General features: G+C 37.8%; 1 protein-coding gene across 12 annotated transcripts; it reads left to right on the plus strand.

Annotated features, from left to right (window-relative positions):
• Nucleotides 1-44,216: 44,216 nt before the first annotated feature.
• CD55 (CD55 molecule (Cromer blood group)) lies at nt 44,217-108,502 on the plus strand. 12 transcript variants are annotated; one of them, XM_033197997.1, is made up of 12 exons: nt 44,217-44,706; nt 45,225-45,410; nt 47,181-47,372; nt 48,246-48,345; nt 49,698-49,783; nt 54,061-54,249; nt 59,353-59,481; nt 60,145-60,225; nt 62,233-62,250; nt 63,210-63,327; nt 63,678-63,809; nt 81,350-82,292. In XM_033197997.1, exons 1-11 carry the CDS (start codon nt 44,607-44,609, stop codon nt 63,805-63,807), a joined length of 1,329 nt encoding a protein of 442 aa, XP_033053888.1. In that variant the 5' UTR covers nt 44,217-44,606; the 3' UTR covers nt 63,808-63,809; nt 81,350-82,292. The 12 variants fall into 12 exon arrangements, with proteins under 12 accessions (XP_033053888.1, XP_033053890.1, XP_033053893.1 ...); XM_033197999.1 differs by lacking the exons at nt 63,210-63,327; nt 63,678-63,809; nt 81,350-82,292 and adding exons at nt 107,112-107,191; nt 108,449-108,502; XM_033198002.1 differs by lacking the exons at nt 63,210-63,327; nt 63,678-63,809 and adding an exon at nt 73,904-73,994.
• Nucleotides 108,503-144,179: the final 35,677 nt, after the last annotated feature.

The following is a 144,179-nucleotide window of genomic DNA, read 5'->3' on the forward strand; positions in this document are numbered from 1 at the left end:
CTCACACAAATCAGAATGGCTATCATTAAAAAGTCAAAAAATAACAGATGCTGGTGAGATTGTGGAGAAAATGGAATACTTATACACTGATAGTGGGAATGTAAATTAGTTCAGCCACTGTGGAAAGCAGCTTGGCAATTTCTCAAAGAACTTAAACCATTCAAATCCAGGAATCCCATTATTGGGTATATATACAAAGGAATATAAATCATTCTACCATAAAGACATATGCACACATATGTTCATTGCAGCACTATTCACAATAGCAAAGACATGGAATCAATCTCAATGTCCATCAGTGGTAGACTGGATAAAGAAAATGTTATATACCATTGAATACTATGTAGCCGCAAAGAAGAACAAGATCATGTCCTTTGCAGCAACGTGGATGGCACTGGAGGGCATTGTCTTAAACAAACTAATACAGGAACAGAAAGCCAAATACCACATGTTGGTCATTTTCTGTGAGCTAAACACTGACTACACATAGACACAAAGAAGGGAACAATAAATCCTGGGGCCTACTTGAGGGTGGAGGGTGGGAAGAGAGCAAGGATTGACAAACTGTCTATTGGATACTATTCTTATTACCTGGATAGTGAAATAATCTGTACACTAAACCCCTGTGACATGCAATTTACTGATATAACAACCTGTACATGTACTCCTGAAACTAAAAGTTAAAAAAAAAAAAAAAAAACTGCCTTTCTTCCTCTTCAATGCCCTTTCCTTGATAGAATGTTAAAATTTGTTGCTGAGATTACTCATCTGATTTTTGGTTTTCATGAAGGTGCTTTCTTGTGTGGATAGTTGTTCATTTTGGTGTTCCTGTGGAGGGGGAAGATCATTGGAGGGTCCTATTCAGCTATCTCCTTGTGAGTGAGAACCACTTTCTTGCTTGCTCCTGCCACACTGTCCTTTCCTTTTCTCAAAATTGCCCAGCACCTTCCTGTCTCAGGCACTGTGGACATGCGATTGCTCCTGTTTTGTACTCACTTTCTTCTCTCACCTGGTTAATTCCTACTCATCCCTCACACCTTAGCTTCAATGCCACTTCCTCAGAGGGCACTTCCGTGATGCCCCTAATCAAAAGTTGGTTTGTCATTATTCTCTCTCAGTATTCTTCAGAGAGCTTCATTTGTAATTTATTTTATAATTACATATTTATTTGTACATTTGCTTGTTTATGTGGCTCTTCTGTTAGATTGTGAATTTCATGAAGGCAGACATCCTGTCTGGTTTCTTTCTGAGCCATATCCCAGCACTTAGCACAATGCATGGTACTTGAAATGAGTGCCTGAGACATATTTGTTCAAAGAATAAATGTATGTATGGATTATAGGAAACGATTGAAAAAAAAACCTGAACTCTGTTACATTGTGAATTGTGTAACTATAATGGATTGAGTGAAAAAATATTGACTGAGACATCAGAGATCCTGTTGACAGTCAAAAGTTGGTTCAGTGGTTATGGCAAAATTGTACCAGGTCAGTAAAGAAAGAAACAAGCGAGGGGATGGTTCAATAGGGAGATGTGGGGACAGAGTGTTGGGGCTCTGAGATGAGCAGGGTGAGGTGGACATGCTGGTGGGAAGTGCAGAGCAAATGAAGATTGGTGAGCTGAGAAACGGGAATTGGGACAAAAGCTGTCAAAGAGGTCAACACAGTGGATACAAATAGTCTTGGCATTTTGAATGCTCTCCCATTCCATCCCGTGGATTCTACTTTGAATCCATGTTTATGAAGTCTGTGGAGTCAGTAAGTCATAAGACCATATCCTGCTTTTCTCAGGCTTCAGAGACCAAACATGAAAATAACACCTTTCTTTTCAGCCCAGTTGTCACTATTTTTAAAAGAGGAGGAAGTTCTTACCATAATTCAACAGTTTCTTTTTCCTACTCATTAGTTTTCTAATATTCGTCATGCAGTTAGAATGACTGAATTTATAATGACAAATATGCCTGCCCTCAATAAAAGTCATGAGGATCACGAATTTACATTCTGGAAATAAGTAAATGTAGGGATCAAGGGTTAGAAATATTTTGAATAAAAATAGATGGACGGGTGGAAAGGTACAGCAATATAAATTTCTCTTCCACCGTAAAACATGTGGGTGTGGAAGGTGGAGATTTCGCAGGAAAGACAGTGATGCAAGAAGCATCAAGATAGCTGGGTTTCTGTTTTGTCTGTAAAATAAGAGCAAAGGCAAACCTGTCCAACGAGGCCAGGTGTAGGCATGGACAGGGTAGGGTTAGAGTCACTCAGATTATTTTGAAGAGAGAAAACAAGCGTGATGGTTTTGATTGGTCTGTTTCCAGTTTTGGTTTTTCAGGTAGTAGGAGTAGATAGCAGACATGAAGGAAACTGAAGGCTTAAGGAGCAGGCTGGGAACAAAATTCAGCAGGAAGGCAGGGAAGAAGCAGCTAGGGGAATTCCTGTAACTTAAGGGAGTTTGCCCTGAGCAGCATGGAAATGAAGAGTTGATTCATGTAGCCTTGGTTTATTGCAATTAGACACTCCCAAGTTTTATAGATATTCAACAGCTAGTCAATAAATGCATTCTAGAACTGTTTCCTTTTCCAATGAAGAGAAATACTTTGAATCCACGTTTATGAAGTCTGTGGAGTCCATAGGTCATAAGACCACATCCTGCTTTTCTCAGGCTTTAGAGACCAAACATGAGAAATAATACCTTTCTTTTCAGCCACTTATTACAATTTTTAAAAGAAGGGAAATTCTTACCACAATTCAACAGGTTCTTTTCCTTCTCATTAGCTTTCCAATATTCATCATGCAGTTAGAATGAATGAAGTTAGAATGACAAATATGCGTGCTCTCAATCATGACCAAAATATCAAATGCTCTATTTTGGTAATTTGAGCTTGTGCATTGCAAGCCCAGTTTCTCCTGACTCCACAGGTCTTCTCCTTGCGAAGACTCATCCAACCTTAACAGATAAACCCAGGGTTCTGTGTAGCCTTGGGCAAGTTGATCTTATAAGAATAGTGACTTTAGTGGCTGAAATCTTATACAAATAAGTCAGTAATAGTCATTTTATATAAAAATTATAGTGATAAAAATGGTCATCAAGCTCTCTTGCTTCAATAACACTCCAATGACGTAAACCCACTGATGAGCTCCTGGGAAAGGAAAAACATGTAGTTCTCAGTGTTAATTGGGGAGAGGATGGCTCATCCTGATTTTTGCAGGGCAAGTACAAGTCTTGAACAGCCCCCATCTCCTCACTCACTCTCACTACACGGACACAGGAATGTTATGTTTATTAATCATTTATGGTATTTTATATTATTGAACCTCTACAGGATGAAGGCATCTTCTGGTGTGTGGGATTGAGGAAATTTCACCTAAAGATTGGGGCCATTTATGGCATCAATCATTTGGCTAAAATATGTATTTATATACCAGAACACTGAAGGAAGCCCTGCTCGTGCTGATTGGGGAGAAGAAGAGGAAGGCCCTGATGGTTGTGGAAACCAGTCTCTCTTGATCTTCACCACAATTTGCTAAGATGTCTAGAAGGAGGTTTTTTATTTATTTTTTTATTACTTTAAGTTCTATGGTACATGTGCATACGTGCAGGTTTGTTACAATGTATACTTGTGCCATGTTGGTGGCTGCACCCATCAACTCGTCAGCACCCATCAATTCATCATTTATATCATGTATAACTCCCATGCAATCCCTCCCCCCTCCCCCTCCCCATGATAGGCTCCAGTGGTGATGTTCCCCTTCCGAGTCCAAGTGATCTCATTGTTCAGTTCCCACCGTGAGTGAGACATGCGGTGTTTGGTTTTCTGGTCTTGTGGTAGTTTGCTAAGAATGGTTTTTCCAGCTGCATCCATGTCCCTACAAAGGACGCAAACTCATCCTTTTTCATGGCTGCATAGTATTCCATGGTGTATATGTGCCACATTTTCTAATCCAGTCTGTCACAGATGGACATTTGGGTTGATTCCAAGTCTTTGCTATTGTGAATAGTGCCGCAATAACATACGTGTGCAGTGTCTTGTAGTAAAATAATTTTATATCCTTTGGGTATATACCCAGTAGTGGGATGGCTGGTCATATGGTACATCTAGTTCTAGATCCTTGAGGAATTGCCATACTGTTTTCCATAATGGTTGAACTAGTTTACAATCCCACCAACAGTGTAAAAGTGTTCCTATTTCTCCACATCCTCTCCAACACCTGTTTTTTCCTGACTTTTTAATGATTGCCATTCTAACTGGTGTGAGATGGTATCTCATTGTGGTTTTGATTTGCATTTCTCTGATGGCCAGTGATGATGAGCATTTTTTCATGTGTCTGTTGGCTGTATGAATGTCTTCTCTTTGAGAAATGTCTGTTCATATCCTTTGCCCACTTTTTGATGGGTTGTTTTTTTTTTCTTGTATATTTGTTTTGAGTTCTTTGTAGATTCTGGATATTAGCCCTTTGTCAGATGAGTATGCAAAAATTTTCTCCCATTCTGTAGGTTGCCTGTTCACTCTGATGGTAGTTTCTTTTGCTGTGCAGAAGCTCTTAGTTTAATTAGATCCCATTTGTCAATTTTGGCTTTTGCTGCCGTTGCTTTTGGTGTTTTAGACATGAAGTCCTTGCCCATGCCTATCCTGATGGTACTACCTAGATTTTCTTCTAGGGTTTTTATGGTATAGGTCTAACATTTAAGTCTCTAATCCATCTTGAATTAATCTTCGTATAAGGAGTAAGGAAAGGATCCAGTTTCAGCTTTCTACTTATGGCTAGCCAATTTTCCCAGCACCATTTATTAAATAGGGAATCCTTTCCCCATTCTTTGTTCTCTCAGGTTTGTCAAAGATCAGATGGCTGTAGATGTGTGGTATTATTTCTGAGGACTCTGTTCTGTTCCATGGTCTATATCTGTTTTGGTACCATACCATGCTGTTTTGGTTACTGTAGCCTTGTAGTATAGTTTGAAGTCAGGTAGCGTGACGCCTCCAGCTTGGTTTTTTTGACTTAGGATTGTCTTGGCAATGCGGGCTCTTTTTGGTTCCATATGAACTTTAAAGCCGTTTTTTCCAATTCTGTGAAGAAACTCATTGGTAGCTGATGGGGATGGCATTGAATCTATAAATAACCTTGGGCAGTATGGCCATTTTCACGATATTGATTCTTCCTATCCATGAGCATGGTATGTTCTTCCATTGTTTGTGTCCTCTTTTATTTCACTGAGCAGTGGTTTGTAGTTCTCCTTGAAGAGGTCCTTTACATCCCTTGTAAGTTGGATTCCTAGGTATTTTATTCTCTTTGAAGCAATTGTGAATGGAAGTTCATTCCTGATTTGGCTCTCTGTTGTCTGTTACTGGTGTATAAGAATGCTTGTGATTTTTGCACATTAATTTTGTATCCTGAGACTTTGCTGAAGTTGCTATCAGCTTAAGGAGATTTTGGGCTGAGACAATGGGGTTTTCTAAATATACAATCATGTCATCTGCAAACAGGGACAATTTGACTTCTTCTTTTCCTAACTGGATACCCTTGATTTCTTTCTCTTGCCTGATTGCCCTAGCCAGAACTTCCAACACTATGTTGAATAGGAGTGGTGAGAGAGGGCATCCCTGTCTTGTGCCAGTTTTCAAAGGGAATTTTTCCAGTTTTTGCCCATTCAGTATGATATTAGTGTGGGTTTGTCATAAATAGCTCTTATTATTTGAGGTACGTTCCATCAATACCGATTTATTGAGCGTTTTTAGCATGAAGGGCTGTTGAATTTTGTCAAAAGCCTTTTCTGCATCTATTGAGATAATCATGTGGTTCTTGTCTTTGGTTCTGTTTATATGCTGGATTACGTTTATTGATTTGCGAATGTTGAACCAGCCTTGCATCCCAGGGATGAAGCCCACTTGATCATGGTGGATAAGCTTTTTGATGTGCTGCTGAATCCGGTTTGCCAGTATTTTATTGAGGATTTTTGCACGATGTTCATCAGGGATATTGGTCTAAAATTCTCTTTTTTTGTTGTGTCTCTGCCAGGCTTTGGTATCAGGATGATGTTGGCCTCATAAAATGAGTTAGGGAGGATTCCCTCTTTTTCTATTGATTGGAATAGTTTCAGAAGGAATGGTACCAGCTCCTCCTTATACTTCTGGTAGAATTCAGCTGTGAATCCATCTGGTCCTGGACTTTTTTTGGTGGGTAGGCTATTAATTATTGCCTCAATTTCAGAGCCTGCTATTGGTCTATTTAGGGATTCAACTTCTTCCTGGTTAGTCTTGGAGAGTGTAAGTGTCCAGGAAATTATCCATTTTTCTCGATTTTCTAGTTGATTTGCGTAGAGGTGTTTATAGTATTCTCTGATGGTATTTTATTTTCGGTGGGGTCGGTGGTGATATCCCCTTTATCATTTTTTATTGCGTCTATTTGATTCTCTCTCTTTTCTTCTTTATTAGTCTTGCTAGCAGTCTGTCAATTTTGTTGATCTTTTCAAAAAAACCTCCTGGATTCATTGATTTTTGGAGGTTTTTTGTGACTCTATCTCCTTCAGTTCTGCTCTGATCTTAGTTATTTCTTGCCTTCTGCTAGCTTTTGAATGTGTTTGCTCTTGCCTCTCTAGTTCTTTTAATTGTGATGTTAGAGTGTCAATTTTAGATCTTTCCTGCTTTCTCTTGTGGGCATTTAGTGCTATAAATTTCCCTCTACACACTGCTTTAAATGTGTCCCAGAGATTCTGGTATGTTGTATCTTTGTTCTCATTGGTTTCAAAGAACATCTTTATTTCTGCTTTCATTTCATTATGTACCCAGTAGTCATTCAGGAGCAGTTGTTCAGTTTCCACGTAGTTGAGCGTTTTGATTGAGTTTCTTAGTCCTGAGTTCTAGTTTGATTGCACTGTGGTCTGAGAGACAGTTTGTTATAATTTCTGCTTTTACATTTGCTGAGGAGTGCTTTACTTCCAATTATGTGGTCAATTTTGGAATAAGTGCGATGTGGTGCTGAGAAGAATGTATATTCTGTTGATTTGGGTGGAGAGTTCTATAGATGTCTATTAGGTCTGCTTGGTGCAGAGATGAGTTCAATTCCTGATATCCTTGTTAACTTTCTGTCTCGTTGATCTGTCTAATGTTGACAGTGGAGTGTTGAAGTCTCCCATTATTATTGTATGGGAGTCTAAGTCTCTTTGTAGTCTCTAAGGACTTGCTTTATGAATCTGGGTGCTCCTGTATTGGTGCATATCTATTTAGGAGAGTTAGCTCTTCTGTTGAATTGATCCCTTTACCATTATGTAATGGCCTTCTTTGTCTCTTTTGATCTTTGATGGTTTAAAGTCTGTTTTATCAGAGACTAGGATTGCAACCCTGCTTTTTTTTTCTCCATTTGCTTGGTAGATCTTCCTCCATCCCTTATTTTGAGCCTATGTATGTCTCTGCATGTGAGATGGGTCTCCTGAATACAGCAGACTGATGGGTCTTGACTCTTTATCCAGTTTGCCAGTCTGTGTCTTTTAATTGGAGCATTTAGTCCATTTACATTTAAGGTTAATATTGTTGTGTGAACTTGATCCTGCATTGTGATATTAACTGGTTATTTTGCTCGTTAGTTGATGCAGTTTCTTCCTAGCCTCGATGGTCTTTACATTTGGCATGTTTTTGCAATGGCTGGTACCGGTTGTTCCTTTCCATGTTTAGGGCTTCCTTCAGGGTCTCTTGTAAGGCAGGCCTGGTGGTGACAAAATCTCTAAGCATTTGCTTATCTGTAAAGGATTTTATTTCTCCTTCACTTATGAAACTTAGTTTGGCTGGATATGAAATTCTGGGTTTAAAATTCTTTTCTTTATGAACGTTGAATATTGGCCCCCACTCTCTTCTGGCTTGTAGAGTTTCTGCCGAGAGATCTGCTGTTAGTCTGATGGGCTTCCCTTTGTGGGTAACCCGACCTTTCTCTCTGGCTGCCCTTAGGATTTTTTCCTTCATTTCAGTGTCGGTGAATCTGGCAATTATGTGTCTTGGAGTTGCTCTTCTCGAAGAGTATCTTTGTGGTGTTCTCTGTATTTCCTGAATTTGAATGTTGGCCTGTCCTACTACGTTGGGGAAGTTCTCCTGGATGATATCCTGAAGAGTGTTTTCCAACTTGGTTCCATTTTCCCCCTCACTTTCAGGCACCCCAATCAGACGTAGATTTGGTCTTTTTACGTAATCCCATAGTTCTTGCAGGCTTTGTTCATTTCTTTTTCTTCTTTTTTCTTTTGGTTTCTCTTCTTGCTTCATTTCATTCATTTGATCCTCAATCGCTGATACTCTTTCTTCCAGTTGATCGAGTCGGTTACTGAAGCTTGTGCATTTGTCACGTATTTCTCGTGTCATGGTTTTTTCTCTGTCATTTCGTTGTGACCTTCTCTGCATTAATTAGTCTAGCTGTCAATTCTTCCACTCTTTTTTCAAGATTTTTAGTTTCTTTGCGCTGGGTACGTAATTCCTCCTTTAGCTCTGAGAATTTGATGGACTGAAGCCTTCTTCTCTCATCTCGTCAAAGTCATTTCTGACCAGCTTTCATCCGTTGCTGGCGATGGCTGCACTCCTTTGCAGGGGGAGATGCGCTCTTATTTTTTGAATTTCCAGCTTTTCTGCCCTGCTTTTTCCCCATCTTTGGGTTTTATCTGCCTCTGGTCTTTGATGATGGTGACGTACTGATGGGGTTTTGGTATAGGTGTCCTTCCTGTTTGATAGTTTTCCTTCTGACAGTCAGGACCCTCAGCTGTAGGTCTGTTGGAGATTGCTTGAGGTCCACTCCAGACCCTGTTTGCCTGGGTATCAGCAGCAGAGGTTGCAGAAGACAGAATATTGCTGAACAGCGAGTGTACCTGTCTGATTCTTACTTTGGAAGCTTCCTCTCAGGGGCGTACTCCACCCTGTGAGGTGTGGGGTGTCAGACTGCCCCTAGTGGGGGATGTCTCCCAGTTAGGCTACTCAGGGGTCAGGGACCCACTTGAGGAGGCAGTCTGTCCCTTCTCAGATCTCAACCTTCGTGTTGGGAGATCCACTGCTCTCTTCAAAGCTGTCAGACAGAGTCATTTGCATCTGCAGAGGTTCTGCTGCTTTTTTGTTGTTGTTTTTTAGCTGTGCCCTGTCCCCAGAGGTGGAGTCTACAGAGACAGGCAGGTTTCCTTCAGCTGCTGTGAGCTCCACCCAGTTCGAGCTTCCCAGGGGCTTTGTTTACCTACTTAAGTCTCAGCAATGGCGGGCGCCCCTCCCCCAGCCTCGCTGCTGCCTTTCGGTTAGATCGCAGACTGCTGTGCTAGCAATGAGGAGGCTCCGTGGGCATGGGACCCTCCCGGCCAGGTGTGGGATATATTCTCCTGGTGTGCCCGTTTGCCCAAAGCGCAGTATTGGGGTGGGAGTTACCCGATTTTCCAGGTGTTGTGTGTCTCAGTTCCCCTGGCTAGGAAAAGGGATTCCCTTCCCCTTTGCGCTTCCCAGGTGAGGCGATGCCTCGCCCTGCTTCAGCTCTCGCTGGTCGGGCTGCAGCAGCTGACCAGCACTGATTATCCGGCACTCCCTAGTGAGATTACCCCAGTACCTCAGTTGAAAATGCATAAATCACCGGTCTTCTGTGTCGCTCGCGCTGGGAGTTGGAGACTGGAGCTGTTCCTATTCAGCCATCTTGCTCCGCCCTCTAGAAGGAGTTTTAGGATGTTCCAATAGTCCCCTCTGTAGGAAGCTGAGCCAGAACTTCGGAAGTAAGAACATAGGTACAAGGCTGTAAATTTGTCCCATCCATTTAGGGTTAAGTAAAACCACTCAGAGCATAAAATAGGACAAGGTCTATAAGCCCTGGGTGCACACCACCATATACAAAATCAGAAAATGAGAGTTTATATGCCAGAGAATTTTCATAAATTTATATATTTTGTGTTCCTTTTTTTTATTTGTTGGTTTGTTTTACTTGGTATAAAAAAAGAAAGAAAACCTTTGTGAAAGTTCTTAATTGTGCTAAGGGGGAAACAAAGAAATGACTTTGTGCTCACACTTTGGCCAAAATTGAAGGGAACAGTGTTCAACTAGGGGTAAATGAGTGACAGAAACAATTGAAATGTGAGAGCCTTAAGCAGAATGTGGATCTGGGAGGCTAGCTGTTGGGTTCCATTTGAAGATTCTCTTACAAAATAGAAGCACAGTCGTGCCGTGTTTCCTTTTACTGACGAATTTGGTTTTCACTTTCCAGGTAAACCTAGACCTTTAAAGTGAAAGCATCATCACAGTCTCAGGACTAAGATTCAATGCTGACCTTTAGCTGTTTTCGTTGCAGGATATTAGCTCACCAGACAGCTGGGTGAGATGACCTCTCTTTTTAAAATAAAGCAACCCTAAGGGATTGGAGCAGCAATAATTACCCTCTTATTTCTGCAAGAAACATTTATTACATTTGGAGCTGGCCTCATGATAGTCAGTATTTGTGTGTAAAACAGATGTGTTAGTTCCATCTGGACTGGGCTAATGTTTGAATCTTGTCATTAACAATGTATTTGTGTTCATCATTCCTCATTTTCTGTGTATTTTTAAAGACTTTTTCCTAATAAAGAAAAAGTTATCAAGCTGTATTTGCTTGTAGCAGATTTTTTTAAAGAGTCAAGAATAATAAAAAAGAACGGAACAATTTATGTTGGAGAAAGCAATGGAATTGTTAGTGGGAATAGAAGAGTGACTATGTGAGTACATTTAGGACAAACACTGGCTATATCCAATATGTCTAGAATTGGCCATAATTGGTTTTTGTGACCAAATTTCTTTTCATTTTGCAAATGGGAATGGCCTTTAAGGTTGAAATCAGAATGACACAGGAATATTATTTAACAAGCTTTTAACCCCAACTTTTAGCAAAATTTACATAACTAGCACATTATGTGTTTTACCTAGCTTTCAATGTCACTGCAGTTGGAAAATAAGTTTCACCGTCTTTCTTCCATGGCCTGCTTTTCCCCAAACAATGCCTGTTTGATTTTTACTGAAGTCAGTCTTGTGAAGATTAATAGCCAGAATCCCAAAAACAGTTTGCTAGTTGGGCTGTAGAGTCTACAATGTTGAGGGAATCAATTTCGTCTGATGGGACTACCAGAAGAGAAGTGAGGAAGAATTTTTCATTAATTAAGCAAGTATTTAATGAGAGTGTAATATGGGCTTATTGAAGCAGATTTCACTAGAACATAAAGGGAAGGCTAAAACAAGGCCTCCACCCTCTCACAATTCATATCCACTTGAGGAGATGAGATATCAATATCAGAATAACTAAGTGGAAGCAGAGAGTATTTTGTTTGAATGTCAGTGCAATGTATAGGAATTTGGGGTCAAGAAAGACCATGAATTTCCTTCCATGGCTAGAAGGATTTGTAGAGGAGGTAAGACTTTACCCTTAAACTTTACACTTAATAATTTCTTCTTTCCCTTGAGTTTGCCTAAGAATTTTGAATAATTTTTCAAGACCCCTATTAGTCCAGCTAAGGATAGAAAAAAATCAACATGGCAGGCCTGTGGGTCAATGAGATTACTGAAAAAAGGTTAGCTGTCACTGACATGATTATTTTACATTTGCTGAGCCCTGTTGATACTCAGACCTCAGGTGAAAAGATTGTTGTCTTCTGTAGGGGATCCAGAACAAAGCAAAAGTCTGCCTTTGTGACTCTGGGAGTATCATTATATACAGCTGAAGCTTTTCCATTTCAGTTTCATCCAGTTATGCTAAGAGCCCAGCCAAAGGCATTTTAGGATACCCAGCAGTCTCTTTCCATAGTAGGGAATTAAGATCAGGTACTTCTTTTCATTCTTCACAGGAGCCTGTTTCCATGTGAAACTGGGCAGAGTTGAGCCTGCCAAAAGGCATGCTCTCTGGATGTTGAAGAGAAATTTGCAGAAAAAGGAACGCATCGACTCCAAGAGATTTCAAAATATGGTGGGCGCAGGGAATGGAAATTCTAAGGATGTAGAGAATGAAATAAAAATGAAAAAAGCAAAACAAGGACTTGTCCTGCAGAGGGAATGCCCATGAATTATCTCGTACTCATAGAACAATGAGTGCTATGGGGAAGGTAACGGTCTCAGTGGTATCTTAGTTCTTAGCTGCGCACCTGCCTTTCATCTTCCTGTGTGGCTTTCTCTCTAGTTCCAGTATGGAAGCTTTCTAGAGGTTTGAGTTGTTCAGATGTGTGTAATACACATCCTGCATGGTACACTTTATAAGCACTTTTCCTGAAGCAGCAGGTAGCTCTTGTGTCCCTCCTTCCCCCTTCACTAGCAAATCCTATTTGTTTCCTGCAACATTGTTGGCAAGCCCCAGAGAGAGGAGTTTGTCAGGAACTCATCAGGTTTAGCATTGATGAAGCCACCATGAGATCCCTATGACCAGAATATGCCCTCTCCAGAGCTTCCCACTTTAAGTATTTGCAGTAAGGGATTTCTCAGGCAGTCAGTAAGTTGTTTCCTGTTATGAGAAAATATTAACTGCATCAGTGAAATGAAAAGATGTGGCATTTGGTCAGCAATTTCTTTGTGGCTTAGAATCAATAGTCATCACATTCTCAGCTTTCCATTTCTGGCAGTAAGAATGCAAAGTCTAAAACATAGCTCTGTAAAGTATTTGCATAGACATAACATTGGCGTGTGTCTCTCTTCAGATTCCCTCCTACAGAGTGCTCATTTCTCCTTACTTATCCTCTTTTGGATTTTAGTGTATCTGTTTTAAAGGATTGCAAATGAAAACCAACCCCTCCCCATGAAGTCACCATAAAAGTCACAGACTTTTGTTTAATGGAAAAGATGTTTTTCCTGCAGATTTTCATCTGGTTCACACATTTAAAAAGACTTGCTCAGCATAATTGTCTTTGGGTGGGCTGGTTACATTCAGGGATTCTACAAATGAAAGGAGGATGCTATTTCTGTTCTGAAATAATTTATATTTCAATGTTGCATCAGCTATGCTTAAATTAATGAGAAAATGAACGTTTTAGTGCCATTGGTGTGTATAGCTTCCTTCCTGCTCTAAACTAATAATGCTTCTAGACTTTGTAACAAAATTTATCTGCAAAGCAGATGCTTTGTTGTAGAATGGGGAGAGATTCCAAAGTCATTTAGTGCTGATAGCAAAGAAAAATGGCGGCTGCCTGGCATTTGCAAATTGCATTAATCCCCTTGATGTGGACTAGATGGATTTGGGCATTTAGAGATGATACCATCATATTATGCCATTCTGTATTTCTAGATCAACAGATAATTTAACAATGTTCTTTCTCCTTAAAGCCCTCTTCTCTCAAGAAAAAATAAGTTCACTAATGAATTTCCCATTTTTTCCAGGAATATTTTGGGGAAATATTCTATAAAAAACCAAACAGTTTGTGGGCCTTGAAGTATCCTGAAGGTTTTTAGAAGCTGCTAGTTAACACCAGCATGATACCTTTCAGTGATCTGTATCAGAGATTATTAATGAAATGTGATCATGCTAATGAGTCAAAGAAAGCTCAACGTTGTGATGTGGGCAGTTGCATTTGAAATCGATACACCAATCTTCCCTGGACACTCACACACACATATGGTGCATCTGAGCCAGTAGTAAGAGTTTGAATCCATGCATTAGCCTCAGGTTAATCAAAGACAAAAACTGTTCCTCTTGCCCTTAAATCTTCCCCTCAGGCTGCTGCTGAGCAAAGTCTGAGGATCCCAAGGGCTGAGGCAGCCAGCTGGAGTAGGGAATCCATTTAGCATATGTACCACGGGGACTCTGCAAAGAAGTGCAGCTTGTAATTCCCAAAGTGAGGGTCCAAGAGAGAAAAGGGAAATAAATAGGTCTCACTCGAAGCACAGTCTAACCGGTCATAGCTCCCTTTGGAAGAAGCCAGCTCAAAATGTCCCTGGGAGTTACTGGAGTTAAGAGTCCAGTGATTACCCCCATGAGAGTACAGCAAACATAAAGGTAAGGTAAAATTTGGGTGACATGCTCTTCCCATGGCCAAGGTCATTGCCCAAATAGGCAATTGAATGGAGACAATTTTTACACGTGTTGTCTATGTGTAAATGGGAGATTTAAAGTTTAACCTTTAAAAAAATTGTTCCCAGTGGTGACCATCTCAGGAGCCAGACTGAGAGTTGCCAAGCAACAAGAGAAACAAAGGCAAGTTCCAAGAGGTTCATTAAAATCCGCAACTGCAGAGCTTTACTCTAATGTTCTCCACCCTAGTGGAAAAGACAACCCAGTCAAAATTGATACCTCCTGTCTGTTTCCACCCTCCACCCTTCCTCCTTTGAGCTCCAAAAGCACACTGGTTACACTGTCAACTTTAGCAGAAAATATATTTTGTCTTATACCATAGATTTTTGTACATCTATATATTTCCCAGTTAGATCACTGACTGTTCTAAGGCAGGAACCATGTCTTATCTTCTTACTACTAACTTAGTGCCTAAAACAATTCCTATACATAGTAGGTTGACAATAAATTGAATGTTAACTGCATAGTAGCAATCTCTGCCTATTGAAGTTCTAGCTTTTCTTTAAGGCTGATTTCAAATGCTCCATCTCTTCAGAAGCCTTTTCTTATCTCTGATGTGCTGTCATTTATCCTTAAATTCCTACAGCATCTTTTGTACCTCTTCAGTGAAACTTACTTCGTCTTGTGTTACAGACATTCTAGTTCGGCCTTACTTTGTGTGCTCTGTCAGGATAAGAATCAGGCTTTACTTGGCTCCATATTCTAGGATACAAAGGCTTGCACGCAGGCTTGCTTATTCATTTATTAATAAAACTGAGCATCAACTATGTGGATTCTGTAGGACTGGGCATATAAAGCGAATTAAGTAGACATGGCTTTTATTCTCACCGAACTTAAACTCTTGTGGAGAATTTGGACAAGTAAATAGGAAACCAAAGCTCAGTGCTTTGATGAGAAGGTATAAACATCATGGGGTCACTTGACCTAATTCAGGGGATCAGAGAAGACACCCATGAAGAACTGATGATACTCATACTAAGTCCTGAAGAATGAAAAACACTGCATATGCAAAGGCCAGGAACTGGTACATTTAAGGAGCTGAAAATTCAGAAGTTCTAATGAGCTCAAGTGAAGAATGCTTTAAATGTATATCACACCTTTCCCTCTAGAAAACTGAAGTGTAGGCCGGGCGCGGTGGCTCAAGCCTGTAATCCCAGCACTTTGGGAGGCCGAGACGGGCGGATCACGAGGTCAGGAGATCGAGACCATCCTGGCTAATAAATACGGTGAAACCCCGTCTCTACTAAAAAATACAAAAAACTAGCCGGGCGACGAGGCGGGCGCCTGTAGTCCCAGCTACTCGGGAGGCTGAGACAGGAGAATGGCGTGAACCCGGGAGGCGGAGCTTGCAGTGAGCTGAGAGCCGGCCACTGCACTCCAGCCTGGGCGGCAGAGCAAGACTCCGTCTCAAAAAAAAAAAAAAAAAAAAAAAAAAGAAAACTGAAGTGTAGAAGGACAAGATATAAAAAGGGGAAATTCAAGTTCACATGATGGCTAAACTAGCAAGAAGCTCACATATTTTGTCTTCCAGATCGGTTCTTTTTCCACTAAATATTTGTTTCTGTGTTTCTTTCAAGGTCAACACCCTCTTTCCTCATTAAGTCATGAAAACCTGTTAATGCAGGAAATACATACATGCAAGCATTTAATGTAGTTTATTTCTCCCTAAGTCATTCATATATTTCTATGCTGTAGTAAAACAGTGTTGCCTCTGATAGTTCATCCTTAGGAAAGAGAAAAACAGAAGTCCAAGTATGTTGGCTGGAACTCTGCTACAGTAAGTTGGCTTGCTACATGTGGGGAACAATTTCACAGTCTGTGAGCACACACCCCTGAATGTGACTTAGGCAAAGCTGGTTATTAGATGGAAATCATCATTTAGAAGGCTTTTGTTTTGCTTATCTACATAGCTTCAACGAGGAAGGAGGAAATTAGACCATAAGTACTGTGACCATATAATTTATTATCCATCTAGAACACTTTGAGAATGAAAAAGAGGACTCTTAATAATTATGCAAAGAAAACTGGTGCAAACTGGGACCACCCAGGCAAATTGGGACATATGATTATGCTGTCTATAACTAAAACACCTTCACAGATTTACACATTGATGTTCAAGATTTCCCTTTTCTTTGCCTTTATTCTAGATCATTTTTTATAGAAGATGTTCTGTAAATAGTTGATGTTCAAAGAGTATACCCTAGAAAGCAGGAGAGCCACTTCACTTCTCTCATCCCTAGAAAATTGGGTCTTAACATATAATTACAACATTCCTAAATCCTGGTCAACTGCACAATCAATTTTCTTGAGCCTATGTAACTATCTCACAATTTTCTTGAGCTTACGTAATCCCTGACACTGGATCAGCACTGTCCGGTAGAACTCTGCAATGATGGAATGTCATATATGTGCTCTGTCCTACATAGTAGTCACTAACCACATGAGTCATTGAGAAACTGAAACATGGCCAGAGCAACTGAGAAACTATATTTTAAATTTTGTTTAATTTTTCTTAATTTTAAAATAAGTTTAAATAGCTACATGTGGTTAGCAACTAACATAGTTAACATCTCTAGATCACTGGAAGTAAAAAGAGGCACTAGTTGATATGGCTTGGCTGTGTCCTCACCCAAATCTCATCTTGAATTCCCATGTTTTGTGGGAGGGACCCAGTAGGAGGTAATTGAATTATGGGGCAGGTCTTTACCATGCTGTTCTCAGGATAGTGAATAAGTCTCATGAGATCTCATGGTTTTAAAAAGGTGAGTTTCCTTGCACAGGCTTTCTTCTCTTGTCTGCTGCTATGTGAGATGTCCCTTTCACCTTCTGCCATGATTGTGAGGCCTCCCCAGCCACAAGGAACTGTAAGTCCATTAAACCTCTTTCTCTTGTAAATTGCCCAGTCTTGGATATGTCTTTATCAGCAGTGTGAAAACAGACTAATACAGTAAATTGGTACTGGTAGAGTGGGGTGCTGCTGTAGATACTCAAAAATGTGGAAGCAACTTTGGAACTGGGTAATAGACAGAGGTTGGAATAGTTTGGAGGGCTTAGAAGAAGACAGAAAAATGTGGGAAAGTTTGGAACTTCCTAGAGACTTGTTGAATGATTTTGCCTGCTTCAAATGCTGATAGTGATACGGACAATAAAGTCCAGGCTAAGGTGGTCTCAGACAGAAATAAGGAACTTGTTGGGAACTGGAGCAAAGGTGACTCTTGTTATGTTTTAGCAAAGAGACTGGTGGCATTTTGCCTCAGCACTAGAGATTTGTGGAATTTTGAACTTGAGAGAGATGATTTAGGTGTATCTAAGCACACCTACATTAAAACATGTTTTGTTTTTCTTTTCTTTTTTTTTTTTTTTGAGACAGAGTCTCACTCTGTCGCCCAGGCTGGAGTGCAGTGGCGCAATCTCGGCTCACTGCAAGCTCCGCCTCCCGGGTTCACGCCATTCTCCTGCCTCAACCTACCGAGTAGCTGGTACTACAGGCGTTCGCCACCACGCCCGGCTAATTTTTTGTATTTTTAGTAGAGACGGGGTTTCACCGTGTTAGCCAGAATGGGGTCTCGATCTGCTGACCTCATGATCCGGCTGCCTCGGTCTCCCAAAGTGCTGGGATGGCAGGCGTGAGCCACCGCACCCGACTGTTTTTCTTTTTGGTAGGGGGCATGGGAGGTAGCTGGCTTGCCACATGCCGATCCAACATCCTGATTTTCATCAAAGGCTGAATAGTCAAGATTTTTGTGGCTGGATAAATGAGAATTGGTCAGGGATGAGTTCCAAACAAAATTATTAAAAATATTCACACAAAAATGTATCTTAATGTTTATACGATTAATTTTTAAATTGATTTTGTAAAAGCATAAATATTAGCTCTCTTAGGAAAACTATAGTCAATGCAATAGGATTTACTTATAGCCTATAAATATGGCTATATTTATATCATTATGTGAAAAATACTCCAGCATAAGTCATATATCTTCAGACCTCTCTATGACAAAACTTTGATTGCTTTTCTGTCCAACAGATTTAAAAAGTGGTCAGTATTTGTGTAGGACATAGGTGAAAAGAAAAAGAAAGTAGCGAGTGGAGAAAGGGAAGTTTAGGAAAGTCCAGATATAGGTGATGTTGTAGTTCTCTGACAGTCTATTTGGGAATCAGAATTGGTGTGAGTGCCAAGTTCACTACGCATAGCTTTGCACATAGTAGACAACTGATAAGTATTAAATGAATCAAAAGCATAGGGGGTTCATAGTTCACCTATTCAGAATATATTCTGTAGAGTTTTTGTTCAGATGGATTCTACCTTTTCTAAAAAGGGGCAATTGAAAGAGTAACCACTATAAAGGAGCTAAATATTGTAGAAAAAGCTGAGAAAGGTATAAACACAGTCTTTTCCTGGAGGATTTGCCATTTAAAACCACAACTGTTTTTAATGCCAAGTATCCTGGGTGGCCAGTACCTAGTGAAAGTGTAGAAACTACAGAGAGCAGGATTCGAGTGCTCCCTGAGGGCACGGCTTGTAGCTTTCCACTCATGGAATCAAGCCTGGAGAGCCAGTCTCCTGTTGGAGCTCGTTGGTACTGCTCGCCAGAGAGGGACAGAAGAGGTAAGAGGATTTGAAGAACATAAAATGGAAGATACATGAATGGTGATAAAATTTAAGGGATTTAGTAATTTACAAATCCATGCCTTATTTGGATATGAAGAAAAAAGCTAGAGAACATAATTTAGGCCAGTAACAAGGCTAAAGAAAGAAGTAGAAGATAAGGTTGAATGAAATTTCCTGTGCAGTACCCTGGGACTATGAGATATAGGGTAGTTTTCCAGTTCTCTCACAGTTGGTTTTAATAATATCAAAAGGCTCTCTCTTTCTTTGCTTTCTCCTGATTTTTCCTGCACTCATCTCCTAGGTCCCTCGGGGAAATGCAATAGTTGTAATAGTTATGTCTAACATTTCAAAATCATTTTAACTTAAACAAGCATGTTTGCACGGAAAAGTAAAGGCTTTGGTGCCAGAGAAATATGAGTCTGGTCCCTACTCCACTGCTTCCCAATTGTGTGTTCTTGGGCAGCTCCTCAACCTCTCTGGCCCTCAGCTTCCTTAGGTGGATCAATGCTATCAACTTCTAAGGATTGTTATACACAGTAGCCTAGTACTTGGTGTGTAGTAACCATATAGTCAAGTTCAGTTGTTACCAAATGCTCTACAGATGTATGTTTTGTGCTCTTTATTTTCAACTTAGGTTGAAACTTAGGTTGAAACTTATTTCAACTTAGGTCCTTGCCTTCAAAATCAAGGTGAGACCAAAAGGTATGCAAATGCAGTGTAACAAACAAGCCTAGACAATTAAAAAACAAAACAAAAAACCTGAAACAATAGGACTAACATTGAATAGCAAAGCAATTTAGTGAAGAAAGAGGTTATGAGAGTGAGACACTCTCAAACTTCCTCTTTCTTTTTATGTTAAGTTCTGGGATACATGTGCAGGATATGCAGGTTTGTTACATAGGTAAACGTGTGCCATGGTGGTTTGTTGCACCTATCAACCCATCCCCTAGGTATTATGCCCAGCATGCATTAGCTCTTTTTCCTGATGCTCTCTCCCCATTGCCGCTCCTGCCCCCAAGCACCAGTGTGTGTTATTCCCCTCCCTGTGTCCATGTATTCTCATTGTTCAGCTCCCACTTATAAGTGAGAACATGCGGTCAAACTTCCTGTTTCATTTGGACCTCACTACAATTCTGTAATAGAGGCAGGGGAAGTAATCAAGGCATTCAACAAACTGGAAAAAGCAAAGCACAGATGGGTTTCAGCTCCATTACAGCTGCTATAAAATGAAATGATAGGATTAAGAAAATGTTAAAGTTTCTTTTAAGGCTGCAATTCTATTATTCTTTGGCTTTCCTAAAGTAAGCCTACTAGTTAATGTGAGATCTGAGATTCTCAGCTCAGGACTTTGTGCTAGACTGGGAAGTGTTGGGACATAAGAGAACCTCAAAATGAAAATCCCAGCTGGACAGAAATGCCCTCCTTCCTTTTCTACTGGCAGCGTTTTAATACAAGCTTCAAATGTTAATAGAACAGCTTTGGCAATGTTTGCTCAGACATGCTCAGGCCTTAATAATGATTTCCATCTTCACAAGTAAGTACTTTCATTGTTGAAACTGCACCCAGTTCCTGCATAATTACTGCTGCTTGATCAGTTGAAACTCTTCCATACTTAAGCCTTTCCTTGTGCCAGAAAAACCACAGCTTTCCACCTCTTAGACTTACTTCATTTCTTTTGAGTTGTTTCCTCCATTATTACAAAAAGCCAAACATGCTTTCCAAGATAAATATTTACTCTCAGAGTTCCACTCTTCTTTCAAAAGACAAAATAGACACCTTAGCAGAAGAGCAAATGACACATGTAGAATACTAACCATGGAAGCCACATATTTCTATTTGTGGGCACATAAGTGCATATATGCCTCTGGTGTGCTTTATGGTTGACTTCTTTAGACTCCAATTTGATCTGAAGTCCAAAGTGGCCTCTGCTCCCTGAAGACACTGGGGCCTTATTTTGTTCCAAGAGACAATGCCATGGCAATGTGGTGTTTACCTGGTTACAAGGACTTCCACAGAGGCCACATATTCCTGGCAAAATGTTAGCAGGTGCTGAATTTGAAATAACTATAGCATCTCTACAATTTGATTCTGCATGCTTTTATTCTATGAATCTGGTTATATATAGTAAATCCCTATTATGTGAATAAAAGAGAACTATACTTGACTGTTTAGAATGTTAGATAAATTACATTTGCAATAACAGGTTGCTTTTGTATGTGCCCAGTCATCTTTTTAACTCATTTCCTGTTTAGAAAAAAAACACTGCATCTTGCTGCTGTGCTCATTTAATTTCACATAAACATGCTCTTTGAGGCTGAAGCAAATCTGACTGATTTTCAATATGAAAATAAAATATAAAAACTGTTCTTGAAGTTATTTCTAAATAGAACTTGTCTCTAATCCTAACGCAACAGAAATGTATATGACATAAGGATTAGAGACGAGTACTCTCAGGGCAAATGGGAAATGGGTTAAAAATCTACAACTTCATCATATTTATTAGATTATAAGAACCTTGAGTGTGGAACTTGATCTTATTGCTCTCATCTGGCACCTAGACTAGAAATTGGCACAGAAGAGCTACTACATTGATATGTGATTCACATAGGTGTTGAGAGTACTATGACATACAATAGCAGATTCTGTGCCATAGAAATACTAGAGGCCTCCAAGGTAGTGTTCGGGATTCAGGTTCCTTTACTTACAAACTTTGCAATCTGACCAAGTCATTAATTTCCTCCTCTCTAAAGTTGTGATATAATAACATCCTCAAAGTGTTACTGTGAAGAATTATTGTGAGGTTAAATGAAATTATGCATAGATGTGTCTAGCATAGTACTTGACGCATAATAGGGGCTCAATTTGTTAAATCTGAACTTGTTGAATTATAAAGAACATACTGAAGAATGGGCATGGGAAGTTTCATGAGGATGAAAGTGCAATTGAAAGAAGTAAAGGAGAATGTGATTTTGTAGTCTGCATGAAGGTGACTGGCAATATCTTGGCGGTAAATGAAGACTGAAAGAAAAAGAAAAGAAGAGGGCAACCTTGAGTCCCAGTGAGGGGTTGCAGGAATTTTAAGAAGTCTAGGAATTTTCATGCTCGGTTAAACCAATTTCTGTAGGACAAATTAATAGACTAATACTTATGAAAGTATATGAATGCTATTTTGATTAATAAGCAGAATACATTTAGAAGTACTGTATTTCTGAATCTGTGTTAGCTTTTTGTCATTGTATATTTTTTAATCAAAGGGCGCTAAAAAGCAAAACTACTATTTTACAAGGATCCAGGTTTTGATGTTCAAAATGAGTTGTAATACTGGGTTGGAAACCACTAGTTTAGACTGATAACAATTGAGGGACTGACTATAAAACCCAGTATAAGACCTGTCATGCTGGCCCAGGAAAATCCTTGGATCAAGTTATGAGAGTCAGTGTGCTTCCCAATAAATCCAATAATAATTTTATAATAGCACGCACAAATTCTATGTTAAACTTTACATATTTATATAGGAAATTAAAAAATTCTCCCATACCAACAATGTGAAAATGGTGTCATATCAATTATTATAACACATAGCAAACACACACAGAGCCACATGTGGAACTGAGACCAAAAATAGTTTTTAAGACAGAGAAAAAATGGAAACTTCAGGCAAACTGTGGTCTAAGAGCCAAATAATTAGAAAATGGAGATATTGAAAATAATTAGAAAATGGAGGATTCTGAGCTAAAACGTTGTTTGTTTATTTTGCACAGGTTCTAGTAGGTCACAGTGGGAGTTTCTGGTCTTATAGTTAGAGCAGACATTTGGGAGTCAAAAGCTATGGGCTCTATTATCATGTATAATGCTGTTACTGACACCCTTTTCTCCATTCCCTTAGTTTATCCATTAGTTAGATATGGAAAAGAATTGCTGCCTCTCAAAATGTTAAGCTTCTTTAATGATGTATTTGTATGCTACCAGGGAGGGAGTAGTACTCATAAATTATAGGGGAATGTTAACATTAATTTGTTTCCTGTTGTTCAGCTATATATTAATTTACTATTAAGTGTAGGGTTGGGAGTAAATGTCAGGAATATAGCGCTCTGCAAGGATGATTGATAGATAGCAGAGTCCACAATTATTCTGCTAGTCATAGGTGGTCCAAGAACTTCAGGGCCAAGAATAAATGGACATTTGTAGGAGGGTCACTTGAACTCCAAAGGAACTAGATGGGAGGCTAAGGAAAAGGAGATGAAGTCAAGGAGATGAAGTCAAGGACTGGCTGCATTTGCCATAAGAAAATACAAAACATACCCAATACATAACTTAGGCAAAGTCAGCATTGAGACTGTCTTCATTATGTCTTCTTCCTTCGTTGCCTCAAATGCTTATTGAAATCTTACTATCTCTCAAGCTTTGTGCTGGGTTTTAGATTATGAGACTGAATAAGACATGACCTCCTTCCTCCGGGACCTGACAGTTGTTCCTTCAAATCACTCCCACACATTCATTGCCTGGGGACTGGAGACTGGATCCCATGGCCAGACCAAACCCCAAAGGTGGGTACTGGAGCGTCCTTAACTTGGGACAGATATTCACACTGCAAAGGTTTGAAGAAGCAGGAGCTCTCCAAAGGTAGGACTGATCTGTAGCTCTGTAAGACAAGGGACCAATGCTTTTAAATGGGATTTGCTCATGAGGGTACCTCTTGAGAATAAGTTGACTTTTTTCTTATTTTCTCTTGGACTATGGTTATCAGTATATTTAACCAAGTGTTTTTGTTATTGTTTTTATTTTATTTTCATTTTTAATTTCCCTCATACAATAGAGTATCTACCACCAACTCTTCAGAAAAATCTAATGCATCAGGATAGCTTTACCTGTTACCATTGCAAGGAATAAATGTATGAAATTTTTTTAAAAAAGTGTATGGCCTGCCTCACATTCACTCCTCTGCTGAAAACCATGTAGGACTTTGAGGAGGCGGTACCCAGGTATTCTAGGAGGCAGCCAGCAGTAAGGGAGGCTTTTCCTTGATGGAGTTTGGAAAGAAGAGGAGACACAGGCAGTGCATGAAAAACAACTTCCAGAAGCCTGAGAGGCAAAACTTTCCTTCTCCTAAAAGTCTAGGGAAATTAGCCTTTAAGAGCATGTTTGTAGGAAGGCAGATGCTCGCCTTATATCTGCTAATTAGAAGGGGAAATCTATGGAGGCTCAGTGAAAGGTGTATTGAGAGGAAGGGTGGAAACTTGAGAAAAGCAAAAAAAAAGTGTGAAATAGATGAGGGGGAGGATGGGACAGAGGGTTGATGAAGAAACATATACTGTGTTCCAAGTTCAGTTAAGATGGTTTAGTGTCCATTTGGTTGTCTTATTTTCTCCAGCAGATTATCTGAAGATTTAGAAATGGGCAACAGTAAGGTTCATCTAGCTCTGGTATTTTGCCAGGCAGGTACAACAGAAAAACAAGATAGGAAAGATAAGGGCATTGGAAAGAAGGAGGAAGGGATGGGCCATAGAATGTCAATCAGGAGAGGAAGAAATGAAGACAGTCAGGAACTGAGAGGAAGATACAAAGTAAAGAATCTTTGAATTGGAAGATCTCAATGAGGAAAAAGAGTGATAGGTTGAAAGTTATTTGATTAAAAGTTATGCTGAGAGAGTCTGACGTTTGAAAAAATGTTTTTGGAGCTGGAGCATTTCCAGACAATGACATGTTCCAGGGTGTGTCTATGGGAATGACTGGCTGACGTGGAGGAGGTCCATGGAAGTTAGTAAGTCAAGGCAGTAAGTGACGAGAGTATCAAATAAGGATATGATGTCATCCTGAAAATGGGTGGATGTTGGACAGACAGGAAGACTCTGAGGGTGTCAAAAGCAGGGTTGAAGAGAGGTCAGTACCCAACAGCAAGCAGAAGGTGTTGAACGGCAGTATTGCTTAGTGGAACGATTTCCACAGAAGCTGGGAGACTTTATACGAGAGGGAAGATGAGAAATAATCTGAAACTGACAGAGTGGAAAAAGCATAGAGTTTTCATTTACTAATAGAAACCACAGAACTGGTAAGGCTGGATTGGTATTTTTTAACCATTTCTTTTATTTTAAATGGAATTTAAATTTTAAATGGAAAATCAACTGTAATCTGGTAAATGGCATGCAGTTTGTTACCTTGCTTGCATATTTTGTCTTATTTTCTGTCCCTTGAGTTTGTGTTAGTCTTAGGCTCTACGTCATTCTTCTCTGTGCCTGGTAGAATGGTTTGTTTGTACCGCCCTGCAATATATTTCATATTATGATGGCACATAGTACGTACCATGCCCAGATCCTATGACTCACAATAGGAAAGATTAAGAGACATGAATCATTCATTTATAGCTAAGTGACATGTTATTTTATTGTTTTATTTATTTTATTATAAGCCCATAAGATGATAGCTGTTATGTACATAATCCCTAGGCCAAGACTGCTAATCAAAGGAAAGGGAACTAAACTAAATCTCTGTTCCTGGCAGCGTCACTCATTGTCCATTCATTCATAAGTGTATTGACTCTATCTTATATGTCATGCACTGTATTAGTTGGTAGAGAGCTAATATGACCGTTCCTAATCTTTGTCCTTGAGAAGCCATGGTCTAGTGGCAAAAACAAATAATTATAGATCTTTGTTAAATGTTATAATAGAATATTGTTCAAGGTGTGTGGGAAGGTTATGGAAGACTTGCTGAAGCTGGTAACAGTTAATGTGCATCCTGAAGTAAAATGAGTTAGGTGGGTATGTAAAGAAATCGCATCTTAGGTAAAGGGCAAAGCAGCTGAGGTGGAAGGGCTGGAGCCTAGACAATCAACGCACGTCACGTTCTGGAAGCAGCATGCAGACTGCCAGTTTGCACCCTCCACACACCATATCTGCTTATCCTGAAATTACACTGGACTTTGTGGATCCTTAGCATCAGAAAAGCCTTCACTAAGAAATACTGAAACATATTCGGATTTCAGCTGCTAAATTAAAACTACTGACATTTCTCAAAGAATCTGATTTGTCCATTAAGTACAAGCTGATATCATCACAGAAATTTTTTATCTTGGGAGCACCTTTTGGAAACTGAGATTCCAGTTACATATTTGAAATGGTGAAAACCTTCTCTGTCAAACAGCACTTCAATTAGAAGCAAAACCATTAGTGCTTTGTGCGCACATTGGGCACCTGTGATGCTTCAGGATTGGCTGCTCTTGAGAAAGAAAACTCCCTACGGGCTACCACACCCTACTACTTTATCCATGGGGAAGCAGCAGTATCAAACAGCCAATGGTCCTAGTTCCTGGCACAAAGTAGAAGCATGATAAACATTAGTGATTAAACATATTAAACATAGAAAACATATAAAATTAGTGATTAAAAATTAGTCTAAATCTATGTCCTACCAGGTGAATTGTTATCTCCAGAAAACACTGGGCCTTGAATTCACTTTTTGTCAAGGAATTTAGTTAAGAAACATGAGTCAAATCTGAATATTTTTCAAAATATAAATTACAAGTTAATTGGCTTTGCAAAACACAAATGTTGATGTACTTTGTTGCATTTTAGGTAGCATTTTGGTTAAGAAGAGCCCCCTCTTTAAGCCATTTAAGAGGAAAAAGAAGGTTCACAGTTTGCCTTATTTGCTAGGTATTTCTATCCCAGGCGCAAAGAAGATTTTTCAACATATACCTCTGTTCTCTGTTTTGACATATCCAGTTTTTTCAAAGTTCCTAGCCAGATGCTAAATTCATCCTGGCTGATAAAGGAGTCTCTGTTCTTAAGATGATAATAGAGAGCATTTCATGAAATGGTTAAGCAGTAACACATATACATAGTATGTGTGTATATATGTATATATATATAGTGACTTCTATTGAAAAAATGATGTGACTATTCATATTTATTTCCACTCTTTCTCAAAATGCCACTAAAATGACAGTGTCATTTTAACTAAAATTAAAAATACTTTTTTAAAGGCATAAACACACAAAAAAACAAATGGCAGAGGAGATGCAGAAAGGTGTTTGAATTATTACTGATTTAGTAGAACATAGAAAGCTAAAACCTTCCTGCCTGTATCCAGTCTGTTTATGCTGCAGAACCCCAGAAAGGCTCAGAAATTGGAGGCACAAAGAACCTCTGGAGATGAGGAATTAAACTGAAAATAGGAGGATCAGTTGAAAGTCTATATGAAGTCGACAGACCTGAAGGACCCTTCTCATATGCAGAGCATTTAGGAGACTATTATCATGCTTTTACTTTGTTCCAGGAACTAGGACCATTGGCCATTTGATACCACTGCTTCCCTTATGGATAAAGTAGTGGCGTGGGGTGTGGTGACCCATAGGGAGTTTTCTTTCTCGAGAGCAGCCAATCCTGAAGGATCACAGCTGCTCAATGTGTGTGCACAAAGCACTAATGGTTTTGCTTCTAATTAAAGTGCCGTCTGACAAAGAAGGTTTTTGCCGCCATTTCTCCTACCCAGAGAGGAGGCAGGGGGCATTAAATGGAAAAATCAAAACCAGAGTAGTTCTCAACTCTAGGAAAACTGACAGTGAAAGAAGAAGGGTAGGAAAGGCAAACATTGAATGGTGAGACCTGTAACTCCCTGGTGAGATTGAGATCCCAAAATGTTGGTAGCCAGGCTTAGACCTCTCTGTTCCACTCCAGGTGAGACTTCAGAGGATTTCTTTTTAGGGAAATGAATGAGTCTAAGAGAAAATACTTTCAGATGCTAACATATGGGGTTGTTTCCCACACTGTCAAGTTCCCAACCCAATAACCTTACACTGAACCCAACCAGGAAACACACAGTTTACAAGTAGCTTTTTAGAGCCTCATTGGTAAATATTGAAGGAAACGTCATTGGTCGTAAGATGCTTGAGAGGCCTCCAACGTCAGATAAAGAGAACAAAACTAACGAACACGGACAAGAAGAAACTCGGAAGACAGACAATGCAAACAGAAGAAGAAAACAAACCACCATTAAAACAAAGTAAATCCTGTATATTTAATATCATCACATATAAAAGAAGATACTATATATGTTAAATGAGTAAATAATTCTGGTTAAATACTCAGAGAATAAGTAAGAACTCATGGAAATTACAAATATTATAGGTGGCTCAAGCCTGTAATCCCAGCACTTTGGGAGGCCAAGACGGGTGGATCACGAGGTCAGGAGATCGAGACCATCCTGGCTAACACGGTGAAACCCCATCTCTACTAAAAAAATACAAAAAACTAGCCGGGCGAGGTGGCGGCGCCTGTGGTCCCAGCTACTCGGGAGGCTGAGGCAGGAGAATGGCGGGAACCCGGGAGGCGGAGCTTGCAGTGAGCTGAGATCCGGCCACCGCACTCCAGCCTGGGCGGCAGAGCGAGACTCCGTCTCAAAAAAAAAAAAAAAAAAAAAAAGTTCAACAGAAGCACTGGATAAAAGTTGAGAAATTTTAAGAAAATATAACAAGATGAGAAACAAAAATAGAAAAGATACAAGGTTTAGATAACTAATAGGAGCTCTGGGATTAACAGTCTGACTAATAAGAGTTCTAAAAAGAGAATACTGAAAAAAAATTATCAAAAGAATAATATAAGAATAGTTTCCAAAATTGGAAGACACAAATTTCTAGACTGAATGGTCCAGCACAGTGAATGGAAACAGACTAACGCAAGGCACATTGTGATTAAAATTTCAGAGTTCAAAGTTTACAGAGACAAAACCATAACTTTCAATAGAATAAAAGTGGATCAATCATAAAGAATTAAGAATCAGAATGACATTAATATTCTGAAAGTAATTCTGAAATTAGATGTCAATGGAGAAATGCCTTCAAAATCCTAAGGAAAATTGTTTCAACTTAGATTTTAAGACCTAGACAAACTATCAATCAAGTTTATGGGCAGAATAAAGCCTTTTCAACATTTAAAAAATCTAAAAAAGAAAATTACCTCCCATGCCCCCCCTCCTTTTTTTTTTTTTCAGGAAGCTATTGGAGAATACACACCTTCAAAATGAGGAGAAATACAAGAAAAGGAAGACAAGAATTCAAGAAGCCGGGCATCCAACAATAATAACTAAAGAGGCAGGGTAGTTCTCAGGATGATGTAACAGAAAGTCCAGATTGGTGAAAGACAATGAAGAACTACAAGAGGTTTGTACTCCGAAAAGAAGAAGGAAAAAAGTGGGATTCACAGTTTGTCTAAAGTTCTTGATCATGTTTCAAGGAAGTGTATGGTTCTGTGCAAAGTTAGCAAAAGGTACATTAAAAAAATGAGACAAAAACAAAATCAGGCAATTACCAACTAAAAGAAGTATAAGGAATTTGGTACAAAAAAGGAAATTAATAATGCACTACATGCTAACTTGTTAACAATTTTTACATAGTACCAATACGATAAATACAATGTTAATTTCAAACCGCAATTAATTATGCTGGAAGGATGTGGGAAGTGGGAGTGTTAAGAGAGTTAAATTATAATCTTCATAACAGGAAGTCAACAGATAATACTTACTGAATATTTCTACTTTCTGGAGGGATGTTGGGTTGGGGAGCTACTGTTTCATTTCCTTAAAATACTATTTGGCTTTTTAAATTGCCTGTGCACATGCATATACATACATAATCTAAAGTTAAATTTCTAAAACCACACATAAAAAGCCATGTGGGAAAAGAATTATTGTGAATGCTTAGTAAAAGAATGAATGCACACTTTAAAGCAGTGTGTAGAGGGAAATTTATAGCACTAAATGCCCACAAGAGAAAGCAGGAAAGATCTAAAATTGACACTCTAACATCACAATTAAAAGAACTAGAGAGGCAAGAGCAAACACATTCAAAAGCTAGCAGAAGGTAAGAAATAACTAAGATCAGAGCAGAACTGAAGGAGATAGAGACACAAAAAACCCTCCAAAAAATCAATGAATCCAGGAGTTGGTTTTTTGAAAAGATCAACAAAATTGACAGACCGCTAGCAAGACTAATAAAGAAGAAAAGAGAGAAGAATCAAATAGATGCAATAAAAAATGATAAAGGGGATATCACCACGGACCCCACAGAAATACAGACTACCATCAGAGAATACTATAAACACCTCTACATAAATAAACTAGAAAATCTAGAAGAAATGGATAATTTCCTGGACACTTACACTCTTCCAAGACTAAACCAGGAAGAAGTTGAATCCCTGAATAGACCAATAGCAGGCTCTGAAATTGAGGCAATAATTAATAGCCTACCCACCAAAAAAAGTCCAGGACCAGATGGATTCACAGCTGAATTCTACCAGAGGTACAAGGAGGAGCTGGTACCATTCCTTCTGAAACTATTCCAATCAATAGAAAAAGAGGGAATCCTCCCTAACTCATTTTATGAGGCCAACATCATCCTGATACCAAAGCCTGGCAGAGACACAACAAAAAAGAGAATTTTAGACCAATATCCCTGATGAACATCGATGCAAAAATCCTCAATAAAATACTGGCAAACCGGATTCAGCAGCACATCAAAAAGCTTATCCATCATGATCAAGTGGGCTTCATCCCTGGGATGCAAGGCTGGTTCAACATTCGCAAATCAATAAATGTAATCCAGCATATAAACAGAACCAAAGACAAGAACCACATGATTATCTCAACAGATGCAGAAAAGGCTTTTGACAAAATTCAACAGCCCTTCATGCTAAAAACGCTCAATAAATTCGATATTGATGGAACGTACCTCAAAATAATAAGAGCTATTTATGACAAACCCACAGCCAATATCATACTGAATGGGCAAAAACTGGAAAAATTCCCTTTGAAAACTGGCACAAGACAGGGATGCCCTCTCTCACCACTCCTATTCAACATAGTGTTGGAAGTTCTGGCTAGGGCAATCAGGCAAGAGAAAGAAATCAAGGGTATTCAGTTAGGAAAAGAAGTCAAATTGTCCCTGTTTGCAGATGACATGATTGTATATTTAGAAAACCCCATCGTCTCAGCCCAAAATCTCCTTAAGCTGATAAGCAACTTCAGCAAAGTCTCAGGATACAAAATTAATGTGCAAATATCACAAACATTCTTATACACCAGTAACAGACAAACAGAGAGCCAAATCAGGAATGAACTTCCATTCACAATTGCTTCAAAGAGAATAAAATACCTAGGAATCCAACTTACAAGGGATGTAAAGGACCTCTTCAAGGAGAACTACAAACCACTGCTCAGTGAAATCAAAGAGGACACAAACAAATGGAAGAACATACCATGCTCATGGATAGGAAGAATCAACATCATGAAAATGGCCATACTGCCCAAGGTTATTTATAGATTCAATGCCATCCCCATCAAGCTACCAATGAGTTTCTTCACAGAATTGGAAAAAACGGCTTTAAAGTTCATATGGAACCAAAAAAGAGCCCGCATTGCCAAGACAATCCTAAGTCAAAAGAACAAAGCTGGAGGCATCACGCTACCTGACTTCAAACTATACTACAAGGCTACAGTAACCAAAACAGCATGGTACTGGTATCAAAACAGAGATATAGACCAATGGAACAGAACAGAATCCTCAGAAATAATACCACACAACTACAGCCATCTGATCTTTGACAAACCTGAGAGAAACAAGAAATGGGGAAATGATTCCCTATTTAATAAATGGTGCTGGGAAAATTGGCTAGCCATAAGTAGAAAGCTGAAACTGGATCCTTTCCTTACTCCTTATACGAAAATTAATTCAAGATGGATTAGAGACTTAAATGTTAGACCTAATACCATAAAAACCCTAGAAGAAAACCTAGGTAGTACCATTCAGGACATAGGCATGGGCAAGGACTTCATGTCTAAAACACCAAAAGCAATGGCAACAAAAGCCAAAATTGACAAATGGGATCTAATTAAACTAAAGAGCTTCTGCACAGCAAAAGAAACTACCATCAGAGTGAACAGGCAACCTACAGAATGGGAGAAAATTTTTGCAATCTACTCATCTGACAAAGGGCTGATATCCAGAACCTACAAAGAACTCAAACAAATTTAGAAGAAAAAAACAAACAACCCCATCAAAAAGTGGGCAAAGGATATGAACAGACATTTCTCAAAAGAAGACATTCATACAGCCAACAGATACATGAAAAAATGCTCATCATCACTGGCCATCAGAGAAATGCAAATCAAAACCACAATGAGATACCATCTCACACCAATTACAATGGCAATCATTAAAAAGTCAGGAAACAACAGCTGCTGGAGAGGATGTGGAGAAATAGGAACACTTTTACACTGTTGGTGGGATTGTAAACTAGTTCAACCATTATAGAAAAGAGTATGGCAATTCCTCAAGGATCTAGAACTAGATGTACCATATGACCCAGCCATCCCACTATTGGGTATATACCCAAAGGATTATAAATCATGCTGCTCTAAAGACACATGCACACGTATGTTTATTGCAGCACTATTCACAATAGCAAAGACTTGGAATCAACCCAAATGTCCATCTGTGACAGACTGGATTAAGAAAATGGGGCACATATACACCATGGAATACTATGCAGCCATAAAAAAGGATGAGTTTGCATCCTTTGTAGGGACATGGATGCAGCTGGAAACCATCATTCTTAGCAAACTATCACAAGAACAGAAAACCAAACACCGCATGTTCTCACTCATAGGTGGGAACTGAACAATGAGATCACTTGGACTCGGGAAGGGGAATATCACACACCGGGGCCTATCGTGGGGAGTGGGGAGGGGGGAGGGATAGCATTGGGAGTTATACCTGATATAAATGACGAATTGATGGGTGCTGACGAGTTGATGGGTGCAGCACACCAACATGGCACAAGTATACATATGTAACAAACCTGCATGTTATGCACATGTACCCTAGAACTGAAAGTATAATAAAAATAAAAAAAAATTAAAAAAAGAATGAATGCATAGCACATAATACAATGTTGATACACCATAGAGTATTAATAAAGTCCCCAAGATTTGCCCGCTTGGGATAGTCTTAGTAACAAATGTGAATCTTGTTAATAAAACAGTCAACAAATATATAAATCCTTACTCATCAGTCCCTAGTAAAATTTTCCAAGTGTTGTGGAAGATATAAAGAAATATGAAACATAATTCTTACATTAAAATACTGTTAACAACAGTTATGGCAGTTCATATTTAATTGGTGTTAAATGTACAGGAGGTACTGTCCCAAGTTCTTTACATATTATCTCTTTTAATTCTATGAGATAGACACTATTATCTCCATTTTATCATATAAATGAGGAAACTGAGGCACACTAAAATGAAGTAACTTGTCCAGGTCATAGAGCTCATATAGAGAGGGAGGTAGGATTCCAATCCAAGCAGAAGGCTTGGGAGTCTCAAATTGCTTTATAATCTAATTGAGGGGGAGAAGAAACAGAGCTAAACAACCTTATATGATTTAAGGAGCAGTTCAACATAATCCTGGAAGAGATATCACAAACAAACACAAGCATACTTTAGGGGAAATCGCTGTATTACACTAGGAGCTCAGAAGAGAGTGCAAACCCTTCAGACTGATAGCCAAGGAAACATTTAATTGGACCAGCTGGGTGGGGAGGGCATTCCTTGTAAGTGAATCAACATGCAGAGGTGGTAACCATAGCATGTCAGGGATCGGCGAGGATAGCACATTTTGTTCATCCAGAAATAAAACCTGTGAGAGCAAAGCAGGAAAGGCCTAATATCAAATTATACATAGCCTTGAGAGTAGACTAAGAAGCTTGGACTTTATTTTGTGAAAACGGGAAGTGATTGCTGAGCATATGAAGTTAATCTGGACATTGAACATATAATCAACTGACAGGAAGAGAACAAGTAATGGCTTATTGTGGCAGTCTGGATAAGATTTATCAAAATATCAAACTAGCCTGGGGTGAGAGTGGAATTGGCTGGATCCTGGATGAGAAGTCCCACAAGGACTTACAGAAACAATTTGCATTTTATCTTTCTACCAAGGAGAAAAGTTTTTCAAACTACAAAGGCTAGATATAATTAAAAGGAAATCAAATTTCAAAAAGTTCAAGTAAGAGTATCTGCTTTGAAAAAATGAGTTTCCAAGTTTCAACAAGTTACAAAACAGCATAATCAAATACTTAACTATTATGATTATGAATCGGCTGGCAGGATTTCTTTTAAAATGAAAGTAAAGCTTTCTAGATATAACAATAAAGCATGATCAATGTGGAGAAAATATATAAAGAAAAAAATCAGTAAACTTATTCCGATACTCTTAGTTTTGTTATTTTTTTCAATCTTTTCTATGAATAACTTTGTTTCCATGTTAATACAGTTACAATTGATCATCATAATATATATAGAAGATATAATTTTCTTCTCAAACATTTTTTAAAAACCTTTTTTCAGTCTTTTCTTTGAATAACTTTATTTCCATGTTAATACAAAGTTACAATTGAATTTTCTTCTGGCTTAAACTTTTTTTTTTTTTTCTTTTTGAGACGGGGTCTCACTCTATCACCCAGGCTGGACTGCAGTGGTGTGATTGTGGCTCACTGCAAACTCCGCCTCCCAGGTTCACGCCATTCTCCTGCCTCAGCCTCCCCAGTAGCTGGGACTACAGGCACCCACCACAACGCCCGGCTAATTTTTCTGTATTTTTAGCACAGACAGGGTTTCACCGTATTAGCCAGGATGGTCTCTATCTCCTGACCTCGTGATCCGCCCACCTCAGCCTCCCAAAGTGCTGGGATTACAGGCGTGAGCCACCGCATCCGGCCTTGCTTAAACAGTTTAATAAAGCATTTCATATTCCATTACAAATTTATATTTATACATAACTAATAATTGCATAATATTTAATAATGTGTGTATATGTACTAAAAGGTTTTTAATCATTCCTGTATAGTTGGATATTTAAGCACATTCTAAATTCTCTGTTTACATAAGCCTAGTATCTCTTTGCTCAAAATCAATTTTCTGTATTGTGGATTACCTCCTCAGGCCAGTTTTCTAGCTAGAAATCCTACGAAAAACAATGGAGAATGAAAGAAGTAAACAGTTTAAACATAACTTCTATTTAAGAGGGCATAAAATGGTTAAATCGCGAAACCTTAGTGAGTCACCAGAGTGATTATTTTTAACCACACTGTCCCTGAAGGACAGCTGATAACGATATATGGGAAGTAACTATAGTGTAGAAAATATCTAAGCAGGCATAACTAGTGTTTAGTAATTAACATCAGAATGACATTATAGTTTTTATTATTTTTTTTATTTTTTGAGACAGAGTCTCACTCTGTCACCCAGACTGGAGCGCACTGGTGCAATCTTGACTCACTGAAGCCTCTGCCTCCCAGGTTAAAGTAATTCTCCTGCCTCAGCCACCTGAGTAGTTGGGACTACAGGCGCCCACTACCATGCCCAGCTAATTTTTGTCTTTTTAGTAGAGATGGGGTTTCACCATACTGGCCAGGCTGGTCTCAAACTTCTGACCTTGTAATCTGCCCACCTTGGCCTCCCAAAGTGCTGGGATTACAGGCATGAGCCACTGTGCCCAGCCATAGAATGACATTATAGTTACATCTACACTTGAATGTATTTTATGTTGCATTTAAATTTATTTACATGTATTTTAACTAGTAAAATAGACTTAACTGGTAAAATTCTGAAGCATGGGTATAATTATTCTCTTAATGTACCTTATTCTTTTAAATTTCTGAATTAACGGAATCTGTAGATTATTACAAAGATATATCTGAGCCAGTTATATTACTGAAATCACCTTTGCAAAAATTGTAACAGTGAGAAAAATGTGACATAGGAAAATTATGACAGTGAAGGAAATCTGACCTAACCAACTCCATCTTGGTTCTAACCTCCAAGCTGTCCTTGTTCATTGCTGGGTACCGGCTGAACTAACTTGGAGAGGAATTTAGCTTACGGTTTAACTTTGAAACAAAGATGATAACAGCCTTCCCCAAAACAAACCCCCTTGTTTGGGGGCCAGATTGCCTTTGTAAAACTAACAAAATTAGCCACAAGATTAGGAATTATGGAGTCATGTAACCAGAGATCACAAGATTCCTAACCTCCTCAATTGCTCTAATGGATAACATTACTATTGTAAAACCTAAGATTGGTGTTCGAAGCATTTTTCAGACCCTGTATTCTGATAGAACAGCTGGTGCCACCCAGACTGGTAAATTGGCTCATCTGGTTTTGTGGCCCCCACCCAGGAACTGACTTAATGCAAGAGGACAGCTTGGACTCCCTGTGATTCCATCCCTGACCCAACTTATCACCATTCCCCATTCCCTAGCCCCCTGCCCGCCAAACTGTCTTTTAAAAACCCTAGCCTCTGAACTTTTGGGGAGGCTGATTTGACTAACAATAAAACTCCAATCTCCCATTTAGCCAACTCTGCATGTTTTAAACTTTGTCTACTGTAATTCCCATCTGGATAAATCAGCTCCATCTGGACAGTGGGCGAGAAGAATCTGTTGGGCAGTTACATTACCCACTGACAAAGTAAAAATCTGGTGCTTGGAGTGAGCAGATCAAATATACAACACCCTTAAAAATATGGTGCTTGCAGGGATCTGCTTTTTAGAGTGGATCTGAGGATTAAGTGAGATATTAGTGAAAAACACCCCAGAGATGATAAGTCCTACATACATCTAAATTGTTGCTGTCATTATTTCTGTCTGCCATATTATCCTGGCACAAGATTTAGTGAGGACTCATTGAGCAGGTGAGAGGTGATGTGGAAAAGATCCATAAAATTACCTCATTAGCTCTGAGAACCTACACTAGCTCTTCAGATGGAGCAGTGAGAACAGGCTGGGATCAAATAGTATGGAGAACAGAATCTCCTTGATTCTCCTTTCATGGGAAATTCTATCAGAAGTTCCTGTGGATGGCTTGGTAATTGGCGAGCATTCTGATTCAACACTGTGCCTCTCAGAATATAGTAAACAACCAGTTATACTATCCACAAAAAATGGTTAATGCAATATGCTTATAATTGTTCTGTGATTTTGCCAATTTTCTCATATATATAACAACTCAGTGTTTTGCAAGTCAGCAAAGCCCATCAATGTTGTTCTTTATGGGCTCAAATTATTTCACATCCATAGTTAACACTATTTCAAACTGACTGACAAAATTAGGGGGCAAAACGAGAAAAGGTGTATTTGGTTGTGCTATTCTTGACACATAACCCAGTTGATTCACTGTTGCCAAAGCCCACCAACTCCACATCTGAAACCTTTGATTCTACTTTATGATTTTTAATCAACTTCATTGAGGTTTAATTTACATAAAACAAATGGAAACATTCAAATTATCCAGTTTCATGAGTCTTCACAAATGTATACACCACGTAACCACTACACCAATACATATATAGAACATTTTCCCCCAAATGTTTCCTTTTGCCATTTTGCAGTAAATTCTCCTACCCTCTTGCACTCCCCACTCCAGACAGTCATTACTTTGATTTCTATCATCATAAGTTGATTTTGCTTGTTCTGGAACTTCATATAAATGATATCATATAATATCCACTCTATGTGCCTAGTTTCCTCTGCTCAGCAAGTTTTTGAAATTCATCCCTGTTGTGTGTATCATTAATTTGTTCCTTTCTAATGTGAAGTAGTTTTCATTGTATGGAAGTGCCACAATTTATTTAACCATTCAGCTATTTATGAATTGTTTCCAGCTTGTAGCTGTTGAAATAAAGCTGCTATAAACATTTATGTACAAATCTTTGTAGACATTTTTATTTTCCCTGGGTCCATATTTGGAAATATAAGGTCATACGGTAAGTGTCTGTTATGTAAGAAGTTACTGAAGTATTTTCCAAATTGGTTCTTTTCCATGCAAACCCTGACACACACAAACAAACCCTGACATAATTATTATAGACCTTTGGGCTGAATGGACTAAGTGACATCAAAATGAGGCCACGTGCTTTGGAAACATAAGGGGGCAAGTATGTCACAGAAGTAGTAGAGGAGGTGGTATCAGATGGGGGCATTGAGAAAACAGAAGTGTTTTCAATAAAACCTGCAATTATTGTTTTTCTGAAGTAAATTACCTTCTTCATAGCAGAACATTTGGCTATATGAAAAAGTAAAATTTATCCAAGAGAAATGATTGTCATTTAGGTAAATGGATTTTTGACATCTGAAAGACATCTGAAAGAACAGTACTAGGAAAATACTCACCAATGAACACTTTAAGATTGACGAACCCTTTAGTCTTCATTATGCACCAACAAATAAAAGGTAACATGTAGAGTGGATGGAACATAATTTTAAATCTCCCCAGACCTGGTTCAAATTTTGCTTGGCTTTGCCATCTGTATTGTTTTATCCAATCATTTTCCCCTCTGAACCTGTCCCAACGTGTGCGACTGGAAGTAATAATAGTTTACTCATGGCATTGCTGGATGGTTAACCAAGGTTAAGTCTCAACGTGAGAGTATCAGTGGAAGGTGGTCCCTTCAGTGTGAATTTCTTCTTTCTTCCCTCCTTACCCTTGTGCAATTCTAATACGCTTAAATTGTAAATCTGCTTCTTAACTTGCAAGCTGATAAATCAAGGGAAACAAATTGCAGATGGGACTACAGTGGAGGTAAAGAATCCAATGTTTAAACAATTCTGAATCTTGGTAAATGACCTAATCTTTGCTACAGGAAAAATACTACTGGGTGGGGAAAGAATAAGGAAAACAACTCAATGATCTCCACATTGCTAATATATGAGAATTTTCTATTGCTTTTACAGAATTTTAAAACTGTATGTCATGACATGACTATTTTTATGGATTTCATGAAAAGTGGCCAGGTCTTATTATAGGAAACATTCATTCATGTCACCCATGATCATTCATTATTGCTAATATTTATTGAGTACTGTGTGCCAAGCAATGGACCAAATGCTTTACATACACTATTTCCTTTATTCCTCACAAAACCCCTATGAGGTAATATCATTACACCTGTTTTATAAGTGAGAAATTTGTGTTTCAGAGCAGTTGGGTGCTGGACCACACTCTCACATGTACACACACTCTCACATGCTCACACACATTCATACATGCACACACACATTCATACATGCACACACATGCTTACACACTCATATATGTACACTCACATGCAAATACACTCTCACATTCTTGAACACACACACTAAAATGAACAAACTAGCCACAAGATTAAAAATTGTGGCTCAGGAGTCATGCAGCTAAAGGCCACAAGATTCCTAACCTTCCCAATTGCTCCTATAAATAATGTTACTATTGCAAAACCTAAGATTTGTGTTTGAAGTTCACACACCAAAACATAGTCTCACATGTGTGTGCACACACACATTTCCTTGTTCCTGCCACTACCTCCAAAGTGGAGGTAGCAAAAATTCACTGTTGTCTCAGAAAGTTAGGTCTTGGCAAATAAATATTTGCTCACATAAGTCAAGCATTGCATTTCCCCCTGGCTGCTGAGCCTGTTCTCACACACACAGGGAAGTCAGCTGTAGGGCAGGATGCCATTACATAGGTGAACATGTCACATGGAATTAGACCACGTTTTCCAAGGTCCTGCTGAACCTGCACCTAGTGAAAAGGAAAACTACTATGTCTGCTGCAATACACTGATACCTTGATTAGTGAATTCCTGGAGAAAAGAACTCATGTATAAGAAACAGGAGAGTCTACTCATTTGTTTTCATTTATTTAAAAAATACCCTTATTCTGTGAAGCAGAATTACCTGTATTTGCAGCTGCATGACAAAAATGCCTCAATATAAAGTTCTCTCCAACCCCACCCTGCCCCGGCCCATTGGCTATTTTAAGTTAAGTTGGGAATATATTTAGGCTGAGTTAGAATGTAAATATGAAATAGACTGGTTCCTCAGATGTGAGGCACAGATAGGCACATTACATACTTTGGTAGCATAGAGGAAGGTACCAGGCATGATGTCATGGCAAGGGAGATTTCCTGGAAGAATGATGCCTGGCCAGTCTAACAGAGGCGTGAAGATCCTAAGCACTAGTTCTACCGCCAACAAGCCATGTGGTTTGGGGCTAGTTTCTTAACTTCCCTAAACATCAGCTGGTTCACTTGCAATGAGGGTGATAATATTAGCTCACAGTTTTGTATCCCTTGGCTTTCAGGAAATCGCACGATTCTCTTTCCTTTCTACTACCTTCTCCTTTCCCTTTCTCTGTCATTTGTACCTTCTAACGTGGGGCTCCTCAAGTCTCACACCTTGGGCTTCTCTGTTTATATTTCCATATCCTCCCTTGCCTGCAGTCACGTCTCCACCCACTCCACCTCCATCTTGCCTCCATTTCAATAGCATGCTGGACGTTTCCATGTAGACACTCTGCCAAGGCATTTAAAATTCAACAAGTGTAAAGCTGAATTTGTTGTTCTTTCCCTAAATTACCTCCTGGCTCTGGAATGGATAGTTCTTTTAAATAGGGCTGCTAATCTCACAAACTCCAAACTTCCGAGTCATCTGTAACATCTTTTTCCCCACTGCTCCTTATTGAGTCAGTTGCCAAATTCTGTGGGTTATTACTTTGAAACTTGTTTGGTCAGCGCAGGAATGGAAATTCAAAAGTCTATAATTGTGTCAGGAGTTTTATAGAGCAACAGGACTGGGACTCCTTAATATAGATGTATTATTTTAAAACTAAAAGACATTTTTGTTCTCTAATCCTAAACACCTGAACTGTTGTAGTTAGCTAAACTGGATCTTAGCTTACACAGTCATTCTCATTCCAGCATCTTAGATGCAAATTCCAAATTACCCAGGTGCTTCCTCCTTACAGCTGTCAACAGTTCTTTAATGCTTCTGAATGGTGTAAAAGGCACAGGCCTTGCCTTTAAGGCTCCCTCAAATCTCTTTCCAGCCTCTCTCACCCTCTTCTTCCATTGCCTCAATTAAGTTCTCCATACTCTCCGTAAACTAAACTCCTTACTACTCTTGGAATCAACAGGCCTTTTCCTGACCCCAAACATTTGTTCATATCTCTTTTCCTATTTTTGCCCTATTGCATTGACACTTGTCATATTTAGTTAAATCACTGGGCCTTTAACCTCCCCACCCCAATCGCCACACTCCCTTCTCTCCTTTCTGAAGCCCCATACCACTTTGGTTGTGATATTTGTAAAGCATTTATCATGGAAAACCTCCCTACTAGATTATAGATTCTCAAACACAAGTATTGACACTTAGTGGGCTTCTGTGTGCTAGGGAAGTTTATTAAACAGTCTTTGATTTAGTCATTGTATGGTTCCTGGAACAAGAGTAAGAGCCATGGTCCCTTGCTCTGTCAAAATCATAAACCTATTTTCTTTGTATTTTGGCCTAATTACATAAGCTTGTTTTGGATTGGAAGCTCTATAGAGACTATTTTAGTGCCAAACGCTTTTTAATCCATGCGGAAATAAGCCCTTGAGACGTGCAGTGACTCAGCCGAGGACACATAGCTAGTTTCTGGTAGATAAGTATGAAGCCTCGGAACTACTGCTCCTATCATGAGCCCCTGGGTTCCCAAATCACCTTCCCAAGAACCTAATTCATTGTCCTCTGTACACAAGAAACTTTTGCTGATTCCAGTAAAAAGAATGCAGTATGATAGGACAGATGTATAGGTTTTGAAATCAAACTAGGTTTAGATTCGACCTAGTCGCTAGTTAGTGCATGGACTTTGGTAAACAGCCTCTCAGCCTGTTTCCTTGTCTGCAAAATATGGATAGTTATCTTCACTTCATTAAGTTGTGCTGATGAAATGGTATAATGTGTATAAAGCAACTGGAACACAACAAATGAAGCCATTTATTTAAAATAATCTTTAGTAAGTTATAAATTCACATATTTGCTTTTTCTGAGGAATGCTTAGATTTTATCATAGATCTCTTTTCTAAGTTGAGTAAATACATAATGGATTTCTTTGTTTCCTTCCCCTCAGAATGTTGACATTTGGGTGGTTGTAACTTTTACTTAAGACTCCATCCAGTAATTGTTCATAAAATTTCTTTTTTTTTTTTTTTTTGAGACGGAGTTTTGCTCTCGTTCCCCAGGCTGGAGTGCAATGGCGCAATCTTGACTCATTGCTACCTCCGCCCCCCAGGTTCAAGTAATTCTCCCGCCTCAGCCTCCTGAGCAGCTGGGATTACAGGCGCATGCCACCATGCCCAGCCAATTTTTGTATTTTTAGTAGAGACGGGGTTTCACCATGTTGGCCAGGCTAGTCTCGAACTCCTGACTTCAGGTGATTCTCCGCCTTGGCCTTCCAAAGTGCTGAGATTACAGGCGTGAGCTACCACCCCCGGCCAAAATTTCCTTTTAAAAATAGTTATTGCCAATAACTAAGTATTCTGGAAGGTGAATGCTTAGGACATTTAGTGTCACTAAGTTGTGTGATAGATAATATTTTTGACACTTTGCAGAGCTCATTGTTTTCTCTGCATATAAAGCTATGACATTCACATAATAAACACGTAGTGAGCTTTAATAGACTTCAATGTTAAGTCTTCTGGCAGCTGCATAACTGGTCTTGCTTGCACCTGTCTTTTTCACAATGCTACCTTGCCTTTCACACCAATTCTGTGAGCCCAAGCAGGAATGAAGATTACCTATGTATAATGGCACGACAGAAGGGAGTGGTGGTTAAGGTTATTGGAGGTTATTAGGGGGAATAAATGAAGACCTGGTGCCACTTCTAAACACTGCCAGGCCCTGACATACCTTGTGTTTTTATATCCAATATGGGAGTAAAAGTAAGGTATTTTAACATCAAATATGAGGATAACACTAGATGGTTTTAAAAGCCCCCCACCCTAACTTCTAAATTCCACAATGTTTGAGTATTGTTAGGTTTCAATGAAATCCAACAGTAGTCCCTTGCTTGGAATCACTGTAGAATTGGTTCCAGCAATGGGCAACAAAGGGTTTGGTTCTATACAGTAAGTATGGGTCAAAGAAAATGCTATGATTGAAAATTGTTTTCCTCCTTATAAAGCTCATACCAACCAGTAAAGAGCTATCAGAAAACCTTCAGGAAAGAATATCAAGATAGGATATAACAAATACCCCCACAGCTGGTCCATGGACCAAGGTATAATTCCAAGTAGGGAATTTCACTTAACCAGGCAAGGCGTTTAAGGGAAAAGGAATCTAGGCTAGGACTCTGCTAGCCAGACCCAGACAAATTATTAAAGGGAAGCATGTTCTTGAGGCTATTCTCTATGAAGAAGGGCAATCCACCTTGCCATCTATATCCTTTCTGTTTTTGACAGGGGTGGTCCTAGGCTGGATAGATCTTTACTCTGACCAGTACCATATAGGTCTGTGGTTCTCAAACCTGGCTGCACAGTGTGGCACTTTTAAGTAATCCTGATACCCAGCGCCATCCCCAAAGATGCTGATTTAATTTGTCTAAGCTGTAGTTTGGGCCTCTGGATTGGAACCAACCCATATGCCCATCAGTGATAAACTGGATAAAGAAAATGTGGCACATATACACCGTAGAATACTATGCAGCCATAAAAAAGGATGAGTTCATGTCCTATGTAGGGACATGGATGAAGTTGGAAACCATCAATCTCAGCAAACTAACACAGGAACAGAAAACCAAACACTGCATGTTCTCACTCATAAGTGGGAGTTGAACAATGAGAATACACGGACACAGGGAGGGGAACATCACATACAGGGGCCTGTTGGGGGGTGGGGATTAGGGGAGGCATTAGGAGAAATACCTAATGTAGATGACGGGTTAATGGGTGCAGCAAACCACCATGGCACGTGTATACCTGTGTAACAAACCCGCATGTTCTGCACATGTATCCCAGAACTTAAAGCACATATATTATATATGTATAAATATATATGAATATATATAAATATATGAATATATATATGTGTGTGTGTGTGTGTGTGTGTGTGTGTAAGCTCCCCACATGATTCTAATGTGTGGCCAGTCTTGCAAACCTCAGGCTATTTATTCTTAAAGGTTTGTAACAAGCCTTCCTCTTAAAATCCACCCCACCACCATTCGGTTTTTTGGGCTTTGTTTGTTTTTGTTGTTATCCCACCCCCCCCACCCCCCCCCCCCCCCCCCCCCGAGGCAGACACACACACACACACTGATGAATTTCTCTCTACAGTCAGGCTGGAGTAATCCCAAAGTGGTGTCTTTGGTAAACAAGGAGAACCCGGGTGAAGCAAGCGACTCCCACCAGAACAAGGCATGAACAATGTTCACTCCCTACTGTGTTACTCAACCTGTTTCCCTAGATCTCTGTTGTCACATTAGAGAGTGTTCTAGGAGATAACGGCCTCGCTCCCTAGTTACTTCCCCACCCTCGTGCTGGCCTTTGACAGACCTCGCAGTAGAGGCCCACAACACGGGGAGGGCACCGCGTCTCAATCCCCGAGTCTCAGCCCCCGAACTCCACCGCACGTGCAGCTCGGCTTGGCAGCACTCAAGCGCGGGGATGCTCGGCTTAGACGAACTTACGTTCCGGCAGCAAGGTCTGCGATACTTGAGCACCCCTCCCCCTCTCCCGTTTCCACCCCGTTTGTGTTTACGTAGCGAGGAGACATTCAGGTTTCCAGAAGTCAGGTCATCGCAGGCCCCACCCAGCAGTGGAGAGAGTGAGTCCCAGAGGGGGTTGCCAGCGAGTTCCTCCTCCTTCCCCTTCCCACTGTCCCCGAGCCTTGGGATCCCAGAGGCGTATGACGCCAGCGCCCTCTGACCCCACCTCTGACCACAACAAATCCCTGCTCCACCCGTCTTTTTTGTCCCACCCTTGGTGACACAGAGCCCCAGCCCAGGCCCCGCCCAAAGCACTCATTTAACTGTTACTGCGGAGTCGCGAGGCGCTGCTTCTGCTCGCTGCACTCGCTCAGGCAGCTGGGCGTAGCTGCGACCCGGCGGAGTCCCGGCGGCGCGTACTTACTCTGACCTCGCGCGCCATGACTGTTGCGCGGCCGAGCGTGCCCGCGGCGCTGCCCCTCGCCGGGGAGCTGCCCCGGCTGCTGCTGCTGCTGCTGCTGTGCCTGCCGGCCGTGTGGGGTGAGTGGGGGTCCAGGGGCCCGGCAGCCAGGGAAGCCCCTGGGCTGGGTGGGAGGTCCAAGTCGGTTTCCGAGACACGCACAGGGACCGGGGACTTGGCAGGTGGGGAGCGTGGCCCGCGGTCTTGGTTCCCGCCGTCCTGTACCTTTAAGGCTGTCGCCGCTCACCAGCATTTGGGGCTCCTGCTGTGTCGGCCCCCAGCTGACTTGGCTTTAGGGGTTGTCGTGGAGGGTTAAAGAGGCCCCGGCTGGGTTTGCGAGCGGCCAAGCCTGGGAAAATCGAAAGGGAGGGCTCGAAGAGAGCCTTAACCCCCAAAAAGCTGGTCTAAAAGGATGGGAGGCCAGACCGCTGACCGCTGCCCACTGTCGACAGAGTCCAGCCGTGTAGAGCACACCATGCTGCAAACTTGCATGTCATCTCTTTAAGGTGTGGCATTTCAAGGGGGCGTGTGTCTTAAAAACAGCAACTGTGAGGACCCTTGATAGTCATTTCCTTCAGTTCTGCTTTTGTCTCCCTAGCTGACTGTGGCCCTCCCCCAGCTGTACCTAATGCCCAGCCATCTTTGGAAGGCCGTACAAGTTTTCCCGAGGACACCATAGTAACGTACAAATGTGATGAAAGCTTTATGAAAATTCCTGGCAAGCAGGACTCAGTGATCTGCCTTCAGAACAGTCAGTGGTCAGATATTGAAGAGTTCTGCAATCGTAAGTTCCTCATTTTTTTCGAAAAGTTATGGGAATGGAATGTATCTAAAATTTATTTTTATATATCTTTGAAGTGACTAGTAATTGGTAGTTTTCTAGTGTTACTAAACCCCAGGGTATACCTTGTTGGCACTTCACACTCCAGCTAATTGAAGACATTTACCTCCCTGAGTAGGTCCTGCTGCTTCATTAAGAGTTTTTCTTCCTAACACTGTACCCCTTGAACGAACTAGTAGAGAAATTAAACAATATGTATTGTTTAGGGAGTAAATATATAAAATATATTTGGCAATTGCCTTGAGAGACATAGCGTAAGTGATCTGTTTTCTTAAATATTTTGTAAAGTAGGGCTTATCAAATACAACTCTGTGGTGGCATTTTTAAAAGCTCTCAATATTTACTTCAAAATCTGTTGTACGTATCTATAGGTATTTATAGATCATACAGTGTGTCATGATCAATCAGTGTAATTGGGATAGCCAGTACCTCAAACACTTGGCGTTTGTGTGGAGAATATTCCAAATCTTCTCTTCTTGCTACTTTGAAAAAATATATGTATATATATAAATTGGGATATATATAGGGACATATATGTATGTATATATGAAGATATATATAGAGAGAGATATGTAAATTGGGATATAGATAGACAGGTAGATAGATTGATTGTTAAAAATGAATAAGGCCCAGTGAAGAGTTGTTTTGGGGCTAACACAGTAACCGTGTTTGATATTGATATCTAGTAGAATTAAAAGAAATGAAGATTTCTTGTTTTAGGTGAATATACATACAGTCATCCACACCTCATGTGCCCTTTGGTTTCATAAAATATATATCGGCATTATCTTGGAGGAAAAAAATCTGTTATTTACATAGTCCTATATTAGCTTTGAGATATATGAGTAAAGATAAAAGAGATCCCATAACCTGACTTTGAACAACTTAAATCAATAGAAGCTACAGTAACTACAGAAATTGGCACAAATACTTTTAGAAGCCATGCGTGAAATAGGCTTTAACTTTTTATTTTTATCCACGATAGAGGCAGTAGGATGAAGTACATAGTCTTTGCACACATATTATGTTTTAACTCTTCCCCATGTTGTTACTTTATCCAATTGTGGAGGAGACAGGCCCCAGTAGTTAAATAACTTCCTCAAGAGCAGCAGCTTTTATGCCAAAACCAAGGTGTAAACTTGGGTCTTCTGACTACAAATCCAGTGACCCTTCCACTTGACCATGCCTCTCTAGATTCACATTTGCCCAGCTGTTTACAGATAGAAATACTTTATGTATACAATTGACTCATCCTTGCCCCCAGGGCTTGTGGGAATTAAATGAGTTTATATGTAAATAAATGTTGGCTGCTATTATTGTTGTGCAGGACATTAGTCCAGGGGTCTGGAAATACCCTATTCCTGTACTGTGTGGTGCTGTGTAGTTCTTTAGGGTAGGGTAAGGAAACCAACATTTACTGAATGCCAGAACCGTGCCAGGCAACTTAAAATTTTTTTTTTTTTTTTTTAAGTGGGGATAGTGATATCTGTGTACCAACTCTACTTCCTAAGCCTCTAGTAACTGGAAAATAAAGTATACATGTGAATACATTTGCTACATTGCAAATGCCATGATGATATTAATATAGTTAAGTACCAAATGTGTGCAAAGCAGTAAAGAAAGGGGGTTATTAGGGTCCAGATAATTAAATATAGATTATAAAACAAACATTGATACTACTTTTTTTGTTGCTGCTTTTGTTAATACATTTAGGTAGCTGTGATGCGCCAACCAGGCTAAATTTTGCATCCCTCAAACAGCTTTATATCACTCAGAATTATTTTCCAGTCGGTACTGTTGTGGAATATGAGTGTCGTCCAGGTTACAGAAGAGACCCTTCTCTATTAGCAAAACTAACTTGCCTTCAGAATTTAAAATGGTCCACAGCAGCTGAATTTTGTAAAAGTGAGTAAAATTTTTTAAAGTATTTTCAACTGTCTGGTGTTTGGGGGAAATAGTATCCCTTCCTTCATTCATGCTAGAATTCTATGTGTATATATTATTATTTAGGATGTTTCTTGATAGGACCATGAGTGTCAATTTATTTTGAATTAGACAAACTAAATATGTGGTAGGAATACTTATTCACTCAAAAATTTCACATTTAATTAGTTTGAGGTTACCTAAAATGAAACAAGTATATATTCTAAATACGTTGCTTTTTCAAAACTTATTATAAAGAGAAATTAGAATTAAAGAAGTCTAAGGGTCAGGCATGGTGGATCATGCCTATAATCCCAGCACTTTGGGAGACAGAGGCAGGTGGACCACTTGAGGTAAGGAGATTGAGACTATCCTGGCCAACATGATGAAACCCCGACTCTACTAAAAATACAAAAACTAGCTGGGCGTGGTGGTGCATGCCTGTAATCTCAGCTTCTTGGAAGGCTGAGGCAGGAGAATCCCTTTAACCTGGGAGGCAGAGGTTGCAGTGAGCTGAGATTACATCACCACACTCCAGCCTGGGTAACAGAGCGAAACTCCATCTCAAAAAAAAAAAAAAAAAAAAATCTAAGGATAAGAACTATCAATGGTTCAGATGATGAATGTACATATATGTGCTTGATAATTTTTTCAAAATTTTTTCCCATGCTTCATTGAGGTATAATCAACAAATATTATTTAAGGTGTACAACATGATGTTTTAATGTATGTGCACATTGTGAAATGATAAACACAGTCAAGCTAATTAACATATCCACCACCTCACATAGTTACCTTCTTTGCATGTATGCCTGATAATTTAATTTAAAAAAATCGATTTGTATTCTATTCTAGAGAAATCATGCCCTAATCCTGGAGAAATACCAAATGGTCAGATCAGTGCACCAGATGGCATATTATTTGGTGCAACCATCTCCTTCTCATGTAACACAGGGTAAGTTTGGGCATACTAAAACCCTGTATTTAGGAAATGAGAAAACAAATTAGGACTTAAGATGAGATTGTTAGTTTCATGACTGGTATTCACAGCTACTAGCAACTAAAACAATCCTCCTCAAAGACCCTTCATCATGAGCTCATCACAGTTAAATTTACTAAAATGGGGCAAGAAAGGAAGATTTCTTATACCACCAAAATTCTCTAAATTCTGATTTCAGTAAATATGTGATTCAATATAAAATTTTAAATGTGATTAATAAAAAAATTTGAGATGATATTTGCAGAAATAATTCTTCAAATGTTAAATACTAAACCAATCTTTAGTTGACCTAAATAATGAATTTGCATGAGTTTTTCTCTATGCAAACAAGCTGTTACAAAACAGCATAAGTTAAAGACATTCCTAGTATGAAAATATTCTAACCTAAGTTCTTTGATAAGTTCTCTATATAGGAAAAAGGAACGCATTCATTGAGTACCATCAATGTCTCAGACACTGTTGAAAACTTTACATTTATTTTCTCATTTCATATCTGTAAATTAAATAATTCTATTTTACTGTGTGTGTGTCCCTATTCTTTATAAAGTAAAAATATCAGTATCACTTGTCTCCTTTACGAAATAGATGTTGGTTAGGTCACAAACACAAAATCTGGGAAGTACATTGAACCCTTTAAATACAAGTACATTCTATTATTCTATGAAGCCTGTATTTAGAACTCAGAAATATAAAATGTTCAATCATCTATGTCATTTAAAAATGTGTAAAACACTTTTATGCAGGCCGGGCGCGGTGGCTCAAGCCTGTAATCCCAGCACTTTGGGAGGCCGAGACGGGCGGATCACGAGGTCAGGAGATCGAGACCATCCTGGCTAACATAGTGAAACCCCGTCTCTACTAAAAAATACAAAAAAAAAAGACTAGCCGGGCGAAGTGGCGGGCGCCTGTAGTCCCAGCTACTCGGGAGGCTGAGGCAGGAGAATGGCATAAACCCAGGAGGCAGAGCTTGCAGTGAGCTGAGATCCGGCCACTGCACTCCAGCCTGGGCGACAGAGCAAGACTCTGTCTCAAAAAAAAAAAAAAAAAAAAAAAACTTTTATGCTTTCTAACATATTCCCCATGCAAATAAAAAATGTACATGTCTTACCCGTTTTTACTCTTTGGATGTCACCTTTTTAAACTTAATTTTTCTTTTCCTTTAAACTACTGTGTGGACTTTTGTCAACTACTGTTTTATTTTCACCTGCTGCTGTAGTAAATATTTCAAGATAGTAACCTGGAGAATTTGAGGAAAGTCAAATACGTGTGAATGTAACAAACTCTTTTTTCTTCCCCTATTGCTTTAGGTACAAATTATTTGGCCCGACTACTAGTTTATGTCTTACTTCAGACAGTGGAATCCAGTGGAGTGACCCGTTGCCAGAGTGCAGAGGTAAGAGTTAAAAATCTAAGCACTCAGGTTGTGAGGCTGAGTACTCAATGATAAATTAATTTCTGCCCCTTAAGAATTAGCACAGTGTGTATTTGTAGCAAACCCAGCTTTCAATATATGAGTGCTTTGCTAATTTTAATACCTTTTCTAGTGATGCTTCTTAATTTATTAGGTGTGGAGATAAACCGTCAAGTTTTCTGAGTCTTAATTCCTAAACAATAGAATGAGGATTAAAAACAAACTTAGATTTGTGTTGCACTTGGTCATTTATTGTCTAACTATTACTTCTAAAGTCAAGTATGATAGGTAAAAGATTTCCACCCCACAATTTTAATGTAAGAAAATACTGTCTATCAGAGGGTCTATAAGACTTGACCCCATATCCTAAAACAAGTGGCAATGGAAGGCCCTTAACCCAGGTCTCTTATTTCAGACCCAGCATTTTTCTAAAACCCAGTGTTGCCTACATGCTGCTTCTTAGGATTAAAATAATTAAGAGATAATGATCTAGAAGGGTTCTAAGGTGTGATATATTCTTATCATTAGAGAGATAAGCTTATACCATAAAGGAGAAATACTGTTTCTGTATTTGAGAATCTTCTCAAAGAAAGATATGGTACAGCAATAATATTATAAATGGATATATATCCTGTCAAATTTATGTCAGTTAGAGAAATGTGTCTCTTGGAAATTGAGAGGAATAAAATACAGCAATATTTTAAAATGTAGGCTTGCTTACTTTCCATCCTTCTCTTTCTTTACACACAATGTGCCCTCCTGCAAATGACTTCTGAAGGCCCTACTGTCAAAATTATTGATAAGTTAAAGTGTTTGTGTGTTACTAGGGGAAGAAAACTAGAGTAGATTTAGTGTAATTTATCAAACATTTATCGATTGACACTCTGGTAGGCAACGTGTAGGGTCAACTGGTATGAAGACAAATAAAACGAAGCCATGCCATCAAGGAGCCTGCCCCTGCCACACCCACCATGTGCCCTTCTTTTTGAGATGTCATACTACTACCACCAGTTTTTTCTCATTGTAGTTGTTTTTAAATTTTTCATCATTGCTACCCAGTAGCACCTTTCCCACTTTCCTTGTCCAGTAAGAGACATTGTAAATGATAGTAAATTAAAGATAGAAAACAAGGAAAAACTGGGCCGTATCTTTTGTTTGACCCAGGCAGCATGTCACAAAGTTCAGACAAACAGTCTCCCATCTGAAGCCAGTATTTGCACAAGCACCTGCTGTGTCATGAATTTGACAGCAATGCAAACCCACTTTATCTTCCTGCTTGCGCCATCTAGGTCTCAGCCTTGCTTCCCTATTTGGTGTCTTGAACTCCATGCTGAATATTCTGATGTTCATGTTTTCCTCCTTGACTCTTCTATCCTCTCTGACTCAGCAACCACTGACATCTGCATCCTGTAGGAAAGAGCCCCTGTTCTTAAGCAATCCCAGTGCCTTCAAATATCCCCATAAGGCCTTACTTCTTTTAGGATCATTTTGATTTTCCACATAACTTGTTTTGACCATACCAAAAAGATTGAATGGAAAGTAAATTCTTAAACAATGTAATGCTTCACCTCGAGTATGTAGCCCTAGCCTATAAACACATGAGGTTGCTTCAATGTCCATGTGTGAATATGGATATGAAGAAGGAAAGAACAATGGATACATCCACTAATTGTCTGTAGTTATACAGAAAACAGAGGTGATGCTAGTTTACCTGTGAATGGAGCCTCACTGTCAGAGGACCTGTTTGCTTATCTCTCTGCCAATGTTTTCTTTTTCAAAATTTTAGTTGACTGATGGTATCTGCTAACCTAGAATCAATCCCTGCTATATAATGACTATCATCCCAGACCCTTCTGTTTATCTTAACTCCTCACATCTCATCCCTAAATCATTGTGCTTTACTTCCTCAATCTGTTTTTCAAACTTGTGTTTTGCCTTCCATCGGTATACTTGTGGCATAGTTTATTATTCCTTCTGTGGACTATTGCAATCAGGGCCACCTCTAACATTTTCAGGGCCCAGGCAAGAATATAAATGGAGGTCACTGGCCTAAGACCCACTTTCTTTCAAATAGGCCTTCCTCTTCCCACACTGTATGGGTTTTCTGGTGCAAATAAGTGGGCAACTCAGCCTAAATACCCAAGTCACATGCACCACGTCCACCATAACTTGTATCCACCCTCCATTGTCTATTGGGTTAGAGGTGAAGTATATCAGTGGGATAGACCACCCCCAAGAACGTGGACCAGTGGGAGGGACCCTCTCAGGCCCTGGAAAGGGTGTTGGCACAGGGAATTCTGCGTGCTAGTTCCTGGAGCATGTTCTGGAATAGAGGAGAAGTCGTAGGACAGGTTGTCATTGAGTGTATGCTCTCAGCCTACAGATATCCTACCAACAGGGGAGAGACGCATCCAGAGGAGGGCCAGAGCACAGCCTTTTAAAATATGGGGTCTGAGGCAGCAGTCTTAGTTGCCTGAGTTCAAGAGTGACACTGATAGCAATGGCCTCCTGCCTCCATTCTTTCACTCTATTAATGTTTCATCCATATTTTACCCAGAGCGATCTGAAACACAGATGTGACTTAGATGTCTGTTTCCTCCTTAGAGCTTATTCATATCTCCTATTACTTACAAAGCCCAAATTCCTTAGTATAGTGTACAAGACAGTCATGGTCTACCTACTGCTTGACACTCAGGTCTTGCCCTCATGTTTTATATGCCTTATATATGCAAATTGCTCTGGTTTCCATGTACCTCTTTTTTTTCTTTTCTTTTTTTTTTTTAAATTGGGACGGTCTCCTTCTGTTACCCAGGCTGAAGTGCAGTGGTGTGATCACAGCTTACTGCAGCCTCAATCTCCTTGGGCCAAGTGATCCTCCCACTTCAGCCTCCCTTGTATCTGGGACTATAGGTGCACACCACCATGCCCAGCTAATTTGTGTATTTGTTGCATAGACAGGGCTTCCTCGTATTGCCCAGGCTGGTCTCGAACTCCTGGGCTCAAGCAGTCTGCCCACCTCAGCCTCCCAAAGTGCTGGGATTACAGGCGTGAACCACCATGCCCCGCTGCCCCTTCTTTACTTAGCTATATTTTCCTAAGAGTTAGTTCTCTAGCCCATCAGGAAGATTCCCAGGCTGGCTACTTCTGTGATGACCCTTGCAATTTTTATTGAAATCATTTCTGAATCTTTTTTCCCCACTAGCTTTTAAGACATACGAACTATATCTTGTTCAGCTTTGCACTTCCAGTTATAGAAAAATGCCTGGCATGTGTTAGGCACTTAGAAAATGTTTGAACTGAAACAATGGTATGTGTGTCTCTGCATACTCCAAGTTAGTGTAAATCAGAACAGCTTGTTCTTGCTGCTTGTTTTGATCCAAGACTGAAGAGTGATTGATAAATGTGCTAAGTATTTTCTGTGTTCTTAAGTATGCTTGGTGTAACATAATTTGACATACACACATATTAAATTGCCTTCCATTCTTAGAAAAAAAAAAGGACAACAACATCATGCCTTTGGAGTATGTGGAACCATTGAATTTTTTCTCAGGGCAATTGCCAGAGAGTGGTCCCTTTTTACATTATAACTAAAAAAACCTCTGCTTGTATTTATTTTATAAGTTCAACTGCTCAGTAAGATTGTTTTGAATGAAGTCTCTGTGAGTCAATACGTACTAAAATGTTTACTCTAGAAGTCAAAATGTAATCCTGACATTTGAGCTCTCTGCTCTATCTAAAATGATCTGTACTTAGTTCTTAAACATGCTGCTTGAATTTTCAACTCCTTGCATTTGCCATCATTTCCTTCTTAGAGTGAAGAGTAATGCTCTCTCCTCTGTTCTCTCTCGAAAGCATGGTACATATTACGTTTAAACTGAAGTTCTATTTCCCTGCCCAAGTCTTCTCTGACTATACTGCTTTCATCCCTAAACTCCTGCAGCATTCACTTTTCCTAGCACCATTTTGATGTGCATAAATCTTATTATAATTTTTCCTTTACATACATGTTCTGAATCTTATAATTTTTATGAATTAGTTTCAAGGTTAGCATTTGTTTTCTATACCATTTGCATTCAAAGCTCTAGTATACTACCAATTACTTAATAGGCATTTATAAGCATCTCTTGTTGATAATGCTGAATTTAGAAAAATGATATTTTGATTTCTTTAAAATATAATCTTTAACATGTTTTGGTCTTATTTGTAAAAATGTTTTACTAGTTTTATTTATTTAAAAGATGTTGGAATTGTTTTTTAAGAAATTTATTGTCCAGCACCACCACAAATTGACAATGGAATAATTCAAGGGGAACGTGAACATTATGGATATAGACAGTCTATAACGTATTTATGTAATAGAGGATTCACCATGATTGGAGAGCACTCTATTTATTGTACTGTGAATGACGATGAAGGAGAGTGGAGTGGCCCACCACCTGAATGTAGAGGTAATCACTTTGGATAGTTATATTTTTGCTTTATTCTTACCCTTAGGTCTACATGTGAGTTGCAGACATTCTATGAACCCCCTAAGAAAAAAATGTAAAATGTTTACATAAACATATTTGTATTTTTCTGTGGGACACAATTTTTCTAAAGCTTCTCAGAAAGGTCTATGGCTTGTATACACACACACACACACACACACACACATTAGGATGTGTATATATAAAATAGGCCTCATATTTTTGGTGAATTTGCTTAAATTTGCTGTTTTATACCATGTTGCTTTCAGTAAGTTAATACAGGTACTTTGTTTATACAAAGAGGATATAAAGTGGTGTATTGGAGGGAGAATCTTAGATTGAAGTCTCTAGATAGTGACCATACATGTTGCAACAACTGAGAAACTCTTGCCATCTGTTGACTTCCCTGAATTAACATTCAATTCTTTTCTGCCTCCAGAATTTCTGTTATTGTCCATTCTCCTTCATCCTTCTAGACTTTTTCTTTCAATGTCTTTTTATACCCAGAAGGTACTCTCAGAATCCTTAAAACTGCTCTTTAAATATATTTTAAAAGAAATATTTAGAAGATCAGTGAAGCTGGACTAAACATTGCCTAGTATCAATAGATGGCATTTAAGTAGTGGTGAATACCAACATGACTCAAGCATTTGAGTATTTACTTTTATAATTAAAATTGAAATTTTATTAGTATGAATTTTAAAAATTCCTTGTTAAAAATATTTTTATTATAAGTATTATACATAGACGTAATGACATAATATTAAAGCCATGGAGATGAGTACAAAATGGGAAGTGAAAGCCTCTTCTCTATCACTAGTCCTACTCTGAGAGGTAACCATTTTTACAAATTCTTTTGTTTTATTCTAGAATATAAATAAACATACAAACATTTTTTATTTATTATACCAATGGTGTGGGTATTCATTTATCTAAGCAGTCCTTTATTGATGGCAATTTAGGTTTCTTGTTCTAGTTTGTTTTTTTAATGAACTATTATTACAAATGATGCTATAATAAATATTCTTGTACATCTGTCACTGCACATGTATGCAAGTACATTTGTACAATAAATTCCTTGCAGTATAATTATTTGTAACAAAGGTATGTGAATTACATTTTTCATACCCATTAGTAACGTTGCTTTTTAAAAGACTGTACCAATTTAATCTCCCACTAATATTACATCATTGTGGTGTTTGCACCTTTAATGATAATGATTGTTAGGGAGATTTGACAATGTAAATGGTAAAAATTTTTATTATTTGAATTCATTTAGTTATGAAGTAAATTTAGTGTGTGTGCTTTTTTAATTTGGCCATTTGATCCAGTTCATATTAATTTTTCCAATTTTATTAAATGATCAGTTATTTAGCTTAAAAACCATATGGAAGTACTCAAGTAGGTCATGGCAGGCTAATACTTCCATTAAAACAACTATAAAATCTGAATAGATTACCAAAAATTTATATTTTTTTAAGGCATAAGATATAGCTGTGGAAGTAACAAGGTCTGAATGAACTAAAATTCCTGGGGGTGGGTGGTGAAGGCAACCCATTCTGACGTAAGCTAGTTTTCCCTAGGGACATTTGCTGATTCTGAACCTGGACTAAGGATTCACCTTGACCCAGACAAAAGACCACTTCCAGGAAAGAGAAATCAGCAAAGCTTTAATGGTTATGGAGGGATAGGGTAATACACTGGAAATTGAGGCCCTCAAATGCAGAACCAGTTTTTCCTAAAGGCCATTTGCTAATTTTGGGGCTGCATGTGAGAGGCTGGGAAGCTTGACCCAGAGCTTCTAAAGTACAAAATGAAATCTTTCAGAACCTGATAGTATTTGGATGGCATATACCCACCAGAGGAACAGGCTTTTATCTAGCATACCATAGGTCTCCCCCTTAGCATGTCTGTGCTCATTTTGAAACTGTGTAGGGAAGGACATTAGATGGCTGGGAGAACTCTGAAAGATAGACCTGGATCTCCTGCCATCTTCCAAAGGTGAAACAACAAAAATCTGCCAGGCTTTCAGTCAGAAGCCCAAAAGGGCCCCTCCCAAGGAACAGAGGCAAGAGCAGAAATAGATGGAGTCTTACCGAAACTGAAACCCAGCTCAATTCCTAATAGGTTGAAGATATGATTACCTCAATGCAGTCTGCTTATCAGAAAAGCATATCGTATCATCCAGATGTTTTATATACAATGTTTGGCATACAACAAAAGACTGTTAGATATGGAAGGAAGCAAGAAAATATGACCAAATCAAGAGAAAACAAAACCAAATAAAGAATATCCAGATAATGGAGTTAGCAAATGAAGAACTTAAAATAACTGATGAACAAGTTTAAGATGATAAAAGAGAACTTCAACTGGAATCTGTAAAAATGGAGTAAAATGAATATTCTACAACTGGAAAATATCTGAAATTAAGAACACAATAGATAGGTTTAGCTATTCAGACAGAGCAGGAAACAGTATTAGGAACTGAAAGATCAGTTAAAAATACCCAAACTGATGCACAAAGAGAAAAAGCAAAAACAAACAAAAAATTCAAAGAACCAGCAGTAAAACTGATTACCGCTCAGCAAAACAATGATGCAGGCCAAAGGACAATAAAAAGAAATCTTTAAAATACTGTAAGAAAATTACTGTTCACCTAGAATTCTATACCCAACTAATACAACATTCAAAACCGAATGCAAAATAGAGATGTATTCAGACAAAAACCAAGAAAACTTTGCAGTAGCAGACCAAACATGCACAGAATGAGAAACTAAAGGAAATTCTTCAAGTAGAATGAAAATAATCCCAGGTAAAACATGAAAATACAAGAGGAAATGAACACTGACAAGGATAAATGAATACTGAGTTTATAAACAGTGAATGTAATGTCCTGTGGGGTCTGAATTATACATAGAATACAAATGCACAATAACAGTGCAAAAGGCAGAAAGAGGTAAATTCACGTGAATGTTACACAGTTCTAGCAGTACTGAAAGGTGGTAAAAGTGATAGTTCGCATAACTGACTTATAGTCTAATAAATATTGTGATCTCTAGGGTTGCTACAAATGAATGACAGAAGAATACATAAATCACAAGCTAATAAAAGAATAATAATGGATATTTAATCCAAAAGAGAACGAGAGAGAGAAGCAGAAAGGAACACAGAATAGATGGGAGAAATAGAAAACTAATAAGGTCGTTGATACAGACCCAAGTATGTCAGTAATTACATTAAGTGCAATTTGACCAAGATTGTCAGACTTAAAAAAGATTTTTAAAAAACCTAGTTCTTTACTATTTACAAGAGACACAGTTTAATCAAAAGAACACAGAATAGTTGGAAGGATGGAAAAATATACCATGCAAACATTAACCCTTCAAAATAAGCTGACACAGTTATATTAATATCAATGTCTATTTTAAGATGAAACAGTTCATAATGATAAGGAGGCCAACTCAACAGTAATATATCACAATCTGGAATCTATATGTGCTTGATAAAATAGCTTCAATATATATGTAGCAAAAATGGACAGAAAAAATAGACAAATACACACTCATAGTTGGAAAATTCCACACCTATCTTAATAGCTAATAGGACAAGCAACCAAAAATCAGTGAGACTAAAGAGCTGAGCAACAATTAAACATATATACATATGAGATATTAAACATATACATATGAGATACATAGGACCGATGACAAGTATTTTTTTTCAAGTGCACATGGGATATTTACCAAAATTGACCCTATGCTAGGCTCTAAACTACAATACGTTGCAAAAGATTGAAGTTATTCAGGGCATACCTTCTCGCCACAGTGGAATTAAACTAGATGTCAGTAACAAAAAGACAATAACTAAAAAATTAACTTCTAGGAAATTTAAACTCTAAGGTAGTGTATACATTCTCTGGATCAAAACTGAGAACTAACTTGATAGAACAAAGAATAATTTAGAATAATTTTTATATAGGAGGGTCTTAGAAGAAAAGTTCATTAAAAAAACTTTACTTATCTTAATAATGATTATCATTGAGTGCCTGCTAAATGCTGTGTTACTTGCTAGGCGTTTTACTCAATTTATCCCTTATAGCAGCCTGTGAGATAGGTTAGGAGGCAGAAAAAAAGACCGATACCATCTGAGTTCCTAGGGCATCCCATGTGTGATGGGGCTGGCAGCAGTCATCCTGGATGATGTAATCTCTTGCTTCAGGGACAGACACTGTGAAATAACTTACTCAATTATTTCCCTTAATCCTTATTCAATAATAATTACTCAATCTGTTCTGCTTTTATCCTCATTTTACAGATGAGGAAACTATAGCTTAGAAGGGTTAGGGACTTGCTAGAGGTCACTAGTACGTGGTAAAATCAGGCTTCGGCACTACCCAATGCTGCCTCAACAGGAACTTTGTGTAAGTGACCCAATGGCAGATGGGCTCTGAAGACCCAAAAAGTTGCTCTGTTGTTAGATTTATGCCTCTCAGAATATGTTCTTACAAAAGTTTCACGTGACTTGTTACCTAGTCTGAAATCTAAAGAGGAACTAGTGTATGGAAAGTTGGTAACCAGCACAAGATAATTAAAAGGAGTTATTTTTACTCAGACTCAAGTACCACTTTAATTAAGAAGTGAAACAAAACAAGTTCTCAAGCTCGTTAAGATTAAGTGATAGAAAAGACTGTGATTGTCTCTGTTGGCTTAGTTGTTCTAGAACAACATCGTGTTGTTCTTTAGTATTAGCACAGAAGATAATTTGGGAGAGAAAATAGAGATGTGCCACAGAATAAGATCACTAGTGACTCTAACTTTGATTTATTTCACAAAAAGCAGCTTAAGCACCTCAGTATACTTTGGTATATGTCTTCTTTAGTCACCCGTAGGTATGATTTATATCAAAGCAGGAGCGACTTAGAACTTCAGCTCCTTGAGAAATACACAATAAGACTTGGTTTCCTGAAAGTCATACCTAGGTGTTTGTGGGAGAGAGAGAGGATAGCCACAGAGCAAGCAATGACTAAGAATCTTAACATGGCCAGCAATATTCAGCTAACTTGTTTCTTAACCTTTTCTTTCATAGCAAACTCTCTAGCTTCCAAGGCCCCACCAACAGTTCAGAAACCTACCACAGTAAATGTTCGAACTACAGAAGTCTCACCAACTTCTCAGAAAACCACCACAACACAAACCACCACCCCAAATGCTCCAGGTACAGAAACTCCATCAGTTCTTCAAAAACACACCACAGAAAATGTTTCAGCTACAAGAACCCCACCAACTCCTCAGAAACCCACCACAGTAAATGTCCCAGCTACAATAGTCACACCAACACCTCAGAAACCCACCACAATAAATGTTCCAGTTACAGGAGTTTCATCAATACTTCAAAAATACACCTCAGTAAATGTTGCAGCTGCAGGAGTCTCATCAACACCTCAAAGACATACCACAGTAAATGTTTCAGCTACAGGAGTCCCATCAACACCTCAAAAAAACACCACTGTAAATGTTTCACGTATAGAAGTTTCACCAACTCCTCAGAAACCTACCACAGTAAATGTTTCAGCTACATTAACCCCACCAACTCTTCAGAAACCCACCAGAGCAAATGATTCAGCCACCAAAGCCCCAGCAGCAGCTCAGACATCTTTCATATCAAAAACCCTATCTACAAAGACCCCTCCTGCAGCTCAGAATCCCACAATGACAAATTCTTCTGCTACACAGGCCACACTAACAGCCCAAAGATTCACCACAGTAAAAGTTGCATTTACGCAGAGTCTTCTAGCAACACGAAAGTCCACCAATGTACATTCCCCAATGACTAATGGTCTCAAGAGTACACAAAGATTCCCTTCTGCTCATATTACAGCAACACGGAGTACACCTGCTTCCAGGACAACCAAGCATTTTCATGAAACAACCCCAGATAAAGGAAGTGGAACCAGTTCAGGTCAGTTGACACTGTTCAGGTTTACTGAGTGTGGATCTAATGTGCTATGGTGGAAATAGGAACTTGACCAAGATTGCAGGATTAAATGGTCTCTAATTTATTGTAGCCAGGGTTTTTTCATACTAATACTTTTTGCTTTATTTGGAAGCAGACTTGGATTATACTAGGGCAAATCTTTAAAAAAAGAAACATTTACAATAATAGAGAAAAAGACTGTGGCCCCATAAAAATAAAATGCTAAATTAAAATTGGTAAAAAAAGAAATTCTGTTTTCTGTAGTAGTTTTAGGGAGTCAACGAATTCGTCAAGACCCCTTCAAAGAACCAAATAAATACTGTCTTTAAGGTTGAGTCCTGGGTCTGGTTCATTGATAGAGACCCATCCCTCAAAGCTTGCTAAGGAATCTTTCCGGATTCCCTAGAGTTGGAGATGTGGTAAAGCATCTCAATAGTGTCGTCTAAGTAATTGAAAATACAGAGATCCTTTCAAATAATTCGTATTACTACAAGCTCTATAAATGATAGGTTCTCAGTGACACCAAGTAATTGTGTTTTATCTGTATAGTTTTACCCATTATGACCATATTTTCAGAATGATTTTATGTATTTCATAATTGCTACCTTGAAGCCTATTTTGCCAGCACCTGGATATTTTTAAGAATTTAAATGTTACGGATGTTATTGTTAAAGTTCCCTTAATACATTTCACCAGCCCATTTTTCTCCCTCTAAGGCAATTACTGCCCTGAAACTGCTGTGCTTACTTCCTGTCTGTTTTCATGCTTATACTCTATGTATCTTTCCATAAGTAGTACATAATAATGTTTCATATTTTAAAAATAATTTACAGAAACTGTGTATGTTTCATTGCCTTTTAGCACGCAGCATTGGTTTTGTGGCTTACATTGATTAATTTAGATTTACTTCACTAATTTTAATTCTTTATGAGGTTTTTTACTTCTTTACAATTTTATGACATCTCTTGGTCTAAAATTTCTAGGTTGAGTATGTCCAGTTTTTAATAGGGCAAGGCAAAGAGAAATAAGCGTCACTTATAGATTTGTTATACAACTTTATTGACATATTTTTTTCTGTAAAAAGTATAAGATAATTTAACAAATTTAAACTGAACCTAATGAGTCAATAATAATATCAATATTTGGGATCAAATTTTACTCTTAGGTACAATTAATTTACTCTTTCAGGACCCAATATAAAATGCCATATTTAACTCTTTTTAATTGAAAAAAAATTGTAGCCACCACTTTACTGAGTATATACTGTAGGGGTATGTTCCATTCACCTTCTATTTGATGCCACTTGTCGGTACTACAACCTTGCAAAGTATCTTTAGATTGATTTTATCGATGAGGAATTAGAGGCTTAGAGATTAATTCATACAGTTCATATACAGTACACAGTTTAATCCTGCACTTTTTCTGCTGAGTAATGTTGCTTGTTCTAAATGGCACTCTGAGTCAATGTGTTCACCTCACTTAGGAGAGCAGCTTATTTATTGTTATAATTTTGCTTATCTGAAAGTAAATTTATTTTTGCAATGTCTCATCCATAATCATTGAAAAATATAAACAATAAGGTGATATGGTAGTTTTGAGTTTTGATATAGTCTGTTGAAAGAGACTTAGTCTTCTTATAGTTTCTTGATAGTAGGATTGGGTCAGCAATTATTTGCTGTTTACGTTTTCAAACATGTTTCTTGCCCTCAAGTCTTATAACCAAATTTAAATGGCGTTTGTTTTGGTGGTCAGTAATTCTTTATCATAATTTGTATTTATAGTGTTGATTCTGTTGAACAGATATAAACAGTAATGTTTATATTCTGCTTGATTAAGTTAATGTGTAATTGTTTTTATAAATTTTTAATTATGGAAATTTGAATTGCTTTTGAGTTTTGTAGTGTAGTTTATTGATAGTATATGAAATTGCTAGCAAATCAATGACTTTAACAAATTTTTGTTTTTAATCCTTTTTTTTCCCTTCATCTATAGGTACTACCCATCTATCTGGTAAGTTTGGCTCTCAGGCAGTTAAAAGAAATTGTTTTCACTGTGGCATATACAATCCATATTCCTGGGAGATAATATTGTCTTCTTGTTTTTTAAAAAAATTATCCTACAGTTTATTTTAAAACTTTTTAGTATGGAAAACTTTAAACATCACTCAAATAGGGAAAATAGTACAGTGAATCCTCATGTACTCTCTTGGATTCAGCAATTTTCGACTCATGGATACCCACGTTCCCCACATCCCCTAGATTATTTGGAAAATAATATCAGACATCGTATCATTTCCTTCATAAACATTTCACTAAGTAACCTTCATAAAAACATAACCACATAGCATACCTAAAAAATCCGGTAATTCCTTAATATCAGCAAATATTTAGTCAGTATCCAAACTTCCCTGATTATGTTACAATTTTTTAATTGAAACATAATGTTTTATATATTTATGAGGTAAATGTGATATTTTGTTACATGCATGGACTGTGTGATTCTCAATTTGGTATTTGGGGTATTCATCACCTTGAGTATTATTTTTGTGTGTTGGAAACATTTTAGGTCCTTTCTTCTAGTGACTATTAAAAATATATTACACATTATTGCTAACTATGCTTACCCTACTCTGCTATTGAATATTAGAACGTAAACTTTCTATCTAATTGTATGCTTATAGCCATCGGCCAAAGTCTCTTCATCCTCCCTCTTACTCACACACTTTTCCCAGCCTCTGGTATCTAACATTCTATTCTTTGCCTTCATGAGAACTTTTTTAGGTCTCACATGTGAGTAAGAGCATGTGATATTTGTCTTTTTTGCTTGGCTCATTTCATTTAATATATGGCCTCTAGTTCCATTCATGTTGCTGCAAATGACATGATTTTATTCTTTTTATGGCTGAATGTATTTCATTCTATATATACTAGATTTGTATTTATTTATTTATTTTATTTATTTTGAGACAGGGTCTCATCCTGTCACCCAGGCTGGTAAGCGGTGGTGTGATCATAGCTCACTGCAGTCTCGAACTCCTGGGCTCAAGCGATCCTTCCACTTCAGCCACCCAAGTAGCTGGTACTACAGGTGTGTGCCACGACACCTGGCTAAGTTTTTGAAATTTGTTTTTTGTAGAGACAGGATTTCCCTATGTTGCCCAGGCTGGTTTCGAACTCCTGGCCGTAAGCGATTCTTCCGGCCTCCCAAAACATTGCGATTATAAGTGTGAGCCACTGCACCTGGCCCCACATTTTCTTTATCCATTTGTACATTGATGGACACTTAAGATGATTCCATATCTTTGCTATTGTGAATAGTGCTTCAATAAATATGTGAATGCACTTATCTTTTTGATACGTTGGTTTATTTTTCTTTGGATAAATACTCAGTGGTATAATTGCTAGATCATAAGATAGTTCTATTTTTTATGTTTTCAGGAACCTCTATATTGTATTCCACAGTGGCTGTACAAATTTACATTCTCACCAACAGTATATAAGATTTCCTTTTCTTCACATCCTCACCAGCATCTGTTATTTTTTGTCTAAAAATGGTCATTCTAACTGAGGGTAAGAACTGATATCTCATTATGGTCTTGATTTGCATTTCCATGATGATTAGTGATGAGCAGTTTTTCATATACCTGCTGGCCATTTGTATGTTGTCTTTTGAGAAATGTCTGTTCATGTCTTTTGCCTACTTTTTAGTGTGATTATTTGTTTTTTGCTAGTAAGTTGAGTTCCTTGTATATTCTGGATATAGTACCTTTACAGATGAATAGTTTATAGATATTTTCTTCCATTCAACAGGTTGTCTCTTCACTCTGTTGATTGTTTCCTTTGCTGTACACAAGCTTTTTAGTTTAATATAGTCCTATTTATCTGTTTTTGTTTTTATTGTCTATGCTTTTGAGGTCTTAGCCATTAAACCTTCACCTAATGTCCTTTAGAGTCTTCCTGATGTTTTCTAGTAATTTTATAGTTGTGGATCTTATGTTTAAGTTTTTAATACATTTTGATTTGATTTTTGAACATGGTAAAGAGCAGAGGTCCAGTTTCATTCTTCTGCATGTGGATATCCAATTTTCCCAGCACTATTTATTGAAGAAGGTATCCTTTTCCCAATATATGTTCTTGGCACCTTTGTAAAAAATCAGTTAGCTATAAATATGTGGATTTATTTCTGGGTTCTCTGTTCTGTTCCATTATTCTGTGTGCCTGTTTTTATACCAATACCATGCTGTTTTTGGTTACTATAACCTTATATTTTGAAGTCAGGTAGTGTGATGCTGCCAGCTTTGTTTTTGCTCGGGTTTTGTTAGCTCTTTGGACTCTTTTTTGGTTCCACAATCATTTTAGGACTTTTTTTTTTTTTTTCTATTTCTGTGAAAAATGGCATTGGTATCTTGATAGGGTTGTATTAAATCTTTAGATTGCTTTGGGTGGTATAGTCATTTTAACATTTCCTCTAGGTTTTCCAGTTTGTCAGTGTATACTTGTTTATAATATTTCTGTGGTATCAGTTGTAATGTCTCTTTTTCATTTCTGATTTTATTTGGGGCTTCTCTCTTTTTTTTCTTGGTTAGTCCAGCAAGTAGTTTATCAGTGTTGTTTATCTTCTCAAAAAAACAAGTTTTCACTGTATTGTTTTTTAGTCTCTATTTTGTTTAGCTCTGCTCTGATTTTTCTTATTTCTTTCCTTCTGCTAATTTTGAGGTTGGTTTGTTCTTCCTTCTTTAGTTCCTTAAGATGCATTGTTAGATTGTTTATTTGAAATCTTTCTACTTTTTTGATGTAATCATTTGTTGCTGTAAACGTCCCTGTTAGCACTCCTTTTGCTGTGTCTGATAGGTTTTGCTACACTGTTTGCATTACTATTTTTTCAAGAAATTTTTTTTATTTCATCCTTACTTTTTTCTCCCTTGACCTAATGGTCATTCAGAAGCCTGTTTAATTTCCATTTATTTGTATGGTTTTCAAAGTTCCTGTTGTTATTTTCTAGTTTAATTCCATTATGGTTTGAGAAGATGCTTGATACGATTTTGACTTTTTCAAATTTATTGAGACTTGTTTGGTATCCTAACATATGTTCTATTCTGGAGATTGTTTCATGTACCATTGAAAAAGTTCTGTGGCTATTGGGTGAACTCTTCTGTTAGTGTCTGTTAGGTCCATTTGGTCTAATGTGCAATTTAAATTCAATGTTTCTTTGTTAATTATTTGTCCAGATGAGCTAATGCTGATGGTGGGATGTTGAAGTTCTTCACAATTATTTTATTGGAGTCTATCCCTTTAGATTGGACGATATTTGCTTTATATGCTTGGGTGCTCCAGGATTGGGTGCATACATGTTTAGAACTGTTATATCCTCTTGTTGAATTGATCTCTTTGTCAATTATGTAATGACCTTCTTTGTCTGTTTTTACTGTTTTTTTTTCCTAAAGTCTGTTTTATCTGATATAAGTACAGCTACTCCTGTTTGTTTTTGGTTTGTGTTAGCATGGAGTATCTTTTTCCATCTCTTTACTTTCAGTCACAATGTGTTTTCACAGATGAGATGAATTTCTTGAAAGAAACGTAGTTGGGTTGTGTTTTGCATCCATTCAACCAGTATACATTTTTTTTTTTTTTTTTTTTTTTGAGGCGGAGTCTCGCTCTTTCGACCGGACTGGAGTGCAGTGGCCGGATCTCAGCTCACTGCAAGCTCCGCCTCCCGGGTTTACGCCATTCTCCTGCCTCAGCCTCCCGAGTAGCTGGGACTACAGGCGCCCGCCACCTTGCCCGGCTAGTTTTTGTATTTTTAGTAGAGACGGGGTTTCACCGTGTTAGCCAGGATGGTCTCGATCTCCTGACCTCGTGATCCGCCCGTCTCGGCCTCCCAAAGTGCTGGGATTACAGGCTTGAGCCACCGCGCCCGGCCCAGTATACATTTTTTAAGATGAAAGTTTAATCTGTTTACATTCAGGGTTATTGATATGTGAGGGATTATTCCCATCATCTTATGAATTGATTTGTGGTTGTTTTGTTCTTTTTGTTCTCTCTTATTATTGTAATATAGAGTTTTTCTTTTGTAACATTTTAGTCTTTTCTTTGTGTTTTTGTTCTACAAGGGTTTTTTCAATTTCTGTGTGTTTTCATGATTGTAGATATCATTCTTTCTCTTCTGGTTATAGCACTCCCTTAAGCATTTCTTGTAAGCCATCTCATGGTGATGGATTCCATCAGCTTTCTTTTGTCTGGGAAAGACATTGTTGCTCCTTTATTTATGAAGGATAACTTTCCTAATCCTTGGCTGGTAGTCTTTTTCTTTCAGCTCTTTGAGTATATCATCCCATTCTCTCCTGGCCTGTAAGGTTTCTGCTGAGAAATCCATGGTTAGTCTGATGGGGTTCCTTTATAGGTGACTAGATGCTTTTCCCTTGCTGTTTTTAGAACTCTTTGTCTTTGACTTTTGACAGTTTGACTACAATTTGCCATGGAGAAAACCTTTTTCTTTCTTTCTTTCTTTTTTTTTCTTTTGAGACAGAGTCTCATTCTGTCACTCAGCCTGGAGTACAGTGGCGCAATCTCAGCTCACTGCAACCTCTGCCTCCCAAGTTCAAGCGATTCTCCCACCTCAGCCTCCCGAGTAGTAGCTGGGATTAGAGGTGTGTGTTACCATGCCTGGCTAATTTTTTTATTTTTAGTAGAGACAGGGTTTCACCATGTTAGCCAGTCTGGTCTCGAACACCTGACCTCAGGTGATCCGCCTGCCTCAGCCTCCAAAATGCTGGGATTACAGGCATGAGCCACCGTGCTGGGCCAGAGAAGACCTTTTTAAATTGTATCTACTTGTTGATCTCTGAGCCTCCTGTGTCAGGATGTCTAAATTTCTTGTTAGACTTGAGAAATTTTCCTCTGTCGTTTTAGTAATAGATTTTCTAATCCTTTTATTTTCTCTTCACCTTCTGAGACTCCTAAAATTTGAATAGTTGGGCACTTTAGGGTGTCCCATATGTCATGTAAACTTTGCACATTTTTAAATTATTTTTTCCTTATTCTTATCTGACTGTGTTATTTCAAAAGACCTGTCTTCAAGTTCTGAGATTCTTTCTTCTGCTTGATCTAGCCTATTATTCATGCTTTCAAGTATATTATGTATTTAATATTTCATGAAGTTTTATTATGTATTTCATCAGTCAATTCTTTATTTCCGCAAGTTGTTTGGTTCTTTTATATGTATATTTTTTGGTAAACATCTCATTAATATCCTGAATTGTTTTTCTGGTTTCTTTGTATTTTTTTAAAACAAATTTTAAAATTTGTATCTCACCTCCCTGAGCTTTTTTAATATCACAACTTTGAATTCTTTTCCCAGAATTTTGTAAATTTACTTTTGATTGGGATCTGTTGCTGGAGAATTATTGTGCTCCTTTGGTGGTATCATATTTTCTTGGTTTTTCACGTTTCCTGCCTCCTGAAGTTGATATATGTGCATCTGATGTGATACTTGTGGTTTCTAATTTTTTGAATTTGCTTTTGTAGGGGAGGACTTTTCCTGAAGATGTATTTATGGTGTCTGTTAGGTGGGGCACTTTGGCTTTGATTCTGGGTGCATGCAGTAGTGTAGTTTCTGTATGACCTTCAGCTGTAAATAGTATCAGTGGTATCTGTCATTTCCTCAGTGCCTTAGGATGCAGTTACTAGTGGAGATTTGCTAGGGAATAGGATGCCATGTGGGCCAGTCTTCAGACCCAAGTGTTGGCAGTGGTGGGCTGAGTTTGCCTGTCCTTGGGCCCAGGATGATATTGCTGGCACCAGTGTTAGCAAGCCCAATCAGGCCAGGTATTGGTGGGTCTCTAGGTGGGTTTCCAGGTGGCTCACTTGGGTGCCAGAAATGATAGGTGACCTGGTTCTCAGGCTACTTGGCAGCAAGTGGGGGCATGGGTGATGGCAGTAGTAGTCGTGGGACAACCCTGTGGGACACAAGCAGTCTGTGCCGGTGTTGGCTGTGGCTGCGGTGATTGGGCGGGTCAGTTTCCAGGTCTGCAGGTGGCTTGCCAGCTGTGATGTTAGTGGCAGGTTGAGTGGGCCTGACTTCAGACCCCAGGATGAGTGCTCAGCTGCCAATGGTGGTATACTGGCTGAGCATCTAGGCACCTAGATGGCAGGCTTGGGTACTGAGAGAGTGAGGCTGGGCCAGGGGGACTTGTCCTCAGGCCTCCCTGTGGTGCATGTGAGTGCTGGCTGTGGTAGGACGGGGTAGAGTATTCCTCGGCCACTGGTGGAATGCTTAGGTGAGGACAGTGTGGCTGTGCTGTGGACCAGCTACTTGGGAGAGCAGAATTGTTTTCATTTGGGAGCAGCCACAGAGAGGTGGCTGGGGCACATGCAGTTTGCTCATGCCTCAGCCCAAAGCAGCCAGCAGCAGCCACAGCTTCATGCATTGGAATTTGTCCTCAAGGAACCAAAAAATGCCTAGCTGCTCCTCTATTGGGGGTCCCAGGTTGCTGCCAGTGGCTCCTACTTTGGCTCAGGCAACAGTGGCCCCAAAGCAAGATGCAGTCTGGGAGGGACTGGGCTCTCAAAATAGTGTTGTGCTGTGGCTGCTTAGGACTCAGGGGTTTGTAGTACTCAGTGTGAACTTACTCTCTGGAGTAATGCCATCACACTGTCTCCAGGCAGCTTCCTATATTATATCTAGGGCCTATGAGAATCAAGGGACTCCTGTAGGGAGTCCCATTTTACCCATTTTACCCATTGTGGGAGTCTTCAGAGGGAATGTGGACTGGTGGGGTTCTCTCATGTACTCTTTTCCTGCATTAGGGAGTCTCTCCAGGCTCCCAGGCAATCTCAGCCAAACAGGCTGCCTTGCTTCTGTCTCCTTCCTTGCTTTGGTGCATCCTGTCACTTGTTTGTTAAATTCTAGTGTTCTGTCTTTGATGATCTCTTCAAAATGTGATTATGTAATCACTACTTAGGTTTCTCTCCATGGAAGAGGAGAGGACCAGAGGCATCTAGTCAGACATCTTGAAGCCACTCCCCCGATATTGTCTTAGGAAAACAATCAACATGTAGTGTTCGTGGATACCAAAGGGAAAATGGGTAAACACATTTTTTTCTTCCACCTTTTATTTTAGGTTTGGGAGGTACAGGTGAAGGTTTGTTACATGGGTAAATTGCGTGTCATTGGGGTTGAGTGTACACATAATTTCATCACCCAGGTAGTGAGCTTAGTGCCCAACAGGTAGTTTGGTGATTCTCACCCTCCTCCCACCTTCCATTCTCAAATAAGCCCCGGTGGCCGTTGTTCCCTTCTTTGCATCCATGTGTACTCAGTGTTTAGTTCCCACTTATAGGTGAGAAGATGTAGTATTTGGTTTTCTGTTCCTGCATTAATTCACTTAGGATAATGGTTTCCAGCTGCATCCACATTACTGCAAAGGACATGATTTCATTCCTTTCTATGGTTGTGTAATATTCCATGGTGTATATATACCACATTTTCTTTATCCAGTCCATCACTGATTTGCATCTAGGTTGATTCTATGTTATTGTGAAAAGTGCTGATGAACATACGCATGAATGTGTCTTTATGGTAGAATGATTTATGTTGATTTAGGTATATACCCAATAATGAGATTGCTAGGTCACATGGTAGTTCTGAGTTCTTTGAGAAATCTCCAAGCTGCTTTCCACAGAGGCTGAAACTAATTTACATTCCCACCAGCAATGTGTACGTGTTCTCTTTTTTCCACAACCTTACCAACATTTGTTATTTTTTCACTTTTTAATAATAGGCATTCTGTCTGCTATGAGATGGTATCTCATTGTAGTTTTGATTGCATTTCTCTAATGATTAGTGATGTTGAGCATTTTTTTCATATGCTTGTTGGCCTTACATATGTCTTCTTTTGAGAAGTGTCTGTTTATGTCCTTTGCCCATTTTTTAATGGGTTGGTTTGATTTTTGTTTATTTGTTTAAGTTCCTTAGAGATTTTGAATATTAGAACTTTGTTAGATGCATAGTTTGCAAATGTTTTCTCCTTTTCTGTAGGTTTTCTGTTTTCTCTGTTGATGTATTTTTTTTTTTGCCATGCAGAAGCACTTTAGTTTAATTATGTCCCACTTGTCAATTTTTGTTTTTGTTGCAATTACTTTTGGAGACCTCATCATGAAATATTTACTAACACCTATATCAGAATGGTATTTCCTAGGTTTTCTCCTAGAGTTTTTATACTTTTACATTTTAGGTTTAAGTCTTTAATCCATATTGAGTTGATTTTTGTATATGGTGAAAGGTAGGGGTCCATTTTCAATCTTCTGCACGTGGCCAGCCAGTTATAGCATTTATTGAATAGGGAATCCATTCCCCATTGCTCGTTATTGTCAACTTTGTCAAAGATCAGATGGTTGTAGGGGTATGGCTTTCTATCTGTGTTTTCTAACCTCTTCCTTTGGTCTATGTGTCTATTTTTGTACCAGTACCATGCTCTTTTGGTTACTGGAGCCTTATAATATAGTTTGAAATCAGGTAGTGTGATGCTTCCAGCTTTGTTCTGTTTACTTAGGATTGCTTTGGCTATTTGGGTTCTTTTTTAATTCCATATGAATTTTAAAATATATATTTTTTAGTTCTCTGAAAGATATCATTGGTAGTTTGACAGGAATAGCATTGGATCTATAAATTGCTTTGGGCAGTGTGGCCCCTTTTAAAACTTTTTTATTATTATTATAATTTTTTTGAGACAGAGTCTCACTCTGTCACTCAGGCTGGAGTGCAGTGGCATGATCTCGGCTCACTGCAACCTCCATCTCCTGGGTTCAAGCGATTCTCTTGCGTCAGCCTCCCAAGTAGCTACGATTACAGGTGCACACCACCACACCCAGCTAATTTTCGTATTTTTAGTAGAAATGAGGTTTCACTATGTTGACCAAGCTGGTCTCAAACTCCTGACCTCAAGTAATCCACTTGCCTCAACCTTGCAAAGTGCTGGGATTACAGGCATGAACCTCCATGCCCAGCAGTATGGCCCTTTTAAAAATATTGTTTCTTCCTATGCATGAGCATGGAATATTTTTCCATTTGTTTATGTTGTCTCTGTCTTCTTTGTTTTCTATTTCTTATACAGATCGTTCACCTCCCTGGTTAGCTGTATTCATAGGTATTTTATCATTTTGTAGTTATTGTGAATAGGTTTGCATTCTTGATTTGGCTGTCAGCTTGACATTGTTGGTGTATAGAAATGCTTCTGATTTTTGTACCCCGAAGCTTTACTGATGTTGTTTAACAGTTCTAAAAGCTTTTAGGTAGAGACTCTGGGGTATTCTAGGTTTAGAATCATATCATCTGTGAAGAGAGATAGTTTACTTCCTATCTTCCTATATGGATGCCTTTTCTTTCCCTTGCCTGATTGCTATGGCTAGGATTTCCAGTACCATGTTGAATAGGAATGATAATAATGGACATCCTTGTCTTGTTCTGGTTTTCAAGGTGAGTGCTTCCAGCTTTTGCTCGTTCAGTATGACATTGACTGTGGGTTTTTCATAGATGGCTCTTATTATTTTGTGGTATGTTCCTTTGATGCCTAGTTTGTTGATGACTTTTAACATGAAGGGATGTTGAATTTTGTCAAAAGCGTTTTTCGCAACAATTGAGATGATCACGTGGTTTTTTGTTTGTAGTTCTGTTTATGTGATGAATCACATATATTGATTTGCATGTGTTGAGCCAACCTTGCATCCCAGGAATAAAGCCTACTTGATTGTGGTACGTTAGGTATTTGATGTGCTGCTGGATTTTTTTTGCTAGTATTTTGTTGAGAATTTTTGCATTTACTTTTATCAGGGATGTTGGCCTGAAGTTTTCTTTTTTGTTATGTCTCTTTGCCAGATTTTGGTATCAGAGTGATGCTGGCCTTATAAAATGAGGAATCCCTCTTCCTTGATTTTTGGCATAGTTTCAGTATGATTGGTACTGGCTCTTGTTTGTATGTCTGGTGGAATTTGGCTGTGAATCCATCTGGTACAGGGCTCTTTCTGGTTGGTAGGTTTTTAAAATTACTGATTCAATTTAAGAACTTGTTATTGGTCTGTTCAGGTATTTAATTTCTTCCTGGTTCAATCTTAAGAGGTTGTATTTTTCCAAGAATTTACGATTTCTTTTACATTTTCTAGTTTGTGTACATAGAGGTGTTCAAAATAGTCTCTGAGGGTGTTTTGTATTTCTGTAAGATTGGCAGTAATATCCCCTTTGTCATTTGAGATTGTGTTTATTTGGATTTTCTCTCTCTTTATTAGTCTAGCTAGCTATCAATCTTATTTATTCTTTCAGAAAACCAGCTTTTGGTTTTGTTGATCTTTTGTATTCATTTTTGCATCTCAGTTTTATTCAGTTCAGCTCTGATTTTGGTTATTTTTTTTTCTTCTGCTAGCTTTTGGGTTGGTTTCCTCTTGTTATTTCTAGATCCTCTAGAGGTGCTGTTACTTTGTTAATTTGAGATTTTTCTAACATTTTGATGTAGGTGTTTAACGCTACAAACTTTCCTCTTAACATTGTTCTGGCTGTGTCCCAGAGACTCTGGCATGTTGTGTCTTTGTTTTCAGTAGTTTCAAAGAATTTCTTGATTTCTGCCTTAATTTTCAGAATACCAAAAGTCATTCAGGAGTAGGTTGTTTAATTTCCATGTAATTGTATAGTTTTAAGAGATCTTCTTGGTATTGATTTATATTTTTATCATGCTGTGGCCTAAGAGTATGGTTAGTATGATTTGGGTTTTTTTAATTTGTTTAAAATTGCTTTATGGCTGAGCATGTGGTCAATCTTAGAGTATGTGCTATATGCAGATGAGAAGAATGTATATCCTGTTGTTGTTGAGTGTAATGTTTTGTAGATGTCTGTTAAGTCCATTTGGTCAAGTGTCAAGTTTAGGTCATGAATATCTTTGTTAGTTTTTTGCCTTGATTATGTGTCTAACATTGTCAGTGGGGTGTTGAAGTCTCCCACTATATTGTGTGGTTATTTCCATCTCTTTATCAGTCTTTAAGAACTTATTTATGAATCTGGATGATCCAGTGTTGGATCTGAAAAGAGTAATAAAAACATTATCATTACTACCATTATTATTTATTGTGGTTATTTTATATTTTGAATGAACTTCTAAGCTAAAAGATTTATCTTGAAAGATTCCAACTGTTGGAATTCACTTTGTTTTAAATAGAAATAAAAGTGTTTCAAATGAAAGTCTGATGATTTAATGATCCCAAAAGTGATGAGTTTAACACATGAGTTTTTTCTCACCTGCTCAATGGCACTCAATGAAGGTTTGAAATGCCTTTTTTTTCCTGAAATTCTTTAAGTATTATACCCTTTGATTTTCTAGAAAACTTTCCTTAGTGTTAGTTGGAATTCCAGCTTCTGTTAAAAAATAAAGAGGATGTCCTTCCTTCTTAAATTGGACATATGGCAACATTTTTGTGTGTGTGATTTCATATTTGTAGGACATAAACCTGAAAATTATATTCATTAAATTTATTCCATGAATGAGGTTACTCTTCTTTAAAGATAAATTAACTCTACTGCAAGAAAATTGTTTCATCGATTACACTGTAATATAAGTAAAATGATACAGATGATCTTTGAATTTTGAAGTATTTGATTTTTTTTCCCTGTTCTGCTAAGGAAGAAAGACCGACTGATGTTACAGAACTTTCCAATTTGCCTTGTAAATGAAGCGTGTGTTGTGAATTTTAAATCTGTTCTTCCATTGGCTCTGTATAAGTGTTTCCCAATTTTTTTGTGTGTCGGAGGGGCGTTAATTCTTGCTCTCTTCTCACCAAAGACCTTTTTAGACATTTTTTTCTTGATCATCGTCCACACACATATACTGTAAATCAGTTTATGTATCACATATATATCTGCACTCTATACTTAAAAAAGGAATTTTTTTTTTTACTTTCATCAGGTATCACCCCCATTGAGAATGCTTGCTTTCTGTTGGTTTTGTTTTTATTGTTTTAAAAGACAAAATCATATAGAAGAAATAACTTAACCTCTGGAGTCAAACCAGTCGGACGTCGGTTTGAATCCTGTTTTTTTCACTTAGTAATTATTCAACCCAAGTGATTAACTTAATCTCTCTGAGGCTGAATTTCCTCATTTAAGAGATAGAGATTGTGTTTCCTATGTGAAGTATTTGAAGCTTAATGTGATTAGTGGATATGAAAACTCCAAGCACAATCCTAAAAGTTGAATAAATACTAGCTTAAGGAAGTCACTGCGTGCAATCACTATTATTTTCCTAAGCTGGATTTCTGATAATTTTATCACTCCCTCTGGCCACACCGAAGAGTAAAACAGTCTTTTATTCAGGTAATATTTACATGTTTTCTCTGTGGCAAGTACTGTACTGATATTTTTTTAATGTATTATTTCATATTATTCTCACAACAATCTTATAGTGTAGCATTTATATCCCATTTTCAGCTAAGAGAACTGTGGTTTTGCAAGATTTGTAACTTGCCCTTCACGGAGCTAGTAGACAGTAAATAGAGGCAGATGACTAGTTTCTCTATTACCAGGTTTGTTTGTTTGTTTGTTTGTTTATTTATTTTGAGGGGGGACAGGGTCTCACTCTGTCACCCAGGCTGGCGTGCAGTGGTGCAATCTCAGCTCACTGCAACCTCTGTTTCTCAGATTCAGATGATCTTCCCAGGTACTTTAAAAGATAGAAATGTGCTCATCCAAGTGACAGACCAAGAGACTATACAACGCAAATTGGACAGTTAAGGTGCCCTGATTCCCTACAGTATTGCTTTATTCCCCTCTGTTGCCAAAGTCCTATACTGAGACATTCATAAGTCCTTCATGGGGACTAACAGATCAATTTAAAGAATAATAAATAAGAAGTCAGGAAATACTCAATGAAATATAGAAAATATTTTTTCTGTATCCCCTAACAATTGTGTACTTATTTATCCTTTAAACTTGAATATGGCTTATATTATAGACTAGCCCAAATCTAAATGTACTTTCAAGAGTCTTGACGCTTAAGTAGGTATTTGAAATTAATAAGATGTGGTTACAGCGTCTTTATGTCTTATTACATGCCCCTATACATGACAAACTTAAGTCCCATTATAAAGTAACATCAGTTATCTGTCTGTTATGCAGGTTTAAGTCAGATAATATAATCATACAATCTTTCTGTGATATGTTTAGCCTGGAAAAGGAAGTGTGTTAATTTCCCTTATTAAAAAAATTGAAGAAATACAGAGGTACAGAAAATCCAGCGATGATGGCAAAACATTTAAAGGGTCCTGTGGATGTCTCTCTGAGGAAGCAGAATTGAAACTGCGTTTACAAAATGGAAAATTTAAGATTACTCAAGCATACTGTTTTTCAAATCATGTACGAAAATCTCTTCCCAGGGTGACTTCACTTGTCGATAGACCCTGTATTCTGTTACGTTAAGTATGATATAAGCAAGAACAAAATCTTTCCACAACTTTGTTTTTTCATAGCACATGGATTGCATTTCCACTTTGTTAGCTCTGCAAGTTAGACCTTTTGAAGTGTCTAGGTCATCCCACATTTCTTCAAAAAAGATGATGTGCATCCTCTAGGTAACTGCAGTTCTTGTAGGTAGGTAGGTGGAATTCTAACTTGAGTTTTTTGGCAGTGAAGATGATACCCTATATATTAATGTAGTATCTGTCTAATGTAAATTTTGTTTGATGAATGTCAGGTATTTTATGGAAAATATTTCAAACAGTTAAAATTAGGGCCTGAATCTGGGGCTAGAAGTAAGTTTTTCTCCGGCAGTACACTGATTTATTCTTTCTTGGTCTGTTTTCTTATCTGGAAACAAGATATTCAGTGCAATTTAATACATATTTGTTAAACACTTTCTACTGTTCTACTGTTTGCCATGCACTGTGTTAATAAGGAGAGGTGATCAAATGAGATAATAGGTGGCAAACTGCTTTGCAATGTTTTCAGCACTACAGAGATACAGTTCTACATGATGGAGAACCTTACTAAAATACTCCTTTTGTAGGGGAGAAAACCTTTTTCTAACATCATGTTATTTTCCTACCTAAGAGCTCTTCAGTTTAATCTTAGGAACATTGGAATCATAATTATTATTTCATTCATTATTTCATACTTTCATTTATCCCAAGTTGCATAAATCTTAATGTTGATTCACCTTTGGTTTTCTGTAGATACCAAGTGAATTTTGAGATCATAAACAGTTGCCTTTGAGCCTGAAAATTTTGTTTCTAATTTGGGAGATCATATGCTCTTATTAATTTACTAAGAAGATACGTAGAATTTTGTTTTTCATACTTCTGTGTTTTGCCCTGGTTTTCTGTTAAAGTATCAGCTTCTACACTTTCTTCTAGAACTATGTATATGTGTTGATCATTGTTCTGGGAATAGCCTTTTCCTTCTGTCATCTGGATGTTCTAGATCACTCTGAATCTTCTATCTTGATTTAGCATTCAAATAAAAAATGAGATATTGAAAATGATGGAATTAGTGGGAACTGGTGACAGGAAGGGGGAAACCCAAAATTTTTTAGAAGCTGTGATTTATTTCATGGATAGTCTTTCTAAGTTAATGATACAATCCTAGGGGATCAGTTAAATAAACTGATAAAGTGAAATACTGTAAAAACCTACCTGTGGTAGAAATAGGTGTTTTTTAAATCACAATTTCCATATGGCAGTGCAATTGTACAGTGTCTCTATTTTGCTGATTTGGAGCCAAACACACTCATTAGCCACGTTAGATTCAGTTACTGTTCTAGTGTCATCTGTCATTTCCTTTGTAGTACAGACCAACAGAGTTGAGTCCAAGGACACTGGACAGGGTTGATGGTGGTGGGGGTAGGGGGGTGTTGGTGAGAAAAGGGAGAACAAGGATGGTGAGAGAAAAGGGCAAATGGGTACATTTGAGAAGACAGATTGTGTAAGCTATGGAAGTGATTTGATATTGACCAACTTATTTGACCAATTATTTGCTGCTGTTCAGCTCAAAATAGTGCTTTGGATCTTAAAAGTGAATATAAATATTTGAAATGAAATTTAATCTACAATAGGCTGAACACTAAAAAGCATATTCTGTAGGCAAAGTAAATATAGTTTGCCCTCTAATCTCAGATGATAATAGTACAGGCATATTTCCTGTGATGGAGAAATGTCTACATATCTGTTATATCTACTATAAACTAGGTAAATGTCCTTCCCGTTAACCACTTATGTTAATGTTCCTTCTTTCTGAGACTCAGTTTACTCGTCTAAAAAATGAAAGTGAGCTCTAAGATACTTTCTAGCTCTAAAATAACATAATTCTGTCACCATATTTGAATGCTCAACAATCAAAACATTTAAAATCGAGCATGATTGGGTTGAAACACTTTAGAAGCCTCTCAAACCTGTCAAAAAATTTTATTTGAGCATTGTGATACTCTAAATACATTTCTTCCTTTTTCTTTCAAAGAAAACAGGACAAATAAAACATGCATTTGTCAAAAACGTGTGACATAAGGAAGTCATATACAAAATGCAATTAATATCTCCTATTTTTTAACTCACTTCATAACCAGTATGTTTGTCATTGTAAAACTATGATGTAATTTTACTTGCTCATGTTTCTGTTAACTGTGTTACCATATCTTTTCCCCTTCAAGGATATCTTGCTGGTACTATATTAACTGGTACCCTAATTCTAGTCATTGGAATATGGAAAATCAGGGTGAGCAGAAATTCTGATGATTTTTTAAAATTTATTCTTAGTTTATTTCCAGTAAAATTTGGTACTGTATCAGTAGATGACTCTCTTAGCTTTATTTAAATTTTGGCATGTCTCCGTATTCATTTTTGTCTGTAATTACTATCCTGGATTAACAGACTTCATGTCTGTTTTTCCTCAATATATTCAAAGGCACATTTCAAAGCAAAGTGACTTGAAGTCTCATTTTGTGATCTATCGATCCACTGATTTTTTTTTCCACTCAGTATAATTTATGGTAGTATCTAAGAAGCAAAGAAGTCTAGGAAAAATCAAACTCTAACATACTGTGAAATTGCCCGTGATTCGGGCTTTTTCTCAGTTATATTAATAGATGCCAGTCCAGCTCAAAACAGCGCAGTGGTTAAGAGAGCAGACTCCGGAGCCTGACGGCTCAGTTTGAATCCTGGATCTGCCATCTGGGAGTTATTTGACTGTGAACAATTTAACCTCTCTATGCCTCAGTTTACTTATTTGTAAAATGGTGGAAATATAGTACCTACCTCATGTGATTATAGTAAGGATCAAATGAGTTGCCACCTGTCAAGTGCTTAGAACGTTGCTTGGCACATAGTAAGCACTCAGATATTAAAACAACAACAACACACACACACATCAGTATTATTTAAAATATCTAATCTGCATTGAATATACATAATGTTAAGTATAAATGTCACCATTGGCTCTGATGTGTCCTGTAGCAAAGAATGATTTAAATTGACCCTCTTCTGTTTTGTAGTTTTAACTGTTCAGAAAACTACTTGTGGAATTTATACAAACTTGAGTTATTTCTAAGCTGCCCTAATGCCTGTCCATTTTTCCCATTAATAAGAGAACTATAATTTAATGCTGTTATTGAATTGTCTGTTTTAATTCTTTGAATGATGTGACCTATCTCCTTTTTACCCTCTACAATTTTTCTACTTAAATTAACAATATTACTTAAGCCTGTTATAAGTTAAAGTATGTAAATATTCTTTGACTCACTAAATGAGTCAGTCTTTTGGAAAAATATTTGACCATTAGGTCCAGGGGAGTGATTAATAATTTTTACAGGCATTTGTTTAATATCAACAAAATATTCTAGCTGTCATGATAGCAGATATAGTAAGACATAACTTTTTCTCCAGATATATCAGAAATGTTTTAGGAATGTGATTTAGAACCTAACAAAAACTCAGTTAGTTCTAAGTCATCTAAAGTGAGTTGGTATGGAAGCATCAGCAAAGCTACTCTGAAAAAAAATTAAACCACTCATCTTATGTACTTTCTTGTATTTGTTCCAACTCTCCTTTTGAAATACTGTTATCAATTTATCAAGTTATAAAGTATCAATGTATAGAGTATTATCAATTTACCAAAGCTACTGCTTTGAGGCTCTCTGGATCAGTGGGAGTGGAGACTGGGTGGGGCAGGACAGCAGAATGTGGTAAGTTTACCAGGTGCTTTCTCTTGGCTTTCATCAGTTTCTTTACATACTTTGGTAAGGTGATTGGCTGTGATACTTGTATGTCCTATTAAGGAACATAGAAGGAAGGAATACAGTAACTTCTGCTTATCCTTGGTTGGGGGCAGGGTGTTTCAAGACCCCCCAGTGAATGCCTGAAACCACAGATAGTGCCTAACTCTATATGTGCTGTGTTTTTTTCTCGTATGTACATACCTATGAGATAAAGTTTAATTTATAAATGAGGCACAGTAAGAGATTAACACTAACTAATAATCAATTAGAACAATTTATTGTAGCAAAAATTATGTGAATGGGGTCTCTCTCTCAGAATATCTTATTGTATTGTACTCACCTATTTTCAGATTGCAGTTGACTGTGGGTAACTGAAACCACAGATAAGGAGACTAGTGTATTTGTTTTGAATTGTATTTTGGGGTTTTGCAGTGAACTTAGTTGCTTATTTTCTGAATTAGAGGGAAACTCTTGCAAACTCCTAAGAAAAATTTGTCTTTTTTATGTGCACATAAAAAGTATTCCATTTGCCTTATTTTGGAAGCATAAGCTGTTGAGGGTAAGAGCTAGCTTTACATATGTTTGGCTAGCCTCCTGATTTCATACTGATTTAATTAAATATTTGATCTTAATCAAGACAGGATATGGTTAATGTACAAGTGATAATGTGGTTTCATTTAATGATTCTTCATGTTTGCCTGTCAGAGGATTGATTTATTTCTTTTAGAAGAGTTAGGTCTATATGATAAATTTTAGTTTAGGGATGGAAGTGTAAGCAGATGCCTGACTTTGTTTTTTGTTGGAAATGACAGTTATATAATTCAATTCAATAGTTTTTTTCTTCTCTACTATTCAGCTCTTACAATGCACATGAGAGCAACAAAGTACTCAATGTTGTGTTTGACCATTTAAGTGTGACTGATGGTCCCTCAGAAATAAGACTTTCTGGTAAATTATAAAAGGTATATATGATTTAATAACATCACATTTCTGTATCTTGTAAAATATCCATTAATACCCTTGGCTAGGGGGTTCTTCATGACTTTTAAAGGATAATAGAGGCTTGAGTCAATACTGGTGTTAGAGTTGTTTTTTTCTTTGTTGAATGAATGACTAGCGCATCGAATCATTACTGTGACACGTTGTCAGTTCTGGACTTGGTAGCACTGTGCTTATTATCTCATCCTATGTTTTGAAGTCAGTTTATTGTAATGATTAGATGTATAATGCCACAAATATTTGGGGTGAAAGGGATGATATATTAGGACTTAAAGAGAATGCCTTCATTATGATAATTTGCATCATGAGATGGTTGACCTACCTTGTATTTCTCCTTTTGCTTGGTGGCTTTTAGAGTTTTCATTATTTAAGAAAAAATATAATATGTGCTAAGATATCCTTTTATAGGTCATGTTTATAGATCTTAAAAGACATCTCATATCTTTATACAAAATTGTCACACAAAAATAACTTTGTGTAAATGTATCTGTAAAACTGAGTGTCTTCATCTTTCAATCTTCTCTTCCACAGGTAGTAGTATTCAGGGGGTTTTATTTATTTTTATTTTTTTAACATCTCCCACACTTAGGAATTCATTGACTTTTAATCTGAGGGTACCCTAATTCATTCTAGCTTAGCCACTCTTCATCTCGAGAAACTAAAAACTCCATGTCATATTTTAGTTGTTGCTGTAGCTGATAAACCCCACCTGTAAAATCTTGTCCATATTCTATTACCATTATTTTTTTTTGTTTTGCACCCCAAATTAACTGATTGTTTTTGGTGATTTATCACATAGTAACTAAAAATTAATGTTTATCACTAAAATCATTTTGATTTTAACTTTTTTTTTTTTTTTTTTTTTTAAATTTTCAGGGTACACGTGTTTCACGTTGACAGGTTTGCTTGGGACGCTAGTAACCATGGGCTGGCTGACTTAGCCAAAGAAGAGTTAAGAAGAAAATACACACAAGTATACAGACTGTTTCTAGTTTCTTAGACTTATCTGCATATTGGATACAATAAATGCAATTGTGCTTTTCATTTAGGATGCTTTGTCTTTAAGGTGTGTTAGGAATGTCAACAAAGGAGAAAAAAGGCAGTCCCAGAATCACATTCTCAGTACACCTCTACCTCTTGAAAATAGAACAACTTGCAGAATTGAGAGTGATTCCTTTCCTAAAAGTGTAAGAAAGCATAGAGATTTGTTCATATTTAGAATGGGAACACGAGGAAAAGAGAAGTGATTTTTTTTCCCACAAGATCTGTAATGTTATTTCTACTTATAAAGGAAATAAAAAATGAAAAACATTTGGATATCAAAAGCAAATGAAAACCCAATTCAGTCTCTTTTAAGCAAAATTGCTAAAGAGAGATGAAACACATTATAAAGTAATGTTTGACTGTAAGGCATTTTCATTTTTCCTTCAGGTTGGCAAAATATTTTAAAGGTAAAACATGCTAGTGAGCCAGGGGTGTTGATGGTGACAAGGGGGGAATATAGAATGAAAGACTGAGTCTTCCTTTGTTGCACAAATACAGTTTGGAAAAAGCCTGTTAAAGATGTCTTCTTTGACTTAATGTCTTTAAAAGTATCCAGAGATACTACAGTATTCACATAAGAAAAGATTATATGTTATTTCTGAAGTGAGATGTCCATAGTCAAATTTGTAAATCTTATTCTTTTGTAATATTTATTTATATTTATTTATGACAGTGAACATACTGATTTTACATGTAAAACAAGAAAAGCTGAAGATATGTGAAGAAAAATTTATTTTCCCTAAATAGAAATAAATGAGTGATCCCATTTTTTGGTCTCATGTAGTATTTGAAATTTATTCTTAAACATGACTACTTTATTTCTGAATAAGAAATTCCCTACCTGCCTCCTACAAGCAGTTCAGAATGCTGTCTCTTGGTTGTCCTAGTGTGAATAATTTTCAGTTACTTTAAAATTATATTGTACTTTCTCAAGCATGTCATATCCTTTCCTGTTAGAGTACCTATATTACTTGTTCCTGATTTACCTGAAGACAATCTGATTAATTTCTAGGTTTTTACCATATTCTTGTCATCTTGCCAATTACATTATAGGTATTAGACTAGACTAAGATGTACTAGTTATATAGAATATAACTAGATTTATTATGGCAATGTTTATTTTGTCATTTTGCTTCATCTGTTGTGTTGTTGAAGTACTTTAAATTTCCTATGTTCATGGAATTTCACTGTAAAGACTTTAATGTGTATTTCTCAAAATAAAACTTTTTTTTCCTCCTTAACCACAGTTATCACAACTAGCAGCACTATCAATAATTTCCTAATAGTTTCTAATATTAGGAAATTCTTTGAACTTTCCTAGAAGTTCTAAGAGTAGGCACATATCCACCTATCCATTCATTCATTTGTTAAATGTGAGGGCCTGCTCTGCCTATTCTGTAATAACCCAGTGCTTCCAGGGATAGCAGTAACACTGGCTCAGCTATTCAGAAAAAAAGCTGAGTGCCTACTATGTGCAAGTTGCCGTATGCTAAATGTGAGCTTACCAAGATAAATACAAATGTCTGCCCTCAAGTTGCTTATAGTTTGCCACAGGAAGACCAAAAGATATACTTATTGAGAGAAAGAAGATAAAGTTATAAGGGTTACAGCCCCAAATATGATGGGTGCTTAAGCTGTTTGTTAAGTAACTGAGTGGCAGGGAGGGGGAGACATTCAAGGCAGGAAGCTGATTGAGAAAGCAATAATAGATGAGATTATAATGGCAGGATGGTTGAAGTAGGAAAGGCTTAGAGCAAGGGCTAGACTATGTCATGTGTTCTGTGTAGATGTGAAAATTATAAGCTCTAGACTTTTTATTCTGCTCAATCAAATTAGAATCAATGAGCATAAAATAGGTTTATAATAGCAAGAACTTGCTATCTTTGGATAAGGGTAAAAGCGGAAATGCTATTTAACAGTCATTTACCTGGAAGAAAATATAAACAATAGGCTTGCTAAGGGTAAAGCTATTTTCTTGTAGGATTTCTGTTTACTGTGTATCCTGTAGTTATGAGGTTGAGCGGTTTTATTTTTGCTCAGGATAACGTCTCCTATGAGATTTTACTTTGCAAAGGTTGTATTGCTTTTCCTCTTGAGACTGATGTATTTGTTACAGCAAGTTATACCTGCTCACCGTAGAAATTTGAGTTTTATAATATTTAGCCCAATATCACTGTCACTTTTCTGGGAACACTTGAAAACATGAATAGTTTTTGTCTTGTCACACCCTAACCCTGTTTGCTTTGGTTAATGTCCAATGCGCAAATGCCTCATTTTCCTCCCACCCGTCCTGAGTGTTTTCTTCCTCCTTCCTGAAACTAAAAACAGCCCATTCCCTGAAGGTACTGCTTCCTTTGCAGCCTATCCCAGTGGTGGCTGGTTTATTTTCATGCATATGACTCATTGTTAAGAGGTGGTGGAGGTGTTTTCCTTGTTCCTCACTGTCATGTCTTCCATCTCAACCCCCACACACAACTCTTTAAAAAGAGTAGCTGTCCATTCACTCTGTAGGGTAATTTACTAAAATGTCAAATGTTTTCCTTATAATTCTCCTTGGTGAAAAGCATGGATTCTGGAGACAAATCGGAGCACTGGCATTTATCAGCTGCAGGACTCAAGGGATATTCCTTGTCAGTGTACCTTAGTTATCTATGTGTAAAGTGGGCCTACAATCAGTACCAGCCTCATAGGATTTGCAATGAGAATTAAGTTAATACACATAGAGCTTAAAATGGTGCCAGTTATGTAGGAAGTGCTCAATAAGTTTTAGCTCTTTTTGGTGCACAGGTGGAGAGATTGCCTTAGGTGGAAGCATGCAGGGCTTCTGTAGATACCAGGAAGGAACTGTTTGCAGGTGGATTGGAGATGCCCATGGTGGCAGCTTTTGGAAATTGATTTCACATTTCTTCTGTTTTCTCGGGGACATATACATCAAGGTCATCATGAAAATGATGACACGTGAGGAGGTGTTATGTTTGAAGACAGGCAGAGAAGGAAAGGACTAGAGACATTTAGTCAATTAACAGGCCATGCTAAAGACCCAGTTGAGGTGAGTGCTCATGAATTTAGAGAGCAATCATCAAGCTTGGTTCTGAGTTTTTCTGCAGTCATATTTAGCTTTCTAGAGATGGTCTCAGAAAAAACCAGTTGCTTGGATTTAATCATGATTGGGTGTTCCCAGGTGAATTTGATGACGTGAGTTGAGCATGTGCACAAGGGAGTGATTAAAATGATGGACCATAGAATTTAAGCTATGTGAGAAGGGAAGTGAAGACATGTGAGTGGTAAGAAACAAAGAGTAACAGGATCGATATTTTGTAGGCCTTAATGGGGTCATGTCATTGTTAGACTTGGGGTACTATTTAGGGTGAACTAGAATGGTAATATGTAGTAGTGAGAAATAAGAATGCCTCAATTGAAGGTAAAACAGAATTGGCAACCAGAGGACAAAGCTGTCTACAAATGTACTTCCCCTTCATTTTGGGCACAAAGTTAGACACATTTCCTGGCACCCTTGCAGTTAAGTGTAGAAGGACTGAGTTCTGGCCAAAGCAACATGATCACAGATGTGTAGCATTTCTAGGTCTGGCCCTAAAACATTGCATATGCGATCCTCCTTGCCTCTTTCCCTACACTGAGTTGATGAAAGTGACTCTAGTAACCTAGTAAGTCACATGCTAAAGATGACAGAACCACAGAAAGGAAGGAGCTTGAGTCATTGCCATGAGTAGAGCTGTCTGCTGATCGGCAACACCCACTTTAGATTTCACGTGAAGAAGAAATAAACTTCTGTCATGTTTTGAGTTCCAACATTTTGGGGATTGGTGTGTTACATTATTGTGGTCGACATTATCTAAGCTAACACTGAAGCCTTCTAGATTTTGGTGATGCAAGAGTTTAGACAGAACTGTGGTTGTGAGAAGTTGAAATAAAATGGTGGACAAAAGTATTGGTGCAGAGGAGGCCATGGAACATCTTAATTGATACTGAAATCACCAAAAAGCATGGGGATTCATGTTAGAGAGTCATACTGAGTCAGGGGCTAAAATCTTCAAGAAATGAGGAGTGGCTTGTACATCTGAAGATGATTGCAAACAAGAAGACAGCAGGTGCTATATTCTGATGACATGCAACTCAAAAGGAAAGGGTTTTATGGAAAGGAAGGAAGATTGGTCTGCAAATAGCAATGATGAATAAAATAGTGCACCAACTTCACCTCTATGCCTGGTACTATCTGGAACAAAAGTGCAATGAGATATTTTTGCCTACTGGAGATTTGTCTGCACATTCAAACCCACTGTTTGATCCTCTTCCACTCCTTGTTATTGCAATCCCTTTACTTTCTGATCACTCACCCCTGTCGAGGGATTTGGAACCTGGCTCACTGTCTCCCAACCATCCTACAATCTGGTATTATCCATAATTATTTCACATTGACAAGGATGACTCCTTATAACATCCATGCCTCTGGTTTTATTGACCTTTTGATTTCTAATGACGTCTTTCACTGTACTGGAGTCACTCATCTCCATGGAGCCTTCTTAAATCACTAATTCAGGCATATTTTCTTGCTCATTATAATCTATTCAGCTTTCTAGTTTAGTTACCCCAGTATGTTAATCAACTCTCCACTTTCTTCCTATTTATAAGTCTCCTACTGTGATGGATGTTTTCTGTTTGTTCATCCAGAACCACTCTGTAGCACACTCCAACTTGCTGTGACCTCAGAGGCTGACCTATAATGGAAGCTGTGGAGGGGAGAGAGAGCTGCATTCTTTCTAATTTTTGTTTTGTAACAAAACACTCCACAACTTCTTATTTTATTTCATTTTTTTTCTACCGTTCTATCACCAAAGGATGGCTCCCCTTCCTTTTTGCCCTTTTCCTCTTTTAGAAACTACATCTTTCAAAAGCTATCAACTCAGATCACATTATGTTTATGCCCCTTTCCTGAAGGTGTGCTTGTGGTTAGTGCTCTGGTCTACAAGGACATCTTTTCAGTATTTTCATTTTTATGGCAGACTCTTACTTTCTGGCAGTGGTCTTGGAGCAATTTGAGGACTCTGCTAGCTCAGCTTTTTTCTCTTTCATGAAGTCTTTCCACAGACTACCCTTGCTCACCACAGAGGCTTCTAGGAGCAGTGTGAAGGACTCCTAGGTTGTTTTTGTTTTGTTTGTTTTCTTATGGGCAATTTGAAGGTGGTGCTTTGTCTTCTAGTTATGTTGAGAGTGTGGTTTTTGTATGACCACACTTCCTATTGGTGTAGCTGTGGAAAATCAGATGCTTTTATATATTATTGGTGGGAATGCAAACTGATATGGCCATTTTATATGGGAATTTTTCAATATCTAAAACAAATGCATACACATTTACCCTTTGATCCACCAATCTCATGTCTAAAAATGAACTCTGAAGCTATACCTCCAAAAATACAAAAATACACAGGTACAAGATTATTCACCAGAACATTGTTTGTCATTGCAAAAGACTGGAAACCATCTAAATGACTTGCTGAATAAACTATGCTATATCCAAACAGTGGAATACTATGCAGCTGTGAAAAAGAACAAGGAATATCTCTGAACTCTTATGAAGTATTTCTAGGATATTATTAAGTGAAAAAAGTAAATACAAAAGACTTTGGTATGCTACTTCTCATGTGAAAAAGAAGAAATAAAAAATGCATGCCCTTGTTTGTACAAAAAGAAACATAGGAAGGATAAACTAGAAACAATGAAATAGTTATATACAAGGCATGGGTGGAAACAATGGGAAAGATGGGAATTCCTTCTAATTTTTGTTTTGTCTCACAAATTTTAGAATCCTTGTCTCACATATTAAAAAGCGAAGTAAATATAAGCAATGAAAACAGAAAAAAATTCAACACAATACAAACACAACAAATGAACCTTATTTTATATATAATATATATTTATGTATACATATATTTATATATTTTTTATATATATTTATATATTATATATATATATATATACTTTTTTTTTTTGAGATGGAGTTTCACTCTGTCATCCAGGCTGGAGTGCAGTGGTGCAACCCCCATCTCGGTTCACTGCAGCCTTCACCTCCTGGGCTCAAGCGATTCTCCTGCCTCAGCCTCCCAAGTAGCTGGGATTACAGGCGTGTGCCACCATGCCCAGCTAATTTTAGTAATTTTAGTAGAGATGGGGTTTTGCCATGTTGGCCAGGCTGGTCTCGAATTCCTGACCTCAAGTGTTCCACCTCAAGTGTCCTGATCTCAAGTGTTCAGCCTCCCAAAGTGTTGGGTTTACAGGCTTGAGCCGCCACACCCTGCCCCTTACTGTATTTCAAGTGAATAACTTGACCACAGTTAAGAGGGAGCTGTGAGGTAGAATTGAATTAACCCCGGAACACAGTATTTTGATTATACAAACAAAGGGCTAAAGACAAGAATATGAACAAATGTTGGATTTTGTCTAGTGGGTTTGTTCTTCATAGTAGTATGGGTTAGCAATTTCAACACTATGTACATTCTTAGATGGGGTAGATAAGCAAATATATTGCAAATAGTGAGTCAGGTTTCTCACTGTTGAAGGGAATTACAAATAAGGGAACACTAGCATAGAGACTGTGGTATTTGTAATTTGAGTTATCAGTATAAATTCATGATTTTGAACATAACTGATACACAGAGAAGCATGTATACACACACACACATGAGTGTGCATATCTGTATTAGGTTCTCCAGAGAAACAGAACCAATAAGAGATATATAGATATATGAAGAGATTCATGGGAATTGGCTCATGCAATTATGGAGACCTAGAAGTCCCATAATATGCCATCTTCAAGCTGGAATCCCAGGAAGGCAGGTGGTGTAATTCTGAGATTGAAGTCTTGAGAACCGGGGGAGTCAATGATGTAACTCCCAATCTAGGGCTTAAGGCCCAAGGACCAGGGGCTGCTGGTGTGCAGATGCAAGTCCTGGAGTTCAAAGGATTGAGAACCAGGAGCTCTGATGTCTGAGGGCAGTAGAAGATGGATGTTCCAGCTCAAGAAGAGAAAGTAGGAATCCGTCCTTCCTCCACTTTTTTGTTCTATTCAGATGAGCCCTCAATGGACTGAACGATGCTCACCCACACTGTGAGGGCTGCTCTTCTTTACTCAATCCACTGACTTAAGTGCCCATCTTTTCTGGAAACACCTTCACACCCAGAAATAATGTTCTACCAGCCATGGGCCTGTCACCTAGCCCAGTCAAGTTGATACATAAAACTAGCTATCACAACATCTGTGTGTGTATATACATATGTATTTGCATGTGTGCGTATATACGTGTGTGTATATATATAAATTGTGTATGTTGTGACTGTGTGGGTGTATACACATATATATAAATTATATTAAAAATATTTCACTATATTAATATATAGTATATATGTTATATATAATGTTTTATATATTAATGTAATATATATTTACATCTTATAAAAAGACATTTTTATAATCTGTTATACATTATATAAATATATGTAATATATAAATTATATACTTATAAGTACATTATAAGTTATGTATATATGCTATATGTATTTATTATATATGTTATGTTATATATAATTTATTGCATATATTTATAATATATAAAACATACATAATCTGTCTTCTTGGAAAAGCTTACAAACAGTGAGACTCCAGATCCAGAATTCTTTTTTTTTGAGACAGTCTTACTCTGTCACCCAGGCAGGAGTGTGGTGGTGTGATCTTGGCTCACTGCAACCTCCGCCTCCTAAGTTCAAGCAATTCTCCTGCCTCAGCCTTTGGAGTAGCTGAGATTACAGGCACGCACCACTCCACTTGGCTAATTTTTGTATTCGGATATTCAGATCCAGATTTATAAATATCTTTCTCCAGTTAAAAAAAAAAATACGGCTCCTGGGAGAAATGGCTGATCTCCAGGCTAGGATAGGGAAAGTAAAAGATGAACCTGGAACATCTATCTTGTGGGTATCACAAATTAAGCGTTCTGAAATAAGTGCTGAAAAAATTATAGTGACATGTCAAATGGATTCAGAAGCCAACGTGAACAAGCTCCTACTGACCAAATCTGAAACAATGACAGCTAATAAATAAATAATGATGACAATGGATCATAGCACACAGAATAAAATAAGAATTTGAGGCTGGGCGCGGTGGCTCACGCCTGTAATCCCAGCACTTTGGGAGGCCGAGGCAGGCGTATCACGAGGTCAGGAGATCGAGACCATCCTGGCTAACATGGTGAAACCCCGTCTCTACTAAAAATACAAAAAATTAGCCGGGCGTGGTGGTGCGCGCCTATAGTCCCAGCTACTCGGAGGCTGAGGCAGGAGAATGGCGTGAACCCGGGAGGCGGAGCTTGCAGTGAACCCAGATCGCGCCACTGCACTCCAGCCTGGGCAACAAAGCGAGACTCCGTCTCAAAAAAAAAAAAAAAAAAAAAAAAAAAACAAAGAATTTGAGTCCATACTAGTATAATTGAATAAATAAAGACAAGAAAGTCACCTTCTTTATAGCAAGATTCCAATTATCTACATGTAGAAAAAATGATGCAATTAGAAAGTCAGCATTTGGCAACCATCACAGTAATAATTATTTCAGGCAAGAATCAATGAATGCTAAATCAGCAAAAGTCTGATGAGAAATAATTATATAGTCTTCAATTTTTTTCTCCACAAAATACTTAATTGCAAATAATAACTTGGCAGAAGAAAAACCTGACACACACTATTTTAGACAAGTGATCAAAATTAACATCACTGATAATGGGACAAATAACACCTGGTTCCTCCTGATAGGATACATTGAAAAGAACTCTGTCATTTCTGCGGTATTGTTGCCAAAAATCATCATCTGAATCAAAATATGAGGAAGTATCAGAAAAAAGACAACTCGACCATCATCCTACAAAATACCTCTTCCAGAGTGGAAAAGTAATGAAAATCAAGTAGAAGAAGGGAAATAAAAATTAATTTTAAAAATTAAGAAATGAAATAATAAAGGTAAGTGTAAAAATTAAAATAGAAAACAAAAATAATAGTGAAAATCAGTGAAATCTAAAGCTGGGTCTTCAAAAAAATAAAATTGGTAAACTTCCATTTAGATTGATAAATATTAAAGAGATAAGACAGAAATTGCCACCTATGAACTTTTAATAATGCAACAGAATACGTCACTCACTGCAGAGAATAATCATTGAAAGAAGAATATGAGAATATGGCAAGCAACTTTATGCCAATAAATTCAATAAACTGAATGAAATGAACAATTCATTGAAAGACACACATTACCAAGACTAACCCAATACGCAATATAAAACTTGAATTGCCCTATTAATTCAAAAAATTGCATTTTTAATTAAAAATCTTTCCAAAAAGAAAAGTTCATGCCTAAATGGCTTCACTTGTAAACTCTAACATTTGAGGAAGAAATAAAACCAATTATACACAAACTCTGAGAAAATAGAGAATACTTCCAAACTCATTTCATGAGGCCAAAGATGTAATAAAACTACAGACAAATATCCCTTATGAATATAGACAAAAATATACTTAAAATTTTAACAAGGCAAATTAGTACATGTAAAAGAATATTATACATCATGATGGAATGAGGTTTATCTGGTGAGTGAAAGGTTGGTTTGACAATTTATTGAAAAGAACTCTGTCATTTCTGTGGTATTGTTGCCAAAAATCATAATCTGAATCAAAATATGAGGAAGTATTAATCAATATAACTCACCATATTAGAATAAAGAAGAAAAACCATATAATCATTTCAATAAATGAAGGAGAAGCTTTTTATAAAGTTCAACACTAATTTGTGATTTTAAAAAATCTATTGGCAAACGAAGAATAAAAGAAAAATTTCTCTTAATCTAAGTAAAGGCATCTTCAAAAACCTACATCTTTCACTGTACTCAATAATGAAAGCCTCAAAGCTCAAAAATAAGGAACAAGGCAGGGATATTCTATTCTGCCACTTCTATTCAATGTTATACTGGAAGTTTTTGCCGGTGCAGTAAGGCAAGAAAAATAAATGACGGTCAATAAATTGGAATTGTAGAAGTAAAGTTGTTTTTATTGGTAGATGACATGATCATGTATTAATACATAGAAAGCTTAAAGAATCTATAATAAGTGGATTTATTGAGCTCAGAATACAATGTTAATGTACAAAAATTATAATTTTGTATATTAGCAATGAACAAATCAAAATGAATTTAGAAAACAACTCCATTTCCAACAGCACCCAAAAACATGTTAGAGATAAATTTTACAAAACATGGAAGATACTTCTTTTCCTGTGCAGAAGTTAATTAGATCCCATTTGTCATAAAAAAGAATGAGATCACGTCCTTTGCGGGCCATGGATGAAGCTGGAAGCCAACATTCTCAGCAAACTAACACAGGAACATAAAACCAAACACCGCATGTTCTCATAAGTGGGAGTTGAACAATGAGAACACATGGACACAGGGAAGGGAACACCACACACCAGGGCCTGCCAGGGAGTGGGGGGCAAGGGGAAGGAGAGCATATGGACAAATACCTAATATATGCAGGGCTTAAAACCTAAAGGATGGGTTGATGGGTGCAGCAAATCACCATGGCACATGTATACCTATGTAACAAACCTGCACGTTCTGCAGATGTATCCCAGAACTTAAAGTAAAATTTTTTAAAAATGGAAGAATTCTGTTTTTTAAAAAAACTATAAAATTTTGCTGAGAGAAATTACAGACAAGTAAATGTTATTAATATATCATTTTCGTGGGTTGGAAGCCTCAATAGTGTTAAGATAGTAATTCTCCACATATCAATGTATAACTCCAATAGCGATTTTAAGAAAGTGATTCTAAATCTATGTTAAAATGAATTGCCTCTCCTAAACCTCCCTTGTAATTTTTTAAAAAAGATTTCAGAAAACAAAAGACTATATTACTCAGACTCCAAAAAGATTTCAGAAAACAAAAGACTATATTACTCAGACTCCTAGGAGTCTAGGAGAAAATTTGATCTACAATGTAACAAGCAGTTATGTGATATTTGGAGGTCAGAATTAAGATATAGGCCAACTTCCCACTGCTCCTTCTATTTCCGGCAAGATAAGATCAGACATACGTGATTGTTTGTGGTGGTCTTTTTCTACTTTCATTTACCTAGTCATCAACTTTATGGGAATAAAAATCTGTGGTAGGAAAGCGATTGTAGCAGCAGCAGATTCGTGAACTCCATGACCTCGATGGTGTGATCCTGAAGCCAGTAGTTCAAAAAGGCAGTTCTCTAACTTCTAATATTCCCAGCTCTTTCTTTCAAAGAAACTTAAGAGGGATTTTTGTTTTCTTCACTGAAATATGGCTAATCAAATATTCCACAGCTCTTAACTATTTTTATTTCAATCAGTTTCCTTCCCCTTAGCTAATCAATTAAGTTAAACTACTAAGTTCATCAGTGCCTTCCAGTCCACTGATTCTCTCTCAACATTCACTTTTGAAAGGGCCATGGAGGAAAATGAACCAGTAAGATCCTCCCTGGGGCAGAGCTACCACACTAGAGGCACACAGTATTGAGTACAATGAGACTTGCAGAGAAGAATATAGCAATCCGGGGAAAGCAGACCACATGTACTGAAAGTAGCACGACAGAAGTAATGCTCATTTCTAAGATTTCAAATTACTTTATATCTAACAGGTTGTACTTCAGACCTGCCTATTTTTGTTTTACTGGTCCTATTTAGTTACTAATGGATATTAATCCTTTATTTCCCAGATTTGTTTTGATATCTTTATCACATTTTTCTATTAAAAGAAATTTCACTTAGAGTCAGTTCCTTTCCAAAGTTGATTTTGTTGGCTCTCTCTCATGGCATTACATTTCTTCACATTTTACAGTTATGATTTGCAATTTTTTTTAAGTAGACTTTTTGGTTTGTTCCATTCTTTGGTAGATTGTATTAATGTTTCCAATTCTTTACTCCTTCCCTTTTACAGAATTATACCTGGACATCTTTTGCCAGGTGACTTTTCAGTGCCTTCCACTATAGTAGATGGAATATACTTCCGCACTCAATAGAGCCCACTTTTTGTTGACTCACCTATAGTATTAAGATTGTAAATTTTAAAATCCAGTTAACTTGGTTGCTTTTTTTAGAGCGATGAGGCCCAATAACTTAGACCACCATTGTTTAAAAATGGAATTCCTAACCACAATGTGTTCACCTCATCATAGGAAGGAACACAAATGGGGGAGTAGGAGAAAACAGAAATGAATAGGTGACAGTATTTCAGCTTTATGTGTAATATTTCTTATATTACAAAGTAAAAGACATGAAGCATTTGACTAAAAATGTTAATTTATATAATTTGAATGACGGGTGCATGGGCAGTTGTTATATTTATATATACTTTTATGTATTCTAAATTTTTTTCTCAAAATAAAAAAGAGAAACAGTCAAGGGTTAGTATTGTGTCATCAAACTCATTACAGACCTCAATTCATTTTATTTTATTTTATTTTTTTCTGAACAACATAATTTGAGGAAGTACAGCATACTTTAAGGAAATCTGTAGAAGGGCAAAGTAAAAGCATTTTAAAAAGTCTTATCACCTGAAAAGGGCAGAGAAAAAAAGAATAAAAGGAAGAAGTGCTCTAGTGATCTCATCTAGTTTGTATAGGAAAGGAAGTTGAAGTAATACAGCTGTGTGGGAAAAGGGATAGATTCATATACACTTGATCTTGAGAGCAGACATGTTGTTAACAATGAATGAAATGGAAACACACAACTAATCTTTGAAAGAATGGGATGAACCTGAAAAAAAGCAACAAAAATAAGAAAAAAAGGAAATAATGATTTAAAATAGATAATGAAGAAACTAAGATACAGACATTAAATAAAATGTAAATGGATTATTTTATTTCACTAAAGCTTAAAGACATAGTTTGGTTTAGAAAACAAAAGCTGTGTATGAGGGACATGGTGAAATAGTAAAGGGTGGAAAATAAAAGATAAGCAAAGATAAAGTGTAAGGTCACACCAATTATAAAAGGCAAAAATTTATGAAAAAGGTAACATTTATAAATGTGTATGTATCAACCTACATGCAACTAGCTAAATACGTAAAGCAAAATCATTAGGAATTTGATAAGGCTAATAAAACATAATTATGAATGAAGATTTCAATACATCTCTGCCAGAATCAAACAGATTTGGTAGAAAGAAAGAAATCTGGGACAGGGAAAAACAACCTTATATTATCTAAAGACAATATGTTGGCTTTCCTCTACACTAAGATGCTTTGATACCGGTGCTTTCTTGATTTCTTGATCTTACCAGAATATGTCAAGTGAAGGTTTTACACAAGCGCAACGCCACTACTATGGGCTAACAGCTCTAGAGAGATGCACCCCAATTCTAGAAATGTTAACATGTGAGAAAAATGTTTCTTAGAATCAAAGATATGAGGGGTTATTGCATATATCAATGAAGCATTTGCTCAAAAACATGATATACTTGGCCATAAAGTATATTCGCTTTTTTAAAAGGCCATGTTGATAAATATGAAAAAGAAAAAAGGTGATCAACAAAATCTTAACCACTTAAAAATTAAGATGCTCCTAGATCACCCTTGTATCAAAGATAAAATGTTAAAAATTAAAAACTATTTAGGAAAGAGTGAAAGGAAGTTCACAATAAGTTATTTGGAACACAGAGAACTTTTCAGTGGAAGTTGCAAGCTTTAAATGCCTTCATTATTAAGGAAAAGAATGAAAATAAAGGAACTGGAACTCATCTGTGGAAACTAAAGGGCAACAAACCAAATCAAAAGTTTTAACATAATGTATTAGTCAAGATACATGTATAAACATAGAATATCAAAACCTAAGACCTCAATCTAAGGTCTGTAAAAAACTTTAAAACAAAGATTAGAATCCTAAGAGTTACATAATGAAATATAGACATTTTTGACAATGCAAAAATTTAAATATAATGAATGACTAGAAAAATGGAAATAAATTGCTAAAACACAAAAGAGAGATTAATGGTTTGTGTCTATAATGGACAAAAAGCTCTTACATTGATAGGTAAATGACATAAAACCCAATACAACATGGACAGGTACACCAATAGGAAATTTTTAGCGAGGTAAATCAGATTGATCAAGAACATATGAAAAGATGTTGACATTCACTAGGAGTCAGAGTAAAGAAAATCAAAATAATTTTCAGAGGCATGAGGCATTAGAATGAACACACAATAATGGCATTTCAAGGCTAAGGCTGGACATGGCCCCTCTTAGTTGTCATGGGAACTGAGTAAACCTGGTCTTAACCATGTATTGGAGAAGGAATTGATCCACAAACCAGGGAGGTGTATGGGTGCGGGTTGGGACTGGGCTGACCAAAGGCCGCCAGAGGGGAGGAGACCTCGGGATCATGAAAGTCTTGAGGATGGCACTGCTTGGGGTAGGGGAAGAGGCCACTTGGCAAGGGGCGGGTAGGGGACCAAGCCTTGTTGGACCCCTGCACCCTGGGTCTGTACAATACGGTTTGCCATAAAACTCAAAATCTTCTATCCGAGGTAAGAAAAAAAAAATTACAAATTCAACAAATAACTACCTAGACAATCCAATTAAACTCTAACAAAATACTTGGGATTAAACAATGGACCTAATATTAGGTAAATAGTGACAATAATAAATTGGATATGCCAATGCAAAAATAACCCCGTTTATGAGTGGTAATCATTTTAAAATATCGAAGAACGTAGGTACCCAGAAAGAGTCTTCAAATATGTGAAGCAACTATTCACATTTCTTTTAAAATTATAAAAACAGCTCTGAAAATTTAAGGTAAATCATTTTCTTGTTGAAAAATGTGAAAATAACTAGTCATCACAAATTTTAAAATAAAATCAGTGCAATTCCAAACAAATTCCAATGAAGTTTTTGTTGAAGTGAGCTGGACAAAAGATAATCAAGGTTTGTATGTGTTAAAGAAATAATTCAATTGTATTATTGATTATATAAGGAAAATTCATTATTTCCAGAAAATTATAATTGACTTTAATCATTAGCTTTTTAATCATAAGTGTTACTACTATATGAACAAAAACAGGTGAGGTCGTTATTCATAACCCCAAGAAATGACATTGAATTTTGTTAGTTCTCAAAAAAAGTAACTTTTAGGAATGAAGTTCATGCAGTGTTCTAATTTATAAAACAAACATTAGTTTTCAATCAACCATTGGCATATGACATGGTGCCCAGATATTCTAGTTGTAGTAATTTGTTATTGCTACATAATATGTAATATACTCTAAGACTGATGAGAAATAATTTAGAATGACACTGCTTATGTAAATTGTTAATCATTTTAGTTGAGCATATATATTAAATTTACATAAATTCAAATAGTATTATAGATAACATCAAATATTTATGTTTCATTTAATTTATGCTTTTTTGATGAAAAAAAGGTCTTGGCACATACTAAAATCAAGACCAGATACATAATTTGTAGAGCCCAGTTCAAAATGAAAATGCAGAATCTCTTGTTCCAAAATCATTAAGAATTTCAAGATGGTGACTACAGGGCACTAAACCAAGGGCTCTTGTGAGCATGAGTCCCATTGTGACTATATGAGTTGCATGCCCTTGAAGCCAGCCCTGACTAACACACCATGTATTGATTTTTACACTGAAACATCTAAGAGAATACCTAGAGCTTTTTTTCATATTCCAAATACATAAAATATAATTTATCCAAGGGTTTACCTTAAGGATATGATGAACTTGGATTATAAATGTAATTATGTTTATTTAGCATGTAAGAATAGAGCTTTGTAATTCCTGGTTTAAAATACTTATTTCAGAAGTTTTCAGTCTTTAAATATACAAATTTAGGTTTAAAATTTATTTACCTTTTTACAGAAATAATGGATGAGAACTTAAATTTCCATTTTTCTTGTTTAAATACTTTCTGAAGGACAGAAAGAGTTTAAGTTTGGGAAAGTAAATTTTCAATTAATCATTTAGATGTTTTTATGCATAGACTTATGAGTATTTTTCTTTTTTCTTGTCAAAAATGTAACATCTATTTTTAACTCAATATCATTAACTAAAGGGCTTAAAACTCAATTGAATAATGTCCTTTTAAAATGAATTTGGCAGGAGCTGTTTCCAAGGAGAAAATACTTTTGAGATACAGTTCTCCAATAAATTAATTAGTCTATTTTATATATAAAAACTACATTGACCTGGTGACTGTAGAGCCTTTACTTTTTCCCCAGCAGGTGTGTTTTCTTATACCATGACCAAATATGAAGAATTAGAAAGTTTTGCTTTGTTTCTTAATTTTTTGCAAATTTTTATAGTTTGGACAACTATTAAGTGATTTTTAATGCCAATTAAAACAGGGATTCCATTATTTAAGGGACTTATCAGAATTATCTAAAAACACACAAACTAGTCTAGATTTTAAAAATCCTCCAATCACAACCTGTGCCTACCCTGGAATTATTTCATTTCTGGAGAACTCTGCAGTCATAGGTGCCTCATCATCAAATGGGAAATCTGTTTTTGGAGTTCTGGGAATTCCCCATTCTTCAGGGAGGATTCCAATTTTGTTGGAACTAAAAATTATACAAATGTTGAAGGCAGGGATACTTTTTAAGAAAAAAAATACAAAACCATGAATTCAAATTTAGTTTCTACTGCCTTGGAATGAACTATACAAGGAAAGCCCCCTGAAGCATTACCGTCAAAGGTAAACCTTCCTCTGGCCACATCCCACCCCTCAATTCAGGTTGGCATTCATAAAGGGCGGGGGGTAATTACCCTTAATCAGTGTCTACAATACTTTTCTTCCACGGAAAAGAAAGAACTGTACATATTCTGAATAAGTTTAGGTAACCTGATAGAAGTTGTCTTTCTGCCTGCCTGCTTAACACAAGGTTCAAGTGGGAAGCACATACTCAGAAGAAAAAAGAAAAATCCTTCCATTCCGCTACCCTGAGCTTCCACTTCTGCTCAACCAGACCTTCATCTGCCCTATTCTCCAGATGGTGGCAGTTCCTTGCAATGAGGAACAGCCATCGATTTACTAAGGAGAGGACTCTGTTTTTTACTGAAATGTCATATTGAGGCGGGAGAATAGAGTCTGGGGACAGGGAGCCTAAGGCCAACCCACTGCTGACTTCTTGGAATTGGACCAAAAGGGAAACCCCACCTCTTCATGCCCAAGCGATAAGGGGCCAGAAGGCCCCTTACTTTACAAAACCCCCTTTCCCCTTTGTCACTAATAACAAATGCCTCTAATTAGTCCCAGGCCGAACCTTCACTTCATCCTCTGATTAGTCGGGGGCCAATCCTTCATTTGCATAGGGTGTAACCAGTTGGAGGCCTCTAAAGGGTATCTAGTGGTGTTACCAAATTCTTTTCGTTTAATAAAAACCCTAAAGAACATTGCAATTGGAGGTCTTGAGCTGCTTGTTTGAGCCTGCTCCTGTTCTGTGAAGTGTACTTTCTTTTCAATAAATCTATGCTTTCACTGCTTTCTTCTTTCATTACTTTGTTTGTGGGTTTTGTTTATTTATTCAACACGCCAAGAACCCATCTTGGAGTCAAGGCTTTCCATCCAGTAACAATATTTTGTTAGCCGACTTACTTATGTTAAATGTTGCTCACCTTCAATCCATGAGTTTTATTTGACGACATTTTAAGATTCACCAATTTGGCAAATTTTGTAATTCTATTTTTTATTTTTGTTATCAACAAATGTATTTTCACAAAATTAATTTGATTGTTTTTCTCTTAAAATTGATTATTTAATTCTGTTCTAGAGTATATCACATGTATTTCTGTCAATAATAGCTTTTACTTCTCATAATTTTCTGTTTTATATGTGTATTTTTATTGAATTAATCTTTCATTTTGATAACTATATTCTTAACAATAAAGGACTTCTGGACATTGCTTTTAGTGTATCACGTGTTAAAGCTAAATTTCTTATTTATTATACTTTTAAGTTCTAGGGTCCATGTGCACAACGTACAGGTTTGTTACATATGCCAACATGTGCCACGTTGGTGTGCTGCACCCATTAACTCGTCATTTACATTAGGTATTTCTCCTAATGCTATCCCTCCCCCCTCCCCCCACCCCACGACAGTGATGTTCCCCACCCTGTGTCCAAGTGTTCTCATTGTTCAATTCCCACCTATGAGTGAGAACGTGGGGTGTTAGAATTCATTTTTTAGATGTTTACTGCTCCCATTGCAAATTAGTATGGACGTGAATTCACAGAGCTCGAAAGACTTCCAAGCTGCATTTTCAGCTCTCGATCCTCAGCCTGCTCACCAACATCCAAATAATCCTTTAATTTTCATTATTTAGATATCTGCCTCTTTCTTTTGTCATTATTTTATATAATGCTTATTGGATTGTGAAAATGAATAAATAATTGTTGAGAAATGATTTGTGGTGCTTTGTTTGATTTCAGTTTCCTATTGAATCATTCAGAAACAATTAAATATATTGGCTTTTAGTGCCAAAGTAAAATATCTGAAGTTTTTCTAGAATTTTGGCCGAAGTTCCAGACATTTCTCCTAGCATGACACTGATGACATTAGTTCTCTCTATATAGAATTCAGTGACATTTTCTAATAAATATTTCTAATTGACACCACTTTTTGTTTTAAGAATATTTGTGTGTGTGTGTGTGTGTGTGTGTGTGTGTGTGTGTGTGTTTTAAGAGACAGAGTATCACTCTGCTGTTGGAGTGCAGTGGTGCAATCATGCTCACTGCAGCCTTGAACACCTAGGCTTAAGCAATCCTCCCACCTCAGCCTCCTGAGTAGCAAGGACTATAGGTATGAGCCACCATGACTCGCTAATTTTTTTATTTTTATTTTTGTAGAGACAGGGTCTTGCTGTGTTGCACAGGCTGGTCTTGAACTCCTGGCCTCAAGTGATCCTCCCACCTCATCCTCCCGAAGTGCTCAAATTACAGGCATAGCCACCATGCACAGCTCAAAACTATTTTTATCAATAAATAAGTATGAATTTTGCTTTAATTCAGATGTTACATTAATTGCGTTAATTTTAGCACTACCAAATCATTAAATTACAAGGAATTTTATATTTAAAGTAAATAAAATATATATTTATGTCAAATAAAATTTAGGAATAGATTCAGTTCTATAAGAGATTTTAATATATGATGAAGAAAAATAGATTATGGTATGGTTTGTTAAATTAATAGTGCTGCCATAATTGATAATTGATTAAAACAATAATCCCTTGCTTTGTAAGTTTTCATAAAAGTTATTTTCTAATTTTAATAGACCATACATTGTGGCAAGTGGTCCACAACCTAGATAACAATGAAAAACCCATATCACTATTATTTTTTGAAATGATATTAAGTATTTTATTCTGAAATTGCTTTAGTCAAAAATACTAAAACACTAAAATTTAATTAAAAATAAAATTTAGTTAAAAATGCTAAAATACTAAAACACTATAATCATAGTGTTTAAATTATGATGGTTTATTCTAAGTTTTAAAATTCTTTTCATCAATACATTGATGAAAGATTGTTTCAGAAATTTTATTTAAAATATTTTAAGGTAGAACTTATTTAATATGTGCTTTTAATTATGTCTCTTGATGATTATAACTATTCTTTATTTGAGCATGAGTTTTACAAAATTTTAGTCCTGTTTTGGTGAATCTATGAATGTTTCCACTTTTAAAGATACAACATTTAAGTGCCATTTGCATCTATTTTCTTTTTTAGTATTTTTTTCCTCAATATGAAAGGATACTTAAGAGTTTTCTGGCATTTCCTGATGTTTCTGATTTAAGAATTTTACTGCACTTTATTTTTTATTTTTTATTTTATTTTACTTTTTTGAGATGGAGTCTCACTCTGTCGCCCAGGCTGAAGTGCAGCGGCATGATCTCAGCTCACTGCAACCTCCACCTCCTGGGTTCAAGCGATTCTCCTGCCTCAGCCTCCCAAGCAGCTGGGACTACAGGAGCATGCCACCAAGCCTGGCTAATTTTTTTTTTTTTTGTATTTTTAATAGAGACATGGTTTCACCATATTGGGCAGGCTCGTCTTAAACTCCTGACCTTGTGATCTGCCCGCTTCAGCCTCCCAAAGTGCTGGGATTACAGGCATGAGCCACTGCGCCTGGCAACCTTTTCTACTGTATCAGGTGATGTTCCAGGCTGTAGTACATTAATATAATCTTATTTTCTCAGAGATTCAGAAGATTCATATTAATAACAGTAAAAAGAGGAATATTAAGAAACATATTCAGAATTTGTTGGATGTTTATTTTCAATATTAATACATATTATTCACTAAGCATCAAAGTACTACATATTTACTAGTCACATAAAAATCTCACTCTAAGAACCATCATATCAAATCGAACTAGTTAGAAACTGAAGACATGACATAAGCCAAGAATAGTGGGATAAGGATGCACTAACCACAGAGTCTGAAAAGAGCAAGCAGCTCCTTCACTCCCTGCCTGCTGGGCCAAGCCCCTGAAGCACCCCACATCCTATAACCATTAGCTTAACAAATGGGGTTGTAAGAGAATTTATATATATATAATATATATATAATCTCTTATTGCAGGTCCAATTAGATGGTATTGTGTTCTTTCCCACTGACACTGAACTATTTACGTGTCTTATTGCTGCTATGGCTATGCTGTTGTAAACTGGTTCTCTGTAGTCATTCTCTTTAGTCTGACTCCTGATCAAATTCACAACAACGTATATATTGGGTTGGTGCAAAAGTAATTGCGGTGTTTGCCATTACTTCTAATGCTGTTAACATTAATTATATTAACACATTCATTGACTCCTCTTTAGGGAAATTTTAAAATACCAATGCATTCCTTTACCTTATAAGAAAGAGACTCAGATTCTTTTTTAGGGGAAAAATGATAATGGACCCCTCTATATCTACTGAATCAGGAATTTTTTGTGTCTGGTCCAAAAATCTGGTTTAACAAGCTCTCAGGGTGCCTTTGATGAAAGCTAAAGTCTGAGAAGTATCAAGTTTAGTAAAGATTAAAATTTTATGCAGTAAATGTAACTCAAATGATACAATGTCAGGAGATAGTCACAATACATATGAGAGATAACAGATTAATATATCTAAAATTACTGATAAGTCATGGGCAATTTGTTATGCAAAAGGCATAATTTTTAGTTAAGTGATATAGAACTTCTGAGGGAAATATAAAAGCAAATGACTGATAACTATCTTCAGCAGTAAGAGCAGGGTCATATTAGTGAAGAATCTGAAGCTGGATGGTTGACTGCCCTAAATCAACTATGGGAGCATTTTCTGTTATTATGGCAAATTTTTATTTTCTCTTCCTTGATGTACTCTCTCCTTTGCCTTCTTCACTTTGCACAGTAGTTGCATAAGGCAGATTTATCTATGGCAAGCACTTTTTGTCAAATATTATATAGATAAAATGAGCCATTCGTTTTTCTTTCAGGAAGTTAATTTTGTAATTAGATTTTCTTAATACCTCTATTTCTTAATAGATTCTCAAGAGACTTGTCTTTGTAAATGAACATATTGATTTATAAATTTACTTTCAGTTCCCAGACATATTTTAACTTACTTTTCTTTTTCTTTCTCCATTTGGGTTAGCCAGTATGTATTTGGAACAGTCTTGCAAATAAGTTGATTTAAGGAACTAGAGACCATGCAAATTTTTTATATTCAAAACTAATGGAAGACACCTAGAACTGCTGCATGGCTCAGGTATGAGCAAAAGAAGTGTTATGATTTAAATTATCATTAAAAAGATGGTAAGTATGCATATTGGATAAATACCAACATTAGAACAATTTTAAGAGTGAGGCAAATTGAGTTTTAAAATTTTAACAAGCCATTATTTTATGACACAGGAATCTTATTCCTGCACCAAGGAGAAAGGAAGGTCAATTAACTCATTCGGAACTTTTCTTCCTTAAGTTCATGTGACATTATTTCAATTATATCATTAATTTAAAAGAGGACATCTCAAAATATTACTCATAGTTAACAAATTCCAGGTCATTGGCATTATTATATGCCTCTATGTTCAATACAGGTTATTCTATAGATGTAATTTGCTTAAGTGTTTTCACTCATTCAAAATAATGACAAATTGAAATATCTTATTTGAAGAGAATTGACATATTTCCACTAAGGATTCTTCTTTTCCAAGAACAGGAATAAGGACAGCTTGACACTTTGATCTTCTTTAGCAATAACTGGTCTGTTAAAAGTACCTTGGGTACTACACTTACTACATGGGTGACAAAATAACCTGAACAACAAACCCCCATGACATGAATTTACCTATATGACAAACCTGCACATGTACTCTGAACCTAAGATAAAAGTTTAAAAAACAAATAAATACTTTTGAAGGCTGAGGCAGGCGGATTGCCTGAGCTCCGGGGTTCGAGACCAACCTGGGCAAAACGGTGAAACCCCATCTCTACTAAAATACAAAAAATTAGCCAGGCATGGTGGCATGCGCCTGTAGTCGCAGCTACTCAGGAGGCTGAGGCAGGAGAATTGCTTGAACCCGGGAGATGGGGGTTGCAGTGAGCCGAGATCATGCCACTGCACTGTAGCTCTGGGTGACAGAGCAAGACTCCATCTCTAAAAATAAATAAATAAATAAATAAATAAATAAAAATAATTGGTCTGTTTACACATTTTTTCGCTTCTTACATAAGGTTTGGTAATTTATTTTTCTTAGAAAAATCGCTTCTGAATCCCAGTTTTTTCATTTATAAGAATAATTTGTGCCTGTAATCCCAGTACTTTGGGAGGCTGAGGCAGGCAGATCACTTGAGGTCAGGAGTTCAAGACCAGCCTGGCCAATATGGTGAAACCCTGTCTCTACTAAAAATACAAAAACTAGACAGGCATGATGGTGCATGCCTGTAATCCCCGCTACTTGGGAGGCTGAGGCATGAGAATTGCTTGAACTTGGGAGGCGGAGGTTGCAGTGAGCCAAGATTACACTACTGCATTCCAGCTTGGGTGACAGAAAGAGCCTCAGAAAAGAAAAAAACAAAAAAGAAGAATTTGTTACTTTATAATTATTTCAATTTCCTCCATTTTTTTGCTCATTTGTTTTTCAATGAAAATCTATTGAGGGCATAGCAAGTTTCTAGGTACTGTTCCAATATTTAGTATATATCGGTGAATAAAATGCATGAGGTTTCTTCTATTATGGGGCTTCAATGTTAGTGAGGAAAGACATGGGAAAAAGCAGTAAAATGATTTCAGGTAGAGTAAGTGCCATAAAGGTAATATAGCAGTGTAATAGGAGAAAGAATAAATGGGAGAAGGAATTGTTTTTGGAGTGGTCAGAAAAGGATACTTTGAAAAAGTGACATTTAAGCTGAGACCTGAAAGATGAGGAGGAACCAGCAACACAGATATGGGAAGATCTAGTAAAATAATATCTCCAGAGGAAAGAAAATACCAAAAGCTCCAAAAAGAAAATGAGGTTAAATTATATTTATTTCTATATTTTCTTTGCTAATTCACTATATTTGTGGTTTGCCTCTTTTTTCTCATTGCTTGTAGTTTATTTTTTATTCCTAAGTCAGAGAGTTAGCATTGAATTTATTTCTGAGTTCTACTACTTGTTTTCTTTTTATTTTAAGGCGTTATTAAAATGTGATTGACAAATTGCACTTATTTAAAATGTACAATCAGATACATTTTTACCTATTTATACCCCCATGAAATCATCATCTTCTGTTACTGTGAAGATACCCTTTGTGCTCTTTTCCTAAGCAGTCCCTCCACTTAGTGCAATCAATGCCATCCACTCTTGCCTGCTCCAGGAATGTGTTCTTGCAATCATTCCTCCTCTTTCTCCTGTGGAATCAATTTCTTGTTTCTATATTCTCCTCCACTTGCAGCCCCAGACTTTCCAAAGAAGTTCTCTATTGTCATCATCTCTGATTTCTCACCTGCCTTTCTCTCTTGACTCCAATCTAATTAGGCTCCCTTTCCCATCACCTCACCAAAATGGCTCTTGTCAAAATTACTGATGACTTCCATGTTACCAGACTGGATGGCCAATTCTTGAGATTCAACTCTCAGCAGCCTTTATTATATATGAATTTATTTATTTGTTAGTTGTTACAGCCCGTAGAATATAAGGTCTTTGTTTTGTTCACTGCTATATTCCTAAAATCTGTTGTAAAATCTATCGTAGTTCGTAGCACATAGTAAGGGCAAGTTACCTATTTGCTGAATGAATTGAATCTCCTTCATGTGTGGTTTTCTAGTGTATAATCTTCTCTATAATATTTTATGTTCCCTTTCTCCACTGGGAAGGGGGTGCATGTCAATATCATTTCATAGGTCACATGAGTTTTTTTTCTAGTTACTAAATTCTTAAAAAGATATGATCTTTAGGGCATATACTGAGTGGGGTGAGTCAAGGAGAGTGCTTCAATATTGTTTGTTGACTCTAATCATCTCAGGAATTTTTTGTTTGTTTGTTTGTTTGTTTGAGACAGAGTCTTACTCTGTCACCCAGGCTGGAGTGCAGTGGTGCTATCTCTGCTTACTGCAACCCCTGCCTCCTGGTTCAAGTGATTCTCTTGCCTCATCCTCCCAAGTAGCTGGGATTACAGTAGAGATGGGGTTTCACCATTTTGGCTAGGCTGGTCTCGAACTCCGGGACTCAAGCATTCTACCCACCTCAGCCTCCCAAAGTGCTGGGATTAAAAGCTTGAGTCACTGTGCCTACCCTAATCATCTCAGTAACTGGACTCTAGGCTAACAGGAAGTCTTTCTAGGTCATAAAGTATTGTTGTACGGTATGTTTCCTCATGGAAATTTATATAACAGTTATTTCAAAGCTGTCTGCTCTTTACTTTTTCTCCTTCACTCTAATGTACTCAAGCCTGATTTTTGCAAAGAAGGCATGACGTTGCTCTTTGTTACTTTTGTTACCGCTAAGTCCTTCTTCCCTTGATATTCCAAAGTCTTAAACAGGCTATCAATACTCCCTACTCCCAATCTATTCTATTTATTTACCTGAAATATTATATTTTTTGTTTACTTGCTATTTTATGTATCCCCCAAGTAGAACACAAGCATCATGAGGAGCTCTGTTTATTTTATTCATTGCTGATTTCATTGTGCCTAGAAAAGTGACAGACATGTTATTGTCTTAGTAAATGAATGTATGAATCAACTTAAATATCAGGTGTTATGTATGCCTCAGTAAGGAATATGAAAAGGCCACAGGTGTGATCCATCCAAAATTACTTTCTCTCATCAAAAATTCCAATTTGGCATCCATAGGTTTATTTGGGTTCTTTACAAATGCATTTTATTCAATACTGTTCATTGAAAAGAAAGCTTCAGTTAGCCTTTCTACCTTCTTTATTATCTATGAGATTTGTTATAATTCCACTTTGGGAGGAAAATGGGTGATTTTTACATAATTTGTTACCCATTGTTTTGTTTTCAAAATAATGTTTTCTTTTGTTTCTTGATTTAAAAGGTGTAAATAGGTTGGAGTTTAATAAGATGAACAATGTATATTTCTTAATGGGGGGAAGAAGAAGACAATTAAACATACAGGTATGTTTGTGTATTTCATGGTGTGAAAATGAGAGTATTCTTTACTGTTGCCTGCTGTTTTCTTAGTGAATTAGAAAATTATCACCTGAATGTGGGACATTGTGGAAAAGAATATGGTATTTTAGAAAAAGATATTTTAGAAGAACAATGGCATGATACAGTAATCTAATGAAAACCTTAGGATGCATTGGCAATGCTGAATACCAGTTTAAGGTTTCTAACCATTAATTTGTAGTGAAAACAATCAACCCAGATGTGTGGAATTTTTTTTCCAGCAATGTTCAGCTGCTAGAGTCCACATATGTAGAAAGAGTAGATTATTGAATTCATCCAGGGTTGGAGCATATGTATGCTAGAGAGAAACTGAGAAAACTAATGCAAGCAAATTTACAAGCATGACTATGATGTACTACACCATCAAAACTGAGAAAGAAGAGTGTGTAAAAGGGACTAATGGATGGTGAGTAAATTGCTGGAATCAATCTAAAAGTCTTGTTTAGGTTTTAAAAAATGTCTGAGGTGGAAAATGTTTTATTAAATGAACTGGAAGTTTGAGAGGTAGTAGATATAGGATGTTTCAGATCACAAGAGGTAAAGAGTCAAGAAACTTTAAGGTCAGGATATTCAATGGATTATTAAGTGAACAGTGAAAGCATAAAGATATTTCTTTGTCCATATACAACCTGTCAAATCTTGCATGTTCTGGCCCCATCTCTCACTCAAGATTTATCTTAAGCACCTTATTCTTGCTCCATAAGCTTTGGCCACATCAGTTTATTCTCAGTTATTTCCCTCCTAAGCACCTTCTCACAAGATGCTAGTTTTATTGTACAGGTTTCTAGCTTAGAGGGCTTTTATGACCTGCCTCTCTCCCCCGCATCTTAACCTCTCACATCTTTTCTCTCTGTGTCTCTTAATTTATGCTGTGTCAAAAGCAAACTCTCACATCCCACACACACTATTTTCTATTCAACTGTCATATTACATATCACTTCTTATTGTTATAATTATATATTTTGCTTCATATAGATATTTGTGATATTTATCCTATTTTGTTGTTGACTGCAGTATGCTAGTTTTACAGCTGAAATTATTAAAGGATCTGTTTTAAATTCTTATGGTGGTAAGAGTTCACTCATTATTTTATAAGCTAGTTTCATGAGTTATGAGTAAATTTTTAATTGTTACTTTATTTTTTTGTGAGATCCTGAATTCTACTTTGGTTTCCTGATAAATATTTCTTATTTTATTTTTCAGATTATCATATCTTCCTTTGCATTAATTTATCAGACTTAGCCTCTTCTTCTGGTGGTAATATTAATCTCAAGGACAAAGTCAAAAGTATTTATAAGGATTCAGAGAGGAACTCGTAGAGCTATTGAGAATTTTTTTTATTTCTTCCTAGCATTTAGAAATACTCTAAAAGGTAAGATAAATAAAAGAAGAGATGAGGCCAGGTGCAGTGACTCACGTCTGTAATCCCAGCACGTTGGGAGGCCAAGGCGGGCAGATCACGAGGTCAGGAGATCGAGACCATCCTGGCTAAGGGGTTTAGTAGAGAAACCCCTTCTCTACTAAAAATACAAAAAAAAAAAAAAAAAATTAGCTGGGCGTGGTGGCAGGCACCTGTAGTCCCAGCTACTCAGGAGGCTGAGGCAGGAGAATGGCCAGGAGGCAGAGCTTGCAGTGAGCTAAGATGGCACCACTGCACTCCTGCCTGGGTAACAGAGTGAACTCTGTCTCCAAAGAAAAAAACAAAGAAGAGATGAAAAGGAGACATTACAACCAATACCACAAAAATTAAAAAGATCATTAGAAGGTATTATGAGCAACTGTATGCAAATGAATTGGAAAACCTGGAAGAAATGGGTAAGTTCCTAGACATATATACCTACTAAGATTGAATCATGAAGAGATAGATCACCTAAATAGGCCAATAAGAAGTAATAAGATAGACACAGTAATAAAAAGTGTTCCATCAAAGAAAATCTCAGGACCTTACGGCTTTCCTGCTGAATCCCACTAAACATTTAAAGAAGAACTAATATCAATCCTACTCAAACTATTTCAAAAAATTGTGATGAAGAGAGTACATCCGAATTCATTTTATAAGGCCAGCATTACCCAGATACAAAAAACAGACAAAGATACAACAACAATGAAAAAACAAAACCAAATGCCAGTATCTCTGATGAACATAGATGGGAAAACTGTCAAAAAATACTCACAAACTGAATTCAACAACACATTATAAAGACTATTCATCATGATTAAGTGGGATTCATTCTAGAAATGCAAGGATGTTTCAATACATGCAAATCAATAAATGTAATACATCACATCAACAGAATGAAGGAAAAAAGATTTCAATAGGCACCAAAAAAGCATTCAATAAAATTTAACATTCTGTCATGATTTAAAAAAAAAACTCTCAACAAAGCAGGTACAGAAGGAAAATACCTCAACACAAAAAAGGCTGTATATGACAAACCTGTAACTAGTATCATACTGAATGGGGAAACACTGAAAGGCTTTCTACTAAGGTGTGGAACAAGACAAAGATTTCCACTTTGACACTTTTATTCAACATTGTACTGTAAGTCTTAGAGCAATTAGGCAAGAGAAAGAAAGAAATCAACTTATTCTTGTTTGCAGATATTATCTTATAGTTAGAAAAACCTAAAACCTTCACTAAAAAACTATTTGAACTAATAAACAAATGCAGTAAAGTTACAGGATACAAAATCAATTCACAAAAACCAGTAGCATTTCTATATGCCAACAGCAAACAAGCTAAAAAAAAGAGAAAGCAATTTTATTTACCGTAGTTTCCAAAAAAACCCCTGGAAATCTACTTAATCAAAGAAGTGAAAGATCTTTACAGTGAAAACTATAAAACTCTAATTCAAGAAATTGAAAAAGACATGAAAATATGGAAACATATTCCATGTTCATGCATTAGAAGAATCAATATTGTTAAAATATGCATACTACCCGAAGAAATCTACAGATTCAATGCCATTTCTATCAAAATATCAATGATATTCTTCACAGAAATAGGAAATACAATCCTACAATTTATATGAAATCATGAAAGGCCCAGAATAGACAAAGCTATCCTGAGCAAAAAGAACAAAGCTGGAGGCATCCCATTAGTTGGCTTCAAATTATACTTCAGAGCTATAATAACCAAAACAGCATGGTATTGGCATAAAATCAGACTTGTAGACCAATGGAACAGAATAGAGAACCCAGAAATAAATCCATGCATTTACAGTCAATTCATTTTCAAAAAAAGGTGCCAAGAACATACATCATGGAAAAGACAGACTTTTCAGCAAATGATTCTAGGAAAACTGGATACCCATATGCAAAAGAATGAAACTAGTTCCCTATCTCTCCACATATATAAAAATTAAATCAAAATAGATTAAAGACTTAAATCTAAGACCTGAAACTGTAAAACTACTAGAAGAAAGCATTGAGGAAATGCCTTAGGACATTAATTGAGGCAAAGATTTCTTGAGTAAGAGCTCAAAAGCACAGGCAATAAAAGCAGAAATGGACTAATGGGATCACATAAAGCTAAAAAGCTTCTGCACAGCAAATGAAACAATAAACAAAATGAAGAGACAATCCACAGAATGGGAGAAAATATTTGCAAACTATTCCACTGACAAAAGATTAATAACCAGAAAATATAAGGAACTCTAATAACTCAATAGCAAAAAACCAAATAACTGGATTTAAAAATGGGCAAGAGATCTGAATAGACACTTCTCAAGGGAAGACATACAAATGGTCAGCAGATATCTGAAAAATGCTCAACATCACTAATTATCATGGAAATGCAAATCAAAACCACAATGAGATATCATCTTACCCCAGTTAAAATGGCTTTCATTGAAAAGACAAAAAATAGTGAATGCTGGCGAGGATGCAGAGAAAGGAATGCTGATACACTGTTGGTGAGAATGTAAGTTAGTACAGCCACTATGGAAATCAGTATGGAGGTTCAACATAGAAAAAAAAAAAATACCATATGATCCAACAATACCACTGCTGGGTGTATATTGAAAAGAAAGAAAATCAGTATATCAAAGAGATATCTGCATTCCCATGTGTATTGCAGCACTATTCACAATAACCAACATAAAGAATCAACATAAGTGCCCATCAACAGATGAATGAAGAAAATGTGGCACACATACCCAATAGAATATTATTCATCCATAAAAATGAATAACATCCTGTAATTTGCAACAACATGGATGGTAATGGAGGTCATTGTGTTAAATGAAATAAACCGGGGGCAGGAAGAAAAATATTGCACGTTGTTGCTCATATATGGAAGCTAAAAAAAGTGATCTAATGGAGATAGAGAGTAGTCACTGGAGTCTGGGAAGGGTATTGGGGAGGGATGATAAAGAGAGATTGGTTCATGGATACAAAAATACTGTTAGACAGAAGGAATAAGATGTTGAGTTCAGTAACACAATAGTGAAAATAATTTATTGTGTATTTAAAAATAACCAGAGGAGTGGATTTGGAATATTCCTAACACAAAGAAATGATAAATGTTTGAGGTGATGGATATAACAATTACCCTGCTTTGATAATTATACATTGTGTGCTTGTATCAAAATATGACATGTATACTATAAATATGTACAACTATTATGCATCCATAAAAATTAAAACATTTTTTAAAAGATAAGAAACAGTTCCTATTAAAAATATCACTGAGATTATTCTTCCATCATAAATTATGTTGCAAACAACTCAACACAATAAGAACATTCAAAACTCATTTGCAACTTCTGTGGAGGTTTTATCTCTAACTGTCTCTCATTTATTTTATCATACTTTTCTTTTTTTTCTTTTTTTTTTTTTTTTGAGACGGAGTCTCGCTCTGTCACCCAGGCTGGAGTGCAGTGGCTGGATCCTGGCTCACTGCAAGCTTGGTCTCCTGGGTTCACGCCATTCTCCTGCCTCAGCCTCCCGGCCACCTCGCCTGGCTAATTTTTTGTATTTTTTAGTAGAGACGGGGTTTCACCGTGTTAGCCAGGATGGTCTCGATCTCCTGACCTTGTGATCCGCCCGTCTCGGCCTCCCAAAGTGCTGGGATTACAGGCTTGAGCCACCACGCCCGGCCTTATCATACTTTTCTAGCTTTAAAACGTATTTCCTTTAGATGTCCTGGGATAAAAAAGACAAAGGTCATATACCCATTATGCTTTATACTTAATAAATCTAAATAGAATGAACTGCTAATCATTTCCTTTTACACCTAATGCTTTTATATTTACAAAATTATTGGATCAAGGCAAAGGATTCTATAAGGTAGGGAGTGATTCCCTAAGTTGAGCTGTGCATCAGTGTCACTTCTTCAGAAATACAGATGCCTGGTATAAAAGTTGATCACATGAATTGGGTCATTTTTATCATATCCAACTAAAACAGTCAATTGGCCAGGGGGAAATAGCATTCAGAACACAACATTGATCAAAGAATGCAATTCTATGCAAACCTGGTTGCTGAAACTGCCTTCTGTAACCTGAAATTAGTTTTATCTAATTACCAACCAAGCTGCTGTGACTCTAAGACTAGAGTCACATTACTAGTGCCAATAAACTTTCCATACCATGGATCACCCAGTCTGTGTGTATGCCCCAAATTATAAGTCTTGCTTCCCAAATAAAACATTTTAAATTTAGAGATTCATCTCTAGTTTTATTTGACTTTGACACTAGTCATAGATCCAGATCACCTGAGTTAGATTTTCCAGCGGTGAAAAATAAAACCCATAATTTGTAAAAGGTCACAAGTGACTCACATATAGCCAAGTGTGAGAGCCACTATTTTAGACATGAGTATATGCACAGAATGAGTAGCTGTTTACATGTAATGAGTATAGAATGAATAGCTGTCTAAATGAGTAGAATGTTTTAATGTCTTCTGTTAAAGTCTGAAATATTCTGGTAGGTTTACCAGAGGCCTGACTACTCTAATTTCTGGATACAAGATGCTGAATTACAATAAATCAGTGTTTATGATGTCACTGTAATTGAGTTTGAAATCCAATTAACTTTACATTTTTACATTTTGCCAAATATTTCCAAGTCTATTTTTAACATTAAATGCTCCTGGCTCAGTGATATGGAGAAAAATAGCATCTTAAATCATTGAGTAGAACCTAATTATAATTTGAATAAATACATTGTCACTTTTATGGAAGTAGGTTACTCACTAAAATTTTAACCTTTATTAGTTTGCTTAGAATCATAATGAAATAATAAATCAAATGTAGTATTTTACATCTTAAAACTTTTAGTATTTTAAAAATCTTGGAAGCAATTAATATAAGAAAATTTTATATGTTGTTGACACCAATGCTTTATAATTATTGGATTTTATTTTTCTTGACTTATGATTATAATAAAAGAAACTTAGTAGTAGTGATCTTCACTGTTGTAGTTGTGGATTTTTAAAACTCATTTCTGGTATGTAAAATAAATCAGCCCATTGTAGCTTTAGGAAAATTCAATGTATATGTATGTGAAGGGTGCTTTATAAGGACATAGGAGTCTCACAGGCCCCACTGAAGGGGGGGGTACTATAGCAGTACTATAGCTGCCTTCAGATGGGCAGTGGAGCCAGGCCCTGGATGACAGTCAGGGTCTTCTCTCCATCTTTCTTCTTTTTTCTTTCTGGGTACCTGCTTACATTTTTGTTGTTTGTTGGTTTGGGTTTGGGTTCTGTTTTTTGTTTTTTGTTTTTGTCTTTCTTTGGACTGTTCTGCTACATTGTCTGTATACAGCAGGAGACATAACCAACTGTTTCCAGGTTTTGTATTTCTATTCAGGAGATACATCCAGACAGAAGCTAGAATCTCTTAGACATAGCCAGATTCCAGGAATTGAACTCTGGTACTGGTCAGTGAAGGGCCAAGCCACACTTAAGTCAGTTTCTATGGCTAGGGTCATAGGTCATCATGGAAAAATATTTCATCCAGAATCCAATCTGGTAACCTTGTAGATTGCCTAAGTCACTTTCCAAGGAAGAAGATTACTAGGCAGAAAGTGTAGTAGATATCCACTTGTATTAGTCTGTTCTCACACTGCTATAAAGAACTACCTGAGACTGCATAATTTATGAAGAAAGAAGTTTAATTGACTTATAGTTCTGCAGGTTTAACAGGAAGCATGACTGGGAGGCCTCAGGAAGCTTACAATCAAGGTGGAGGGTGAAGGGGAAGCAAGCACATTCTCACATAACAGAGCATGAGAAAGAGACCAGGAGCAAGGGGGAAAGTGCCACACACTTTTAAAACCACCAGATCTCATGAGAACTCACTCTCTATCATGACAACAGCATGAGGGAAATCTGCCTCCATGATCCAAACACCTCCCAGCAGGTCCCTCCTCCAACACTGGGAATTGCAATTCAACATGAGATTTGGGTGGGGACACAGCCAAACTATATCACCACTTCCAAGCCTAACTGAATGCATGTGGCTAAAGGGTACCTTTTCTTCATGTTTTGTGTATACTTCGTTATTTAATGCATACATTGATGCTAGATTAAGGGGTAGAACTTAGGGGTAGAACTTCAACAATGTTACTCTTATTTTCAGAACTTTTAATAAATTGAAGATTTCTCTACTTAAATCTCTTGAACTATCTAGAAAATAAATTTCAGAACTGTATCCTTATTTACAAATCACTAAAATCTGGCTCTAGCCTTCCAATCAAGTACTATTTTGCATTCCTCCTTGATTCTTCAGCCAGACTGGAGAACTTCTCCTTAATTACAACCCACTCTCCATGCTTTTCGCTATCTGTTTAGTTCACTCAAAGGGTCTTCCCACTCATATACGAATATGCCCAAATCTTATACATTTTTCACAGTTGAAATGTCAGCCCCTACAGTGACCAACTCCTCACACCAAAAGGTGGCATTATTCTATCATTAAACAAACAGTAACTTTCCTACTGTGTACCTTCACGGCTGCACTAAGGAAACAGTACTGAAAATGATATGCTCCTTTCTTCAAGAGGCAAATGTTAGCCCTATGAGCATGGGTTCAAGAAAAGGAGCAGCACATGCAAAGCCCTGGGGGTCAGAAGAAGCAAGCATAGCAAGATAACTCAAAATGTATGAACCAGGCTACAGAGTAGGTCAGAGATGTAAGCAGAAACTATTAATACATAAGTCATTTTAAGTAGTCTGTACTTCGTCATGAAGACAATGGTATAATCAATCATAGAATACTTTGATGCAGGAAGGTAAAATGTGCCCTTGCAATGGTTTTCAAACTATCTACACAAACTACTCTAACAATCATGCATATTCTGCAGATTATAGCTTGATCATCACTTTAAAATACTTAGTATGAAAATAATGTGCATTCTCACAATAACCATATTTATCATTGCAACAAAAAGGAGAGCTGGTAGATTAAGTGTGATTTCAAGTGCTATGACTTGTCGATAGTTTAAAACAGTCTAAATTTTGCAAAAAGAATGTTTCATTGACGGTGACCATCAAGAATATAAGATCTCCATTGAAGGCTCTTGAACAGGAATTATATGGAGGATTTTAAGCACAAAACTGTATATGAAAAGTCACATAGAACTTCCAATTTCTAGTTCTACATATAAGGAGACTGGAAGTTACCACTTTGTCCTAATAACAAGTAAAACATATCTTAATAAATCTAAAAGAATATAAATCATATAATATCTGCTCTCCGACTGCAGTGGAATTAAACTGGCAATCAGTAACAGAAAGATAGCTAGAAAATCCCAAAATATCGGGAGATTAAACAACACACTTCTAAGTAACACATCAAAGGACAAAAAAAAAAAAAAGCTCAACAACAACAAAAAGACATCTCAAGGGAAATTTTAAAATATTTTGAACTAAATGAAAATGAGAGCATGACTTACCAAAAACAAGCCAAAGGCCTTACCAAATGCTTTACCAGAGAATATATACAGACAGCAAATAAGCATGTGAAAAGATGCTCCACATCATAGGTCCTTGGGAAAATGCAAAATCACACAAGAAGTTGTCATTGCACACCTACGAGAATAGCCAAAATCCCGAACACTGACAGCACCTAATGCTGACGAGGATGTGGAGCAACAGAAACTCTCATTCATTGTTGGTGGGAATGCAAAGTGGTACAGCCACTTTGGAATATAGTTTGGCAATCTCTTACAAAACCAAACAAATAATCGAGCAATTGTGTTCATTGGTGTTTACCCAAAGGACTGAAAACATATCCACACAAAAACTTGCATACAGATGTTTATAGCAGCAGCTGTTGGAGGCCGAGACGGGCGGATCACGAGGTCAGGAGATCGAGACCATCCTGGCTAACACGGTGAAACCCCGTCTCTACTAAAAATACAAAAGACTAGCCAGGCGAGGTGGCGGGCGCCTGTAGTCCCAGCTACTCGGGAGGCTGAGGCAGGAGAATGGCGTAAACCCGGGAGGCGGAGCTTGCAGTGAGCTGAGATCCGGCCACTGCACTCCAGCCTGGGCGACAGAGCGAGACTCCTTCTCAACAAAAAAAAAAAAAAAAAAAAAAAAAAGAATGAGGGTTGTGATCAACTCAGTATGCCACTGGAGGCTGTAGGAGTAAGCAGCAAACTGTTACTCATAAATGCAGAATGTTGGCAAGCTGACAAACTGCATATGTCACCCAGAAGGAATGTTGAGGGCAATCACGCCCCTAATCATATGATTAAGTACATCTGAAGTCTGTTAGTAATAATATGAACCTGTGATGAATTAATCAGCTGACCAATTGTTACCTTCTCCTCTCTTGCTATCCAATAAATAGGAAGGACTATAGAAAGCTCAGGGTTGCTGCCTTTGCTCACTAGAAGCTGGGAGCTCTCTTGTTCTTCTCCTGGCCCTTGCCTTTAAAACAGTTTCTTTTCTTTTTTTTTTTTTTTTTGAGACAGAGTCTTGCTTTGTTGCCCAGGCTGGAGTGCAGCGGCGCGATCTCAGCTCACTGAACCTCCCGGGTTCATGCCATTCTCCTGCCTCAGTCTCCCGAGTAGCTGGGACTGCAGGCACCCGCCACCATGCCCAGCTAATTTTTTGTATTTTTAGTGGAACGGGGTTTCACCCTGTTAGCCAGGATGGTCTCGATCTCCTGACCTCGTGATCCGCCCGCCTCGGCCTCTCAAAATGCTGGGATTACAGGCGTGAGTCACCGCACCCGGCCTAAAACAGCTTCTTTTGTCTTAAGTTTTCATTTCTACATTGGTCTCTCTTCATTCAGTCTTGACGGTCTCAAGTAGTAACAGTAGTAACAGTAGTAGTGGCAGTCTCAAGTAGTAATTGTGGCAGTCAGCCACAAGGAGCTTTATTCATAATCATCAAACTTGGAAGCAACCAAAATGTTTTTCAGTAGGTGAATGGATAAACTTTGGGACATCCAGACAATGAAATATTATTCAGTGCTAAAGAAACGCATAGCATGAGACAGTAAATGGATTCAAATCTTTGACATGAAGGTTTTTTTTTCTATCAACTAATAAGCAAAAATGTTGCTTTTCAACCATTTATATTCATTTCTGAGTTTCACAAACTTCACATGTTCCTTAGGCATTAATTCAACAATGGTTTAAAAAAAAAAAAAGAAAAAAGGAAGGAAGGAAGGGAGAAATGAAAAGACATTGAGGAAACTTCATTAATTTAAAGACCAATTCGAAAAGGCTACATGCTTATGATTCCAAGCATGTGACATTTTGGAAAAGGCAAAACTATGGAGACAGCAAAATGGTCAGATGTTGTTCGGAATCAGGAGGTAGAATGAATAGGCAGAGCACAGAGGATTTTTAGGGCAGTGAAACTACTCTATGTGATACTATAATGAAGGGCTTGGGTTTACTATCTGGTTTGCATGGTTTTGTTGGATCATTAGCTGTTTTATGTAGATAGAGGCTCACATGTCATTACACATTTGTCCAAATCCGTAGACGGTACAACACCAAGAATCAACCCTAATATAAACCGTGGACTTTGAGTAATAATGATATGTCCATGTACGTTCATTGATTGGAACTAATGTACCACTCTGGTGAAGAATGTTGATAATAAGGAAGGCTATGGATGTCTAGAGGCAGGAAGTACATGGAAACTCTCTGTAACTTCTGCTCAATTTTGCTGTGTACCTAAAACTACTCTAAAAAGTAAAGCTTATTTTCCTTTTGCTATGCAAAGCAAAGAAAAAGTTACATAAAACTCTACGTAAGTGAGAAAGCTGATGCTTCTCATTTAAAATTTGAAAAATATTGGAAATTTTTTTATAATTTAATATATGAGGCCTTTCCTAATTCATGGTTTAAAAAAAAAAAAACCGGCTATATGTTATTTTTAACATAATGAATTTTTTCATCAAGCCCAAATAGGGGCGCCAAAACACTTCCAATTTATCCCAGGATGACATAGACATGTCACTGTTTTCTACTTTTGCTCAGATTGAAAGCAGCTGAAGTATTTGGGGGAAGAAAGAAATCCAGACCCAAAGGAACATACCATTTCATAAATATAGAATTAATTGATTTTGTTACTGAATAAAGCAAATATGATTCAGGTAGAAATGCATGTAGGTAGTCAGCAAATGGCTACAGATCTACAGAGTATTGTCTGTTTTTTTAACATAAAATTTGAGTTATTTTAATGAACTGAACTCTCACTCATACATAAGATGCCTTTCTCAGGATTCAAAACTCCTGGGTTTTTACACTATCTTTCTCCTTGCTAACTCAAATGCAAGAAAGGTACATTCTTCCGACATCTTGCAGAAATCCTTAGGGCATTGGAATCACAGCAGGTCAAACGGCAAATGCAGAAGCCAGAGGCCGAAGGAAGATGGGTGTGTTCAGCGGCCTGTGAGAAGGCAGGTGGCTGATTGCCTCAGGGATTAGAGGGGAGTGGAATGAGCCCAGGGAGGTGGTGGGGGCTTGAATGTCACCTTAAGAATTCTGAAAGTGATGAGAAGGTCTTCAAAGTCATGCAGGCAGATGAGCCCTCAACATTGGGGCTTAGCCCAGGAAAGAATTCAAGGGCAAGCCGGTGGTGTTAGACAGCAACTTTTACTAAAGTGGCAGTGTACAGAAGCAGCAGAGGTACTGCTCCTTGGAGAGCAGGTCTACTCCACAGGCAGTGTGCCCAGAATAGCGGTTCAGAGGCAGGGCTGCAGTCATATTTATACCTATTTTTAATTATACACAAATTAAAGGGTGGTTTATGCAAAATTTCTAGGATAAGGGCAGTAACTTCTGGGTTGTCAGGTCATTGCCATGGAAAAGGCTGGTAACTGTTGGGTGTTGCAGTGGCAACGGTAACTTGATGCACTGATGGGGTTCTTATGGAAAGCTGCTTCCACCTGGGTCCTGTTTTAGCTAGTCCTCAATCTGGTCCAGTGTATGAGTCCCCAACTCCAGAGTAGATTCCCACTTATTATCTTAAAAGGGATAGTTCCAGGGGGTTACAGGATAACATTTGACTTTTAGATTAAAAACAGAGGTTGTTCTCGGCCGGGCGCGGTGGCTCAAGCCTGTAATCCCAGCACTTTGGGAGGCCGAGACGGGCGGATCACGAGGTCAGGAGATCGAGACCATCCTGGCTAACACGGTGAAACCCCGTCTCTACTAAAAAATACAAAAAACTAGCCGGGCGAGGTGGCGGGCGCCTGTAGTCCCAGCTGCTCCGGAGGCTGAGGCAGGAGAATGGCGTAAAACCCGGGAGGCGGAGCTTGCAGTGAGCTGAGATCCGGCCACTGCACTCCAGCCCGGGCGAAAGAGCAAGACTCCGTCTCAAAAAAAAAAAAAAAAAAAAAAACAGAGGTTGTTCTCTTTCACCATATAGTCCTCAGATGGTGTTTTCAGTGTTAGAGGATTGGGTCACTTGAGGTTGTTATAGTTGATTGTTAGAGTATTGGGAGTAAGGAGGTATTTAGTGCACTGGCCAGTGAGGAAAAAGACCCCAGCAACAGAATGTGGGCTAGTTGAAGACTTTTTTCCTTACAAACACAACTCCCACCTCTCTTTCTTGTATGTAGGGTATATCTGTAGACTGGTATCTTGGCCACTTTCTAGTGCCTGCAGAGAAACATAGCCCTGCCAGCACCTTGATCTTGGACTTCAAGCTTCCAGAATTGTAAGACAGTAACTTTCTGCTGTTTAAGTCCCCCAGTTTGTGGTACTTTGTTATGGCAGCCCTAACAGACTAATACAGTGACAGCAAACCACAGTACTATTTGCAGTATCTAGGACTTCGTCATCAATATAAATCAGGAATATTTTCAAAAAATGTTCCAGGTATTACAGATATTTCAAAATATCACTTATGCGTATCAATACTTTGAAATCACAGTTATTAAACCACTGCTAAATCATATTATTTAAGGTGTTAATAAAGGAGTGCATATATTATTATATCAAATACAATTAAGGCTACAGTGCTAATATATCATCCTAGTTTTAGTAAATGATCTGCAGATACTTTGCATCAATGAGGCTTATTCTGGCACTCTATTCTTTTGTAATTCTTTATCAGGCTTGCTCTGACATTCTGTTCTTCACAATTCTTTATCAAAATCTCCTATATTTACCCCTGACAGTGTAGCTAACAGACATGATTAGTCATATCCTTCAACATTCCTCAGTTAGTGAAAGTTAGATTGATCTTCAATTTCACTACAGAACCACTGTTTAGGGCAGCTGCTCTGAGCCCAATTGCTAAGTGACACAGGAGAACAGCCTCAACTCCCTGATGTGGAGGAGCAACCTTCCCTGGAATGTGTCATAGTTTTTACCCATGGCTTGGTAATTGCCACAAACACTGTAGCCTACTGAATGAGGTGCCAGCAGCTGCCAGCTTTTGTTGACGTTTTGGAAGAGAGAATGCCTGTGGAAGCCTAGTAGGAATGATGCAGAGTAGGGGGAGCTGTAGCTCAAACGTGCACAGAGACAGCAGTGAGGAGCCACTCTTCCTGGAGGAAACTACAGAGATTGCCATACTAGAGATGGCAGGCAGAGATTAGGGGACTGGGAAATGGAGCAGAAATCAGGCTGATCAACAAAAGGACTCTCCACAGAACTTGATGCTGCGGTCCCCCTTCTCTACTGCGCCAAAAATCAGTGGGATAGAGATGCAGCATTGACTTTTCTGTAGACAGGGCCATCCTTAGGGCATGCAAGGCCCCAGCAAAGTGTGTGTGTGTGTGTGTGTGTGTGTGTGTGTGTGTGTGTATTCTTTGTCTATGAAAACAATTTGATTTAAAAATGCATTACAAAACTCATGGTCCCATGTGAGGTATAGTCATTTATAAATAAAAATTTTTTAATGAGTATCAAAAGACACTAACTCTTTCATTGCCCAATCGTTGCACATGAAGATTCTTCATAGTGTCCAGGCACCATCTCTCCCTTTTTGGAGTCTAGATCCTCCATGTTTTTTATTGTCAAATGTGCACAATGTGCTGTTCTTGGCTAATTTTGTATCTTCTCTGACCAGATAAAGATGACAACACTGCTATTACAATGCCATGGCCCTTTAGAACCTGTTTATACAAGTTGAAATGATAGAGATTTTCTTGCCCTTCTGGTTTCCTAATACCATGTATTCATTGTTAAGTATGTCATTACCCACGGTTTTGATCATCTATTGTACCACCACGAATAATGGATTCCTTCCAATGACCCTGGAAGGTTACGTCTGTGCTTCATTGATGAGAACCACAATTACAAATATTATCCAAGTGGGAAAAATCTAAATAATATTTCCTCTTCTAGTCTTGTTAAATTTATCATTTGGAATCTATAGTATGTCTTCATCTGAACTCTTTAGGCCATAATCAACACATGGCTAAAATGGGATTTCTTTCCATGGGGCCTGCATCCCTGCTTTCTACCCCTTGTACCCAGTGGGAGGTCAGATCTTGTGAGGAGTGATAGAGCAGCTCCATCCCCACAAGAAATGTCCACCCGTCTGCTGGCATGGCTTAAGATGAGCCCAGGAGAGTGCCCCATTTCTACATGCATTGGAGGCAGAGCATTGAAAGGAGGGGCCCATTGGTGTTTTAGAAATCTCTGGGGAGAGAACAGCCTGATACATGGGCTGGAGCCAGTGGTGGGGGTTGGGTTGGGAGTGGAGGCTGGGAGGCTGGAAGAGGAGGTGACTGACCTGGGTGCCATAGTAGGAGCACACAGTATAAAGGACATCTGTTACCACCCTCCCCATCCTCATGTGTCATAGTCCACAGGTACCAGATGTGGCATCACAGTTGGAACACCAGGCAAGGGCTGTTACAAAGGCCCACACATATTTGCAAGCCCCAGAGTTGGGAATGAACAGTTGGTAGTCTAGAGCCCTGAACTGGAAATACATAATAATCTCTAGTAAATCTAACAAAAAAAATAAAAGAATCTCAGTTGCTTTAATACAGTATAATAAAAAGAAATACCATTTCATAAAAACCATACCCCAAAATAATTGGACCTTGGTGGATTCAGGAGGAGCTGCCAAATGGAGTAGGGTCATTTCATTGTATGTCAAAGTATCACTTGTAAGATGGCTGGGATAGACTGAATCCTGCACCCCCCTCCCCCCCCACAAATTCATATGCTGAATCCTGAATCCTCAGTGTGATAGTATTTGGAGGTGGGGACTTTGTGAGGTGATGAGGCTTAGCTGAGTTCATGAGGGTGGAGTCCTCCTGATGGGATTAATGCCCTTATAAGAAGAGACCTAAGAACTTTCTCTCTTTCTCTCTCCGCTCCATATGAGCACACAACCAGAAGGTGGCCATCTGCAAGCCAGGTTGTCTGTCAATAGCTGTAGGATGCTTAGAACAGTTCCTGGCATGTAGTAAGCTATGTGTTTATTAAATTAAATATACACAAATAAAAGTAAAGTACCTTTTAACTGCCTTTTATGTATATATTATCAGTTTAAATATTATTTTTTGATGACAGAAAACAGTTTAGATCTAATGCCTCAGGTGTTTTTCTCCTTTTCCTTTTCCGTACTGTTACTGAGTTGTTGTTAATTTATATATTATTTTTCTCTGTCTTGTAATTCATCAGTGACACTGAAGCCTTTATGTCATAGTTGGTTTCCCTTTCCTCATCCAAAAACTTCCTAAAGAATAGAAAGCATTTATACTACGAAAGAAAAACATTCATTAATAATTTAGATTTTCCTATACACCTATGTGTATGCATTTTATTTTTCCTTTTGTCAGAGGGTAATTTTATCTTTAACCAATGATATTATCACACAATTGAATAAATCAGCATTTTTATTTAGAAGACAACATTTTTCAAGTAGAGAAAACTTGATCCTCTGAATATTTATTTCTTTATCTTAAATAAATAATGGTTATCTTTGCAAACACAGTGATTGCAAGACATGTACTTCTGGCTTTCTCTTAACCTAGAGAAGTTTTGTTGTTGTTATTTCATTGGTTTTGTTTTGTTTCAGAGATAGCACATTTAGAACATTAGGAAGTTATCTTGATTTTGTCCAAATCTTTGAAGGTCCTCCTGGATTGATATATGCAATTAGTGGTCTTTTTATACTATACTAATACTATGGAAATGGCATTGCATTTGAGAGACATTATTGCCTTTGTATTTAAGAATTAAATATACAAACTGATCTTCATCAACTTTTTCTCTATGGAAACTGGGTTCTATTCAAAATATATCAGGGTTATTTTCAATATACTCATTTCCCGTCTCAGGAAATATGGAGATGCCAAACTGCCTCTGTGCCTGAAAAGCTGCAGCTCCTGTTTAGGATACCTGGATTTCACTTGTACACCCCATTCCCTATCTTTTAATTCATGGGCTTTTATTTAGTGGGGAAGAACTGATTGTCTTTAGTGAGAGAATTTCACTAAAAGTGAAGCATCAAATGTTTGGGCAAAGTGGAGGTTATAGCTATCTTTTTTTGTACAAGGAAAAGAAAGAAAAGAAATAGTGTATTAGCCTGTTCTCATACTGCTATAAAGAAACACCCAAGACTAGGTAATTTATAAAAGAAAGAGGTTTAATTGACTCACAGTTCCACATGGCTGGGAAGGCCTCAGGAAACTTACAATCATGGTAGAAGGGGAAGCAAGCACATCTCACATGGCGGCAGGAGAGAGAAGAAACAAAAGTTCAGGTGAAACTGCCATTTATAAAACCATCAGATCTCATGATAACTCCATCACTATCACAAGAACTGCATGGAGGAAACTGCCCCCATGATCCAATCCCCTCCCAACAGGTCTCTCCCTTAACACCTGGGGATTACAATTCAAGATGAAATTTAGGCAGGGACACAAAGTCTAACCATATCAGATAGGAACCTGAACCAGATCTGGTAGAGGCTGGTCTTGGGGACTGTCTCATCCAGAGCTCCCTGATGTCCCTGAGTGAGCTTTGGGGAATCAGAACATGGCTTTGTATTCATCCACCAGAGGGTGGCCATATACTGCTACTGGTGGAAGAATCTGGGGAGGTCAGAGCTTCCTCTCTAGGTCAGGCCTACAGAGCTGCAGGGCTCTGCTGCTGGTCATCCACACTGCAAAACCCAAACCTCCCTCTACTGGGCCCTCAGTTTGCGCACAGAAAGAAACCCGTTGCCTTCCTTTAATCAGACTAGGGCTTTAACCTAGTGAACTATCAAACCAGAAGCATAGACCACTCTTCCTTAAGTTTGAAGGCGTGCAGTCTTCCTCCTGTCATTAAAAAAGAAAACCTGTGTCCTAAGGATCCAACCTCAGTAACAACCAGCAACAGCCACACATACATGAAGTTCTCTTTATTCTCATGGCTCTGCAGATCTTCTCAAGCATGGACAGCTCATTGTCAATGATGTTCTGAGCAGGTTAGGGACAGATGGCAAGGGGAGTTCCTCCTCCTGAGCCACAGGTAGAGGTTAACTTTACCTCTGTTTGTCATTGTATATCCCTATCAGAGCTGAATTATGTAGTCCTCAGACAACTATTAATTTAAAAGAGACAAGGAATCTTTAATTCTCTGAATAAGAATTCAACAAAGCAGGGCCGGGGCGGTGGCTCGTGCCACTGCACTCTAGCCTTGGCAACAAGAGCAAAACTCTGTCTTGGAAAAAAAAAAAAAAGAATCCAACAAAGCTATGGATTTTATCTTATCCTTTTTGTTTTTATTTCCAGACAGAGTCTCACTCTGTAACCCAGGCTGGAGTGTGATGTCGCGATTTCGGCTCACTGCAACCTCTACCTCGCGGGTTCAAGCGATTCTCTCGCCTCAGCTTCCCAAGTAGCTGGGACTAGAGACGCCTGCTACCATGTTCAGCTAATTTTTGTATTTTTAGTAGAGACGGGGTTTCACCATGTTGACCAGGCTGGTCTCAAACTCCTGATCTCAAGTGATCCTCACGCCTCGGCCTCCGAAAGTGCTGGGATTACAGGCGTGAGCCACCACACCGGGCCTTATTTTATCCTTTGAAAATGAGAAAGAAAAATCTAAAGCTCTTCCTTAAATCTAAAACTCGCAAGAATTTATATCTTTGATGAAACAGATATGTGAATTTAAATATTTTATCCAGGGCTAAAAGTATTAAAACTACCAATCAGAAACCCATATTTTCAGGAGACATGTTACCAACGATGGGATGACTTTTACACAATAGTGGTTCTGAGTGTTTGTAGGAGGAATGGGGAGAAAAACAGTTTAACCAGGCTAGCATACAGTTAAGCAGCCACTAGCAGGCTTTCCCTTACTGGAAGTCCCATCCAGAGAAAAAGGCCTTTGAGCTAAATTTAGGTAATTTGCAGTGAGACAATATGTCACACTACTACCAAGGAAACAATGATTTATTGTAGGGAAAAAATTCAAATCAAAACAATAGAACTATTCATTGTGGAAAAATTATTAAAACAAAAACCTCTGTGTTATGTTTAGGTTTCAGGAAAAATAGTAATCATCTCAATTTATAACTTCTGATGCCTCAGAAAGAGGAACAAGTGATAATTGTTCATCTTTACTATGGGAAGTACAGGAATCTTACTAAATTTGAGAGTTCTATCATTAATTTTTAAGACTACTTATTGTTTCATATCTTTATCTAATTCCTTAAAACAATATATCTCAAACTGTAAAATTAACCATAAGGGGTACTAACATATATTTCATAATAGATAAGTCAAGAGTGAAATAATACAATACAAAAACAAATACAGTGATATATGAAAACTTAAATTAGGATGAACTCAATTTATTAGAAATTAATGTTATATTTTAAAAATGAGGCCAACATAAATGTATACAGTTTTGGAAGAAAGACTGCTGCACATACCATTTGTAAAAGGAAAATCCAGGTGTACTATATACTAAAACTTAAATACATGTATATGATTTTATTCCCTTTTGTGTGTATGTGATACAGACACACATGGTAAAAATTGAGAATAACAATCGGATAAACTTCAACATAACAAAACTCAGAAAATATAAAGAAAAATAATAACATGGCCGGGCGCGGTGGCTCAAGCCTGTAATCCCAGCACTTTGGGAGGCCAAGACGGGCGGATCACGAGGTCAGGAGATCGAGACCATCCTGGCTAACGCGGTGAAACCCCGTCTCTACTAAAAATACAAAAACTAGCCGGGCGAGGTGGCGGGCGCCTGTAGTCCCAGCTACTTGGGAGGCTGAGGCAGGAGAATGGCGTAAACCCGGGAGGCGGAGCTCGCAGTGAGCTGAGATCTGGCCACTGCACTCCAGCCTGGGCGACAGAGCCAGACTCCGTCTCAAGAAAAAAAAAAAAGAAAAAAAAAGAAAAATAATAACGTAATATGAAAAAAATATGTGGCAAAAGTAAATGTAAGCCAGAGAGAAAATATTTGCAACTGATTAATAGTCAATATAAATTAATAGTAATATAATTAATAGTCAATATAAATTCTACAAACTGAAAGGAAAAAGATATTCAAATAAACAATTGGACAAAAATGAAGCAATAGACAATTACAGAGGGAAAATTGCCTATTGCTAACAAATACATGGAAAGAAGTTTAACCTCACAGGCATTTAGAGATGTGAAAATGGAAAATTATAAATTAGTCTTTATTTATTAGATTGGCAAAATTTTAAGCATTCAACGTTGAAAAGATTTTGGTGAAACAGACGCATACATCAGTGGTAGAAGTATGAATTTCAACAATGGAAAAGTAATTGGAAAGTAAACTGGCGGTTTCTGATAACATTTAAGTACATATAATGCTTAATCTATAAATCTCACTTTTATGATACACATTCTATAAAAAGATACATATAAATTTACACATATATATATGCATGATATAGTTTGGATATTTGTCCCCACCCAAATCACATGTTGAAATATAATCTCTGATGTTGGAGGTGAGACCTGGAGGGAGATGACTGAATCATGGGGCCAGATTTCTCATGCATGGTTTAGCACCATCCACTTGGTAGTGTTCTCATGATAGTGAATTTTCGTTAGATCTGTCTGTTTAAAAGTGCATGGCATCCCACCACCACCACTCTCCCTCTTGCTCCTGCTTTTGCCATGTGACATGTCTTTTCCCCCTTTGCCTTCTGCCATGATTGGAAGCTTCCTGAGGCCTCTCCAGAAGTAGATACTGCTCTGCTTCTTGTACAGCTTGCAGAACCATAAACCAATTAAACCTCTTTTCTTGTAAATTACCCATTCTCAGGTATTTCTTTATAGCAATGCAAGAACAACCTAACATAGTACATATATAAGTATATCATCACATATATAAAACATTTTCATTGTAGACAATAAATATATAAATAATAAAGGAAATTGTCCCTAGTTTGAAGATAACCTTGAATCTATAAAGTGAATAGGGTCATAGACTTTCAGGCAGAGTTGATAAAGCAAATACATCCACCTAGGATTATTCTGGGAAAAAATCTCTGAATTCAGAGGCAGAAAGTTGTGCTTTACAGAAGTTTTCTGTTACTGGGTTTATTAGATCATTTCATGTTCCCCAATAGAAAATACATTCTTCACGCTATCCTAAAAACTATATGTATACTTTTTTACATTATTTTGCTTTTATAACTGACTGTCTTCTGCTACCCAGTTCCAGAGATTTGAGGTATAAACACTCAAAGTACTTGGAAACTTCACAGCTGACAATACTTCACATTTCTGAAATATTAAAAATTCAAGCAAGTGTATCAAAATATCAAAGAAAGTTATCACATTGTATTGCTAATGAATATGTACTTTTTCATATATGGTTATTGGAAGGTAAGGTATTTTTTTAACAGCTAAGTGGACTTTGATCAGTTATGGTTATGTCTCCATCTAGTGGTAGGTAAGTACTCTAAGGATTTGCACAATAAGTGAGGCCATTGTCACACTGAAACAGCTGAAGTGCTGAATACATAGGAAGTCTGTGGTTTTTATTGGGTAGGTACACATCATCAGGGTCACCACAATTTGTCTTTTCTTTTTTTTTTTTTGAGACAGAGTTTTGCTCTTGTCACCCAGGCTGTAGTAGTGCAATGGTGCAATCTTGGCTCACTGCAACCTCCACCTCCCGGGTTCAAGCAATTCTCTTGCTTCAGCCTCCTGAGTAGCTGGGATTACAGGCACCTGCCACCACATCCAGCTTATTTATTTATTTATTTATTTTTATTTTTATTTTTTTTAGTAGAGACGAGGGTTTCACCATGTTGGCCAGGCTGGTCTCGAACTCCTAACTTCATATGATCTGCCCGCCTTGGGCTCCCAAAATGCTGGGATTACAGGTGTGAGCCACCACACCTGGTCTTGCTTTTAATACAGGAATGAAATAATATTTTCTGCTGATAACTTTCATTTGAATTCCTACTTGCAAATTTAGTAACATCAAGTTTTTGAGGTATTCACAAAGTCTTTTCAAACATTAACTAAAATTCCAAATTTTAAATATATATTAAAAACACTAGTGGCCCTTATTTATGGATTCGTTAGCTATATAGGCCATTTATCAGTTCTTCCTGAACTTCAGAGCCAAGACTTCTTATTCACACTTATTTATAGACTTCAGACCTTTTTAAATATGAAGAGTCCCAGGTATAACATTTATATACCTTTGGGATGACTCTCCACTTACTAACTGAACCTTTTGAGCCTTCATTCTGTCATATGTAACAATGTCAATAAACACTTCACAAACCTGTAATACTTTCTGCAATTATATACATTGTCTCATGTAATCCTTCCCACCACCCCCTGAGGGCGATAGAGAAAGTATTTACTGTCTCTATCTTATGATGAGGAGCATGTAGTCCAAAGAGATCTTATAACTCATCCAAACTCAATAAACTGGCAAATGGCAGAGTTAGAAATTTATATTAGATTTCTTGATTCCAAGTTCAAAGTTCTTTGTAAGATTTGCCCCATTTACAACTATGATAATTAAGGGAGCTAATGTTTCTATAAATGCTTAAGTCCAATAGAACCATAATTTATTGTAAAATTACATAATAAAGATAATGAGGTCCCTCAATGTGAGACACTTATGGGGAGATCAGACAGAGAATCCTTCATAAAAGCATATACATCAGGCTGAATTTAGCTGACCCTCAAAATGAAAATTATCCAGAAATTTGAAGCCTATATAATCTATTCAAATATATATTTTTCTATCTTCCCACTCTCTTTCTGTGGCCATCTTCTTAAAACATTAGTAGGTGAATTATTGCTAAGTTTTCTTACATAAATTAGATTAATAGCAAGAAAAAAGCTACGTAATTTAACAAACGTATGTCTATAAAAGCAAACAACAACAAACCCAAACTAACTAAATGCCTGTTTGTGTTGGTTGTATATATAAGGTGCTGTATGTAAGAAGTGTGTATGTTGGAGCTGGAGTCTGCTATAAAGAACAATAATGTCAAGTTCTTTCCCTTGAAGTTTTTGTTTCCCCTTCTCCGCCACTTCCCTTTCCCATTTCATTCTGTTCCCATCAAAAGGATTCTGACTTGCATAAAATGACAGAACCACAGGAATGGGAAAGAGAAATAAAAACTGAGTCACTTTTTTTTGCTCCTGTTTCATGACATCTGCACATAACATCTGAACAAGTCACCTTCCAGTCTTTAAGTTCAGTGGTATCTTTAAGTGCTTGTTGTATGTCTTTGTAGAAAAGCAGATTTTGAGCATATGCTCTATGTAGAAGGAAAGCTGAATTGCAACCTCAATTTCTCCGAATTTCTGCCTCCTGAGCACCCCCTCCCCACCCTATCCATGAACATCTTTACAAGTAACAGAAGCAGGCCAGGCATAGTGGCTCATGCCTGTAATCCTAGCACTTTGGGAGACTAAGGTGGGAGAATTCCTTGAGGCAGGGAATTCAAGACCAGCCTGGACAACATAGAAAGACTCTCCCGCCCTACCACAAGAAGTTTTCTTTTTTTCTTTTTTTTAATTAGCCAGGCATGGTAGTGTACATATGAGGTCCCAACTACTGGAGAGGTTTGGGTAGGAGGATTGCTTGAGCCCAGGAGTTTGAGGTTAAAGTGAGTTGTGCCACTGTACTCTAGCTTGGGCAACAGAGTGAGACCGTGTCTGAAGAAGAAGAAGAAAGAAGAAGAAAGAAGAAAGAAGAAGGAAGAAGAAGGAGGAGGAGGAGGAAGAGGAAGAGGAAGAAGAAGGAGAGGAAGAAGAAGAGGAAGAGGAAGAAGAAGAGGAAGCAGCAGCAGCAGCAGCAAAACCCAAAGAACTAACCTGATACTTGCTCTCTTCCTTCTCTGCCACTACAGAAAACAGAAGAGGACTAGAATTACTTTTAGTGCTAATAATCTAACCAGGCATACTCAAAACTAATCACAAATGTTTCTTTTAGGATGAATACAAGGCCTAAAATTGACTTTGGAAACATTGACTATCTTCCCTTCCCTTCACAGGCAATAAACAAACATGGGCTGGTGCACATCTTTTCCTGTCCCTGAAAAGGTTTTGTTACATCTAGACAAGTGATTTCCTAACCTGAGGTCAATAATATCTTAATCATATTTCACAGATAGACCAATGCTTAGCATATTCTCCAAACCACAAGAAATTTTGAGTTGCATTAGGTTGAGGGTCAGGAAATCAGATTCCAGCCCCAGCTGTCATTGACAGATATGATCCTGGGTGGGTCATTTACCACTCAGGACCTTAATTCCCTCCTTGAGAATTTAAGGGGTTAAAGTAGAGAATCTTAAAGCTGTCTCCTAACATGATTATAATTTAAGCAAGAGCTGGAGATGAATTGCTGACCTTTCCTTCATAGTCCCTGGTAGTGAAATGAATCAATTCTCTGAGCAATCCTTGCAGAAGAACCTGCTGTGAAGATAACTGAAGCAAGCTTGTTAAAAGCTCTTCCAAGAATGGATCCCACCTTTCCTTTACATTTAACATGCCATTTAACATAGTTAATCTTTGTGTTTTCAAGAGCCAAATGGATAAACACTCAACTTCAGAGGTGTTTTTTTCTGCCTCTTGAGAATCACGATTATCATTGGTGGTCTTCCTTTTTCTTTTTCTTAGTAAACTTTAATCTAGATTTTAAAATTTCATGGAAATAGATGTTTGGGTTATTTCAGGGTTTTTTCCGATATACAATTTGAGTTTTTTTCCTTTAAGGTACTCTTCTGGGCTCCCTCTCTGAAAGAGGAGTTGCCTATGGATAGAAAGTTGCTCTCTGTCCTCAATTAGCCAACAAGGCCCATCAGGGTTGCCCTGTTCAGTGCTAAGGCCATCTTGCTCCCAACCTGCCCTCACCCCTTGCTACTTGCCCCTCCAGTGATCCTGGATCCTTTTGGAGAGAGGCTCTCCTAACAGCCCAATAGAGGAATCAGGCACCTGGATCAGCTGTTTCCCTGCTGTGTTCCCTAAGTTAATGTCATGCTCTCCTATACCCACACTTTTGTCCCCCCGACTTTTACAAAAATTCTCAAAAACAATATCCAGAGTGCCATGGTTTCCAAATGATTTATTCCTTTGCAGAAGACCCCAAGAAGTCCCGTCTTCTTCAGGGAAATCTGGGACAATCCAATTGCATAAATTTCCAGCTAGGGATATCTAGGGATTTTCTTAAAGCAGGGAGTTATGAAGTGCTTCCAACTACTCCTGAAGTTTCCAGCTATGAGACCAACCAGAGACTCTTTCAGTCCCACATACACGAGCCCTCTGGGAGACACCCACTCCTTCTGGAGCCATAAGCAAGCAGGAAGGGGTTTTAGGACAGTCACCAGCCCCCACCTCCTTTTCACAGAAGGGTCTTCCTGCCCCTGCATCCCACTCTGCTGTGGCTCCAGATTCTGATACTGTCCCTGGGTGGTTCCATGACAGCCACGTGAGAGTGCCACCATTCATTTCTTCTCCATGCCTACTCCCATTTATAAGGTTTTGTTTATTTCACTGGTTGTTAGATGTTTATTGTATCAGTCTCTATACATCTTGTATATCTGAATTAATTATAACAAATAAAATGGAAAAGGATTGGAACTATTTTATCATTTTCCACAGTAGCTAATGAAAGCACTGCTTCTTCAAGAAGGTATAACTTCTTACTGAGTTTTTCTAATGCTATATTTCTAATCGGATTTAGAGAAAATAAAAAATAGCTGCTAGTTGAGAGATCATTTACACACTTGAATATATACAATTATCTTGAGGCAAAAAGGTAAAATTTTGTCTTAAGTTTCATTTTAAAGAAATTAAACTGGCCAGGTGCGGTGGCTCATGCCTGTAATCCCAGCACTTTGGTAGGCCGAGGCGGGCGGATCACCTGAAGTCGGGAGTCCGAGATCAGCCTGACCAACATGAAGAAACCCTGTCTCTACTAAAAATACAAAATTAGCTGGGCGTGGGTGGCACATGCCTGTAATCCCAGCTACTCAGGAGGCTGAGGCAGGAGAATTGCTTGAACCTGGGTGGCGGAGGTTGCATCATTGCACTCCAGCCTGGGCAACAAGAATGAAATTCCATCTCAAAAAAAAGAAAGAAAGAAAAACGAAAAGAAAAGAAATTAAACTTAATCAATATCATTTCTTAATAAAATTTTAGAAAGCTTCTGGTGTTCTTTTCAACAGATATTTATTCATCACTGTATTAGGCTGGGGTTCCATTAGGAGCCCTGGAGCACACAAATTAAAATAGCATGCTCCATGCCAGTACTTTACAATCAAATAAGGAGGTAATAAATTCCTATACTAGCACTTAAAATTTATTTGGGAAACAAAGCATAAAATAAATACTATATTCATGGAAAGTTAAAGACTAATGGGAGAAAGTACTTACAAACTATGCATCCAACAAAGTTCTAATATACAGAATCTATAAGGAACTTACACAGTTAAACAAGCAAAAAACAACCCCATTAAAAAGTGGGCAAAGGGCAAAAACAGATACTTCTCAAAAGAAGCCATACAAGGCCAGGTGCGGTGGCTCACGCCTGTAATCTCAGCGCTTTGGGAGGCCAAGATAGGTGGATCATGAGGTCAGGAGATTGAGACCATCCCTGGTTAACACGGTGAAACCCCGTCTCTACTAAAAATACAAAAAATTAGCCTGGCGTGGTGGCGGGAGCCTGTAGTCCCAGCTACTCGGGAGGCTGAGGCAGGAGAATGGTGTGACCCAGGAGGCGGAGCTTGCAGTGAGCCCAGATCGTGCTACTGCCCTCCAGCCTGGGCGACAGAGCGAGACTCCATCTCAAAAATAAAAAGACATATAAGTGGCCAAGAAACGTATGAAACAATGCTCAACATCACTAATCAACCGAGAAACGAAAATCAAAACCACAATGAGATACCATCCCATACCTGTCAGAATGGCTATTATGAAAAAGTCAAAAAATCAACAGGTGCTGGCATGGCTGTGGAGAAAAGAGAAATCTTATACACTGTTGGTGGGAATGTAATTTCACCCACTGTGGAAAGCAGTTTGAAGAGTTCTCAAAAAATTTAGAACTACCATCTGACCCAGCAATCCCATTGCTAGGTATATATCCAAAAGAAAATACATAATCCGACCCAGCAACCCCATTCCTTAGGTATATATATATATCCAAAAGAAAGTAAATCATTTTACCAAAAGACATGTGAACTTGTATATTTATCACCATGCTATTCACGATAGCAAAGACATGGAATCAACCTAAGTGTCCATTAATGGTGGATTGGATAAAGGAAATGCGGTACATATACACCATGGAATACTACACAGTCATTAAAACAATGAAATAATTTTCTTTGCAACAACACAGATGCAGCTGGAAGCCATTATACTAAGCAAATGAATGCAGGAACAGAAAACCAAATACTGCATGTTCTCATATATAAGTGGGAGCTAAACATTGAGTACTCATGGACATAGACACTCAGGACTAATAGAAGGGGGAAAGAGGCAAGGGTTGAAAAACTAACCATTGAGTATTATGCTCACTATCTGGGTGATGGGGTCGTTCAAATCTAAGCATTCCATAATATACCCATGCAACAAAACTGCACATCCCTTGAATCTAAAATAAAAGTTAAAATTATTTGTAAAAAAGAAAAAAGAATGTAACCATTAATAATAAAAAAAGAAGTTGAAGACTACGGTTCATGAAAATGTATGACTTGAGAGGTAGTTTGCTGTACTTAGCACTACAGATACGTACACATCAAGGCAACATCATGACAAGGCTGACTTTTGAAGCCATCTCCTATCACACAAAATAATTAGAAAAATGGATACAATGAACCCAAATTACATTTTAAATGTATCACTGAAATATGTAAAATTATGTGTCAATTATAAATTTAAAAATTAATCTAAAAATACATAACTGAGATTGAAATTAAGAAAGAGAAATCCTGGGCCAGGTATGGTGGCTCATGCCTGTAATCCCAGCACTTTGGGAGGCTGAGGCGGGCAGAGTTCGAGACCAACCTGAGCAACATGGTGAAACCCCAACTTTACAAAAAATACAAAAAATTAGCAGGGCGTGGTGGCACATGCCTATAGTCTCAGCTACTTGGGAGGCTGAGGTAGGAGGATTGTCTGAGCCTGAGAGGTTAAGGCTGCAGTGAGCTGGGATCAGGTCACTGCACTCCATCCAGCCTGAGAGACAGGGTGAGACCCTGTCTCAAACACACACACACACACACACACACCACACACACACAGAGATTCTCAGGGCGAGGAAATAAATAGAATATTCAAAATCAATGTAGTGAGTAAGAGCTAAACCGGGTAAATCCCTAGGGGGATCCCATGATTTCAGCGCATACCAGGGTTCTGGATTTGAGTCTAAAGTCCCATGCAACAATGGCACCTAGAAATGGGCTCTTTAATAAATCTGACAGCCAGTCCATAAAATGAAAATTAGAACATCCTTACCACTAGGCCAATGAAGCAGCAAAGAAGCAAGTCAACCACTCTGTGCTGTGGGAGAAAAAAAGACATAGGAAGCACATCTCTGAACCTTGCTGATGCTATTGTATGAATTTACATTATCCTGTCTATGTGGAAAACCCCCACTGAGAAATTCTTACATAAATTGAAACTACTGTGCCCGTGGTAGAATCAAATGTGCCCCTTGCAACCAGAAACCGCCACAAACCAGTGCACTTGATGCCTGTGGAAAAACTCCCACTGAAGACCAGTTCCTAGAAAAAATGTACAATCCTCAAGAGGAGACAAAGAACTAGGGAAGAGAGGTATCTGGGATGCAATGAATTAGAGAAACCACATCTAAAGAAATATAGAGAATAGAAAAATATGAAAATGCTTTAAGGATGTCTACAATATTCAAAGAGAAGAAAGCAGGAGAAAGCATAATAGACATAATGAAAAGGATCAGGCATGTTTAAGAAAGAACACGGCCGGGCGCGGTGGCTCAAGCCTGTAATCCCAGCACTTTGGGAGGCCGAGGCGGGCGGATCACGAGGTCAGGAGATCGAGACCATCCTGGCTAACACTGTGAAACCCCGTCTCTACTAAAAAATACAAAAAACTAGCCGGGCGAGGTGGCGGGCGCCTGTAGTCCCAGCTACTCGGGAGGCTGAGGCAGGAGAATGGCGTAAACCCGGGAGGCGGAGCTTGCAGTGAGCTGAGATCCGGCCACTGCACTCCAGCCGGGCGACAGAGCAAGACTCCGTCTCAAAAAAAAAAAAAAAAAAAAAAAGAACATAACAGAAATTCTAAAAGTGAAAAATAAAGTAATTCACACTTCCACATCCAGACAGCATAATTAGAATCAGACTTTCCCTGCTATCATAAACAAGTAAACTGGATAAAATATAAAATGATTTTTTCATACATTAATTGCCCCAACAATTGTCCTGCTTTCTGCATAGAGATGAGTTTTGGACCACAACCGAGACAGGGAAGGCCCAAGCAGAGCACAGTGGGTTCCTAGACTTTAAGAGATAGAGATCAAGGTTCAGGGAATCTGAGGTGGCAGGACTTTCCTGGGGAAAGTACACAATAGAACCAAAGACAGAAAGAGCTGCAGAAATCTGTCTAAGGGCCACCTGAAGTCATTATGTAAGAGGGAGCACAGGACTGCGACCTTAGGAGAAGGAAAATAAACAAGGTGAGTTGCATGCATCACAGGAACAACTCATTACCTGGAGACAGTTACCAGGTTACAGCCCAGAGAGCCAGCAGTCTGGAGTTGAGTGGTCAGAGGCTGGGGTTTGGTGGACAAGGGCAGAAGATCAGAGAGGGAGGTGCTGCACAGAGACCTAGAGGGGTACTCTCAAGTCTTTAGATGAGTATATCTACATATGTATAGGAAGTTACCTTAGGCCAGAGACATAGTCACCAGGAAGACATAGGCAGAAAACTCTCAAAGCTCTACTAGGTTGGGAATAATTGGTGTTCTCACTAGCTAGAGTGGGAAGGACTTATAGCACATGTGGCATCGGGTAGAAAACTAAAGGGGTATTGTCTTAGTACTGAGGCTATGTTCACTCTAGACCAGGGGTGTCCAATCTTTTGGCTTCCCTGGGCCACACTGCAAGAAGAATTGTATTGCGCCACACATAAAATACACTAACACTAATGGATAGCTGATGAGCTATTTAAAAAAAAATGACCAAAAAAAAGTTACAAACTTATGTTGGGTTACATACAAAGCCATCCTGGGACACCTGCAGTCCACGGGCCGTGGGTTGGACAAGCTTGCTCTAGACTAAAGACTGTTCTGAATCTCTTTAACAAACTTCAGAACGGGGGAAAAAAGAGCTAACATTTAAGATTTTTAAATTGTGGCAAAATGCATATCACATACAATTTAACATTTTAATCATCTTTAAGTGTATAATTCTATGGCATTAAGAACATTCACCATGTTGTGAAACCACCACTGCTATCCATTTCCAGAAATTTCCATTATCCCAAAAAGAAATGCTACCCATTAAACAATAAGTGTCTGTTCCCACTGCCTCCAGTCCCTGGTAACCTCTACTCTGGGTTCTGTCTCTATGAAGTTGCCTATTCCAGCTACCTCATATAAGTGGAATCATACAGTATTTGTCTTTTTGTTTCTGGCTTAATTCACTCAGCTTGTTTTCAAGGTCCATCCATGTTGTTGCATTTATTAGAATATCATTCTTTTTAAGGCTGAATAATATTCCATGGTACATATACATCAGATTTTAATCTACTATCTGTTGATGGAAATTTGAGTCGTTTCCATTTTTTGGCTGTTATGAAAAACGTTGCTATGAACATTGGTGTCCAAGTATCTGTTAGAGTTCCTCTTTCAATCCTTTTGAGTATATACCTAGAAGTGGAATTGCCGAATTATATGTTAGTTCTGTGTCTAACTTTAACTTTTTGAGGAACTGCCAAACTGTTTACCACAACAGGTGCACCATTTTTAATTCCTATTAGCAATACATAAGGGTTCCAATTTCTCCACATCCTTTTAGAAAATGCAAGTTAATTTAAGTGTTTAAATTTTTCCTGTTCAGATGGTGAAGAATTCCATTTCATTCCTTCTTGTGCCCTCCACACCCAACCAAAGGTTGTGTCAAAGTTCAAGGAACTTACACAAAGTGTTGGGGCTTGAACCCTTGGGTCCACAAAAGTTATCACTGAAATGTTATTTTCTGCTGTCTGACACTTTCAGGGTTGGCAGGTTTCTGTGGCTTCTACACCACACGTGACACATGAGACATTCTCATAAGGCAGAGGCACCCAGCACCTGTCAATTCTACTTTCCAGCTGTAGCATGCTGCCATTTCCGTGCGAGGTCATGCAAGACCCACCACCACCAGAAAGTCAGTCTCAGGTCCCCTCTACTCTGAGACACTCAAGCCTGTCTCTCAGCCCTTGGGAACCATTTCATTCTCCGGAGGGAGTTTCACTGACCCCCTTCTGTTTCTTCCAAACTCCCAATTTCTCTTAAAAAGTTTGAAAACATTTATACTCACAAATAAAAGACCGGAAATCTTGCAGATAACTTCTGCTTTCTTACCAACCTTATACCTTCCCAGAAGCTATGAAGTGCAGTCACAGTGATCAATTGAATGAGGAAGGAAATGGGGGAAATTGGTAGGGCAGGGGTAAGGAGGTCATTACACTCAAAATATCTAGACAAATAACAAGATTTTAAGCAAATACAAATATAAACACTTGGACAAGCTCTGGGAGAAAATTTGAGAAATGTAGCAAGTATAAAGAAACAGAAATTATTCCCAATCATACCACCTGAAGTTAACATTTTGATATATCGTCTTTCAATCTTTTCTGTAAGAACAGAGATGTGCCTTAAAACTTTGAGTTCAGGACGGTTGTGGTGACGCACATCTGTAATCCCAGCACTCTGAGTGACCAAGGTGGGAGGATGGCTTAAGTTCAGAAGTTTGAGACCAGCCTAGGCAACACAGCAAGACCCTATCTCCAAAGAAAACCTCTTAGACACCGGATTAAGGAAGGATTTGGCTTTATTCGGCTGGGAGCTTCGGCAGATTCACATCCAAACTGCTGGGAGCTTCAGCAGACTTGCGTCTCAAGAACTGAGCTCTCTGAGGACTTTATTCAGCTGGGAGCACCGGCAGACTCATATCTCAAGAACTGTGCTCTCAGACAGCAGGTTAAGGAAGGATTTGGCTTTATTCGGCCGATGTCTGAGAGATTTGTCTGCAGCTCGTCTACGATTGTGCCACCACACTGGGCAACAGAACAAGACCCTATCTAAAAAAAAAAAAAAAAAAAAAAAAAAGGTTCGTACAATATATATTGCTTGTCTTTCAACATTTTAGAGTCACCTTTTCTTAAGTAATTGAAGAAAATATTTTAAGCTTCTATTTTATGTGATTTCCAGAAGCCCAGTGCCCTCTCTACTAGTTTTGAGTTTTCTGAATGGAAGAGAACATGCTTACCTTCTTCGGATTCCTCATTTTTTACCCACGGCTTTTGATTTTCTATAGATGGTCTATGCCCTCCAATACAAAGCCATAAGTTACATGTGGCTATTTAAATTTGAGCTAGTTAAGTCTAAATAAAATGGAAACTTCAGCTCCCAGTCACATTAGCCACATTTTAAATATTCAGTAGGCACATATGGCTAGTGGCTATTGTATTAGGTAGTGCAGATCTAGAACGCTTCATTGTTGCAGAAAGTTCTATTAAACTGTGTGTTCTAGCTGACCTCAACTCAATCTGACTCCTCCTCTGCACCTGCTATCATTTCCTTTTATCATCTAGCTCCCATTCCTGTATTTCCCCAAACATCAAAAACACATTGCTGCTGGACATGTTTTTTTAAAAGCACTTTATAAAGATTTAGCAATAGCAGGTTATTGCCAAAAGAAAACAGAAAAACAACTTAAAAACAAATAGGCTGGGCGCGGTGGCTCAAGCCTGTAATCCCAGCACTTTGGGAGGCCGAGGCGGGTGGATCATGAGGTCAGGAGTTCGAGACCATCCTGGCTAACATGGTGAAACCCCGTCTCTACTAAAAAATACAAAAAGCTAGCCAGGCGAGGTGGCGGGCGCCTGTAGTCCCAGCTACTCGGGAGGCTGAGGCAGGAGAATGGCGTAAACCCGGGAAGCGGAGCTTGCAGTGAGCTGAGATCCGGCCACTGCACTCCAGCCCGGGCGACAGAGCGAGACTCCGTCTCAAAAAAACAAAAACAAATAGTAGGTGCCAATATTGCACAAATTTGCTAACCTGCATTGACCCAGTGTATAAATCCAACCAACTAGTTAACCAATTGGGCCTCAGTTCAGCAACTGATAGGAAAGATAATAATTATTTTTTATCCAAGAATTGCCTGACTTGGAATATCTATCATGCTCTTTTCTTCTAATTAAAAACATCATCTAATAGGTAGAATATAAAGTTAAAAATCCAGAGCAGGTATTCTCATGCAATTAGGAGATGTTTATTGTCATTACAGAAACAACCTTTTCCTGGTCCCTGGCCTACTATAATTTTGTTGACCTTTTTGTTGCCTCTCTTTCCTGATCACGTGCTCCAGCATTCTATCTTTTAGGCTATCAACGTAAAAACTAAAAACTCTTGTTATTCTGTCATGCTGAACAATTTGGCTCCTGATTTTTTGAAACTCTCCCTATCTAGACTGGCCTGTGGCCCTGCCTCCCAGAGCAAAAGGACTTCCTTCATCAAGCTTCCCTAAACAAAACAGCAGTTTTTCCCCAAGAAGAATTTTGCTATTCTGTCATTGTTCTAAAATGCTGAAGTAGCCACTGGAAAATTTGGTTTTATAAATGACTTTTTCTTGCTTCATGCTGTTTTTTTTTTTTTTTTTTTTTTTACTTCTCAATGTTTCATAAATATGTTATTATTTTTTGTAAAGATATGTAATAATATTCCATAGATATATCCTACTTTTCTTAACTCTCTCTTATGGTTGGGTATGATTTGCAGTGACCTATGATCACACCATCACACTCCAGCATGGGCAACAGAGCAAGACCCTATTGAATGGCTTTACTGTTGAAACATGGTAGTAACAATCCACAGGAAGATACCTGAATAACTTTGCTACAAACCCTACCTACTTAGCACACAGTGGGCAAAGCTGAATAATCCCATATTTAGGAGTTGTATGAACAAGCACAACACCTACAACTGTGAGTAAAATAAATGTTGTTCTCGTCTTTGCATCTGCCTATAGAGCTAATCTTAATGGAAATGAAGATAATATAAATATAAGGAGTATATGGTTTACTAACCAATTCTGAATCAGAGAACTTGGAGAAAGTAAATTATATGCTCAAGACTTTAAATTCTCAATTCGAGCTTGAATAAAGAACAAGAAATTTTTTGTAGGCCCCCCAAAATTATCTCATGTAGCCAAGTAAACATTTCTTAAAAGAAAAACAAAACAAAACAAAAAGAACTAACGTTATATCCTGTGGGTAATGAGAAATGTTTATTTTGAACAGGCTTTAATGAACTTCCCAAAGAAGTTATCTTGGAGGGGAATGCTGATCCTCATCAAGACCCACCTCCAGCAGCTCTCATTGCTTCTAGATCTATAATTATTTTTAAGTTCTCTCAGCTCCCCAGGCTTGATTGTATATGTGACCTGGGAGGCAGTATTATACGCATGGAAAGAATTTCCAGATTTCTGTTATTTATGTCCATAGAAATCTAGGGAATATAAATGGGAGTGGATCTTAAACATGTTAGATCAGAGTGAAAGAAGTGTCGTATTTTTTACCAGGTGAGTGCTAGCATTAATGCATTTTTAGCATAAGAGCCCTAACAAAAGATTCTGGGTTTGATGCATTAGCTTAGACAACTGGGAGTGGTTCTAAAAATCTGCTCCACTGGTTGACTAAAACCTAAATGCAAAGGTGACCTATGCTGAATAGAATGGAGACGTCAGAGTTTTCTAGGTATATTGTAGAGGAAGGTATCTAACCATAAAGGAAATTTCTGCTTCCAACAAAGTTGGAAAAGAGGAACTGGGTTTTCCCTTCCATCTATATAACAAAAAAAGTGGATAACATATGAGAAACAATTATATGAAAGACATTGGACATCAGAGAATGAAGGACCGGGATCCCTGTGAGATGGGAAACAAATGATATAAGACTTATGATTGCCCTACTTTGCAGTCTTGAAAGAATCTCCAGACTGCTGCACAGGGAAGGGGAATCAAAGTGGAGGGCAGTGAACTACCTAAGTTGAGACAATACTGAGAGTATGGGGAGGTCAAGGAAGCTTGGAAGGTAGAGTTCACAGGACAGAGACATAGAAGAGAGAGAACTGCAGAAAAAAAGAGAACTTTGGAGATCTGCAAAAGGTACTTTTGAGTATTTAGCTGAATATTATTCAATACATTCATGTGAGAAAAATACTCATGGTTAGAGAAAAGGTTTAGCTGTGACAGTGCTTACCATTCACAAAAGGGCAGTGATATGGTTGAAATGTAGTCTCTAGTGTTGGAGATGGGGCCTGGTGGGAGGTATTTGGGTCGTGGAGGTGTATCCCTCATGAATGTCTTATCCCATTCCCTTAGTGATGAGTGAGTTCTTGTTAGATCTGGTTTTGTAAGAGTTTGTGGCAGTCCCCTGTCCCCCACTCTCTCTCTTGCTCCTGCTCTGGCCACGTGAGACATCAGCTTCTCCCTTTGTCTTTCACCATAATTGAAAGCTCCCTGAGGCTTTACCAGAAGCCAAGAAAATGCCAACACTATGCTTCTATAAATCCTGCATGAGCCAGTTAAACCTCTTTTTATCCTTTCTTTTCAGACAGGGTCTCACTCCTGTCACTCAGGCTGGAGTGCAGTGGTGTGATCATGGCTCATTGCAGCCTGAACTTCCCAGGCTCAGGTGATTCTCCCATCTCAGCCTCCTGAGTAGCTGGAACTACAGTTGCATGCCATCATGCTTGGCTAATTTCTTTTGTATTTTTTGTAGATACAGGTTTTCATCATGTTGCCCAGGCTAGTTTTGAACTCCTGCACTCGAACAATTCACCCACCTCGCCCTCCCAAAGTGCTGGGATTATAGGCTGAGACACTGCACCCAGGCTAAACTGCTTTTCTTTATAAGTGATCCACTCTCAGATATTTCTTTATGGCAATGCAAGAGCAGCCCCTAACACAAGCAGAAACTGTGCCTATTCTCACCAGCTTGACTGAAAATCTAACAATTCATGGGGGATTATGTAGCATACCAGATGATTTTGGCTCTGGAATTGGAATAATTATCTCCAGATTGAGCACTGCTCTGGCCTCACCTAAAAAAGTCTTAAAGTCAAGACCCCAAAAGATCACATTTTTTAGGTAGACTGCACAAAAGCATGAAGTGCAAGAATGTTTACAGAAGTACAAAAATATTCAGCACCCAATAAGGTAAAATTCAGAAAGTCTGCTATCCAATAAAAAAATTTACAGTCATGTGCAGAGGCAGGAAAATACAGTCCACAATGAGGGGATAATCCATCACCTGAAACCTACTCAGACTGGCACAGATGTTGGAGTGAGCAGATAAGGACATTACTCAGTTATGACCATAGGTTGTATGTTCTAAAAGATAAGTAAAGGCATGGAAAGTACAAAAAAAGACCTAAATTGAACATTTGGAAGTGAGAACTACAACATCCAAAAATGAAAAATACCCTAGAGGATCCACACCAAGATGGCCAAATAGGAAGAGCTCCAGCCTCCAGCTCCCAGTGTGAGCGACACAGAAGATGGGTGATTTCTGCATTTCCAACTGAGGTATCGTGTTCATCTCACTGGGGCATGTCCAACAGTGGGGGCAGGACAGTGGGTGCAGCACAACAAGCAAGAGCCGAAGCATGGCAAGGCATCACCTCACCCGGGAAGTGCAAGGGGGAAGGGAATTCCCTTTCCTAGCCAAGGGAAACCCTGACACACAACACCTGGAAAACAGGGTCACTCCCACCCTAATACTGCGCTTTACCAAGGGTTTTAGCAAACAGCACACCAGGAGATTATATCCCACGTCTGGCTTGGA

The sequence above is a fragment of the Trachypithecus francoisi genome, unplaced genomic scaffold (assembly GCF_009764315.1).
Source record: "Trachypithecus francoisi isolate TF-2019V2 unplaced genomic scaffold, Tfra_2.0 Lachesis_group5, whole genome shotgun sequence".
Taxonomy (NCBI): Eukaryota; Metazoa; Chordata; class Mammalia; order Primates; family Cercopithecidae; genus Trachypithecus; species Trachypithecus francoisi.

Coding starts and splice junctions, on each gene's coding strand:
- CD55 (XM_033197996.1), top strand. CDS start 44,607: ATGACTGTTGCGCGGCCGAGCGTGCCCGCGGCGCTGCCCCTCGCCGGG. Junction 45,411..47,180: donor TATTGAAGAGTTCTGCAATC/GTAAGTTCCTCA, acceptor TAATACATTTAG/GTAGCTGTGATGCGCCAACC. Junction 48,346..49,697: donor TCCTTCTCATGTAACACAGG/GTAAGTTTGGGC, acceptor CTATTGCTTTAG/GTACAAATTATTTGGCCCGA.